The sequence below is a fragment of the Gambusia affinis genome, linkage group LG04 (genome assembly GCF_019740435.1).
Source record: "Gambusia affinis linkage group LG04, SWU_Gaff_1.0, whole genome shotgun sequence".
Taxonomy (NCBI): Eukaryota; Metazoa; Chordata; class Actinopteri; order Cyprinodontiformes; family Poeciliidae; genus Gambusia; species Gambusia affinis.
This window is the reverse complement of record NC_057871.1, coordinates 26,291,080-26,434,580: the sequence shown is the minus strand read 5'-3', so window position 1 is coordinate 26,434,580 and position 143,501 is coordinate 26,291,080. Positions and strand designations below refer to the sequence as shown.

At 39.5% G+C, this 143,501-nt stretch overlaps 6 protein-coding genes and 1 long non-coding RNA gene across 15 annotated transcripts in view; 3 read left to right on the top strand and 4 right to left on the bottom strand.

Moving 5' to 3' along the window:
• The window catches only part of si:ch211-79m20.1 (bromodomain-containing protein DDB_G0280777), a 20,926-nt gene extending 16,696 nt beyond the window's left edge, over positions 1-4,230 (top strand). For both annotated transcript variants that reach the window (XM_044115553.1, XM_044115552.1), the window contains exons 6-7: positions 2,742-2,880; positions 3,263-4,230. In XM_044115553.1, the coding sequence (XP_043971488.1) occupies positions 2,742-2,872 (131 nt within the window). In that variant the 3' untranslated portion in view covers positions 2,873-2,880; positions 3,263-4,230. The remainder of the gene's footprint in view (positions 1-2,741; positions 2,881-3,262) is intronic.
• Positions 4,231-22,735: 18,505 nt separating this feature from the next.
• Positions 22,736-29,973, top strand: LOC122830313. Of its 3 annotated transcripts, none has more exons than XR_006370506.1 (4): positions 22,736-23,017; positions 27,076-27,173; positions 27,828-27,955; positions 28,456-29,973. It is a non-coding gene; the product is annotated as an uncharacterized LOC122830313 (long non-coding RNA). The 3 variants fall into 3 exon arrangements; XR_006370507.1 differs by lacking the exon at positions 22,736-23,017 and adding an exon at positions 25,851-26,889 and having other exon boundaries at positions 27,828-27,887; XR_006370505.1 differs by lacking the exon at positions 22,736-23,017 and adding an exon at positions 25,851-26,889.
• Positions 29,974-35,004: 5,031 nt separating this feature from the next.
• On the bottom strand, positions 35,005-68,935 carry ncf4 (neutrophil cytosolic factor 4). 2 transcript variants are annotated; one of them, XM_044115558.1, is made up of 10 exons: positions 68,593-68,918; positions 68,186-68,270; positions 67,154-67,313; positions 61,491-61,561; positions 58,701-58,828; positions 55,054-55,105; positions 44,232-44,330; positions 40,900-41,051; positions 38,977-39,042; positions 35,005-35,333 (listed from the first exon to the last, which is right to left on the bottom strand). In XM_044115558.1, exons 1-10 carry the CDS (start codon positions 68,622-68,624, stop codon positions 35,126-35,128), a joined length of 1,053 nt encoding a protein of 350 aa, XP_043971493.1. In that variant the 5' UTR covers positions 68,625-68,918; the 3' UTR covers positions 35,005-35,125. The 2 variants fall into 2 exon arrangements, with proteins under 2 accessions (XP_043971493.1, XP_043971494.1); XM_044115559.1 differs by lacking the exon at positions 38,977-39,042 and having other exon boundaries at positions 68,593-68,935.
• On the top strand, positions 44,244-82,272 carry pvalb7 (parvalbumin 7). Of its 2 annotated transcripts, none has more exons than XM_044115560.1 (5): positions 44,244-44,463; positions 78,970-79,038; positions 79,378-79,507; positions 79,625-79,734; positions 81,594-82,272. In XM_044115560.1, exons 1-5 carry the CDS (start codon positions 44,457-44,459, stop codon positions 81,617-81,619), a joined length of 342 nt encoding a protein of 113 aa, XP_043971495.1. In that variant the 5' UTR covers positions 44,244-44,456; the 3' UTR covers positions 81,620-82,272. The 2 variants fall into 2 exon arrangements, with proteins under 2 accessions (XP_043971495.1, XP_043971496.1); XM_044115561.1 differs by lacking the exon at positions 44,244-44,463 and adding an exon at positions 75,721-75,877.
• baiap2l2b (BAR/IMD domain containing adaptor protein 2 like 2b) lies at positions 81,989-93,981 on the bottom strand. Of its 3 annotated transcripts, none has more exons than XM_044115555.1 (15): positions 93,865-93,981; positions 93,429-93,493; positions 93,255-93,330; positions 92,106-92,192; positions 90,849-90,910; positions 90,601-90,672; positions 89,996-90,085; positions 89,768-89,899; positions 87,681-87,785; positions 86,400-86,502; positions 86,045-86,252; positions 85,079-85,144; positions 84,385-84,682; positions 84,253-84,296; positions 81,989-82,866 (listed from the first exon to the last, which is right to left on the bottom strand). In XM_044115555.1, the coding sequence occupies exons 1-15, from the start codon at positions 93,929-93,931 to the stop codon at positions 82,791-82,793; spliced, it is 1,551 nt and encodes a 516-aa protein (XP_043971490.1). In that variant the 5' UTR covers positions 93,932-93,981; the 3' UTR covers positions 81,989-82,790. The 3 variants fall into 3 exon arrangements, with proteins under 3 accessions (XP_043971490.1, XP_043971491.1, XP_043971492.1); XM_044115556.1 differs by having other exon boundaries at positions 84,385-84,679; XM_044115557.1 differs by lacking the exon at positions 93,865-93,981 and having other exon boundaries at positions 92,332-93,550.
• Positions 93,982-94,660: 679 nt separating this feature from the next.
• LOC122830308 (extracellular serine/threonine protein kinase FAM20C-like) lies at positions 94,661-138,883 on the bottom strand. Its single transcript, XM_044115554.1, has 11 exons — positions 138,808-138,883; positions 136,844-137,347; positions 135,454-135,629; positions 133,076-133,154; positions 132,279-132,371; positions 131,954-132,069; positions 131,611-131,791; positions 130,541-130,650; positions 96,693-96,774; positions 96,535-96,594; positions 94,661-95,686 (listed from the first exon to the last, which is right to left on the bottom strand). Coding segments are annotated over exons 1-11 (1,656 nt in total). The 5' UTR covers positions 138,810-138,883; the 3' UTR covers positions 94,661-95,433.
• LOC122830306 (dynein heavy chain domain-containing protein 1-like) lies at positions 96,859-129,273 on the bottom strand. Of its 2 annotated transcripts, XM_044115549.1 has the most exons (44): positions 129,193-129,273; positions 127,579-127,995; positions 127,183-127,368; positions 126,893-127,096; positions 126,609-126,719; positions 126,311-126,467; positions 125,958-126,209; positions 124,563-124,703; positions 124,379-124,472; positions 123,562-123,692; positions 123,233-123,476; positions 122,655-122,812; positions 121,606-121,731; positions 121,175-121,451; positions 120,919-121,046; positions 120,156-120,354; positions 119,145-119,239; positions 118,745-119,003; positions 118,506-118,631; positions 118,321-118,415; positions 115,180-118,234; positions 114,970-115,078; positions 114,672-114,831; positions 114,281-114,563; positions 112,728-114,204; positions 111,406-111,505; positions 111,040-111,154; positions 110,702-110,888; positions 109,915-110,017; positions 109,600-109,728; positions 108,869-109,060; positions 108,293-108,712; positions 106,971-107,394; positions 106,346-106,444; positions 106,066-106,242; positions 105,098-105,276; positions 103,056-104,048; positions 102,644-102,812; positions 101,745-101,819; positions 101,096-101,321; positions 100,854-100,945; positions 100,630-100,779; positions 98,137-98,753; positions 96,859-97,578 (listed from the first exon to the last, which is right to left on the bottom strand). In XM_044115549.1, the coding sequence occupies exons 2-44, from the start codon at positions 127,917-127,919 to the stop codon at positions 97,162-97,164; spliced, it is 13,272 nt and encodes a 4,423-aa protein (XP_043971484.1). In that variant the 5' UTR covers positions 127,920-127,995; positions 129,193-129,273; the 3' UTR covers positions 96,859-97,161. The 2 variants fall into 2 exon arrangements, with proteins under 2 accessions (XP_043971484.1, XP_043971485.1); XM_044115550.1 differs by lacking the exon at positions 129,193-129,273 and having other exon boundaries at positions 127,566-127,652.
• Positions 138,884-143,501: the final 4,618 nt, after the last annotated feature.

The following is a 143,501-nucleotide window of genomic DNA, read 5'->3' as shown; positions in this document are numbered from 1 at the left end:
TTATTATTGCAAATGAAAGTCTTACTGCATGTGAATGTTCACAACCAAACCCAACAAAATCCATCAAAATCCATCAAAATCCATCAAAATCCATCAAAATCCATGCACAACAACCAGTTTGAACACTAAACAGCTAAACGAAAAAAAAGAAGTAAATAGACCCCTAACCCGTATACATGGAAAAACACAAAGCAACAACATTTTAACGCAAGAAACTTTTCTAATGAAGGCCCAAACTGTGCTCCAGTGATATCAGTATCACTGCTCCACGTGCAAAACTCACCGAACAGCTGATGAAGAAAAGGAAAATCATGAAGCCGAAACTTAAATTTAGTCGTAGCTTCGCTGTTTTACAGTCATTATTTTCACTTGGCATCTGTAATCTGCTGCCTTTGCTTCACCCTGGTGTTTAACCTTTTTACTATTTTGGTTGTTATATGATCGCATTTTTAAAATGTTATTTTATTGAACGCGTCAAGTTACAATTAAATGCTCATTTATTACTCTCATTGAGTTTTTTTTAAACATATAATACAAGTGTTGTCCAATGTAAGCAGATATATTCAGATTAGGGAATGTGTAATAATGTATGGCCACATTTAATAACTTAAATATTAGTTTATTATGACAATTACTAGTTCAAATCCAAGAAATGATTTTGGTTGAGCAATTAATTACTTTTCCATTCATTTTTGCCTTTGATGATGTGCAAAATAGACAGTGTCCTGTAATATTTGTCGATCTTTAAGCATTCGGACTCGGTCACGGTCTCGACCTTGGAAAGTCTGGACTCGGTCTCAGGAGAATCAGCTGAAATAACCGAACAGATGGGTCAACAGGAGTGGCGAAAAATGATGGGAGACAAGCAAACGCACAGCAACGCGTAGAGTTTAAGTGTAGAAGAGGCATAAAAACTGAGGAAGAGGAGGAAATGACTAAAGGAACCAGGATGGATCCAGCTGGGGAAAGGAGCAGGTAGAGGCAAATGAGGAAGAAACTAACTATTGGGATGGGGAGCAGATTGTTGGGTTAATCCAACAAAATAAATGCAAAACTCAAGATATGACAAGATATAGGAGAACAAATAAAGAAATGACCAAAACAGAAAGTAGCTGAAGCTAAAAGTCCGAGCACCAAAGGAACATGATGACACTCCACAATGGTACATCGACTGAATTTATATGGAGTTTTTCTACTCAAACTCAAAGCTCTTTACTCTACAGCCATATTTATCCATTCATGCTCACAAATCTGCACACATTTATACACCAACACACAGACAAGGAGGCAACTTGGGGTTACGTTTCTTGTCAAATTGACATGTGATAGGAACAAGTTGTAATCAAGGTCACGACCTTTCAGTTACAAGACGACTAGTTTACCCAGTGAGCCGCTGTCGCCCAATCAGATCGCCTGGCATAACGGTGAAAAATATTGAACTTTACCTGCCCCTATTCTCCACGGCCATTATAGAGATGAAGAACAAAGATTACAATCTTAGTTTGTAACTCACGAGTGACTAAGTATGTTTATCTGGGAAGATGTAGCAATCGGTACATGCCAAAATAAACAGCAGCACACCTACGTGTCCAACTATTTGTCCTCACTTGTTCCGTGTTCTGCATTCGAAGCGTGAGCACAAACGTACGTATAGTCGCTCTGAACAGAGTTCTGCTCCCTTCAGGGCACGGTTGGTCAAATTCCAAATCCAGTGTTTTTCCTTCCTGTCGCTTTCCTTTAAACCAAGCCGTGATGCAGGTTTGTGCTTCCTGGCTTCTATCTTTTACTGAAAACCTGCCATGAATGTGTGTTTCTGTGCTTATTGTTGCCCGATTGCACCACCCTGCATCTTTATCGACCCACCGGGAAAAGAAGGTGGGCAACTGTGACTCAGTGGGAAGAGTCGTCGTCTTGTAATCTGAAAGTTGTGGGTTTGGATCCAGTTTTTCTCCTGTCAGATGTGGATGTGTCCTTGGGCAATTCACTTAACTCAAGTGGCTTACTGATCTGTTTATCGGTGTTGGCCTGCGTGTGTGTTTGTGTGTGTGCGAATGGGTGAAAGTGCTTTGATTGGTTGGTGTGACTGGAAAAATCCCTAAATACAATCAGTCTTAATAAGCCTGGAAATAAATACATCTCTTTTTATTTGCATAATTTTACAAGAAATGTTTTGGTAAACATTAACCCTTAATTCAAGTCTCTTTTCTCAGTGGGGATTAAAAAATACCACATTAAAAACTAATGTTGCTCTCACAAAGTGAGCCTGTGAGCCATGAGGATTCCCCGGTGCAAATCCATTGAGATTTCTGTGTGACTGGGTGCTTTTCTCTTCCCATGGCCTCTGGGAACCACTTTAAAGTCCCATCCATCCATCCATCCATTTTCTTTACACCCTTCTTCCCTAATGGGGTCGGGAGGGTTGCTGGTGCCTATCTCCAGCTGCGTTCCGGGCGAGAGGCGGGGTTCACCCTGGACAGGTCGCCAGTCTGTCGCAGCTTTAAAGTCCCAAAACATTTTAAATAAAAATGTTAAATTTTAAATTTAACTTTAATTTTAAAATTAAAGTTAAAAAACCCACCAAAAAACAAAGATTACTTGCTGGATTCTTTTTAGTAACATTAACACAAGGCCAAGTCAACATAAAACTGTTTCATCATGTACCAAAACAACCAACCCTCTTCCATTGCCATCCCAAGTCGCCTCATCCTGTCTTCTTTTGTTCTGTACGTTTTCTCCTACAGCGTTGTCCACTGTGGTACCCACGTCGACGGCAGCTCGTCAGGTACCGTTCCGACCCGCTTCTCCTCGCCGCAGAAAAAGAAAACACCGCAAACGCATCAGCAAAGCTGCGATGAGGGCTATGATCATGTAGCGATGAAGGTAAGAACAACCTGCAGGCGTGGAGGAGAACATTTTGTTTAATAAAGTTTGTTATGCTCTCAAACCCTCGGTTACGTAAGCAGAGAGCAGACATTTTTCGACATACAAAATCTTGATAGCATTTTGAAAATCACTTAATTAAGGGAAGAGCCTACATTGTGTAGAAATCACAGACTTCTGTTTTAGTAGTGCTAGCTGCGCTATATAAGATGCTAATAAATGATGAATAAAAATTGTCGTCTCATAATAAGAAGGGCAGGAAACACATTTTGAAAGCTGGTAGTTATAGTTCCCAATTATAAATCTGAATTAAATCAGAAGGTGGACGACTTTTTTTTTTAAATCATATGTTTGAAATTTTGCTCCTTTCTTTCTCCAACAGGAAGCGGCTCTGCAGAATGAAAGGTTGTGGAGATGAACGATGCGTTTCCTGAAGCTGGATGTTCAGACCTGCTCTTTTACGTACCCGGCTTGGCAGAAAGTCGCCTTTCCAGCTCTGGAGATGCTGCAAAGTATCCATTAGTCTGGATTTAACAAGTGCAATCTCGTGAACTCCTCAAATCAGAGAGGCTTTGACACACTAAACACTGGATCTCAACTCGTGTCATCTTAAAAGCACAAATGGATGAACTAAATGAGGATTTATCCGTACAGCGCTTCAGGAACGCAGGACAAGAGGCAGCCATTGACTGGCTACTTTCAACAAGTTGCTTAATAGCCAAGATGGATATTGAATTGCTGATTTGGGGCTAAACATGGAGTTTGAAATAATAATAATAAAAAAAAGCGAACTGACCAGGAGAACTGGATTTCTACACTGGGAAGACTGGAAACTGTAGCCTACAGCCTTGGCCTCAGTGCCAAAAAATAAATAAATACTGTTATCCTGAAATGTTTGAGTCTAACATAATGTAACACTGGAGTAGTAACACACTGATCATACTACACTGACTTTAGAGTCTGCTATGTACTGTAGCTAATTGTACAGGAAAATATCAGTAACCTGCTCAATCATTACTACTGTCTAATAAAATAAACAGAACAGCAACTAAACGCCTGCTTTAACAAAATGCTATAGATATCCACAAGTCTTAAAGACATGGCTTTTAGAGGCTGCTGTGAACCAGTTATATAGATAATGCTACATTGTAAGAAAAAAAGAAAGCTTTTAAGAAAATTATTTCCTGGTGAAAGAAAAAAAAAAGTATTTCTTAACTTATTGAAGAGGAGGATATGAAGTCGTTTGGTTCTCAAGTGTAATTATTGCCACAGACATGTAATATTTGGTTGTACTGTAATGAATATTATTTTTCATAAAAAATAATAATAAAAAAAAATTATCAAGAAAAATTGCAGTGATGTCTTTGGTGGGTGTTTTGGGCAACTGCAGAAAAACCATGCACATTATCAGCGCCTGCACTTATGCACTTTGCGTGTTTAGCTGTGTGTTGCATATTAGAATCACATGCTAATCTTTGCTCTATGACTGCAAGTCACGAAGCAAAGCAGCGGTCAGCAGAGTTTCTGGTTGCTATAGGCACTCATGGACAGATATGTCAACAGAGGAGTATCGAATGTTTGAAAGAAGGACAGGGGAGGGAGGCTGTCAGCTCAGGAATGACAATGTGATGAATGACAGAAAGGGTGAGAGCATACTAAGGGTCCTGAGAGGGGTCCAGGAACCTGACAGGAATGATGAGAGACCAAATCCACACACAACTAGAAAAGATGGAGGGGCAGGAAAAATCATTTTAGAAGCAATAGTTAAGCGTTTCTCACATGAGCTAGTTTTAGTAGCATATTCTTCTCTGCAAGAATATTTTTAAACTAGAACATTTCTGAAGAAATTTAAAAGGTGTCTACAACATGTGCGTATTGGTCGGACCCATATCAGGTGATCTAATGCAGAAAATGAGCAAAACTGCTGAGGTTTGCTTTAATCCTCTCAGTAGCATGGGGGGTATAACTAACATATTGGCTAACATGGCCTTACTCCATTGATTATCCAAGCAATATTATGTAAGCTAAAATTAGCTAAAATTGTATAGTTAGCTTAAATTCTGTGGGGCATCACTAGCATGTGGACGTACATTGACTTACTCCATTTAGTATGCTAAATGTAGAGAACATATCAAAAATAAGACAAAATGCTTATTTTAGCTGTAAGGCAAATGTTAGCATCAGGGCTATCACTAGCACATATAGAGACTAGCATGTAAACACTACCAGTGGGATGCAGGATCCCGGAGGTGCATGGGAGTTTGCACAACCAGTTTAAATGTGTTTTGTGGACTTGGAGAAGACGTTTGACTTTGCCCCTCTGGAAGTTCGGTGAGAGGTGATTCTGGAGTACCGGCGACCAAGCCCCTTGACACCTGCATTTAGGTTCCTATATGACTAGTTTCAGAGTTTGGTTTGGTTTGCAGGCTGCAAGTCAGGCATACGTTATGGTGGGACTTGGACTCTGCCAAGTGGCCCTTTGACATAGACGCTGTAAATAATCTGTAGGGACAGAGTTTCTAGGCACAGTCGAGGTGTAGAGGGATTCATTGTGGAGCGCTCAGGATTGTATCTCTGCCTTTTACAGATGACATTGTTTTGTCGGCTTCATCAGCTTGAGATCTACAGTAATCCGCAGCCAAATTGGAAGAGGTCAGGAACTAAATAAACACCTCCAAATCTGGGACTAAGGTCTTGAGCTGGAAATGGATAAACCACCTTCTCCAGTTTGATTACAAGTAATGCCCCAAGTTTGCAAATAAGGGGAAAGACAACAGAAGATTGATACGCCATCTGCAGTGATGCAGCACTGGTCTGTCATGGTGAAGAGAGAATGGAGTCAAAAGGCAAAGATCCCGTTCCTGCCTTCATTTGTGGTCATAAACTTTGCATAGAAACTTTGCAAAGTTTCTACACAAAGACTGAATGAACAACCTCAAGGTCAGAAGTGGCTGAAATGAGTTTCTCTCTCAGGGTGTTTAGACTGTCTGTTACAAGTAGGGTGAGAACCGGGTCATCTGGCAGCGGTTTAGAGTAGAGCTGCTGCTCCTCTACATTGAGAGGACCCAGCTGACTTGGGCATCGGGTTAGGATGTGTCCTTGACCCAGAGATGGCCTCACTGGGGAGTAGAAAGTTCTGGTGGAAGATAATGTATAGATGGATGATGGCAGGCAGGAGTTATTAAAGTGGAAAAATTTAATATCAAAATAAAAAATGTGGAAGTTGCACCTAAAATCCCTCAAGGAATAAAGGACAACAACACCTGGATGGTGTGTAGCAGATGAATCCAGCAATGACTGACTGAAACATGAAGGATTAGAGACTGAATATCACAGATTAGTGGAACGTAGAAATGTAAATATAATCCATGTTTCACATGATCAAAAAGCATTGTACAAGAAGACAAAATACATAAAGTAATAAATGAAAAAATAAATGGGTGCCAATTGACTTAGTGGTTCAGCAGGCACTGCTAAAGCTGTGCAGAGGTTATTGTCCTTGAGGCAAGGTTCAATTTACGCCCCTGAGCCATTTACTGCATGTCTTCTCCCATTCTTCTTGATCGACGTCCAATGAATGAAGGTCTCTCTCTACTGCTTCAAAATCTAAAATAAACGAATAAGTACAATTCAGAAACCTCTCAGGGAGAAGCATGGTTAAACAAAAAGCTTTCACAGAGAATTCATTATAGGAAACTATTCTCTGTGCCACAGGTCCTGTCAAGAGCCTGGTTGATGTCAAAACATGCAGAAGAAGCACACAGATATTAAGTTAGGCTGCCTACAAGGGAAACGTGTTCTCATCTCATCCCCAGACGTTTATCTGGCTAGACTACAATGTTATTTAAGGAATGAAAATAAGGCCAATGTTGTGCTAAGACTCTGATTGTGTGGCCCCTTCCCGCCTTGAGATGTTCCTTTGTGGGCTGAGAAAAAAATAATCTGACAACTTCAGCTGACAAGACTCCTGTAGTCACAGGACAGTTTGAAGAACATCTTGTCTTGTTCAAAAAAATATTGTAACAAAACTGCTGTCTCCTTGTGATTTTGTTATTTGCTGTATTTTTTTTTTTGTAATACAGTTTCTTGTGCGTCTTTGCAGCTTCTTACAGATTTCTGCTCCTTATAGGCCTCTCCTCCCATAAATCATAACCGCCCTCCGATCGGGTTGTCTGTAGAGTAGGTGTGAGGTTTTGTGGTCCAATGAACCATTGAGGGTGAGCCAAAGTTCAGCCAGGTCACAGAGGCCACACAAACGCTCTGCTCCCAATGCATTATGACGGTTTACGAGAGTGGTGGCACATGCACATGGTGGGCAAGCGAACATGGCCGCCTGCCATCCCTGTGGCGTTCCTCTGACAAGTGTGTGTGATTGTGTTCACGGTGTTGTGAACCAAATGGAGAGAGTGTCTTTTGGCACGACGTCCCCCCACGCCGGCAGCTTAATGAGCTGGTAGCTGGCAGCCACTCGGGGTCGGTGGCACCCTCCGGGGTCGCACCCTGGTGTTTTGAGTCAACAGCTTGGCGGGTCCTCGTACATTTTACACTCCCCCGAGAAGACGAGTACACGCTTTTCGGAGAGGTCACAGCAGCTTGGCATCCGATCAACATACGGATGGTTATGTGCACACAGGGCGACGTCGGGGGAACACAACTTTCTTGCTCACCACTATGTGTTTGCGTTCACATTTTTTTGTGAAGTTAACCCTATGATAGTGGGGAGCGATTACATAAGGCTCTTGAGGTAAACAGAGTTTTGCAGATTCAATTTCTCACCTGTTACAGACGTTTCACCTGTCAGGAGAAGCAGTTACCAAAAATATTCAGGAGTTTTAATCTTAGCTCGGGCCTTTCTGTGTGAAGACTCCACGGTTCTCTCTTCATTTGAATAAAACATGCTTGTTAGGGTAACTTGTGTCTTTTACGCTTAGTTCACACAGCAAGATTTTTAGGATGGTTTTTAGTGATTTCTTCCGTCCAACAAACTTAAGGATGCCCCGATTATCCGGATGGCTCTTAAGATAATATTAAAAGATGTTCCTGCTTTGTGTGGTGGGTCCTAAGAGTGATCCAGTCTGCTCCGATGGACTTCAGGACCACTCTGATCTAAAAAAGAAAAGGATATTAAAGCGATTGGATAATCTTGGCTCCATATAGGTGGGTGTGTGTTGTTCCCGGCCTCAGCAGGGCGTCTGCAGTTTAATTTCACCCCAGGATCTTTTTTCCCAAAAATCAGACTGTTCAAGGTATGACACAAATGCCTACGCGACATTTATAGGTCGCGCAGGCCGTCAAGCACAGTCTCATTTTGGAGACAAACGAGAGTGCAGCCTGTTCTGCTCTCGTTTGGTTGAGCTTTCTGACTGACAATACGAAAGCGGCGCAACGGGAATTCAAAGTAGACAGAAGACAAAACGACTGAAACGGCAAACCAGAATCCTGGTGGACGTTGGCGACGTCGTCGTTCATCAGAAAACAAACTAAACAAAAAGATGTATGGTCCAAAAACTGCTGCCATGTTTGTTTGCTCACATTGGTTTGAAGAGGTTTTGAGAGATTTCTCCGTCTTGAGATTTCGAATGTTGACGAGGGAAATCGGTTCATGTGTGGTGTGCTGCTGCTCCTGCCGTGTGGCTGGTCACCACACACCAAATCTCTTATTTTCTCAGAGTGTGGGGTCTCCCGGGTTTTGACAGCTGGTTGATCATTTTAAAATCTTGCCGTGTGCATTAGTCTGGCGTAAGTGTGAGTTGATGCATGATGGACTTGCGGTCTATCCCACCTCTTAGCTAGTTCACAGCAAGAATAATAAAGCAAATGAATGAATAGACATTTCTCCCTAAAAGAAAAAGTATAACAAATGTACCCTGCTTTGTCTTGTTCAGGGCCAAAGGCATCAAAATAGACTCACAGGAAGCCAGTTGACAGCATGTATATTTTTGGAGAGGAAAACACATGGACAGGAAAACCAGGCAAATTCCCCTCACAAGGGCTCCTGCAGCTGAAATTCACCCTGAGATCTTTTCCCCAAAAACCATATTGTTAAAGGTATTTGTATGTCGCATAGGCCGTTAAGCACAGACTCATGTTTTTGGGGGTTTTTTTTCAGTTTGTACTGGGGATGTCCCATTCCAGGGGTTTTTAAATGATTAGTATCATAGTAACTGATTAAACTCAGTATATTGTTGACTCCCGCCGAGCCTTGAGGAGCGTTTTGTTAGACCCAGTTTAGAAAATTAGGGGGCCATATTTCCATGCTTACTACCGGCCTGCTCACAATGATGACATGTTTACCAGCCATGTCGTCAACAAGTTGAGTAAAATAGAAAGAAAAACTGCTAATGCTAGCCCATAGCTTTAGCGTAATTTCTCATGATTACTGTGGGAACTTTTATCAGCTGTCAGCAAGTTACTTAATCCCGACTGATGAAATGAGTGGCTTCTCGTTTCTTAAACAGCCACGTTGAAACGGGCACTGCATGCTGGTGGAAGTGTGTTAAAGAACGGGGTGATTGGATGTTTTCTCTGCAGGAATCACGCAGAGAAAACATCCAAGGAAATTCCACAAACTACTAAAACTGAGTGAAGGTCAGTCCAATGCAGTATGACAAACGTGATGGAAACTGAACAGCTGCGTCGCCATAAGAAAACCACGAATCAGTGATGAGGAGCAGATAGTGTCCACTGTGTAGTCCTGCTGCTGCAGCTGGTCGAGTCTTTATTTAGCGACATTATAAAACATGAGCTCAACTGACTGCAGTTCACTTAAAGAAAAGTTCCCCTAATTTGACCACTTTTGCTACTTTCCAGAAAGATACCGGCTTATGATTACTCAGCCCTCTTTTGATCAAATTTGATTCATTCTCTTAAGGTTGGTCCAAACCTGTCCGCATAAGCCCGGTAAAGGTCAAAGCACTTTGTTGAATAAAAAGAGTTTAGAACAGTAAGTTAATAAACTGCTTCAGTGGAAAAGCTAAAATATATTACACTAGTTTCATCCTTCTGGCGTTCTGCGTTCCCTGGGGTTTTAAAGAAAATCCCCAAATCCCATTTGTGGGGTGTTATGGAGCTTTAAAGACCCGATAAATCCTAAAGGATTAACTGGCACTTATTCGGCCCATGAAATTCAACAGAAAATGATTAAAGAAGAAAAAAACAAACATATGAGGAAGATTTATTGTTAGAGGAGTCCAGGTATCAGAAGAGATGAAGTATTTGTAAAATAGCGATCAGGATGGAAGTTTGTCCATGATGTGAATCTGAACAATGCATTTCAAGTTGAATTTGTTTAGATGATTAAAAAAACAAACAAAAAAAGAGAAAAAAAAAAAATCACACTTGCCGAAATTAGATTTAGTGAGCCGAGAGATTTCCATTCTCCGCCCAGCAGTTTGCACATTTCTGGCTCGGCCTGCTGCTCATTGTGACAGACTTTGTCAATATTATCCGTCTGTCCCGATGGGGAAGTGAATCTCCCTAAAACCATTTGTTTCGCTCTCTGGAGGAAACCCGGTTGACCGGCACCGCCCGAGCGAACGCCCGCACACACACAAACACACTCTGCCTCGGCCACAATAGTGTTGTCATGTGGTGACGGTGGGTTTGTACTGGTAGTTTGGTCTCTTTGCTGGTTGCTGTGGGGGTGTTGTGGCTCCACGTGTCTAAGACCCTCCACCCACCGTTTGTCCTGGGTTCACTGTGGGTTACAACGCTCACAGGAACATCCATGTGAGCGTTTTCCATTGTGTTGAATATGTATTTGCAAATATAAGGCCAGATTGGGAGCAAACTCTCTTACCATTGCTGTCGATTTTGATTGAGTGGCTACATTTGAGTTCACTGCTCTCTTTCTTTTCACAAACCTCAGTACTACTCTGAACTGAGAGGAAAATCTTACCAATTGCACCCAAATGTAGAATTGCATTTTACATGATTGAATTAAATAAAGCTAAAAAATGGGACAGATTGGACTCAAACCCAAACCCCACCTGTCCACTGGAGGATGATTGTGTTCTGGCATTGGGATATAAAGTGGGTTTGTCTTTAAGCTTCAAGGTGCAGACTATTACCAATTATCAAATGTGAGGTCGTATTTTTAGGAAGTGCTTACATCGACAGTTTGAACACATGAAGATCGCAACAAAACAGCAGTTCAAAAACACCAAATGTTACCAAGTATTCTTAGTTAGTACAAATATCTACAATGGAAAACAGACAAAACTAGCTTGACTTTTCAGCATGACATAAGAACTTGCTTCAAGTAAATTCTTTGATAACGACTTTAAAAAGTACTGGGTCCACTGGCAGATTGTTTCACCTAAAAGACCTTTTTCCCATGTTAAAGGTGAAATAATTTGCCAGTGGAACTAGTAAATCTTCATCAATATGAACCAACCTAAAAAACAAACTTTAAATAAGTTTGATTGTTGCTTCTACCATCAGCGTGTGAGAACAAAAGCTTTGGCGCTGTGGAGAACCTTGGAGGAGTTTCTGTGAAACTTTGATTCACACTCTAAAGCGAGACGAAGCAGTTTTAATCCATCATTAACAGTTTAAAACGGTTTAATCCCATTACAATCCACAATCCAGATTTGAGTTTCTAAGTTCAAGATAATGCCAAAAGTGACATGTTAAGATGTTAGTAAGTATGTAAATCAATCAATTCAGCTGGTAAATAGTCGTTCAAAATGTTATTCAAGAGTCCAAGTGCTTGCTGTGGGTCACAGGTCAAGGTATTAATGAGGATATTATTCTCATTTAATTTTTAGCTATGATGTAAAGAATCGACACGCTGGCGACTTGAACTGTGATAGACCCCAACAGAGCAGGCGAAGCATCACTCTGTTCCGTCATTTTGGCTCAAAATAGATTAAGAAAACAAAAATAAAGATAAAAAAGGAACGTACTACGAACTGCTGCCAAGTTTTCATCATTATTCATCGCTTCAAAAATAATCTGGAACAATTAAGGGCAATAAAACCTCTGCAGTCAACTTGCTGAACCGGTGATTATTCCATTTAAAGACGAGTCAGCTAGTCTTCCATGGAAAAAAAAAAAGGTCCAACCTAAGCTCTTCTTAGACATGCTATTAGCACGTCTCTCAAACAAAAGCAACTCTTAAAGCAGAAGTGAAACCAGTTAGCCCTGGCGCTGCTTTCCAGTGCTGAAAAAGAGTTCCTTGAGCTTTTGCTTCAATGACATCTCCTTTAATTGCGTTGCCAAGTTGGTTTGCTTTTTGATGCTCAATTCTCCAGTAGCTTTTCATTTAACTGACGAACTGAAACGGCAGCAAATGTTGGCATGTCGAGGCAGAAAAAGCAGCTCTTTTTGGGTTGGTCCAGCTGTCATGCAACTGCCTAGTGACAGCAAGACTTCGATAGAAACAGTTACTGTAGTAGTTCTATGGAAACGTCCCACATGCAACCTGTAATTTGGCTACAAACACTCAGGCAACCAGGCATTTATCCAGAATGAGCAGGAGAAGTTGTTGGGTCCGATCCTATTAGCTCTACTCTCTTCCGTCTCCTGTTGACTTGGTGTTGTACTCAAGAACTCTGCTAGTCTCCTCCATGTACGCCCAAGAATCTTCCAGACAACCTTGCAGTATTTACCCGGATTGCTGGTTTCTCTCCATGGACATCTACTCCAGATCCTAACCTAGGAACCCTAAACCACTCCAAAATTCAAACCAAAGACACACCAGAAGCAATTTTTTTCTTCTTTTTTTTTTAAAGAACATTCAGGTAGAAACAGGTAAAACCAGCCTTTTGTTCTACGTTTTGCTTCGTAACCAGAGTCTGGACTCTGAGGTACTGATAAACAATTGCTTGATGGAGGCCTGAAGTTTTACATTTTACCCAAATGCTAGCGATTGGCCGTGATGTATGTAATGCACCAGTTCGAAGCTATGAACTTTACTGGAAACTGCCTGCGCTGTAAACAACCATGATCCCTGTGAAGAGAAAGTAGAATGAATCAATTTGATACTTGGAGGCATGGCCAACACGGACTGAGCGGCTAAAACTACAAGCCGACTGCGATTCTTTCTAAAACAGCGTCATCTTCCACAACTTGTTCTGCTCCACTGATTGGTCTGTTTGAAATTTTACCAGAATAATCCGGATCAATGGGAGAAAGCCCAAACGGAGGACTGAGGGGAGATGAGAATCGAGCAGAATTGCGTAGCAAGGCAGCGGCTAGGCTAGTAAAACACGATACAGCTAACAGGTTTTAAAGCAGTATTTTTTAACACAGTGAGAACAAGTGTGTCTTTTACTTTCTATATTGAAGTGTTGTCGTGAAGGTGCTTTTCCACAAAACATTTGTTGTCCTTTTGTTCACCTATTTTAAAAGGATATTAAGCTGAACTTAAAGGAAACAGGTCTACAGCAGGCATGCTAACTTTTTGTAGCATTTTGAGTTTACAATTATTGTAAAAAGAGAGTTGATGGATGACAAAGCCGAGGCTGTCCTATTCAGATGTTTACGCAAGAAGCAAAACTCAGACATTTTTAGCACTGGGTTCCCAGTCCTTTGCTAAACCGACAGCTCAGTTGTGCAACTTCAGATCACCACACCGTCTCCGATACGTCTTAAAAACTGTCTCAACTGTAAAATGATCTTCTAAAAAAAATGTTGAATCTCCGTAATAAGCTACACATCATAGATATAAAGCTTTGAATGACGGTGTGGGTTTTACATGTTGAGCTTCATCACTGCAAAGTTAAGATTAGAGTTAGAAAATCAAGTTTTTGTTGTTAAGCTCTGTGAATCAGTTCATATGATTAATGAGCTCCAACCAGAGCCTCAGTCCAAATTGTTCAATAATCCATTGTGTCAGACAGTGAGGGCTCTGTCCAAATGATCTCATTTTCCAAAAATGTTCAAAAATCAAAACAGCCGACTCTCCCCTAATTTCTGCAAATAAGTACGAAACGCTTTGAAAACAAAGAACCCGAGTCGTCAGTCAAGTGATGACAAACATGGCGCAAGACTGCGTTGCACAATAGCTCGGCATTCAATATTTCTGCACATCCTCCTGCGCCGCTTCCTGTTATGATCTTGATAGGAGCTCGACTCATGTTTACGCTCATGGGAGAAAATCATAAACAACGGTTATCTGTCGCCCTTTGTGTCACCGCCGTGTCCCAACAACGTCTGCACAGCGCCGACATCATGAATGAGTGAATTTGAGTTATTTCACAAAGAGGATAAAGCATATCAATCGTTGTGAATGCATCAGATTTTCTTCTGTAGTCCCTCAGTTAGCATGCATGACTTATCATTTGTAACAGATTTCAATGTACAGCTAAAAGTACAATATACTGTAAACATTAGTTAATTAAAAAAATTATTCAAGGTGTTTGTACGTTTTGTTTTAATCTTGAAGCCGTTATGAAGTCCATGATAAAAACTTAAATCTTCCTTCTAGCAAAAAAAATTAATAAATAAAATAAACTAAAAAAAAAAAAAAAAAAAAGAGTGTGAGGTTTTGGACACATTTAGATTTGCCCATAATGGATTTGAAATTTTTTTCGACATGTTTTAAAGTTTTCTAATGGGAAAAGTTGGAAATGTGGAGCAGCCAGTAAATCAGAAGAATCACATTTTGATTTTTAGTCACACTATTTGTTTCGGGAGTTGTGGTTACGGTAACCAGGCATCAGTTTGCTTCCAGATTTCCATTTTAGATACACAGAAGTGAAACAAGGAGCTCATGCTTCTCGTGTTCTTTTTCACAAAGCTTTAACATCTAATTCTCTCTCTCTCTCTCTCTTGCTGTATTCCCTCTTTCCAGTCAGACTCCTCTCCTCATGCTGCTCTGCATGTGTCCTCATGCAAAGATGAAGAAAGTAACACAGAAAGCGGAACGCCAGGATTGACCAGAACGGCAATCGACTCTGGTTTCATGAGGCATAACGCAACATCCATGTTGCAACACGCATACATCCTCAGAATACGGCAACTTTTTTCTGTTTTTGCAGAAGTCTGTGATATATATATATATATAAACAAATCTTGTTCTTATTCACACATTTCTGTCAGATTTCATCATTATTCAAAGGTGCATTTGGGAAGTAGAACTAAGGTCAACCATTTTATGCTTCCCTCACAAAACTTGACCAGAGACGCCCTGCTTTTCACAAACACTTCACATGTAGTGACGAAAGAAACTCCACCTCATCTGTGGTTAACTTCACTATAAACCAAAAATAATACGTTGTAAACAAATCAATAAATGACCTGAGTTCATGAATGATTTTGCCCACAGGTCATATTCTCATGAACTGAAAGGAAACCATCTTCTTCTGATTGTTTCTGATGATTTTATTTTACTTTATTGTGAAAACATAATCTTACACTGAATGCTGGCAGTTTGCTTTACAGATTCTATTTTATTTTTTTTTACCCCTTTTAAAATCCGGTGAAGGTAAAATGGATCCCAGTCCTCAGCCAACCTTTCATTGCCACATTTTTAGTTGTTCTAAAAGGTTTTGTCATTTCTCTGACTTCAGACACATGCAGGTTGAACCTGCTAGATATTTCCAGCCATTTCTTGACAGTCGTTACACATCTTCCTTACTTGAATCGTGTGCTCTCTTGCCCTTCCTACACTGAACAGTAGGTGACGACAGGCGTCAAGTCGAAGTAACCAAAGTATGCAAAGTAAATGCTCTCGTCACATTTGTAGGAATTGGTAGAGCTGCCAATGAGTGTCTGACTGATGAATTTATTGATAAATAAAAAAAAGAAGATATTTTGTTATTCTCCAACTACAAAATGTACTAAAGATAAATGTTGGATTTCTTGAATTATTACCTAATGTTACTTTTTTTGGCCTAATGAACTTCGTCATGTTTTAGTGTCCACTTGGAGTCCATCCTGCACATTAATCTGGTAAATTAATTTGGCCAGCTCTGTTAGTATTTAGAATTTGACGGGTAAAAAGAGAATATGACAGATTTTTTTTTTTTTTTTTTTTTTGGATGTTGTCAGTGAAAATGATGGACAACAACAAAGTCTAGCGTGACCTCTGGTTACACCTTTCTGTCTAATCCTGGAGATGTGATGTTGTTGCGTATCATTCCCTGAAGAATGGGCCAAGTCTTTTTTTTTCTTTTCTTTTTTGTTTTTTTGCCAATAGTGATTTATTTATTTATTTTTTGCCTAAAACATATTTTGGAAAGAAAGAGTCGGTGCTTATTAATTTTTTGGTCATTATTTTAGGAGAGTGACGATATTATACCACCATCTTGCTGCTGCAGCAGAGAGTCAGAAGAACCAGCTGTGACATGAAAGTAGCGCCACTGACCGTGTCCAACATTCATTAACATGCGAGTTTCAAAAATCAAACGGTGGACCTGAAGCTCTCAGAGCGCTCGCTCTCAGCAGGGGCTTTCTAATGACATCATCTGAAATTCTAAGAACAGAAAAGGATTTTAACGTGCATCGTCTCCTGGTTCGGAGCAACTCCAATACTTTACTTGAATATTTCTGTGACCATCTGTTGTTTATCTTCTCCGCTCGTCATCACGCACTCTTTGGTCGTGATGTCAGCTCCACCTAAACTCTCGACACTCTCTCTCTCTCCCTAATCACCCTGATCTCCCCCCTGCACTCCGTGTCACTCTGTAATCCGTCTCTCCGAGCCCATTGGTTATTGTGCCACGCATGTTGCCCTGTCATGCCCCCTCCTATGCGTGTGGTGCTCCATTTTCACTGTGGGTCGACTTCTCTCTTTACTTAAACCGCTGCTGGCTTGGTGCTGATTCAGCACCTCGATCCTAAACTTTTACCTGAAAAAACTAAACAAAACAGAGAAGACAATAGCCCCAACACAGAGTACAATGTGTGCACCGCATTTCTAATAACGTCACGTTTGTGTGTCTTTTTCTTGTCTGCGTTTCCAGATCCCAATGTAACGTTTCCCAATAGGAATGTTTGCGCGCCGTTTAAAAGCACGTGAATGTGCATGAGATCAGAGCAGTGAGTGGAAACTCGGAGAGGAGGTGCGCTAGGGGTACCTGTTCATCACACGAGGAGATGCACAAGCATGTGCAACCAAACTTGAATTGGGCTAAAGCCTGTGGTTGGTTCAAAACAGATGTTACTAATTTGATTCGTGACAGCTGGCTTCAACTCAGATTTATTCTTTTACCCTAAAGTGAAGGCAATAAGCCATCGCGTGTGGCAAGAATAACAATACAGGTATCTAATAACAATATGTAGGATTATTAACGTATCAACTGGGGCATTAATAAAACTCAGTTCAGTTTGGGAAAAAAACAGGAGCCCAAAACCAACTTCTTCAATTTTTTTTTAATGCGACTGCATAATAACGGATCTTTTGGATCTTTTCTTGCATCAGTAATCGTCGACATCTGGGTAGACATTAATTCACATTTAAATGGGATTCAGTGAAGCTCGAGTCAAAGGCTTTAGTGATGTGCCTCGCCCCGTACCTGAAAGTCTTTTCTTGCGAGATTCAGCCGTCGCGTTGCTCTTTGCCGAGCATTTCTCCAGAACGGGTCACGTTAGATGCACGGTTTATCTCATCAAAATGTAAAACGGTTTCAACAATGGTCGGCCCAAACAACCAATGCCTCAATGCCCCACTCATCCAGTGGGGCATTGAGGAGTACCTCTCACAACCTCCTCCTCTCTGCAAGTTTCCTTGCGTGCCAACAAAGCCATTTTTGTGAGCCAGCGACAAAGACTCAAAGAACAAGAGTCTGTATGCGACTTTGTGCCGTGTCCCTCTCCGTACTGTCACAGGCTGTCAGGGCCAGAGAGAGAGAGAAAGATGAGTCCGACAAAATGACAGCAGGACGACGCTTCAATCCCCCCATTGTGGTCGGGTTGGGGGTCATGAACCTACAGTGACTGTCAGAAAGGAGACAGAAAGCGTGTCGAGGGAAGAAGACACAGGGATCTATTTTCCATCATTTATTGTGATAAAGCAGAGGCAAAAAAAAAACCATAGCTCAAGTCTTCAACATGTGACATACTCGCCAATAAATGTTCTTTTCCTAACATATAATAAAGTATTTTTGAGTCTTTGGGTTTGGTTTTGTACAAGTAAAGATCAATAAAAGGTAATGTAATCACTGTCATATTCCATTCGTCTGTACAGAAAAACTGGAGGTTTGTCTGTTTGTTTTTTTTAAAACACCAGACTTTTCATTGTTTTTATGAAAATATAAAAAACAAGTATACACTTATGACAGTGGGTTTTAAGAGTCTTTGATGACATCGGTTCATGGTTGAAGTTCCTCTTTCTGAACTTAAATCAACATGTAAAGTCCGCAGCACCTCTTCAACCTTAGCTGGACCCAAGAAAAGGTCCCAGAGTTGTCGAAGACGTCCTGCCTTGTATCACAGAAAACTCCCCATCAGTCATCAACGACTACAGACCCGTTGCCATGACGTCCCGCATCACAAAAAGAATCCTGTCGGCCCACCTGAGGAAGCAGGCGAGCTCACATCCAGACCCCCTCTAGCATGCTTGTCACCGTGAAGTTGGAGTTGATGATGCCGTCAGACACCTGCTACAACAAACCCACCGTCATCTGGACGAAGCAGGCAGCACTGTGAGGATCGGGTTCTTTGATTTCTCCGGTCCGTCTAACACAATTCAGCCTGGTCTGCTCTGTGGGAAACTCCATGACTATCTCACTAACAGACCACAGTTTCTCAGACTGAAGGGCCGTGTGTCTAACCAGACCAGGTGGTCACTGGAGCACCACAGGGCACCGTACTCTCACCAATCCTTTTCACTCTCTACACTTCCGACTTCCAGCCCAAGTCCGACTTCTGTCATCTGCAGAAATACTCAGATGACTCTGCGGTTGGTGTGTTTGTCGGAGATGAAGAAGAATCTCAGTAGGGAGATCTGGTGGAGAGCTTTGCGGCACGGAGTGAGATCAATCATTTGATCTCGAATAAAAGGAGATGACTGTAGATTTCAAATCAAACCAGGTTAGATCATGAGGGCAGAAGAAGCGGAGGTGGTTGAGGGATATTCATATCTCTGCGTTCTTCTGGACTTGAAGATGCAACAGTGAGGCCGTCTACAAGACAGGACAGAACAGACTGTACTTCTTGAAGAAGGTAAGGTCCTTCGAGGTTTGCAACAAGATGCTACATATTTGATAACTGTTGTCGAGCGTAATCTCTTCTGACTTTATCTCCTGGGGCAGCACCACTTTTAGCAACCTAAAAAGGCTCAACAACCTGATAAAGAAGACCGGTTCTGTTCCGGGAATGACTGTGGAGCCTCTGGAGATGATCGTGGAAAGAAGGATTTCAAACCAAGAAAACTGTGTACAATCCTGAGCCTCCTCTTCATGAGACTGTCATATAAAACCAGCGTCTTCAGTCAGAGACTTTTTCACACTTGCTGTAATGCAGGCTGCTACAGGAGATCCTTCCTGCCCGCAGTCAATGGCATCTGCAACAACTCTTTAAACGACCTTGTGTAACATGAGTTACAACAACACTTAATTTCAGTTTGGGATCAATAAAGTATTCTTAAATCTGAATCGTTTTGATGTGTGCATGGATTCCATGTTTTCAAATGGACCAATATTAGAAAACACATCGATTGAATAAACATGGACTCTTGTTATCCTGTGGTCACGAAATCTTGTTTTCTGAAGTAATATTGAATTTGCATGTTTTTAAGTGCTTCACTTAAAAAATTTGTATGGTTACTACTGTTGTCTGTCATAGTAGATTTTCGCCAGTGACACACAGGTTTCCCAGCTCCACCGGCAGGAAGTGCTACCTTAGCAACCGGAGGAAAACAAAGGAAGTTCAAACCACATGTTTCAAATTCCAGCGCTTTTCTTACCCGAGCAAAGGAACCAAAACCAGGGAGGGAGGGATGTAGAAGGACGGGAAACAATGAACAGCACACACACACACACACACACACTTTCCACCCCCCCCCCCCCCCCCCCAAGAAGACTCAAACGTTCAAACTGAAGAGCCACAGTCGTACAGATGGCTAGACACAAACAAAAGGTCAATTATGAAGTGCTGGTTGGAAAAAAATAAATAAAAGCAGCTATGCACATATTTCATGAAACAGTGGCAGGGCCGAGGTCATCTATCACGCACTGAAAATTTCACCACAAAAACAACCATGCCGAGGTCAGAAGGGAAATCTTAATATAAACTCAAGTTAGGAAAAAGAATTATTGTTTCGGTAGAAAACAGGAACTGTATCGTTCACATTTCTTGCAAAGAGACAAAGCAACTTCTTTCCCTTTTGTAAAAGTCTCCCACACAGTCAACGCAGATTGTGACTGTTTGCTGTAGCGTCGATATTCAAGATCCTCCAGAGGTAGTTTTAAATAAAATGAGACATTTTACTTAACATATATGACACACGGGAGGCGACGTCTCTCTCTCTCTCTCTCCATTCATTTCCCACTGAAGAAGCACCGACAATCACTTGCCCTTTCTCCGGCCAAGCCACCAGCGAAATTCATGCATGTGAAATTTCAGGCTCACACACATAACGACAAGAACGACAAGGAAGCTGAAAAACGTTCGACTTTTGTTGTTGGGTTCACCCCGAACTGTCGCATACGCTGTCGTCGGTCGTTCTCAGTGTGTGGAGCCCGTTACTCTTCACCTCGTCTGACTTTCATTATTCGTTTGACTCCTACATTTGTCCCCATAAATCATTACATCAACCCTCCCTACATCCTCAGTTTTACTCCATCCTCTTTTCTCTTACTGCAAGATCCTTTTTTATAAAAGGTTCCTAACAGTAAGAGTGCTCATTATGTCTTCTTTAGCTTATAGAAGCATAACTCTAGCTAACTCAAGAAAACCTACGCTACCCTACCGATTAGCTTACTAAAAAAAAAAAAAAGAAGAAATGTTTTAGGCCTAAACAGAGAGGGCGTGTCTCACAAACTAAAACTGGGAGCTGGTTCCGCCGTGTCTGAAAAGCTTTGGCACAAGATTTTGCAACGTTCTTCTCATTCAACCTGAACGTTTTGTTGATAACGGCTTAACTTTGGTGCTAAGAAACACCGTGGCGTTCTGAAGTCATGGATCTGTGCAAACCTGTCAGGTCTTTCTTTTTTCCTTTCAATGATGAAGGAAAATCTGTATATATATATGTGTAAAAAAAAAAACAACAACAACAGAATACCTGATAACTGGCTAAACTTGAGTAAAAAAAAGCTTATTTAATCCTGCTGATCTGATGAAATACATCACGCTGTTTGTGAAGAAATGCACCTGCATGTTTCTCTCCCTCTGCCCCTTTCACCTCCTCCCTCCCACATTCTCTCCGTTCTGACAGTGTGATCCATGGGGGCATTATCTTTCCATTATCTGTCCCTCCCATAATCATATCCCTCACCTCGGCCGGCGTCTCTGGAGAATATTAATCAGCTCACAGACAAGACTAATCACTGCTCTGTGGCTATAATGGGAGATGCAGTCAATCTTGCCAGCGTGCACGTGCACACGGAGAGGAGCAGTTTCCAATTAGTGAGTGACTCCCTCCATGCCTGTGAATAAAAAAAATAAAAAAAAGCTAAAATCTTCATCAATCGGAACACTAAACGTTTGGCACATCCAGATTCGCCTGCTTTGACGACATATTTACACAAATGCATTTAGCTTGTCACTTTGAGCTGCTACATTTTGAATAAAGGGCTCTCATGTAAAAGCCACAATCCACCTTAATGTGTTATTGTTCATGTCAAAGATGGAAAGAAGTTGTTATTGCACAGCAACTGCGACAAAGACAACATATTGTGCCAGTAATTTGTAACAATCTTTCTTCTTTTTTTATTTTTAAATCTGCAACATTCAGCTTAGGGAACGTTATTCTGGGAAATACTAGAAGTTGCTGCACATGCCTGAATGTTGTTTTGACGCTCAAATACACTACAAAATCTTATCAAGTGCTTTTGTGTCGTTTCTAATGCAAAAAAAATCTTCGTCCACTTGAAATAAGATAAAAGTAACTTACAGGAAGCTTGTAAGTTACTGACACGTTCCAACCGGCAGATTATTTCACTTACAAAATGAGAAAAATGTCTTTTTGGTCCGGATGAAGTGAGTCGAAGGACTTTCCTGAGGCGACTGCAGGTTTCTTGGTAGAATCTGAATGCTCCCTTTTTATGTTCAACAACCTTTATATTGGAAACTCAGTGATTTATAACCTGCACCTCCTCAATACCACCATAAAAAAAGGCCTTTCAAATCAGCAACACAATAAGTTGTACTACTTTTCTTTATTTAGATGAACCAATACTAGGACAACCAGGGATTTACTAATCAAATTAAACGTGTGTCTACAGCTGTCACCATAACAAATTTTACTGGACGATAAATTGTCCCTGAAGTTATCGCAATAAACGATAATATTGTTGTTATATTGTTGTTAGAGTCCATTTCCAAGTAATATAATGAGAGTGACATAATAACACATTCTGAAAGATCAATAAAGTTTCATTTCTAAAGAACATTTACCACTAAAACTGGAAGACATTTCACATATCCAAAATCAATAAAACAACAAAGACAGGAAAATGAATTGATTGTCTCTATAAACAAAAATGTCCTTTTTGCCATCCAGTTTTCAGTAGAAAGACAGAAAAGAGAAAAACGACAAATCGTGCAAATGGAAATTATTGAGCTTGTTTTAGTTTATCCTGCGATTAACTGATCTAGTTTGCTTATCGTCCAGAAGGTAGGTGAAGCAGATGAGTTACTCTATGTAATCTAAAAACAAGGTTTCTGACTTCACATCCATGGAACTGAAGTAATCTGAGAGCAGTAGGAAGCACAAAGAGTAAAAAAAAAAAATTGCGAAATTTAGCCTGCATCCAAAAATCCGCCCATTAATCATCTTGCAAATTAATAAAGCCCTTCCTAACGAAAGAACCACCGAGAGGGGAAGAAAAGGGCAAAAGATGAAAGGATCCACAGCTTTCCCCCCTCGACGGACCAAAACTAGATTGTTCTTGAACATGAACCGTCGCCCCGAGGACGACGACAAGCGGAGGAGAGAAACGGAGGGATGAAAAGAGGAGGAGTGTGGAAGATCAGAAGCTGAGGAATGCCTCTTGCCATGGGGATGCAAAACTACAAACCGTATGAAACTGTAAGTGTCCGCGTGTATGTGCTTGCAGGCTCAAAACGCGCATAAAAGACGAGGTGTACTTTCGTACGTGCAATGTCAGCTGCTCGCTAAACACGCCGACAGAGACTTGCCGTCTCTCAGCGCTTCCTCAAACTCCCAAAACTGATCTCCAAGAGAAACATCAAGGTGAAAGACCTGTTAGCATGATACTGGAAAGATAAGGAATGAGCGGTTATATGAAAGATAAGGAATGAGCTGTCGATGACTATGTGTATGTGTGTGTGTGTGTGCGTGTGTGTGTGTGTGCGTGAGAGTGTGTGTTTGTACTTGGGCCATAAATCCTAAGGGGGACTAAAGCAGACACAGCTGTTTCACACCAGTCCAGATGTCGCAGGCAAAAGATCCACAGCGATATTACGACGAAGGAAGACATGACCAGGCCCATACTACACACATCAAAGACTGCGGACTAACAGACACGCATTGTGGAGAAGAAGAAGAAGAAGGAAAAAAAAGACACAAACACACATTACAGATGGCGTTAGGTCTCGGCGAGCATCAGAAGAAGCTTTGAACCAAGTGAACTGGCTTTCCCAGTAGGGCTGCAGATTTCAGGTGGGGGGTGTAAATGTGCCAGAGTAAATATTTAACCTTAAGTAGTGCTTCAGAGCTTTTCTTCTTCTTTTTTTTGACTTCTTTTAATGATTGAGCTACTTTATTTGCAACTCCCACACCTTGAAAACATCCCTGTCCAGATCTTTGTGGGCCCGTTTTGAGCGTTGGAGCTCAGTTTTGCTTGACCCATTCATTTTGTTCCTCCCTACAGTTTTATATTGGGTTGTTCAGACATTTTTGCTGCACGGATTCCACCTGAAAACGACTAGTTTTCTATGAAAAAGACACTTCTCAGGTCTTTTTCTGATGTAAGTGAAGCAAAAGGGAAGCAGTGGTTTAAACATGTGTGGCGATGACGATGCCAGGGTAAGCCACAAATGAATGAAGTGGTGATATTTCATAATAAAATTATGAAATTAAAAATAAACAAACACAGCATATAAAAGGACATTTTCTACAAAAAGTTACTCAAGTGAATGTAACTCAGTAAATGTAGGTAGTCACCACTCAACTCTGACAAACTCCCAACAATAAGACATTTTGGCAGCAATGGAAAAAAACGGTGTCGATACATTTGTTTTCTCAAAATACAGCCACCAACGTGAAACGGAAAGAAGAACAGCGAGGAATCACGAGTGCCTACCACGTTTTCCACTAAAAAATTCTTACTCATTATCAGTGTTGTTCAGTACAGCCCTGATGTGGGTCCAAGCTGATAAAACGACTGAAACAATGGTGCCTTTTACAATGTAGATGTCAACAAACCAGATTCCACGTCTCTTATCTGTTCATTTCTTTAAAAAAACACAAACTACCTTCAATGTAAAAGTAAAACCAGTTTTGCATGCCAACACTCTTATTTCACCGTTTTCTGTTATGTGGCGGCGGCGGCGGCCTGGAGAGTTTCAGTCTCCCATCAAGTCATTTATAGGGGACTAGTTCTCCATCGCTGACCTCCGCCTCTCGTGTTGCACTGAGGGCTTCATCGTATACTACCTGTATCGGGTTTCCTGCGCAGGATGTTTTGAAAGTAAAACTAGCATTTTTCTGTCTTTCTTGACACGTTCACATATGGGTTCAGGTTTCCCAAGACGAGCACACACACACACACACACACACACACACATGAGCACACCAACTGACATCTGTTGCAAACATACAGTTGTGTGCAGAGGCAACGTTACAAAGAGAAATTCCTCAGACATTAAAGCAGAACATCATGAACGTTATCTGACTGAATGAACTCGTCACGCCTCGTATTTTCTACATGATTTATCTTTTTCTGACGCCTGCTTGGGAAATGGCTTACAACGTTTCACGCGCCACTTCCTTGCATTACTTTTAAAGTATGTTTACAGAAACACATCCGTCAGATTCCTGCGTTTAATTCACCACCGGTTTACTGATAAGTCATATTGTGAAACTACTAGCTCCCTGTCACTTTTCATTGCTGATCTTATTGGGGTAGTCACTCTCATTAGTATGAGTAAAAAAATAGGTTTAGAACGCTTGGATCCACATTTACTGTAAAAATTATTATTATTATTATTATTATTATTTTATTTAAATCAGAATTTACTCTTTACATGTAAAAAAAACGAGGGCTTCAAAAGCTAAGAAAAAAAAAATCATAATCCCAACAGAAAACTCCCTGTTGAAATGGGCAAATAAACATCTCATGCAAATCAAATGTACATTATAGAGAGATTCAGCCTCTGTCTCAATAAATCTGGAGCAGGTTGCTCAATGTGCAGGACACATTATATGGCTGCTGTGACTGACCTTTCAGTGCTGTAGGATTTTATAAACTGCCAATACCAACCGAGCTACACTAAGAGCAACCGGGGGAGAAGAGGCGTAAACCTGAGATGGCGATGGGTTTAAATTAAAGGTTGAAGGTTGAAGAGTTAGCTGGTGACTGCAGGTACAGATTGGTGGCAGGACGTTCAACAGGAAAAAAAACCAAAGCTTGTCCTCACTCAGATGAAAGCAAATGTTCATTTTTTGCACATTTTTGTAAAATAATTTCTCACAAACAAGTTTGAGTAAAAGCCTTTTTCACCCAAACGTACATTTAACATCCACAGGTACAGAGTTGGGTAGTAACTAGTTACATTTACTCAATTACATTTATGTGAGTAGATTTTTTTTTTTTTACTTTACTTTTAGGAGTAGTTTTACCGTGCTCTACTTTTAAAGTTTTATTGAGTAATTTTATTATGAAGTATTTCTACTCTTACTTGAGTAAAATGTCTGGATTCTCTGAATGAAGAACGAACATATTCAACCGAAATTAATTCACCAGTCACAGCTTTTGTTCAAGTTTTACATTGAAAAATTTTCTTTTACCCCATTTTATTTTTTGTTACTTATGTAAATTATTGTCATTTTGGTCCTTAAAATACCAACATTTTCACTCAAATTTTATTTTGGTCCATTTGATGATGCACATTTTAAATATTAAGCGATTGATAATTTGATCCGTTACTCTACTTGAGTAGACATTTTATCTTTTTTTTTCTTTAACTCTTACCTGAGTAATTTATTGGATGGATACTTTTATATTTTCACTTGAGTGCAATGTTTGGGCTCTCTGTCCTCCTCTGTAGATGTACCAGTCATATTTGTGATGAGTTTTTTCAAAATTGGCGCGTTTCCATCATAATTTCAACATGTGCAATATGGTTAATGGAAACGGGGTTGTAGTAAAGTCCTTCACGTCATCGTGGCGAGACAAAAATGAGTGGGAAACATGGCGGCCTGATCACCAGAGAGATCCATCACAGCCTCATGAAACGGCTGTTGACTCAGCTGTGCTGTGTGAGGTATAAGCCACGGAGACCACCTCAAACACACCTCGGTCAGGGAGCGCAGGTACTCAACCACTCTAAAACAACACCGAAGTGTGAATCTTTCTGTAGTTTATCCACACAAGGCCCATCAAGGGCTTTGGCTCTTTGTATGGGCAAACCCTAATTACAGCCTGGACAGCCATGAAAAAGCTTCCGTTCTGACATCAAATGCAAAGTCATTGAAGTACAAAGGCTTTCATTTTTTTTATTTCACCCTCCTTTGTTTTTGATGGCAGAAGGCGCGTAGAACCGAGGAGGAAACGGCGAATGGATAACGCGACTTACAGGGAGTTTGGCAGAGGAACGGATTTTGTCGCAGACAATAGCGAAGACAAAAATGGCACCGGGGAGACAGACGAGAATGAACAAAAAATGGAAACATGATAAGAATGATGGATGTTGGACGAGAGCTCCACTTGCGTATCAGTGAGTGTGTAAATAGCTGTCGGTTTTTGGTGGACAGGATAAAAGAGCGTTGGAACAATGGCGCAGACGAGATGATTCACAAACATTATGAGTGGTTTTTACATCATCCTGGTTCAGTTAGAGACCACACACTTGTGTGTGTTGGACGAACATTTCTGAAATGGTTTTCCTCTCTTTGTTGCATAGAAACAACAATGGTTTGTGCTGCACCACTTGGGGAGGAGGAACCAGTTATCCCAACGCAGTCTGGAAAACTCAGAAAAAGTAGAAAGTTTGAGTTACCGGTAAGTATTTTAGGTCTGGATGGATATGAAAAAAGAAACTAGAAAAGCATTTATATTTCCATACACTTATATCTTTCCCATCCTCTAAATTAACCCATCCATCTGGCTATCAACATGTCAATACATCATTCCATCCATCCACTTATCTCTTATTTCCACTAATTACTCCATCCGGGTTTCATCAAAATGTAGAACTGAAATCTCTTAATCAAAACTTAAAGTACACAAAGTAAGATTAAAACTATCTCAAAAACCAATATATTATGCCCCAATTTTCTTTAGTTTTCCACCAGACCTTGTTGGGTTTACTCATATGTTTTGGGTAATTTTCATTCCACAGGATCTAGTTCTGCTTGAGCTTACCGGTAGTTTTTTATTTTCCCCTCTTTCTTTCTTTTGGTCTGGAATTGTCCCTAAGAGCTGTCTTCTTGATTCTTTCATGAATGTTGGGAAAAATATGAAAGTGAAAGGTTTTATGCTGTAAAATCCAGATGTTTTCACATGACTATGTTGAAGCAGAAAAACATTAAAGATGGCTTAAAGGAATGGAGTATTGGTTGTCTCTGGGTATTTAAAGTAATTATTCAGGTGTGGTGTCAGGAATGCCATCTTTCGTTGATAAGAGTTTATTCTTGTGTATTTGTGTTTGTCTAGGACCAAATCATTTGCCGTGTTCCTGTTTGTCTGAAGCATGAACAGACGGTTCCTGTGTAGGTGAGGATGCAGAATTATTTCAGTGGGTACGTGTGAGTTTATTTGGAGAAAGGGGCTGTGTGTTTATGGTGAGTGTCCACATGCGTGTGGTTCTTCCACATAATATCCGCTTCTCGCTTTTGTACTCCAACGGCAGATTTGATTGTTAGTAAATTTAATTTGAATCTTGGAGCGACTGTGTTTTTAGGCTTGAGATGAAACCTAAAAAAAATACACAAGTGATGTTCAACCCTACTAAAAGTGCTACTAAAAAATCCAGCTACTTACATGAAATAAGATGGCAGATGTATTATCTTAAAGAAAAACTAAAGGATGGGAATTGCTGTTTTCTTTTAAAGTAATTATTCAGGTGTGTGATAAATGCCATCTTCGGATTTGTGTATTTGTGTTTGTTCTAGACCAAATTATTTCAGGTTTGTTTGTTTGTTTAAGCATGAACAGACTTCGTGTAGGTGAGGATGCAGAATTATTTTCAGTGTGAGTTTATTTGGAGAAAGGGCTGTGTGTTTATGGTGAGTGTCCACATAAACGGCAGATTTGTCTCTGTTTTTATTCCTTATTTTTTCAGATGTGGATGTTTGAAAGATCAGAGAAGGACGATGACCGCCTGTCTCACAGCAAAATGTTTCCTTCTACAATCAAGCGACTTATTATCTAGTACTGATTTTAAATATGCTTTTTCTTTTAAACGGTGTAGATAAATCCTACGAACTCTTGGTTTTCTGAGAAAAGGTCCAGGTTTTGTTGAATTTGTTTAATATTGCAACCAGAAAGCTGAGTTACAATTTAAAGAGACTTAATATTCTGAGCTGTTGGATTTGAAAAGGGGATAATACAGTTACTTTGAAATGGAAATGTTTTTTTGTTTTTTTTATTTCACTGTGGTTGTGGTGAATCGATACCTTACTAAAACTAAAGTAGTCTTTGTTTGACGGATCAGCAGTCAAGCTTGCTGCTACTCAGAAGAGGGCTTATTTAGGAGTTAATTTTTCAAATGTAAAACATGCTTAACAGGAAAATGCCCCTTTAAACATTGAATGCTAATTACATGCATAACTCAGCTGTACAGTGGTGATGACAAAAGATGGATCAACAGCCAGTATCCTGCTTTTTTATGTTTGTAAATGCCTTTTTTGTCTCCAACATCTATGACATAAATGTGCATCATCATTATTTTCACTTTCTCCCACTTAGAAAGAAGATCAGATCCCAAATGTTGGGTGCCAAACCAAAGTTTTACAGCTTCCCTGTTGTCCACTCACTCACTGTGTACCTTTTTTTGCAAAGGCAGGTTGACACGTTGTACAAAACATATTTTACTCTCGAGTAGCTTTTTACATCTCACCAATTCATGTGACTTGTTTTTAAACCAGCTCCATGTTACTGAAAATAGTCTCCATTAAAGTCCTCCTCCCCTCGGCGACACACCCAAAGCAGTCATGAATTTCTATAAAAACCCCAGAACTATTTTGCGATGGCCACGTTTTTGTATGCAAAGCAGTTAACACACACAAACGAATTCATGCAAGGAACAACAAACACCGCCTAATGGTGACCCTGGGATGCACACACTCTGTGTGCTCACACCAACATCACAAGCCAAGTTCTTGACAAGCGACTCCAAGCAGTCTCTGCCTCCTCCACATGCTTCATAATTGACCTTCTGTGTGTGTCTGGCCATCTGTGTGACTCTAGTCGCCCTGTTTGAACATTTCCATCAACCCGTCTCTGCTCATTTCGTTTGTCCTCCGTTTCTCCTCCGCTCCCTTTGCCCGTCCAATCACACTCTGCAGCCTTAAATGACAAACGCTGTTCGTGACTGCTTCCTCATCTTGGGTCTTATCTCCGGTCTAATGGAAGATTAGCTGCCTCAGGACGCCAGCGTATCAGCCCGTGTTTTTGATGTACATCAGTTCATGCGCCGTCGGCGATGCGGTAACTACTGGCCATTCTTTTCATTTGCTCTGGATTCAAAGTGGATAAAAGTGTCAAGCGAAAGTTTGAGATCTTAATATTCTGCAATAATGGAAGATGAGCTTAAGATACCAGACGGAAATAAGTTTGTTCATTGGAGTTTGCTCATGGGTTGGTGCCAAACAACGGTGGTCGTTTGGCGAGAGGCGGGGTACACGCTGGCAGGTCAGCAGTACATTATAAGGCAACATTAGCTGCGTTTCCGTTGACCACATAGTTATGCAAATTGGAATTATGAAAATAAATTTGCTTAATCACAACATGACAATCTTGGGGGGGGGGGGGGGGGGGACACCCGGTTTTCGATAAAGGACAAATTGGTTTGTCGGCCGTATCAAAATTATTGCATTTCGCAAAACTGAAGGATGTTACTACTGGCAAAAACGACAAAGACGACGACAGGAAGTGGTAGGAGGATGATGGCGGGGCATGTTTTTTAACTACTTAATTAACTTATTCACATGTGATTTTAATTGCGTTTCTTATATATTTACAAGATCTTGTGCGCATTTGTAATGGAAACACAGCTGGTGAGACGAACTCGCACCTGAGAAAACAAACCTAGTCGTCATGTTTCTGGACTGAAGCCCGATCACGGGTACCCTGAGAGAACCCGTGATCGGGGATGACATACAGAAATCTTTTTGCTACAAGACAACAGTGGGCCACTATACTGCCTGTTCAGAAATCAGCGTAAGGTAATTTATGCATCTTGCCTGACCTGCAGGACCCAAGTTGCTGCATTGATGACAAGGATGCGCTGGATGACGACCCCTGCAGCAGGTTAAGTTCAAGGAGAAGTGCATTGGTTCTGCAGCATGATTATTGCCCCACATGTGCGGCAGAAGCAGAGCAGCAGCGCCTCTCTGTGGCAGCAGGGGTAAATTCAGTCTGAGACAGAAATATGAGAACATCATTTTTAACATACATAGAGAGAAATCTTTAATTCTTCAATTTTCAAACGGAAAACAAAAACAAAACGGTTTTATATTTCACTTCCCTGGCTTTCCTCGTGTCTCTGACACTTTTTTTGATACCTTGGAATTTGATTTGAACTTTTTATCATTTTGAAATGATTGAACATTTTGAAAATAACAGATCAACTTAACTGTGAACACTCACACATGTTTTCTGTATGCATAATTTTTATGTCTGTCAGTTTGACCCACCAAAAGCATGAATCTCTAATGTGTGAACAGCGCCTCCTTGTGTTCTACTGCGAAAACACAAAGACATCCCAACAGCAACTAACAGCATGGTTAAAGATTTAACTGCCCAAAAATAAACTAAATAAATAAATAACATTTTAAAAAATGCAAAAAAGAATTTGATTTTGCTTTATGATCAAACAGTGATGACAAAATACAAGTTACTAAAGTAAATGTAGGTTTACACAAAGTCCAAAATTAAACAGCAACACAATGAAGTTAACAGTTACAGAAGTAAACGTATCAAAGCTCTTAAAGTAGAAGAAATAAAGTCAATACTACAAGAATGTAATACTCAACACTTAACACTAAGTTTTCCACTTCTACAAATGTTAAATTACTTTTTTTTTTTTTTTTTTTTGCATGTTGCTCCATTTTGTTTCAATAAAAAATTTCTAGATTTATTTACAGATTCAACACAAACAAAAGCAGGCAAACAAAAGAAACAGGAATAAAAATTCTGACACTCCAACATGGCTCCTCTCTAACAACGTTCTACCAGCAGTTCACTGAGAAGTAGCTCCAATAATCTCCCTCAGCAGATGTGCAGTTCCAGCAGGTGTTTGCTGATTACTGCTGGCTAGTCTGAAGGAGCTGAGTGGGGGAGTCGCAAGGTGAGGGGTGCTCTGAGGCGGAGCTTAGTCCTCGAAGGCGGAGCTAGGTCCACCCTGGCGTTTTGCACAGCTGAACGGTTTTCACGGGAGATTAAAGGATTTCTCAATAATCATGCATGAAAGAAGTTGCACTCCAGGCATGTTTTTAACATTATGTATTTTACATTATCATAACATAATGTAAAGGTAAAATAAAAAGTCGATTTTACATAATACTGCCCCTTTAAATATTTCAAGCTCAATAAGAGCAACTCTAGTTACAGATTTAAAATCTTGACACATTAACACATTTTGCCCTATCACTTATGCACCGTTTGCAGTTTTCTGACAGATCATGATCATCGATCTTTAAAGAGCCCGACCTACAGATTCAGACTTCAGCCGATATAAATTTTTTGTGATATGAAATCTCATCAAATATAGCAAGAAAGTCATTGATTTGGCAACAGTGGGGTGACTACGGTTAACTGCAGACACGCAAATGTAACCCGACTGGCCGGTCTGTCAGCCAAACCTTTCTAATGGCAGAGCAGAGGAGGACATCGACCTTTGTGATAAGATCAGCTGCATGTGTAAGTATTGGTGGAAACCCAAAATTGAGGAAATTGGGACAGATGAATTGGCTGATCGATAAATCGCTGCACCCTTAGTATTGATAGCTCTACGTTGAGGATCGTCTTCCTGAAGGAAGGCGAACAAAGAATATTTTAGGGTGAAATCCTCCTGGTGGGTCACACAGGGTGAGGTCACGTTCCCATTTCTCCATTGACAGCAGCGCTAATTGCGACCTCGCCATCCTCTGTAACCTTCCTCAGCTCTCCTGTCTCCGCCCCTCTGGATTCACGTCCCTCCTCTGATTCTGACACTAGAAACTGGCCGAGGACGGACTCAGAGGAGCGAGCGCTTCTAAAGAAGATCCGACCCAATTAACCTATCGCACCGAGCGACTCCATATTTAGCAGTTTGCTGCTCGTACCGGTGTGATCCAACGCATCCCGATCCGTCCGGTAGATCATTTTTAGACGTTGCCATTCTCCTGGTGCAGAGCTACTGAACTGCCTGCCTTCCCTGTGGCTCCCCCGTTGTTGATTCTTCAAGCAGAGGCGAATTCCCAGGAGCGGCTCCCTGCAGGGTCCTCACTGTCAGACACGCAGCGTACGAAGTTCCTCTGTCAGCGCCTGCAGCTCAAGTCTGCGGTGAAACGTCACTTCAGCTCAACGTGTTTTAGATCACCTGCCGAGACTCTGCCTCTGCGACCGCTATAACCTTAATTCAAATCAACAATGCTTCTGAAAATATACTGCAAAAAATACTACTAGTAAAACATGAATAAAATGTGATCTCAACTTCCAGTTTTCTGGGGGTTTTTTTGGAACGTTTCCCACCTTTTTATCAGCAGTACGTTTCTGCACTCTGACGCAGTGCTGGCCTCAATAACATTCATTATATTCCTTAATTTGACGTACAGCAGCAACTCCCGAGGAAGAGCTGATAATTATCTTCCGGGGAGAGGTTGAATGTGCCTCCATGGCGGGTTATGCGGGGTGTGAGATGGAGAGAAATGTCAGGATGTCAGAGTCCCTGAGAGGTCTGACAGGCAGAAATATGCAGACGAGAAATGATAATGCAGGGAATTTCAGTTTACTGAAAGGTAGATGCACTTTATAAAGTACTCCCAACGTTTTGAAATATATATTTTTACCATAAGAGTACAATAGCCTAAATTGTCTTTTTCCTTTTTAAGCATATTGTCATCTTCACGAAATAACGGCCCAAGTAATTTTTTTGCCAGAAGTGATTTTTGCAAAAATAAAAATACTACTACTACTACTAATAACAATAATAATAACAATAATAATAATAATAATAATAATAATAATAATAATATTAATAATAATAAATAAATAAATCACCATCTTGATTTTGATTTTTTTGAAAAAAAAAAAAAAAAAACATTGGCAAATGTTATTAAACTAATGTTTTCTTTAAAATCAGATTGTGGAATTTCTCAAAAAAAAGAAAAAAAAAGCTGACTCTGTGTTTTATCTTTTCACATTCTGGAATTGGCCATGAAATGTGTAAGAATGAGCTTAGTGAAAACAAAGTGATTTTTACGATTAAAGCTAAGCTCAAAAACTACAAAAAAAAACAAACAAACAAACAAAAAAAATTCCCTGCAAGTCTCTTTTAGCTTGCTTCATAACATAAGGAATACATTTTCAAAAATGCAAACAAAAAAAAACTTCTAAATGTACTGAGCACAAAGCTATGAACTATATTCAAATATTTAGACAGCATACGGTTATTATAACCACCTAATTTTAGCTAAGTAAAATCGTGTTAAACAACAGTAAGAAAAGAAAAAGAAGCAAAGCTCAATCGCGTCGTCATGGTTAACTCTGACTGACAGTTAGCCATGACGACGGTGAAGGTGGAAATGTGCAAAAGTCCTGGTTTGAAATAAATCTCTTTTTCTTTTGATGATTGAGAAACTGACCAAAGAAGAACTGAAGCTCTTTTCCAGAACGTTACAGAGGATCTGACATTTCCTCTGCTGGTTTCGATGTGGCAGCCGTAGTGAGCTGAACAGATGGTTTCACTGGAAGTGACTGTTTATAGAAATGTTTCTACCTCCAGTTACGTCAAGAGATTTTAGATCTTTGAAGCACAAATCTGCCACAGCCACACAAACAGATAAATGAAGTCAGTCCCACTGATTTCCTGATTTGCAGGTCCTCCATTAATGCAGAGTGTGATTCATGTCGTCAAGCAATTGACCAAAAACCAAAGAGGCAGGAGAATATTTCATACAACCGGCACGATCATGGAACAAAACAGAAAAAGCAGAGATCTCATCCAAAATAGCTGCGTTTTCACTGACTATATAATTATGCAATTTGGTGTTTTGAAAATAAATGAGCTCAATGGAAACACAACGGAAATGCAACTTAGAAGTAACTCTTGTTTTTTGATCAAAGGTTTTGCCGTTTGATTGACCTACGTTTTTTTTTGGCCACATTGAAGTTGGTTTATTTTGCAAAACTGCAATAGAAACTTTGATTTTTCTGCCTCACATGATGAGTCACCGGATGTTACCACTGGTGGAAAACAAGAAGAAGACGACAGGAAGTAGCCGACATGTAATGAACTGGTGTAGCAAAATAAATGAGACGACATCTGGACATTTTCACTTTCTGAAAGAGGTTTTTGTGTCACTCAACAAGTTTAACACCAAACTCGTTTACTTTAGTCCAAGTAAAACGTCTTCTTGTCGTCAAACTGAATGCAAAAACCTTTTAAATCAATACAAGTATACAAAAATGATTTGAAACGAGTTTATTCTGCTGAGTGAAATGTTTGGACCCGTTAGGAATAAACGTACAGCAGCGATCGTTAGCTCCCGTACTTCCTTCTGTCTTCCTCCACGTTTAAATACTTCCTCTCAGGGTTCAGTGCCGTAAACTGAGAGGTCAGAGGCCATGCTCACGTGCAGTTCCCATGGAAACTGGTTGACAGGCCTCTGGACCCGGCCCTGCTGGCGCCTGCCCTCCTTGATCATCAGCTGGACGTCCTCGTCGTCGAGAAGCCGAATGAGGTCGCCCTCGGGGTCGCGGTAGTTCAGGGCGATGTCGTCCACCTTGAAGACATTCCTGACCGAGAGAGAGAGAGAGAGTCTTTAATAATCTAGATGAAACATGTTAAATATTTTCAACAAGTGTGTGTTGTAGAATTGGTTTTGACTGCATTACGTTTTAGATCTATTACACTTAAATGCATTTTGACACACACACAAAAAAACCCACTTCCCAGGAATATTCCTTTATCTAAATTAGGAAGGATTTTAATTTAGTTTTAGGGTGTAACCTCTTAAAAATTGTGATAAATTGTAGCTTTGAAACTACAGATTAATAATCCCTACTGGACCTCTGCTGTAATCTACAACTTATAGCTGTGCTGGTGAAAGAAACTTCTCTTGGCTTTTAAACCATAACTGCTGTGATTCAATCTGAGATCAGAGCTGATTTAGGCGGTTTCACTGCAGTGGGCAGTCCCACGTTTCCTTAGATAACCGAACCTGGAGCAGAAACATTCCCACAGGAACAGCAGGGATACAAGCCAGAATTTATGGAAACAGAACGGTTTTGGATCCCACAGTGAGGATGGACTAAGCTGATGGCTAACGTAAAATAAAACGTTAAGAGAAATTAAAGAAGAGAGAGAAACGTTCTGGGTCAAACAGATGAAACAAACGTTTTCCACAGCAATCGTGGCGCTGCTTACTGAAACTGCTAACAAAGAGAAGTGAACAGAGTCTAACGTGATTCAAACCCGGAGAATTAGAGAATAAAAGATCCATACACAATTAATGTTCACTGTTGCCACATCTTTGGTCTGAAGGAAATGGACTGCTGCTTTTTTTTATTTTTATTTTTGCATATTTTAAGTATTCCATTTAAAAAAAAAGTTGATAGAAAAGTCAAAATAACTTCCTTAGTTTTCCAAAAAAGAAACATTTTTACTGAGGTCTGACGTGGTTTTTGGTCCATGTGCCAGAGGAGAGATGGAAACACATTTGCCTAATAAGTTCTGACGTTTATCTCACATTACTGACCAGCTGTTTCCAGCTTCATTTCTATCACTTTGTCTCCGGACAAAAAGTAACATCTTCAATACGAGACGCCAAGACAATTACAACTTGACATGCATTTCCGGAAACCTCTGTTTATTCTGAGAAATGAAAAGCATGTGGTCCAGGGACGACGTCAGGATCTGATGAAATGACGCTGTGGGTTGATGGAAACACGCCGGACCTGCTTTTTTCTTCCTTTCTTTTCTTGTGACGTTGTAAAAGTCAGCTCACAATTTGCCTGGCGGTCGAGTGGAAACTTAGATGGAGCCTTAATGAAATGGGCTGGATGGCGTTTCACCAGCAGACATTATGTCTCTGTGTGACTGAACTGAAATGTTTGTTTTTGCAAAGAGCCTTGTGAATTGGAATTATATAAATAAACTGAACTGAATAATACGCTGCATTTGACAGGACTTTCATAGCTCTGTTGCCTAGTGACCCACCGTGGATTCATGGCGTCAAAAGTTTTATAATCACATAAAATTGCAGACTAATTTACACTAAAAGAAAAACCCAACTCAATCACAGCTTCTTCCCTATTCAGTAAAGTGTAATATTTCCTCTTCTCCTAAATCCCATTTACTCATTTCATCCAGCATCACACCCTCACGCTGTAACCTGCCTCTCTCCCTCTTGTTATCGGCGCTGAGCCGTATTAAAACTCAAGAGCAGAGTCTCATCCGTCCGACTCTGGGGCACAATCGCCCCAAACAAGGAGAAACAATAATGAGCAGATAAGCAGAGGAAATGAGCTGATTCTAAATAGAGGAAGGGGGGGTTGAATCGTCGTAGCACTCACCTATCTAAATGAGAAAATAATGAGAGATGGAGGGAGAAGATGGATGAAAGGAAAAGGGACAAAGAAGAACAGACGGTGTCATGCAGTCGGTGAAGCGGTGGAGGAGGAGACAAGAACGGCCCCAAAGGAATTTATTTTGATTAATTCTGATGATTGGAAAGTGGTGAGTATTGCAGCGCAAAACAAGGTCTGCTCTCCCTCAGGTCAGTGAACAGACCGTCAGCCGCCTTAAGATGTAGAACATCATCGCGAGACAGGCTGAGATTGACAATCAACTCAGATCCGCAAAACATAGAAATAAAAACAAGCGCCTTGAAAAAGTATTCACGCTCACTTTGGTTTTGTTTTTTCTCTTTGACGACGTTACAAACAAACTGGAAAGCCTTTGATTGGGATGTGATTGAGTGATAAATGACAACAGTGCATCTGCAGGTTTCAGCAAGTCGATTTCAAGATCTTTTTAATGCCACCTTGAATAGTATTTACGACAAAAACAAACAAACAAAAAACTAAGAATATAGGATGATTCAGGGATTATTAATCTTGTCAAAAACTGTGAAACTTCTGGGTCTTTTTGCAGCTCTGTGCATCAAACACAAGTTAAAAAGGGAAAGAGTTTTTAGCTCTTAGCCTCATTCTGGTTGGCAGCAGAAGTGAGCCAGTTGCAAAAATTAATGTCGTCCATTTAACTGGCAATAAATTTGGCCTTACTCATAACAGAAGCAAACACTTAGCTAGCTAGTAAGGGTGTATTGGTAGCTACTAGTTAGCGTTAGCCTCAACCACCTCGAGTCACAGAACGCGACAAAGATTTCTGCGCACGACTTGGACTTTTCTGGCTGACCGAAAAGTCCTGCAAGAAAAACACTACTTATGCAAGAATGTCCGTTAAATAGTTCTGCCACAACAACATTTAAGAATTGTGATGAATGTATTTAAGGCCAATGGGACATTTTTTAAGAAATAAAAGAAAGTTTAAGAACTTGACTTTACACACACAAATTTAAAACTGCTTAAGTCTTTTAAAAGAAGCGACAACACCCTCTGCAAAGTGAAAAAAAAAAGGACTTGGAAAATGAGTTTGCATTCAGCTCCCACTTTCTTCAGACAAACTGCATTTATCCTGAGAGTAACACAAGAGTTTTGTAAAGAACTGGTTGCACTGACAAAAAAAAAAAAGTTCAAAAGGTTTTCATTCTTTTTGCGAGGCGTGTAGAAGTGAAATCGTTTACCCGTCTGAACGAACTCCAGATGAATTCGATCAGATGCCAATCAGTGCAAATTTAATAAATACGTGTGGATGATTTCAGGTTTTCTTCCCTCCAGGGGGTCTTTTTGTGGGCTCTAGTGTCTCTTATATGACAGCAGGCTGACAGGAAAGGGGGGAGAAGAGGGGGGAAGACATGCAGCAAATGTCGGTCGGGTCTGGGAATCGAACCCGTGACGCCCGCGCCGAGTACTGAAGGCCTCCAAATGTGGGTCACGCTGTCCCCTACGCCACCGCAGCACGCCCCGGATGATTTCAGTTTTAATAACAGCAGAAAACAGATTCTGTGTCTCTCATTTGCAGTAAGAGGCAGATGACACCCGACTCCTTCACACATGGAAAAATATCCACAGCGTGTCCCCGATCGTCACCCCATTGTTCTACCAAATAAGCCGTTATCACACATCTAGAAGGTGTGAAACTGCACATGATACCTTTACCTCTGCACATCTTATGAAACGTATATGAGTGACGCCTGTATTTGTGTCTCCTCACACAGATGCAACTGCAACAAGCTCTTACAGACATCAAATTCTCACTTTTGCCCACAAAAACGTCGAACCGACACGACGAAAGCAGAAGCAGCACGGCGCTCACCTCATGCGGGACACCAGTTCGTTGTACGTTGGCTGGATAGTGAGCGCCTCTTGTACACACACGTCTCTGTATGAACGGACAAAGATGGCCAAAAATTAGCCAGCAAAGATTAACACCTTAATTACCAGAGACAGAAGGAGAAACAGATAAATTCCCCAGTGAGGACAATGTTTGGGGGGTTTTTGTCTTATTTCAGTAGATTTTAAGTGGTGCAAAACAAAGTCTGTCAACCTCACACAGTGTACAGTTGCCCTGTTGAGAACAGGGAGTCGCCTTTGTTCTGACTCCATCTGACCCTGGAGGTTCTCTGCAGCAGCAGTACCGTTTAGAAATGCAGTAGAAGCCATATATTTACATGCATAATGCATAATTTACATTTACAGACAGGTTGCAACGTGACGTCCAGCCCTCATCTCCCTGCTGGAGGCCAGAAAAACCTGCTCACCAACAATCACTACTGTTGGTTTTAGCTGTCAGGTTGTCAACATAACAACTGAATCTTAAATGTGCGAGTGATATAAAAGACAAAAAGGGACACAGTGCTTTAGATGAGGAGGTTCAGGGTCATCACAGTTCACAGGTCAGGAAAAAACTTGAAGGAAAAATAGCAAGTGAGAGGGACGTAGCTCAGTCATGCTAGCTTGACTTTGACAACCTTAGCATGTAGACATGCTGTGTAATTTGTTGTGTTTCGGTTCAGTTACACTGACCGACTCTGACTGATCCTCCATAGAGCAAATGTTTGGCTAATCAACCACCACCACTTATTAATTACCACAAAATAAACACAGAGCCTGAAAACATAAAACTGTAACAGACTGGATGTTCTGTTCTTCGTGTGGGAAACGTTTACGTGGTTTCGGCAAACTGGAACGTTATCTCTGACTTGTCATATGGTGGAGCGGTTGTAAGTCAGTTGCTATGGTAACGGCTCTGTGTGTAGCACAGGCGACACAGTGAGAAAGAAAAACAGGAACAATAAGAGTGGTTTTGAGTTGTTCTTTAGTGGTTCTTCTGTATTATGTTTTGTTTTGCTGTGGCACGCAGCACTATTAACAATACCTACATCTCCAGGTTTCATTCAGTTACCAGAATTTTTCTACCACAGCGACGCTGCCATGGACGGCTTGTAAAAAAAAAAAAAAAATTGTCTTCTTGCCCTTCAGATGTGTAGAATATCCTGACGTAAGCAACAACATGCAACATGTCTGTGCTAATCCTGTCTGGAGGAACGGGACAGAAATCCAGCAAACTGTTGGAAGAAACTTGTGAAAGGACTTAATTATACTAAGGAAATGGATGCAAACGTCTGAATTCAAAGAATAATAATAATAATAATAATAATAATAAAATCTTCTCTGGTTTTTCTGGAAACAGACATGTTGGAGAATCTAAACGACCTAAAACATGAAATGTTTAGTCTGATTAAATGTCAGGAAGTGAGAAAAGAGGAATGTGTCTTTCTTTTACATCCATCCATCCATCCATTTTCTTTACACCCTTCTTCCCTAAATGGGGTCGGGAGGGTTGCTGGTTCCTCTCCAGCTGCGTCCCGGGCGAGAGGCGGGGTACACCCTGGACAGGTCGCCAGTCTGTCGCAGGGCAACACAAAGACATACAAGACAAACAACCATTCACACACACACTCACACCTAGGGAGAATTTAGAGAAACCAATTAACCTGACAGTCATGTTTTTGGACTGTGGGAGGAAGCCGGAGAACCCGGAGAGAACCCACCATGCACAGGGAGAACATGCAAACTCCATGCAGAAAGACCCCGGACCGGGAATCGAACCCAGGACCTTCTTGCTGCAAGGCAACAGCTCTAACTGCGCCACTGTGCAGCCCTCTTTCTTTTACAATAAATGTGAATACAGAGCAACAATAAAACTCAAGAAACGTCGTCAGTTGATCAAACCGACCTGGTTTCCACTCCGGATGGGGTGAGCAGGAAACAGCGGAGGCAGCTGTAAGTGTGGCCCCCGCCTTCACCCTCAGAGTCACTTTCTGGGAGGGGCTTAATAATCTTCACAAAGGATTCTGGGAAAATACCTGTTTGATTGTTCACCGTCCCCTGAAGGAAATAAGAGAAGAGAGAAACACTGATGTGATGAGGAGAGTCTCAGAGGATGGAGGTAATTCAAAGAAAGAAATGAGGAGAAAAAAAAAAACAGTGATAATTAGGCAGCTCATAACGAAGCTGCTGATGTGAGAGGCACTCGGCGCCGTCGTAAAGCTCCTCCAGCACGCCTCTGATATCTGAGCATGTTAGTCTGGAAACATTAAAACCATGTGGGAAATTTTACAATAGAACTGTGATTGGACAACACAAAGAGGACAAACCAGATCCATGTTCAGGATTTGTACTAAGTGAATGCTGCCTGTCTGTAAAAAGAAAAGAAAGAAATCAGTAAGTTTAAACTCTAGAGTTGTTTCGGACCCGTGGTTTTGTTGGGGTTGGTCCACGTCAAGAAGGGAAACAAACTCATTTTAATTTTGAACTTTAAATGGTCTGGACCTATTTTTCTTTCTTAAAATCTAATTTTCAGATTTTTTTTAAACTGATTTTCAGTCAAACATGTCCGTTCAGTGAACCATTTTTCTTTTTTTTGTTGTTATTTTTGTTCAACAAACCCGGCCTATAAATGAGTCAGTCACTAGAAAAGCCTGGATGTTTAGGCAAATATCTTGTCTCAAAGAAATACGTTTCTTTCATTTAATATATTGAATAGCTTCTTTTTTTTTTTTTTATGGAAGCTTTTTTCATTTCCTTTACAAATGTATGCAGAACTTTGTCAGCATTCTGCTAATGTAGGAAAAAACATAAACAATCTCAAAATTGTGGTGTTTCCATTAAATAAGAAACAATTAAAGGTGGCTCTGCTTGAGACACAGAAAAAAGGATTTTAACAGTAAATTCAGCATTTAGAAACACAAATCAGTGTTTTAGGTCTTTAATTTCATAAACACAAAGATTTATTTACTGCATACACAATGTAGCTGCTTCCTTAGACCTGACACTGTTTTTCTTTCACTTGTCCTGATGTCTCTTTTTCTTTAATAATAGAGTAATGAAGCATCATAATCAGACAAAAATAGATGGACAGAAGATGTGAATCCAGAAACAGCTTGAAGAAAAGTCGATCTGAACCCCGCTGAAAGATTACATCAAAGTTTTTCTCAGTGAAAGCAACACTTTTACAGAACATTGTGCTGCGTTTGTTGGCGAGAACGAACAGATCAAGGTTTTCATGTTCTGCTTTTTTGGATCCGTTTCTGAACTCCTGTTCAGGTTAAGTGCCTTTTCCTCCTCCATGTTTACTCTCACTCCATCACATCAGCTTCCACCTTCTGTTTCTTTCTCCCACTCACTTTCAACTCTTGTGTTTTTAACTTTACATTTTTATAACACATATCATGTTGCCTGACTTTTTTATTTATTTTTTTTTTTACATTTTTTTATTTTAAGATTGACCAGAATTTATTCCAATTATATTGCTTGCCAAGGTCTGTACTGCAGAGTCCAGCTCCTAATTAAAATGTGTAATTTTGGATGGCAGGCTTAGCTTCTAGTCAGACCTTTTATTATTATAATCATTATCATTATTATTATTTCTCATTTAATTAATACCAGTTTTCTGTCTTCTCTTTTCACTGTTATTCATTCTTTTTTCTTTTTCCCCACCAGGGGGTCTTTTTATGGGCTCTAGTGTCCATTATATGACAGTAGGCTGACAGGAAAGGGGGACGGAGAGGGGGGAAGACATGCGGCAAATGTCGCCGGGTCCGGGAATCGAACCCACGACGGCCGCGTCGAGGACTCAAGGCCTCCAAATGTGGGTTGTGCTTTCCCCTCCGCTATCACAGCACGCCCCCACTGTTATTCATTCTAACATCTCTTTGCTCCTGGATCAGAATCAAAGAGACACTTTTGTGTTTTCTGTACATTCATGTAAATCTAAATAAAACCAGATTTATTTCCACAATGAGGAAACCCATAATCGTTGCTAAAGAGGCTCTGCTTGAATACATTATTATTATTTTAAGCCACACTTGAACTGGGAATGACATCACAAGTGTCTAACCTGAGCTAATGTGCAAAAGTTGCTCAGTGGTCCAAAGTCGGCTTTGGAGTTTTATCAGGTGTTTGCTAATAGCTGCTGGCTAGTCTGAAGGAGCTGCTCTGTGAGGCAGAAGATCCTCCTCTGAGGAGGAGCTTCGTCCTTGAAGGCGGGGCTAAGTCCAACCAGGCGTTTTACATAGCTACATGGTTGATCCGGGAGATTCAACTATTTAGCTTTGCTTTGATTCCTTGCATGAAAGAATCAAAGCAAAACTCCAAGTGTGTTTACACTAGAACACCATGTAAAGCTCAAAAAGGTTTATCTTGCATAATACTGCTCCTCTAAATCAAAAATCACATTCTTCAACAATTACAATAAACTTTCTCTTGCAGACATTTATCAAAATATATGAGTTTATATGAGTGTTTGGAGGCCTTCAGTCCTCAACGCGGCCGTTGCGGGTTCGATTCCCGGACCCGACGATATTTGCCGCATGTCTTCCCCCCTTTTTATCCCCCTTTCTTGTCAGCCTACTATGATAAAAGGGACACTAGAGCCCACAAAAAGGACCCCCTGGTGGGGAAAAAAAAATTTAAAAAAATACATGAGTTCAAAAGATTACATCACATCACATGATTTTTAGTGAGTTGGCTCCTTAGATTATGAAGACTGTTAGCTTGTTCGGTTTTCTCCATGATGTGTTTTATTACTTGGACAGAAGTTCTGATTTTGTTTCCATCTTTCCATCGTTTAGTTTCTTTCTCTCACATAAAGTATGGATTTTTTGGAGGGCATCGCTTGCTGTAATGTGAACAAACTGTGAGGTTTTCAGAGCTGGTCGTTTTACTTTACAGCCCAACTCAGCTTTAAAGTTCTCTACAACTTTACCAGGGTTGTTCCTAGATCTTTATGACGCCGTCGGTTCTTTCCTTTCCTCCTACGTGAATAACTCGAAGTTGGACTTGGTCGACCTTTTATTTCGGCGTGTCAGATCAAAATGGATAGCGTACTCTTTTAGCACCTTTTAGATTTTTTAAAATGTTTTATAACAGCTACCAGCTGATAGCTTCACTGGCTTTTTTTTATCCTTCTCTGTTCCTTTCCATCCACCTCTTCTTCTCCTCCCCCTACCTCTCACTCATTCCCTCTCTCCCTCCTCCGTCTCTCTCTCTCTCTCGCTCCGTTCTTACCTCCAGCCAGTCGGCATTGACTCGTCGCAGCAGGAAGATCACTTCTCCCCTCTTCAGGTTTAACTCTGCCTTGCCGTTCCCGCGAAAGTCAAACATCGCCTGAGACGAACAAGACGGGGGGGGAAGAAAAGAGAAGATTACAAAAAGCAAGTGAGTGAGAGAACGAGAAGAGAGGAACGGAGAGAGTCAGAGCGAAGCAGGCGGACTGAGCACCAAGAGTGAGCAATGACGGGTAAGACTTCACACACCTTGTAGTGTCTGGAGAGTGTTTTGTGTGCGAGTTAATGAAGGATGTACAACGGGAGGATGAAGATTTTATTCTGCTTAGAAAGTTGAGACTTTTGCCCGAAGAGGGGAAACTGATACACAAATAAAATTACAATCTAAAAACAAAGGTACGGTAAAATAAGTTGAAATTATTTGAAGACCAGTTCAAATACGGATTATTCTACCTAAAACGAACAGACAAACAAAAAGTAGCAAGCTGCAAGATGACATTTTGGCGTCGCCTGGTGATATTTCTAAACTGGCATTCGTTAAGAAATAATCAGTGTTGCCAAACAAAAAGAGAAATGTATCCAGTCAGGAAGCTGAGGCCATCAGAGGTACGATCTGTGACTAAACTGCTACATTTTCACGCAACAGATGCAAAAACTGTGTAGGTGAAGAGCAGATATGAAAAATGCTGCAAAGCAATAAAAGGCATTTTGTAAAGGTGGGTGAATTGTCAACCTTCCAGGTTATCATCAGTGTGTGAAATAAAAGCCTGTCAGAGTGAATTTGCATGGAGTAGACTCCAGACTCCATTAACGCGTTTTAGACTAAAATAAATTTAAAAAAAATATCCACTCACACAAACTACTTCATTCACCGTGCAACTTTTTGGACACAATTTACCTAAAAAAAATAAACCTTTGTTATATTCATTTTCGCTTTGAATATCTGCTGAAGTCAAGCTTGAAAGACTAAGAGACATTTATTTATTTTTTTTTAAGAATTAGGAAAGCAAGCAGCAACAATAAAGAGAGAAAGAGCAGAGAGAATTACAACCGTGACCGAAAAAAGAACAAGGGGCGGAAAAAGCAGTGGGAGGAAGGTGCGGAGGAGGAGGAGGATGAAGAGTAGGAGGTAGAGGATGGTGGGTAACAGGAGAAGGAAAAGTTAAGCAGAGGTGCAGCGCTGCAGAGAGTTGATCGATGCTGCTTGTTTTAATGCTGCTTGTTTCCCACAGAGAAATGGTGATGGTGCCAACAACGATGTTTCCAGAATGAAAAGGAAAAAGGTTGTTTTTTGCCATTTGCAATATTATTGAGGCTGAAAAGTCAAAAATAAGTAAACAGATCAGATCAATGGAAATGACGATTGTTTCATTGGAAATCAGTTAATTGTTTATTTGACTGCGAGTTGCTTTTGACGTGTTGCAAAAGTGACATTTTGTAAGTAAGTGTCAGTGGGAAACTAACCTAACTTTGAGCTTTATGTGCGGTTCGCGTCCATGTTTTACAAGTCGGTTTCACCTAAACGTGTTTTGTCTTTATGTTGGGTTTTTTTTGCACAGATATTGTAATTTTGCTAAACATTTAATACATTTGTTTTCTCCTCTCCAGTTTTACAATCTCAAAAATGTCAGATCAGTTTATGCTAATGCTATTTTATAAAAAAAAAATTAGGACCATATTAATATTTGGGTTTGCATTAGAAAGTTATCTACAGAGAAGATTATGGTTTTTACCCAGGTAATTGATTTAAGAGGTGGCGTGTGACCAGTAACCTCCCAGTGCAGTAAGATGTTGACTGGTTTGGTCGCCAACACGTTTCACTCAGGAAGATAATTGGTGTTGCACCATCTCCAGCCTCCAATCCAGTGTGGACAATCTCCCAATGCAAATGTGACAGAATCATAGAAGTTTATTGGAACGTTGTTCAAAGATGGTGAAAGTCTCTTTTGCTCTAGTTTGATTCTGAACTACAACTAGTCTGTGAATGAAGCAAAGAGAGTTGATCACTGCAGGTAACGTATTAATAGCGTATAAAACCTTTTAACATAATCTCACTTTTAAAAAATCCCAAACTATTCCTTAACTAGTTCCCTTCTCTCCAAAAGAAGTCAAAATTTCTTCTAATCTTTTCATGGTTGTTCGTAACATGTCTCCATTACTTTTGCCCATGTCTTTTGTTTGACATTTGATTATTTCTATTGCAATATGTTCTTAAACATTTGGACCTTTAGACAATTTGCTATCAGCCGTCTGCAGAGGGATAAACTGTTTTATGTTCCTAGAGTGACTATGTGAGAAACTTTGTAAGACAACACATTTTGACAGACATAAAACTAAATGATTCCCGAAGATCTTAAAACATAAACAACTCTTGTGAAAATCTTTTTAAGATGTTTTTAATGACAGTTTTAATACTTTTTTTTAGTAGTAGCAGCATTTCCACTGACCATATAAGTGCGCAATTTGACATTTTGAAAACAAATTTGCTTAATAATTTACAAAGAACTCGTCTTTTGATGAAAAGTTTTGGTGCCAGCAAGAAGTAGTTTGTTTTTTTTGGCTCATTGTGCAAAATTTCAATGGAAACACTTTATTTGCATCACACACGTCACAAAGAGAAAGACGACAGGAAGTGGCGTGAGGATGACGGCGCGGCATGTTTGTCAGGGACTGAACAAACTCGTGAACAAACTTATCCATGTGTGATTTTAATTATGTCTCTTATTTAATGGAACCACAGCAATTGTGAAATTGTGTTTTTTGTCCGTTAGCAGAATATTGACAAAGTTTTGTTCACATTCGTAATGGAAACACAGCAAGTGACACTTTGTCCCTGCCCCCGCCGACTATCACTAGATCCTTTTTGTGTGTGTGTGTGGGTGTGTGTGTGTGTGTGTGTGGGTGTGTGTGTGTGTGCGTGTGTTGTTCACGGTGAAACAAATCCTGCTCTCACATGGGCTGAAAGGCCACTCGGAAAGAAAGAAGCCGCTATTCCAAACACTACATAAAAAGCAGGTTGAAATTTGCAAATGAACTTAGGGACAAAAGTCTAAATATTTGGTCTGATGAAACTTGATGACTGTTGTTGACATTGGAATCAGTCACCATCCCAAACGCCAGAGGGCGTCTGTGTCATGTTGTGTGAGTGTTTTGCTCCAGAAGGGACAGAGGCACTTTGGGAAATTTGAGGAAATTTGTGGAAATGTTAAAGAAACATTTCAAAATAAGAGAGAAAGTAATGGGTCTTCCAAATGGACAGTCATTAAACACTAATTCAGCCAGAATAGGTACAAATTAGCTAATATGGCTAATTTGGTGCTACTGTAAGCCAGAAAGTGCATGCTAGAGCCAAATATTTGACAAAAGATTGATATATTGTGAAATACACGTTGCCAAAATATGTTTTTATTTTAGAGTGGCTACCTCAAAGTTCCAAAGAAAGCTGAAAGTTATGAGCAACGTGGCCCAAAAACCTGAAACAGTAACACCAAGTCTGTCACAAGGAATGGGACAAAATCCCAAAAATATTGCGTTGCTTATAGGACAAGTTACCCTACAATGACATCGACTTAAATGGCAACCAAACTGGTAACACAAAGGTAAACTTCTAAATTTGAAGCAGGTTAAAAAAAAAAAAAAAGAATCACTGAAATAACACAAAATCTTACCAAGTGTTTTCAGTCTCGTTTCTAGAGAAAATAATAGTACACTTGAAATTAGAGGTACTTACTTTGCACTAAAGGTACGAGCACCTTTAATGCAAGACGTAGGTACTTGTTTTAAGTAAATAAGTACTTAATATTAATATAAAAGTATTAGTTCAACTGACAAATAATTTCACTTAAAACATGACATTTTTCCCATGTTACAGTGAAATGATCTGTCAACAGAAGAACCTTTTCATCAATATTAAGACAAAATTGACCTAAAACAAGCTCTTATATTTTGTTGAAAAGCTACTTGTAAGTCAGTTTTCTCTCATTTGAAGTCTGCCAAGATATTTGAACTAGAAACTAGACCAAAAGTACTTTGTGAGATTTTCCTCTTTTGTAGCGATGTGATAACTTTTGGTATTTGATAAACAACATAAATGACAATTCATGGAATCTGAACTGCTCCAAACCAGGAACGGTTCAATCTGATGTCAGACACTGAGATAAGAGGTCATGTTTCGGTCCATACATTCAGCTGTAAAACATGTAGATGTGGACAGTGGTGAGAATGCACAAGCTTTGAAAATGAATAGCTAAATCCAAAAAGAGAGATTGCATCAGAAATTGATTTTGACAGGTCGACAATTTAAGAAACATTTCTTCAGAATACTCCACATGTTCTCTTGTGCGTCTCATTCGCTGGCCTCACAGGAGAGGAAGTGTGTGTGGATGTGTGACAAGAGAAAATGAGCCACATACTGGTGGCAGATTAATGAAGCTGGGGAAAGAGGGAGCAGCTTGGATTAACAATCCGCTGAGATTACACTCACCCAGAGGACAACACACACGAACACGAACACACACTTGCTCTCGCCGCATGAATCCAGGGCCGCTATTTTTAATAAATGGCTCTTCACACTGTTTTATTACAGTGTGGACCTTCAGGTTGCAGTAATTTGCAGATGATGTGAAAATGTGTTTGAGGCCACCATTTCCAACTTAAACACCAAATACGTTGTGACAAAGCAATTTACCGTCTCCATACGCCTTCTGTCGCTCTATGACCTTATCATCGTTGTTCCACCCTCTCATCCTTTTAAGATTGTTTTTCTGTTCTCCCTGTTGCTGTCTCCATCCATAGCAATTGATGGCCTTACAGAAAATTCCTTTATTTAATAAAACTAAAGAGAAACAAGAAAAAGTCATTGTAAAAAGGTGAAAACAATGCAACAATATTTTCCCTTAAAGTGTAGATTTTCACTGGGAGTCGCAGTTGAATAATTAGTTGGGACAAAAATATTCAGTTTTATTTATGTCCAAAGACATAAGACTCAAATTACGCAGCTAATTTCTACTATTTGTCATTAGTTTCCATGCAAGTTATTGATTAAATTAATCTAAAGTTAATTGATTTTATCCATCGACCAATGATTAATTGGTAAGCAGCCATTTTCTTCAAAACGTTTGTTTTCTCTTGTATCAAGAGGGCCGACTGTCTTTCCTTAACATAAAGGGAAACATTTTTCACAATATGTTAAATAAATAAAAACAACATTGATTTTTCAGCTGTATTTAATACTGACTAAATAAACTGAAAATTGTGATTTTCTCGCGCTATTAAATTAGATGCAAAATGGGAACATCTTGGGTTGCTGAATATAAAAATAATTCCCCATGAAAAGACAAAACAAACCTTGCTATTTGTTATTATGTTTAATTTATTTCCCCACAGTGGTACAATTTTTCTGACAGGCTCTGATTTTCTGTCAAGTTCTCGCCTTCGCAACACAAAAGTAATTTTTGAATCAGGAGTTTCTGCTGCTCCATCATATAACTCGACTGGACGAGCGCTATTAAGGTTATAACTTAACAGACTTAACTGAGCTGGTCGAGATTTTATATTTCAAAACATTATTTAAGTGCATTTTCCATCCCTCACCAGACTCTCTTCGGACCGTTTCTCTTTTCTGTTCTTCTGTGCCACCGCCATCTTGAATCCTGGTCATCCATAAGCTCTGCAGCTTATGGATGACCAGCGGCGCCCTCTGCTGGATGGCGGCCAAACTACAACACTAAAAGAAGGCCTAAGTGGACGTAATCACTTAATCAATTGGAACTAATTTAATCAAATAAACCATTAATCAACAAGTAACCGTAAGTTGATTACCTGTTTGCATCCCTAGTTTAAAGGTTTTACACAGAGTCCCTGCGAAGTTGAGTTCCCTCCTCGGTTATTTATTATTTATCTTGGGAAACGATCTCCATGTTTTTGAGGCGGATTATTATTATTTATCTTAAAGGTAGTTCTACATATTTGTCCATACATATTAAACCACCTCTTTTCCAATAATATTCATTAAAAAATCTGCAAAAAAAATCTGCAATGCCATATTTACTAGCATGCGCTGCATCAAGAGGTGTTTATTTATCCCGTTTCTGGCAGCAATTTAAAATGTGTTTTCTTCTCGAATTCTGCTTTTCTGTTCACTTGTGCTCATTTTCCTGACTGGACACACCGTGCCCCTGTCTTAAAGAGACAGAAACTCCCGCCAACAGCGAGCAGCTTGTCTCATTGACCTCGTTTAAAGCTCATAGTAGCACAGCTAACAACAATTACTCATATCGCTGTTTGGGGCAAAGCCTGGAATAAATCCCTGCGCAGTGGGAAGTGTTGCAGAGAAGACGGTAGTTCTCTGCAGTGACAAATGCCCGTGTTCTCCTGTTATCCATAAGGCTCAGACCAGCCATTGATCATTGCTCGGATAGAGCTTAATAGCTTCTTTCCAGCAGCACTGAGACCACACACACACACACACACACCCACACACACACGCACACACACACACACACAACATAGCCCCCCAAAAAATGCACAGAGGATCACTCACTTTTCCAGAGAGAAAAAAAAGACAGAGCTAAAATAAATGTTGAGTAGGCTGGCAGCTTCATGAGTGGAGTACATCAGTGTTTTACTTCTGTGTGGGAGAGAGGGTAAGACAGAGAGGAGGCAGTGAAATGAAGTTTGCCGATTAAAGACTCTTTCAGTGTGCAGTAAAGAAAATTTACTGCGTGTGTGTGTGCTTATTAGAGTCCCACGGTTTTTGGTGCAGCACAAGGTCAGGAAAGCTAAATGCTTTAGCGAGGGGATGAAGCACGGATAGTTCAAGAGCTTCACTTCACCTGCAGACACGCACTCAGCATGCAGGCTATTAGCCTAGCAGACCGAGCCGCTTACACAAGAGGGAAAATGTATACTGAGAGCACACTGACAGCGCTAAAGTAAGGGGAAGGCAAAATGTGCAAAGTTAGTCTCTTCCAGGTTTAAACATATGTTCATAGTCGTGACTGAGAGAAAGTGAACCTCTGAGTGGTTTTCTACGGTGGCCCTGAGGTTCAAACCACTAAACACAGCTACAAATTGAAACACACAACAACATTAACTAAGCCCAAGCTACAAATTAAGAAAACACAACAACAAAACGGTAGAGCTAGGTCCCAGTGGGAAACCTCAGACATCTCTGACTGGTCGACGCCACTTTTAGCTTCAGACACAGACTTTAATCTGGTTGTTGAAATCATGAACGTTAGCAACGTGTTGATGCTAACGTAGCCACTGCTATCCAACAATAGTTTGAGTGGGGGCATATTTGGAGGATGATTGAGTAAGTCTCTTCACCCAAATCATGATTTCCACACTTTGCTTCATCCATTCATGCAGAAAGTTTAAAACACAAAATCTTAACAGGAATCTTGGTCTAGTTTCTAGTGCAAATATTTCAGTACATTTGAATTAAGACAAAACTAACTTGAAAGAAACTTTTCAGCAATGTAGTTTTGTTTTAATTCAAAGGTTCTTGATGACATTTTGTATTTTTGCAGTGAAGAGCATTATGTTTCTTTTATATCCTAGACATATAAAGACATGGTATCTCTGGATTTTCAGTCATTATTTAGAAAAAACCCACACTGAAAACACAAGAGTTTTAGCTCAAATGTCCTTTTCAAATTGAATTACAGTAAATATGCTGAAAACCAGACTGGCTTAATCCATCTGATTATTCCCAACAAATTAATATCTTAATGTCTTCATGAGGACGGTTCCTCACTTTTTACTTTTTGATCAAGTTAACATGTTTTCAAACAAAAAACATTTGTCTTTTTAATAACATTTTGTGGTTCAATGCTCAGTTTGCAGAAGACATAGTCGCTCAACCATTGGACTTTATAAAGCCTGTACAGTTCCTTTCAGCTGCAGCCTTTTGAAAAGCCCACACATTAAGGACACACTGGTAGAAGGAAAATAAACACTTGCACAACTTTGATAAAGTAATAACATAGATTTAAACACGTAAAAAACAGTACACAATTAATCACTTTTTTTTTTTACATTCAAATGTTCTCAGCTCAGTTTTAAAAGTTAAAACTTATTAAATAACTTTGTTGTTGAGCTTATATGTGAATTTATTCAATATTTTAGCAGCAAATGATTGTTTTGGATTGAAAATATATTTTTTTTCAGTACATAGTTTTAAAAGAAAAAATTATCAATTACTATTTGTGGATTACAGACCCTGGAATTAATTTATAAATCTTAACTGAGTCCCACCACCAAGAAAGATAAACAGCTAGTTTATTAGCTAGATATCACATTAGTTACATAGCTCATTAGGTCGATAGCTAGACAGCTCCCTCCCTAGCCACAGAGTTAGATAGCCCATTAGCTAGACAGCTAGCTGACCAGATAGCTAGCTTACTTACTAGCTAGATAGCTCATTAGCTACATAGCTCATTAGCTACATAGCTCATTAGCTAGATAGCTAGGTGGCTAGATAGATTAACAAGCATCATCACTATGTCTTCTAGCCTACAGATTGTCTGCAGCATGTTTACCTTACTTTTGCTGCAATAGCTTCCCAACCAAACCTGTTCAGCTCTAAGGTGAATGACTGCTGCATGAAAACAGTTTTAGCAAAGAAGAGAACAATAATGACAGAATGTGACGAAGAGGCAGCAGAGAGGATTAAAGCTAGAAGGTTACAAAGTTGTGTAGAGAAAACTTGTGTGAGGGGCAAACAGAAGGACAAACCTAGGAGGAGTTTAAGGTGTCATGGAGAGCTTTGAAGGGAGAATGATGTAGAGGTAATGCAAGGAGAGAGCCTCCAATAAAAGGAGGAATGGATACACAAATTAAATTAAAACAGGAAGTGAAGCGAGACAGGAACGTTTGATGAGGTCAACAAGGTCACAGTGAAGTGGATGAAGAGAATTTCACTTCAAAATCATAAGGCCTGTTTGACGCAGGAGTCTAAAAGTTTCCACTTATCTTTTCTGCCTGTTATTTTGAGATCATTAGTGTTAAATTTACGGCAGGGCTTTTGGGATATATCACATGTATATGCTATGCTTTAAAAGAACCAAAATGATTAGCAATAATAGTTAAACAGGCTTTTCCTGAAGTGATTACAATTCAGTGACTCAATGAATTCACTTATTTTTAGTGTGTTCAGTCTGTTGGTGTGTGTGTGTAACCATTTTCACTGCAAATGCATCTGATATAAACCATGTTTATGTTTATGGATGACAGTTCAGCAGACCAGACTGACTTTTAAAGAACTTTGTTCCTACCAACCTTTCATAAGAATGCAGACATTTTTTCTGCCTCTTGTCTTGCAATCGTGAAAGAAACAATTATTATTATTATTATTATTATTATTATTATTATTATTATTATTATTATTATTATTATTATTATTATTATTATTATTATTATTATTATTATTATTATTATTATTATTATTATTATTATTATTATTATTATTATTATGTCCCCATGATTGGGGAGATATTGGCTCCTAGAGGAGTGGCTCTTCAAACCTAAACTATGATCGGATGGCAATTATTCTGAGGAATTGGAAGAAAAGCTTTAAAGGAGAAATCAAGTCATCCAACCCAACTTAGAAAGAATTGAGTTCATTGATTACAAGTAGTCAAACTGAGTTCATCCAGGTAAAAATATTTAGTTTCCATCTTCATGTTGAACCAAAGTAGATAAATTAAAGTTGGCAAATTTTAATTGATTACATGTAATAAATTAACTCAGTTGTTTGAAGTTGGATCTCATTTTCTCTTCTTTTTTTTTTCCAGTATAAATAAAGCGGCATCGTATTTAAGGGTGTCAATATTATTGTATGGTTAGTTCTTACGGCTAAATCATATACATTTTATTATTTTTTTATTCCACATAAAATAAGATTAAGAGTAAAATTACTTGTTGATTACAATTTTTACTCAAATTTGAGTGTTTAAAGGCCTTTAACAAAATGTCAGATAAAAAAAGTCCTGGATTGTCTCTTTGAGCATAATATGAAATAAAATAAGAAAAGCATTAACAACGCTATTTTGCTAATCTAGACTGCCTCCTGCTTTGTTCCTATTTGTTCTGCTGTGATTTACTTTATGTTTTATTACATTACTACAATCTTTACTTCCAAGATGTTTGGATAAAAACCAGCCTGTTGTCAGAGGAACAACCTTTAAACAACTGGCTGAAAACACAGAAATCTACTAGATCCTCCAGTAACCATCTTCTTGTTTTACCCAGAATCCACTCTAGATCATCTGTTTCTACAGCGTCTCGCTTTACAAGCAAATTCAAACCATATTTACACTCTGAATGTTTCACTAAGGCTTTGGAAACTTTACCCCTCCTGTTGTTATTTAATTCCTTTCACTTTTTTCATTTTCAGATTGTGTAGGATTTTATGTGCCGTTTCAAATTTCAATGCATTTCATTTTAATTTGCAGGAATTGTTGTATAGAATTAGCCTAATCGACTTTTTAAAATGATTTCTTTCCCTACTTGCCCCTTAAAACTTTTGTAGCGGTTCAGGGTTTAACTCAGGTAGTGTTTGGACTCTAGGTGTGTGTGTGTGTGTGTGTGTGTGTGTGTGTGTGTGTGTGTGTGTGTGTGTGTGTGTGTGTGTGTGTGTGTATCATGACTTCCACTGAAGCCAACAGGGTGCTGCTAACAGGATAACGCAGCATGTTTCTGGGTGATTTAGTGCATTCTGCGTGGTTGCTTTAACTACGAGGTTGCAGCTCTGTGGGAGGCGATCGTAGCCAAAGCAACAAAGAAAAAAACAGAAAAAAAATGCGGCCGCATGCATGTACCTCTGCCCTGGGGGAGGAGAAGAGGTCCATCTTTGGTTCTTTTACTGTCTTCCTAGAACACAAAGAGAAACGCAGAAAGCGTCACGCAACTGAACATCGTCTGCAGAAGACAGAGGTGAAAAACATGCAAACTGATACAACAAGCTTTTCCAAAAATAATCCACGGCTGAAAGTGAGAGGATGACTTCATGTGTGTATTTTCGGTCGGGACACCGGAGCGGATTAGACGTTCATGCTATTGGCTTGCCTGAAATCTGTCCTGAGAAATTAGATGTGCTGTCATGAGATTTGTTTATTTTATTTTCCAAAAATGCAGATACATTATCAGGCTTTTTTAAAATATATATATGAAATGTTTGGATGTCTTGGATTCAAATTTGGTACTGAAATTTCCTCGTCATTTAAAGAAATATGAATTTAACATCAAATCAATTTTTAACAAATCACTTATGGATTAACAGTTTACTACAAACATAAATATAATCTGAAGTTTTTATTCTTTCTTGTCCTTTATATATATATATATATATATATATATATTTTTTTTTTAAATGCAAATAGTTCACAGAAACTTTATATTTAACAAGGTAGGTGCAGAATTACATTAACATCTCAATGATTTGAAGAAAATCAAAACGCATGATGTTAATACGTCAATAATTGAATCAAAAACTGGTTTGCCTGTATCGTACCTGAGACCAACTAAATTATCTTTCTTGTTCAAAAACTACATTTGTAGAAATCACAGCGACTTCATGCTCCAACAAAAACAAAAAGAAAATAAACGCATCAGGTTGTCGAAAGACAAAATGCACACCGGTTTAAAAATAAACGTCCTATTTACCTCGAGAAGTGCCTCTGCTCTGAGGAGTTGATGGGAACGCCGAACGTGAGAAGTGGTTTCAAACATAGCAACAGTCTCAGAGTGAGACACTCAAAAGAGGAAACATCGGTTTCTTGAAGGTTTCCATAAAAAAAGGTCGATTTTCCTTTGAACTGGCTTAAGGTAAGCACAGGACAGGGCAGGAAGTCAAACCTTTGCATCATTTCCTGTTGAGAGAGCCTTCGCTTATTTCTGATTGGACCACAAGAAAATGAGCCAATGAGAGGCTCTGAGATCTGTTAGGTAAGAGGAAGGAGATTTTTGTGTAACTTTGCGGATTAGTAGTTTCTCTGCTTCTCAGCTCAACGCAGCCAGAAACTGAGAGGAATACGAGGAGATGTTGCTTTGCAGGCCTGTTCATACAACTGAACATTCACATTTTGGTCAAATTACAATTCTGAAGTATTTTATTAGGATGTCATGAGACAGAGCAACACAAACTGTTGTATACCCGTGAAGTGTAAAGCTACAGAGACACGATTCTCAGTATGTTAAAAAAAAAAGGATTTTATGATACACTTTATCCAATATGACTTAGCTTGAGCAATTCTGCAATAAAAATAATAATTAAGATTTGATAAAACAGTTGGAGATTGTTGTTCAGATAAAGGCTGTTCTACGAAGTATTTATTAGATGGATTAAAAATAAAAGGCAAACCACATTTTAAGACTACATGTGGGTAAAAAAAAGGAACTATTCTTCCTTTTCCTTCTATTTTACATTTCGACACAACTTCACGTTAGGTTATCAAATAAAATCTTACTAAAATCTTCCGTTTGTGAAAGACAAGTTTAAGGGGTTGAAATCAACAATGGCTTGTTAGTATTTAACACAATCTGTATTTTTTTCAGTCCTCTCATATTATCTTCAACGCCAGGATGGTTTAACTTCTAGGTCATTAACGTCTATGAGACAGAAATCAGCAATGTAACCAAGACCCGCATCCAAAAACCTGGAACTATATTATATTTAGAGAGGAAGTTCATGACTGCAAAGGTCACTGTTGCCACATTGCATGCACTGGGAATTATTGTAGAACTCCTGGCTGTGGGAAAGCACCCACACCTCCAGATTGTGCATTGGCTGGTTGACCAAAAGAAACCAGAATCCTGAGTGCAAAACATTCTCATGATGGTAGTATTGATTGTGGTGTAATAATCTATTTAGCAAGTATTGAGTGGATTAAGGTTAAGGTTAATTTTATGATAAAATAGAGATTTTCACATTTCTAGCAATCCAGAAACATTGAAACATTTTTAGAGGTTCTTGATACCGTCTGTTAGCCCCAGGCTCTGGATTTGGGGCCCAAATTCAGAGAAACTAACAAAGAAAAAGAAAAGACTTTGGAACTAGAATTGAAATAAATATGGCAAACCAGTGTAAACAACAGACTAAAGACAGGAAGAAGGAACTTTAACCACAACACAATGAACCCAAATCAATCAACAAAATAAGAAACAAAAGGATGTAGTCAGTCAAAAAGTACAAAGACACTAAAACCCACTACTAATGAGTGAAATGTCTTCAGACCCTAAACAAGAGCAGAAACATATAAATATATAACATTTAATGTAAATATAACATAAAGAATGTAGTGTAAAAAAACCCTGTCTCTAATTTACAGTGAAATACCGGCAGCAGAATTTTACCGTAGAAATACAGTATTTACCCTGGATTTTGGATCTTATGGATTTTACCATATTTTTTCAAAACATATTTATATGGTATAAAAACCAGATTTTACCATAAATTAGAGGCTTTTTTTATTATTTACAGTGTGTCAATTGTTCCACTAAGATATATATGTATTTATATATGTGGATATATGATTAATGAGACTATTTAAGGCAGGGCAGAGAAGTTTCTCTTCCACTGAAGTGACTGGAGTCGACATCATTCCAACATCCCTGTGACGTTTGGCTAATAGCTGATGACATCCAGCAACATTTACACCATTTGTCATGAACTCGAACTGAAAACCAAGACTTCCCACAGCCTCTTCAACTCTGAAAGCCGTTTTAGTATTTCATAATTCCTTTGGAAATGATCACAGGAGCTTCCTCATAGTTTGAATATTTGCTCGGGTTGTTCCTTTGTTACACAACAGAAAGTTGATGAGATTCCTAGAGAACTCTTAAAAACGCAGGACGCATTGAGATGGTTATTGTAGCCTCATTTGTCAGAAATAAACACAAACATATTTTGATTCAATTGATGTTTGTCAGGATAGTGACATAAGTGGTCAAAGTTTTAAAAATTGGCTGCTTTTTCAAACATTGTAAATCTAAACCCTGACCATCTTTCAGAGAAGTGTGTTTTGTAATGTACTTAACTCTGACCTACATGTCTTTAAAGCAAAAACAAGTTGCTAAACCCGAGGGTTGAAACGGTGTTGCGTCTGCAAATGCTTAGCAGAAGGTACTTTTTCAAAAATTGGCAGCAGGAAATTGTGGCAAAGACAAACTTTGTTCCTCGCAAATAGTAAGGGTGAAACATGTGACCAGATTTAAAATAATATCTCAGCTCCAGCAAACCAATTGACAAATAACTGTGACCTTTTCTGACTCACATGATCTGGTTAAAAATAATAAGATTAACAGATTAATGTCATCAGCGTAGAGAGTGTAACCTAGTTCCCCGATTCCCAACCAGAATCCAGGCACTGGTGTGTTGACTGTATTGTCAGGCTGCTTTAAACGCTGTTTTAGGCAATACTGTAACTCTGCTTCAGTAGTGCTTTTATTTTGAAAGTGCCAGACTTACACTTTGCGGGTGGGTGGACGAAGACGCCTCAGGGCCCGAGGAGCGTGCTGGCTGTCCTGTTCCGTCTGGTAGAAGAACATCCTGACAGTATCATCAAGTAGCAGCCATGTTGGAAGACCAAGCAGCCTCTGAGGAGAGAGAAATGAGGATGAGTTGAGGGGGGAAGTACTGAAAGGACGCAGTGCCTCCCTATCCTCAATGATATGACAAGGATAAAGGATAAGGATGAGGGAACAGATGCATGAACAATGTCACAAACTAGAATCATATTAGCGGTTTTTTTGGCACGCAAACTGGAATTAAGAAAGAAAGAATCTGCACACCTCTAGAATGAAGAGTACAGGGGGGGGGGCTTTCACAAAGGTGAAAAATTCCCCAATATATATGTATTTTTTTTCGCCATGTAAAATAATTATTAGATTATCTCTGTAGTAGTAACATTTTTCTGTTGAACCGTTTTTGTTATGTTTGTGATTTAAAGGTGATTTAAAGTGTTATGTGTTTTCCAGGCACAAAGTGCCATTTTATAGCACAAACAATTAACTAGGTCAACTTCAGTTGTTAGGAAAATGCTATATATTGTATATCAAATGTGACTTAAAAGAAATTTTACTTTGCAACTTAACGCTTGAAATTGGGCCTCTGCCTCTTTAAGAAACTCCTGCTCTTTCTGAAGCTCCACCTTCAGGAAGTCATCACAACATGGCTCCTTTGTTAACCCTTTAACATCGTTTTTACCAGTGTTGCCGTGAGAAGCAGCTCGTTTAATGAGCCCAGCAGATGCGCTGTTCCACCAGGTGTTTGCTAATTGCTGCTGGCTAGTCTGAAGGAGCTGAGTGAGGTCGTTGCGGGGCAGTGGCACTGTGTGAGGTGGAAGTGAACTGGCAACCCACCGGTTCCAGAACCACCTCCTACCACTGTTGCCACCTTCAGCCCATGCTCCACTCCGTGGTGGTGGACTGCTCTCTCAGGGTCAAGGGTCAGTTTTATTCATCAGGTCAAGTCTCTTGGTGTTCTGTTCATGAGTGACTGTAGGATGGAGTGGGAGATGGATAGACTGGCAGGTTTGTCAGCAGTCATGTGGGTGCCTCCCTGGTATGTAAAGATGATGAATTACCGGTTTGAGCTACATTCTGATCCTCCTCACAGATACAAGCAACAGACTTAGAAGGCTGGACTCAACCTTAGAGAGCTCAGTCATTTGGAGACAATTCTAAGTGCAACTGCTGTTGCTCTGCAGCTGAGGTAGATAAGGGGTGCTTCCTTCCTAGGCAACTTCCTTTAGAGGTTTTCCACCATATTGCACTTGGAGGATACCCCAAGGCAGAAGCAAAACCCAGTGGAGGGAGTATTTTTCCCTTCTAGTCTTTAAATGCCTTTAGATTCCCCAGTGAGAGATGCAGCATGTCACTGTGAAGAACCATATCTGTTCTTGTTAACTCTGCATGCCAACTTTGACTAGGCAAAAAGGCAGCAGATGGCTGGATGAATAAATTTGTAGTGAGTCCAGGTGTCTTGAAGAAGGGAAACTGGAAACAGTATAACACTGAACCGTACTGCACCATCTTATGCTTTGGTTGTTTTCCATAAAAGTGAACTGAAGCATAACTATGCTCTTAATCTTCTTTTTTTCTTTCTCCCCTCCAGGGGGTCTTTTTGTGGGCTCTAGTCTCCCTTATATGACAGTAGGCTGACAGGAAGGGGGGAGAGAGAGGGGGGAAGACATGCGGCAAACGCCGCCAGGTCCGGGTACCGAACCCACGACGGCCGCGCCGAGGACTCAAGGCCTCCAAATGTGGTTGCGCTATCCCCTACGCCACCACAGAACGCCCATGCTCTTAATCTTTTAAGGAAAGAAAAACATATGTTTAAAACTCCTATAGTCTTAGCGTGACATTAAAGAGGAGCACAGCAAATGTCACAGTTGGACAGCAGGGAAGTGGAGGGCTTGTCCAGTCAGACCATCAGTTCCCAAAACTACACGACAACAAAGAAAAACCTTGTAGAAGCGCACACGGGGTCAGTGTGACCCTGTTGGACCGCCCACTGAGTCAAAAACTCATGGGGTCCAAATGATGGTCTCTTTAGACCACATTAAAGTAGTCAAGGACAGGATTGTCACGACTCTTCAGGAGTAACAAGAGCATTGGGTTTGCTCATTGCAGCAATGGGTCCAGTGAAACTCACATGGTTTGGAACACCTGACCCATCTTCTGGCATCACCATCATATTTGCTGGTGATGCCAGCAAATATTTGAAAGGCTTAACGACAACTGCAATGACGGGAAAGGGCAAGGACAAGGCAAAGTGGAGCGGTGGAGTGGATAAAAACAGAGGAGATGACCAGCATTACAAGTGCAAGGCAAGCAAAGGCGATAAGAGTGTGAGAAGTCAGAGCAACGTAGGTTGTAGTAGAACAAGAGTAAAGGAGAAAAGAGAAGAAAGTGAGTGGGAGAAACAGAACCTGATTGTGTTTTTAGCAATGGAGCAGCAGCGAAACATGTCAAAAGTCCAACAACTAAAGTCAGTCAGACGTGATGTGGGCACAGGGCAGAGCAAAGAGAAGAGAGCAGAAACGCCTACATGTTGAGCTCCATCTCCAAACCACTGCTGAAATATCTGAGTCGGTGCTTATCCACCTACAGCATCGTTCTGCCCACTAAGATGTAGGTTTCTGCATCGCACGGCGCAGAAGACTGCGAGCGCCAGCAGTTCCTTCTCCTTTGAACTAAACGTGAAAAAAAAAAAAGAAAAGAAAAAGCGCTTAGCATGAAAATCAAATGTGATTACCTTCATGTACGTGTTGAGTTCAGGTATTCGGCCTTCTGCAATCTCCTTTTTGTTGCCGATGTAGATTTTTCCTGGAGTCAAAGTTAAAGGTTCACAAAGACATGAGAGGAATTAAAAGGCTTTTTCCTTGCAGACGTAGCCTATATGGGAGCAGAGATTGTTACAGTTCAGGTGTTTTTCTTTATGTTTGAGATTTCACATGACTCTCAAGTTACCCCACGTATCATCTGATGTACTAAGGCTGCATAAACTGTGGATCATTGTCAACATGTTACTGTAAATCTAGTGAGCAGAGGTTACTTTACGGCAGCTTAAAAAAGTACATTGCCGTCTTACAGAGTTGGTAGTGATTTATTTTGATGTGCCTTTTCTTGACGTACCATACAGGAGTGCTGGCTGGTTTCATATGCTAGTGTAGTTTTGCTCTATAAGAACAATGTATGAAGATGCTATCCTAATTAATTGGTTGACTTTACTAAATCAATCCAGACTGCATCTGGTATCAAAGCAGAGCGACTCCACTAACGGAGTAGGAACCTGAAAAAGCTGCGTGACCCGAGTTCACCTGAGCTAAAGGTCACAAACTGATGGGTGCACATTCTTCTGTAAGAGGCTTTTATTTTTATTTTTTTGGTAGAATTTATTATTCCAACAAATAGAGCAAATAGTTTATGCCCCAAAGTCCAAGTCAGGATTTTGTCACATCAGGATGAGACCATCAAACTACCAACACAATGTTTGACGTTTTGAGTTTGACAAAGGTAAACAGTTGTTTGCAGCACAGTGTTGCTTTTTATTATATTTTTCCCTACTTCTTGCTGTTGAACAGGAGCCATTTTTATGACTTCATTTATTTCAGAATTTCATCCATCCATCCATTTTCTAACACCCTCGTCCCTGATGGGGTTGGGAGGGGTGCTGGTGCCAATCTACACTGAAACGAGAGGCGGGTTCACCCTGAACAGGTCACCAGTAGGTCACAGGACAACAACCATACACACACACACACACACACACACACACACACACACACACCTAGGGAGAATTTAAAGAGACCAATTAACCTGACAGTCCACATGAGATGTTTTGGTGGTAAATACACGTCGTGTGGCTAGCGACATTGTATTGTTGGTTTGGATAGTTTTGTATTTATTAATGTATATTTTTTTACCATTAATGTATGGAATTGCTATTTTAAAAACTGCTTTTTGTAATTAATGAGGTCAAATTCATCTGATATTACATTTCCATCAGGATCTGAGACTTGTAACAAAAAAACAAACAGAAGAAATCTGAAGGGAGATGAATACTTGCTTTTTACCACCCAGTAGCAGTTTTAGCGATATGAAAAGTGTCGTTTTACAGAAATAATATTGTTTTTAAAGTCAGACGGCGATTAGACCAAAGAAAGTATTAGCATGCCAACACGATCCAAGCAAAAATTCTAAATTGTATTTATTTGTTAGATCTGAGCACCATCCTACGAGGTTTACACTTTGATAGGTCAGCGTGCAAATATTGGACCGTAACAATGGTCAAAACATCCATCAGGTTGACTTTTTTTCCTCTGGATCAAACATCTAACAGGAAGTGCAGAGGTGTGTTTTACTCAACATGACATTCAACTAGTCCGGTGGTTTGTTTTCAGATTCGTCTCAGATTGGCTCTGATTCTAAATTGTTCCCCAGACATTCATCCATGTAGCGATGCTGTCTAATTAAATCCTCATCTAGTCCTCATCCACCCCTGTGGTTTTTGGACATGTTGTAATGTCGGTCATCCTCTGTCCTCACCAACTGGGAAGTGGGGAAAGAGGAAACAAACAGAGGCAAATTCTGACATCAACGTCTTCATGTTCTCCTCCCCTTTAATCAGAGAAGCCTAAACAAACGAAGGAGAGTCTGTATAGTTTTTCTTTTAGCCCGTCTTCCTATCAGCCCGTTCTCCCCACTGTCGTCCTTATTCCCTTTCCATCCTGATGAGATCTGGCAGTCCAATTAAACCAGCAGACTCCATAGTGGCAGCTGCTATATCAGAGTTATTGGGAAAGTAGAACTTTCTTAATATAGTGAAACACATCATAGCCTCAAGGTTTTTGTGGGGGGGTTTTAAATCGGTTACATTGTTCCCAATAAAGACGTTTTGACTACAGACTTTCAAAGAACAAACTGGGTTAAAGAAAGATCTACATTTCAGCGTACGTCTTGCGGATGTTTTACGGGTCGCGTCCCGATGAGAGGAGAACCGGGGGCGGACCCAGAACCTGACGGAGGAAGTAGAAATCGCTTCTGACCCAGAAACACATCGGGTCAAACCAAGGGGGACTGAGAGCGACACTGGGACTTCATGTAATGTGAACGTTTATGCAAAAATCCGACCACTTTGTCCAGAAAACACGATGTCAAGTTGCTTAAGTGAACTGTGGTTTTATTTTGGGTAAATGAAGCCTTAAACCAAGACGAAAGCCTCGTACGTGTTGTTGTTCACTGCATGTTAACGACGTGGGTTTATGTAGTCCACACGCACACCGACCTCCACCCTCAAGATCAATGCCACCAACTTGGAGGCGCCGGCTTCTTATTGGTTCAAATAGTGGCTTCCAGGCGTAATCAATGTTGATGACAAATCCCAGAAAGACAGACTTCTGGAAAAACGACGAGCTGAACGAAGGCAACGTAACGAGGACACGCCGTTTCTGATGGCGGCTCCTAAACTTTGGGATTCTTTGCCTTTGAAAATTAGAGTGGTGCATCTTCACTTCACCTAAATCTCTTCTCCTGATTGCACATCCACACCTCAACAAACTAACCGGACTATCCAGGCAAATGAACAGGATTAAAGTGGACTAAACAGGCCCAGTGAGAACGGACCCTAAAGTCTCCATATATTCTTTGAGTGTCCCGTCCATCCAGGCATTTTTAAAGGTGGCTGTTATCAGAACCTGCCGGCTTTGAACAATTTTTACATTTTGTGAAAAGTTGCTAAAAGTGAGATTTTTTTTTTGTTTGTTCTCCTAGTATGTATTGACAGATTAAAATATTTTGAAACAAAAAAATCTTTACTTAGTGGCAAACAATAAAAAGAAAGCACAGCAAACAAAATTTACAGGAGAAAGTTTTAGGTTGGAGCAACAGAGGTGAGTGATGCTTTTCTGCCAAATTTAGCCACAATTTATTTATTTTTTTATAGTTTTTGCCATTGCAGTTCCTTTCTACAGCAAACAGTCGTCCCCGTTGGTAAAACTTTGAGCTTGTCCTGGTTGAAAAGCTAAAACTTCTAAATCCCAGTTTGGGTTCCAGTTGAGGATTTAAATGGATATATTTGATTTACAAATAGTGACAAAAAGCGTTGAACACACAACTAATGGCTTCATCTGCTTTTAAATTTGCGGTCATGATGTTTTGATGATGTGGTGAGGAAGACTTTTTAGAGAATCTACTTGTCTCTGAACGCAGGAAGCGTAATGGATAAACATTTTAATGTAAAGGTTAGAGAGCAGCAGGGCTTTAGCGGCGCGGCTCGAAGCGTTTCCTCTTTGTTCGGCCGGCAGCAGAAGAAGGAAAACAGAAATTAGAGCCGCCAAGGTGATTACACTTCTTCTTTTCTTCTCCAGTAGTAAATGTTTTGATTCCATTAGCAGCTGCTAATGGAATAAAATGTTTTTATTAAATTTTGAGGCATTTTTGCAGGTTGTTTTTTTATTTTTCTAAAAAAAAATAAATAATCAAAACAGATTCAATGAGTAATGAAGTAAAGCATGGAAAGTATTCAAACAAATCAAAATAAATTAATCCTCCCGTAAAAAAAGAAGATAAATAATGATGCTTAACTTACAAGGTCAATCAGGAGGCGAGTGTGTGTGTGGGAGGCGAGTGTGTGTGTGGGTGTGTGTTGGGAGTTGTTGGTGTGTGTTGGGAGTTGTTGGTGTGTGTTGGGAGTTGTTGGTGTGTGTTGGGAGTTGTTGGTGTGTGTTCTTGACTCATATTCTGGGAAATGCTTTTTTTTTTTAGCATTTTCTGAGAAATCTGCAGTGGGAGGATCGATGAAAACTTCCCTGGTGTTCTGGACTTTCAGGACGAATTGTCCTCACCACACAGAACTTTATTCTGCATGTTGCCACTCGCAGTAAAACGTAATCATATTTATCTGTTCTTGTGTAATATATTCCATCCTTTTGGTTATTCACACTGTTACATTAAAGTGGGCTGAGCAGACAGGACATTTCTAGGAAATGTTAAGCAAGATGAAGTCCTGTTGATTGCTATTAAGGGAATAAAACAATAGATTGGCACAGATTTCCTTAATTATGGGTGATCTGTGATTGGTGATACATCTAAGACTGAGGTCTAAAAATCAGCCACTGTCTCCTTTCGCTCTGCCAGGAGAGAGGACTGACTAGAAACCAGGTTAGTCACTTTTCAGACAACAAAAAAAAGAAAATCTGCATCGTCCAAAAAAATCTGAATGAACAACAAAGGTGTTTTAAAGATTGGTGATCGGCCAGAAGACTGCAATCGGTGCACCAGTAATTATCATATGTGAGAAAGTCTGCTTCGTTATGCACACTAAGTGCAAAAATACTCAAAGGAAACATGAATGACACATCGGCGCCCGTGTTGCACTGCTGGACAAACGTCCCAGAAAGCTAAACAAGTTTAAAACCCCACAATAAAATACCACTTAGTGTGTATTTGCATCAATGACATCACAAGACGCTTTATTACATTATGGTAGATGAGAAATGCAACGTTTGGTTGTTTCATAGCTGGTGACTGTATGTTGTTTTTATCATGAAGTACTATGAACAACCAGGCTGCTGAGGCGTGATACAAGATAACATGAACATTGTTTAGCTTAGCTTAACATAGCTTAACTTAGAATAGCTTAGCTTAGCTTAATTAAACTTAGATTAAATTAACTTAACATAGCTTAATTTAAATTAGATTAACTTAAAATAGCTTAACTTAACTTAGTTTAATTTAGCTTAGTTTAACTTAACTTATCTTGGCTTAGTTTAGCTTAACTTGAAGAACTCTAGTTGCAGCTGGTTCAAATATAATGGTTGAATATAAATGATTTTTCTAACAACACGTTTAGTTTAAATTAATTGCCGCATTTCTTCTAGTCTGTGTTGGTCATATTCAAAAACTGCTTCCAAACGTTTTAATCTTGCTCTTTTTTCTGAAATAAGTTCAGGCTCAAACGTTTTTCTGCATCCACACAGAACACGAGGAAATATTTAATTAAAATAAACAGACAAATAAGATGGAAAAAAAAAACGGATGAACTCAGAAGAACCATGTTTAGCTGCCTTATAACCAGACGCCTTGTTTTTGGGAGGGTAGATTTGATCAATTCACAAAATAAATCAAATTCTCACCATGAACTGGAGTTCTGCTGCTGATCTCAACTAAAATAAAGGATAAAGTTCTTTAGCTTTAAAAATTCCAACTATTTTTTGTATAGATTCTGTCTGACATGGGAGAAAGAATCATGACTAGAAAAACCTCCTCAGTTTTAGTATGAGTGACATTAGGGATTTCTCAGGGACATTAGTCTGACCTGACAATAACAAAGACATAATTATAGCCTGTGACAAACACGTATCTGAACAACATGAGAAGTGACACCCTGATGAGTTGTGTGTCTGTCAATGAGCTGACCTGGAAGAGGAGGCAGGACGCAGGCGTTGGGACCGGGCCGGTCCGGGTCGTCAGGGGAGTATTTGCTCTCCAGGGTTTGGTGGAGGCTGAAAAACTCTCTGTAGCGCCGATAGATCAGATACTTACTGCCTCCCTTTGTCTTCACCTCCACCACAAACCTCTAGGAGGGAAACAGAAACAGAAAAACACGTCACTGCGGCACTAAAAATATTTTAAACGATGCATGCAGAGCCGGTCCCAGAATGAAGGAGGCCCTGGGCAGAATCTGTTTGGGGCCCAATAAGTTTTCTCATTCTTCAGTTAGCCCAACTTTTTCTTTCTTTTTTTAAACAGTTTCCTAGTGACCTAAATTTAAATTCCATGTTCCATATTACAGAATTTGTTTGAGAATTATACCAATAATAGAAAAAAATAGACTTTATAACACAGATACATTGTGGTATAGGAACACTGTTGGGTATTTTCTCCAATTCAAGGACAGCAACGGCTTTTTTTTTTTTATGACAGAGAATAAAAATAAGATAATATGGACACATAAAAACCATGCATTTAAGAAATACGTTAAACATAGTGTTATTATATAAACAGTTCTATTTCGGTCATAATCAGTCAGGATAATTTTTCATTTCTTCCCGCTTCTCAAATTGAAAAATACAATTGAATCAAAATTGGTTTTTGTGATTTAAAAAAAAAAAAAAATTCTGGCTGTTGACAGTCTTGCATTTAAAGCTGCATGAAAATAATATATAATATTATTACTGTTGTTTCTGCAAGCTAATTTCAAACTATGAAGCCATGTGAAAAGTTATTCAAAATATAAGTTGATTCATTAATTCATGCTTTACTTCATCTTATTGTTTCTGGTTATTAAAACAAGTTATAGAAACTGCTTATTACAACCAATTACAACCAATAGTAGAATACAACTTTTACAAGCGTCGGGGATCTTAAAAGTGGCTGTTAACTTCACGTTTAAACTACCCGGGTTTGTTTCCGTGAACGATTTGTGACAGTAAATCTGTTAGCACTTACAAAGTAATCAATGAAACCTTTTTTCTCCTCGATGTCAGCGATGGTGGCGCTGATGGGGATGTTGTCCGGCAGCTGGTCAAAATCACTGACAAGATGGAAAGACGTGATCAGATACAATGTTCAGTTCTCCGCTGTTTCTGTTCTTTTTGGAACCAGTTTTATCTGCATCCGAAAAAGGCTGAATTTGAATTAAATTCTTGATCATTTCCAACGCAAAACAACGCAAAATAATAATAATAATAATAATAATAATAATAATAATAATAATAATAATAATAATAATAATAATAATAATAATAATAATAATAATGTTAAACTTTCATTACCTCTTCAGAAATCAGGCGAACGATCAAATGAACTGAACTGTCTGCTTTCACTGCCAGTTTTTACGCACACTCGTCACTCACCTCTCGTCCCGTAGCTGCTGCGGCTGAGACATGTTTTGCGTGCAGTTCGGTTCCGGACACAAAGGGCAAGAAATCTGGGACTCCGACCAGGAGGAGAAGCGCCTGTTGGAAGAGCTAGAAATGAATCAATCGCTCACACGCCAAAGGGCTGAGAGACTCTTCGGGCATCTGGTGGCTTAAGAGGCGCAACAGTGCGGAAACGGGCAAGAGTCAGGAAGCGAAAGTTCCCTAAAAAAAGATTCATGAGAGGATCCGGCCCTGCAGATGTTCCGCCTGGCTGCGAGGGCGGGGAAATGTCACCAAACAGCCATTCATAGCGAGGATGTAAATACTGGCGCATGTCAAGAATATCAAGCATTTAATTTATTATTCAATATCAGCGGACACCTTCAACTTAGAGTGAGTGGCCTGTCGTGGTTTTATGTGTAATGATTTTGGATTGTATAGTGAACGAAAACCAAAATTCAATCTTCCGAAACAAATGAAAGTGCTTCTTAAATTGAGAAATGTCACAGTATTGTCGTGCTATGGCCTAAATAATCGTAGGAAGGAGTCCTGATTTGAATGTTTCCCAGCAGTCAGTAACCGATAAGCCGCTAAAAATATTTCTTAAGAATCATGGCTGTTTACAGAATTGCATATTTAAAGTTAACTGGAAGGAAAATGTGCAGGAGAAAATTTGTTCAAGAGTTTAGAGGAGATCCACAATTTGCGGATCACCGCTGGAGTGAGCAGCTGCGTATATTGACCATATGTGCGTAAGAGAAACTCGCCAAATTTGTCAAAAAAAAAAGGTTTCTTGATAAAAAATTTAAAAAAATTTAAAAAGTTTTGATGCTCCGATGAGATGCTTTTTCTTTGTTTTTGCTTTTTGTTTTGCTTTGTTTTTTTTTTTGGCCAATCGGTTTATTTATTTTTGCAATACTGATGTGAAAACACTTTTTCCGCATCACATTCATTACATGACCAACAAACAGGATGTTACTACTGGTGAAAACCACGAAGAAGACGACAGGAAGTGGTTGGAGGACCATACTGACTCAAAGTGTGAACAAATGTACCAAGTGTGACTTTAATTGCTTTTCTTATGTAATACAAAGACCAAAATTGCTAAATTGTGTTTTTTTCCAACATTAGCGGCATATCGACAAAGTTTTGTGCACATTTGAAACTATCTACCGGAGTAGGAGCCACCACACAGACGTATCCGGGATACGGGCTGCAACTGATGCATATGCTGCCACTACTGAGCCTGACAGCATCAGACGGGTCTGTCTTACCTGGGCTGAGGACAAAATAATAAAAAAAAAAGAAAAAGATTTGACTGTTGTAGATGTTTCGAGATGAGAGTCAATTTAGCATTTTGTTTTGAAATTAAGGTTCCAGAGTCTTGAAGACGAGTGGTTAGGCAAAAAAAGAAAAAGTTCTGGATTGAAGAGAGACAACCGGTGCATTTCACCTCAAAACTGTTGCAGTGGGATCAGAGGAGAACTTTGGAAAGGATCAACCAACATGGAACAGTCGGAATAATTCCTACAAAACATGCTAATATTCCTGCCATCCAGCGTTCTGATAGTGTTTTTATAACTACAACTTTCAAAACTATAGGTGATAAGTTGGTATCCGACCCAGAACCAAGATCCAACTCAGTTTTGTAAATTGAAAAGCTAAACACAGGAGTCGCTTTTGGGCACTTCTCTATCCAACATCAGTGTTTTCTTTGAGACCTGACGTTTCAAGGAAACACACACACACTTCCTGAATCCACTATTTCAATCTGAATTGATCCAGAGTTGACCTCTGACCTCGTTTTGTCAGCTGTTGACACGAGAAAAAATAGAAGGCAGCCTGTGAGATTTAAAAGTGAAATCTGGTGACAGCCTCAGTCGGACAACCGAACGCCCCCGACACTAGATGTCAGCAAAGCTGCTGAAATGACGAAGGCAGACGTGTTCAGTAGAACCAGTGATTTGGCATCTGGTGTGAAACAGTTTCTGATTTTGGTTTCTTCGTCTCATTCAGTGACGTCGGCTCTGCTTAAGACCTAAACAGTGAACTGTCAGTCCTCTTTTTTTTTTTTTAAAGCTGCAAAAGAGCAGAACTTCATCGCTACCAGCTGGTCTAAACAGAAAGAAAAAGAGGCTGCAGCCGACGTGTTCTGGGCGTGCAAACCGGCTCGCTTTCACTTCCTCTTTCGATCCGACTGAGACTTATTTCCACTCACTTTTAAGTCTTAAAATTTGTTTAAGAGGCTGATGTCAGAGTGAAGTGTCCAATCATTTCTATCCTGCAAGAAAACAGTGCAGGATGTAAATTGTTTTGAAAATTAATTAATAAATGTCTAAATTTGCTTGGCTGAAACTGGCTGTGAGTGACTGTGACTGTCAGGAAAAGCAAACCAAAAACAACAACAAGTGCACTGAAGTATACCGGTGCATAAAAGTGTGTGTGTAAATGAAGCGCATGTTGACTCCGTATCTATTTTCACGTTGCATGAGATGGATGGGCCCAAAGGCTGCTCGCATGTCAGGCCATCGCCAGCCGTAAATTGCAGAAACATTTTTTAAGGTTGTATTTATCTTCAAGGTTAGGCCAGCTGCTGAAGTCTGTTGTGCGTCTGTGATTTGGTGTGTGTGTGTGTGAGAGAGAGAGAGAATTTAGGGATTGCGAATGGGCATTGAGGTGTGTGTGTGTGTGCGTGTGGGTGTGTGTGTGTTTTCAAAAAATTTCTCGTGGTGAAATCTAATAAGTAATTACGTTGACACACACACACACAAACACACAACTAACACATATATGGAAATAGAAGAAGCAAGACTGACAGAAAGCCTCAACAAGCGCCTGGGTTGTGTTGGCCATGTTGACAGCTGGTTTCCATGGGAACGTTAGAAGAGCGGCAGGAAGAGGAAGACCTGGAGATGAGAACTTCTCTGTTCTCTGACGGACGCTGGGGGGTTAAAGATAATGGCTGAATCCAAAACATTCACAGAATATTTCCAAAACAGTTTGAAATGTTAAACATTAGACAAACGGAGATCATGTTTAAGGAAAAGTGAAAAACTTCTTTCACAATTTCTAAAAACTCTTTAAAGGGGTGATGTAAAATCAACCTTTTCCCAGCTTTCCATTCCCTCATCCAAAACGTACCTGGAGTGTTGCTTTGTTTCTTTCATGCTTAAATCTCCATGGCAACCATTCAGGGGTCGCCTGAACTCTTGCTCCCACTGAGCGCCGGAGTCAGCGCCGCGGTCTCCAGGGTGAGGTTTCGCCTCAAAGCGGCGCTCTCCCACAACTTCCCCACTCGGCTCCTTCAGACTAGCCAGCAGCAATTAGCAAATACCTGGTGGAACCGTGAGCCAGCTGAGCTCATCATAGGATCTGTGATGTTTTTCTTAAGGAGTGGTGACGAAAAATTCAATATGATCCAATTTCAGATACAGGAAAAAATTGTTATATCTATTTTTTTTTTTTAAATGTATATAATTTTAGCTTCATGCGCAAACGTGGCAGTAATTTGTCACAGATAAAAGTTGCTGTTTACATCTGTCAAAATTCAGTTTCCTCTGTTGGAGGAAATAGTCTAAATGCTCCTCACATCTGCAAGCGCAGACACCAGCAGGTTCCCCCGGTATTTATTTTTAGGGCTAATATCTGCTAATCTTTGGGTATACGTGGACCAGGGATACCCCTCTAATATTGCTAACGCAACACACACACACATTCACACACATTCACACAGCCTTGGCTTGGGGCTGCTCCTGCAATGGTTGATCTAATGCACCACCTGTTGCTGAGCAGCACATTGGTCATTAAAAACACATTCAATTCCTTTCAGCCGCACCCTCTTCCATCTGTCACTGTTCCTCTCACTTTCTCTCTAATTTTAGTTTGATCTGCCGGTCACACTTTCTATCTTTTGTCCCCCAGCAGTGCACACCCACAGCTCCTAATCATTTCTCATTGTCACTTCAACCTTTAGGGTTCCACCCTTACTTTTTGCCCTTCAAGTTTTCACGATGATCGCTACTTTTGTCGTCTTTCGTCTGTAACATCTTGGCCATGTCCTTCTCGTCAGGTTTACCCCGACCTATATATTAGGCTCCGTTGACCTGGCGCTGCCTTCTCGTCTTGATCCTTTCTCCCCTGCAACAAATCCTCCCAGCATGTTATCCTCGCCGCCTCACCCCTCCCATTCACATTTTCTTACAATGCTGGAAAGTGCTGAGCAGCAGTAATTCAATAGACAGGAAACCTAAGAGAGTCTTGGGACAAGAGACTGGCAGAACTGGGGGTTAGTCCGGGACATAAATAGACACAGACATTTATTATTATATGTACAATACTAATGTTAATGATTGCTTTTCTATATAGCATTTTGTCACATAGGCCTCCACTAAACATAAAGAGCAGATGGAAAATATATATTTTTTTATTCCTTGAACTTTTCACCTTTCAGAAAACAAAGCTAATAATTTGTATTGGGGCTTTGGTTGACAAACCACACGGTATAATACTGCCACAACTATTTGTCATGATGGGGACGGGGCTTTCCACAGCACCTTTCTCCACATTTTTTTTTTATTGAAACAGGATTTATTCAAATAATGGTTGGTTTTCATTTTGTTTCTCTTCCATAAAAGTCAGATTTGTGAAGTGGATAATCACTATTTGTGTTACAATTGATGCCGAGATTAAATTTCACACAGCGGTAATCCATTTTCTGCTCAAGTGACATCTGAGGGCAACTGGTTGTACTGCATGTTACTTGGAAATTTTTGTATACAAAATTTGCATAATTGTGTGTTTTTTGTTTGGTTCAAATCTCAATGATGTCATACTTCAAAATACACAAAATATGTGATGGACACAGATTATAGCTACCTTTTTGGAGTAATTCAAACATTTTATCAAGGTTTGAATTAGTAAGAATAAAATCAAACCTGACTTCAGTTTCTAATGAGCTTGCAAAACCTTTGTTGAAAAAAGTCTAACAATAAAGATGTGAATTTTGGATGAACCTTTAACATTTTAAACCAGTAGAAAAGATACTACAGGCACTGAAGTGGAACTAAAGCAATGTTGTCCTAGTTTCTTGCAACTGTTGGGACAGACTTGAGAAATGCAAGCTGTTGCTCAAAGTAAACGACCAGTTTTGAAATTAATGTCATTCAAACCTGGGAGATTTTGTAATTTCCTGACATTTCCTGACAGTAGACGTCTCCGATAACTAACTTGTACTTTTGTGAAAAAGTAAAAAACACGCCTTTAGTCCATGCTTTAGTTATCTATCTAGACTTCTTGCAGCGTACATATATTGTTCTGTTTATTGACTCCATTTTGGCTTCATCCTTCCTTGATAACAGCCGTGTAGAGTCAGTGGTGTTTGAGGCTGCATACTTGAAGGTGGTTTTAAATCTACTTGGAACATGGTTAAAAAAATACAGTGATGTGGCAAAGTATTTGTCTTCTGGTTTTTGCTGTCGAGTCACATTTATGTTTGTTTATTACCGCCTTCTGACAACATGAAGCAGGTTGAAGATCTCAAAAGACAAAATGTCATATCCTGATCTAAAGCCATTCAAGAACATAAAAGACACAAAGGTATCTAAGGATTAAAATGTAACTTCTAAGGTATTGGGACTTCAGTGAACTGTAGTGCGTCACATTATCGACAAACATGGAAGCCCGGTGATCCGTCCCAAATGTTCCAGACCCAAAGTATTCATCATCAAACTCACTCAAACAAAAGGGACTGGCCCCCCAAAAACGTCTTTATTTTATCTGTTTTGCCAGATTTGGCAAACAACTGATGGCTGCTGTTGCCACCAAGGATAGCAAAGGCAACATCCCAAATCTACTAGAATTAAATAATTACTTTCGGACATGGAGCTAGGTTGAATAAAGTTTTTGAAAGCTACCTTTTGCATTAACTCTGCTTATCATTATCTGACATACTAATTTATCTGATTATCTGAAACATTTAAAGGGGCAGTATTATGTATATTCCAGCCACACAGTCCCATTTTACAGCATAATCATAATCATCTGTTACCTTCAGATGTGACATATGTATCAAATATGACTTAAAGGAAATATGACTTTGCAATGTAATGCCTTGAAATTGGGACTCTGTCTCTTTAAAAACTCTTGATCTTTCTGAATCTCCACCTTCAGGAAGTCATCACAACATGGCTCCTCTATTTACCAGCATTGCACTGAGAAGTAACTTGTGTAATAAGTTCATTAGATGTGCAGTTCCACCAGGTGTTTGCTAATTGCTGCTGGCTAGTCTGAAGGAGCTGAGTGGGGGATTTTTGGGGGAGGGCTGCTCTGTGAGGTGGAATCGTGGAAACTGCAGCTCTCAGGAGGAACTTTGACCTCGAAGGCGGGGCTAGACCCACCCAGGCGTTTTGCACAGCTGAATGGTTGCCATGGAGATGAAGTGATTTCTCAAACATGCATGAAAGAATCAGGGAAACACTCACTTGGAAATTACTTGGAAATTTTTGTATACAAAATTTGCATAATTGTGTGTTTTTTGGTCCGAGCTATGTTTTTGATGATGGAATAACATTGTAACATGATGTAAAGCTCAAAAAGTTGATTTTATTTAATACTTGCCCCTTTAAACAACAAACAGAGAAAAACAGAAGCTACTTATTCACAACACGGTACATTAGAGCCTCACAGGCTGTGCTTTCTTTTTAGTCACTGTACGTCTGTCAGGATGAATTCAGGGTAAGGTTTGCACTTGATCTTGATCTTAAATCCCAGCATAAAAAAACCCCCAACATATGTGTTTTCTTGTTGTTATTGTTACTACCAAGGCTATTAAAAGCGTTGTTACCTAGGTAACATCCCATTTATGAGGAATGCTCAGTCTGTTCAAGGTAGCCTCAAAATGACTCAATCCAAATAAATCCCAGCAGACAAAGAGGAAAAGCGAGGTCTGTCTCCTTGGTGGAGATGAGGTCCAGCAGAAGTAAGATAAAGAGGTATTATTAATAGGCCACCAGTGTTTGCGTCATGTCTTGACAAACCCCTCTTCTGAAAATAGAGAGGTGGGGATGAGCCCGGTGCCCCCGACGAGTGTGTCTGTGTTCGGAGGCAGCTATAAAAGTCTTATTGTGTCCTCCGTCCCTCCACTTGTTCATCTTACCCTCCATCTCCAGGCCTTCTGTCTTCTCCCATCTCCCTCCGTCCACCCATCCATCCATCCAGCCATCCATCCATCACCTGTCCTCTTGCTTTCTTTTCCTCTGCAGGTAGCCACCTATTCATTCAGGTAAGACTCGTCATATATGAAACGCAGTAGCACAACTGTTTGAAGGCAAAGAGATGAAGAAAAAAGTCAGAAATCGGTGAAGTACAGAGATGAAGGCCGTCGTAAACAAGGCATGAAACAACAAAGATCAACAAAAGCAATGTGGGATACTGCAGCTGATTCAGATGCTACAAGTCTGTTAGCATCGCTGATTTAACAACTGTCAGACAGCACAGCTTAATTGAACATCATAAGGTGTGACTCATAAGGTTCAACTGAATGTTTACGCCTTGACAGCCTTGAATGAGACACAGATGGAGTCAGGTGTCCATAATGGCGGCATCACACCATTCTTCTGTGCTAAAGGACAAATAAGTCTTTATTTTATCAGCTACTTTAAAATCTTTGTCGAGACTGAATTTGGAAAATTGTTCCGTCAGCATCTCATACACACTGTAATGTCGGTTTGATCTTTTTGCGAAAACAAGAACCACCTGTTGCTATGGTGATGTCAGGTGGACGCATTTCTCCTATGGGTCTTGCTTTGGCTCAAAGGTCACCAGTGGAAGGCGTTTCCTTGCAGAGCCATCACACCTGGATTTCAGCTTTCGGGGCAGTCGGGGTTTTTTTAACGTCGTTTCAACAAGGAGGCTTCGCCCTTTTTAAGAAAACTTACATTTCATTCAGTACAAGACTTGCGAAAGTTGGTCCGAGCTGATTTATCTGCAACCTTCGGTCCAGATGAAATGTTCTAGAAGTTATTTAATTTGACTAGATCTGTTTTTCTGACGGTGAAAATCTGAACAGGCACTATTTGGGGCAGAACTCTTGCATTGTTTATTGCAGGAAAAGTTCCAGACTCATCTGTGCTGGAGCAATTTTCTTAGGTGCAGTGAGGGGAAAGGATGAAGAATGACTCAAACCTGGGATATTTTACCACAGCAATTGTCTCAGTTCGTTAAAGTTAAAGGTTTGGCTATTTGGTGTTTTAAAAAAAAGAAACCAGAAAGCTGAAAACAAAAGGAGAAAGAACAAGACTCTCTTCATTTGATAAACTGTGATTTCTGTTCAAACTAATTTAAAATCCATCCTATTAAATATGCTTGGTCAATACTCTACTTTTGTTTTAAATGATTATGGATCTTTGTCAACTTTGCGTCTCAAAAGGAGCTGACGTATTTCCTCTTTAAGATAAAGGGTGTAGGTTAACAGTGAGCTGCTTTCTATTTCTTGCCTAATATTGGATTTCAGCTGCTTGGAGGTTCAGGGTCTTCACTGCTAAATGTTTTAGATGGCTGGCAGAACCGATCACCAGGCAGGCCAAATTAAACCGTTTAACTATGAAGTAATGATTTTGCTATGCAAGCATAATGTGGGCTGGAATTCCTTCAAATGCTTTAGGTCAGCTGCTATTTTCTTCTTTAGCCCAGGGAGAAAAAGATATTTTAAAACTATTAAAACTGTTTTTTTTCCTAAGGGGAATCAGCAGAAATTTTGTATCTTATTCAGGTCTGTTTTGCATGACGGCGTTTTCCCTAATACACTGTCGTGTAGTTTGTTTTTTGTTTGTTTGTTTGTTTGTTTTTTAACAGTTTTAGATAGAATCGTTTCCCAGATTTCTGGGGAAAAAAACAAAACTCTGAAACTTCAAGATTATTTTTCTAGAAAATTTCTGAGATTAAAATTTTTCTCTTTTTCTTCTCTTTTTTTGTGGTTTTGTGTATTTTCCAGGGTTAATTTTACATTTTTCTTTGTGAAGAAAACGTGGCACACAGATGGTTTAGCAACACCAAATAGTGTATATTTTGACCCTAATGTTTGATTTCAAAAGTTTGTTCATGTACATAGTTACATGAACAGATGTAACTCATGTAACATGAACATATTTATATTAATGTTTGAACAAATTGACATTTAATCACCGATAAGTGAAAAAGAAATGTTGCAAAAGTGGTCAATGTTTCCCGCTTTATACAACCAGTTCAGCTTGTAAACCTGAAGAGTCGTTCTGTTAGCTTTCTCCCATTGACTCAACATATACATTACATGTTTACGCTCCAGAATGTAAAAATCAACACAATTCCTAAGAAACATGAATCCGTTTTTATTTCAGCCAGTTTTTCTTCAGACAATTTCAAATATAAGAATTAAATGTGCAGTTTTTAATCATTTTTTCCAAAGTTTTCTAACTTTTTTGAGTTGGTGACCACAGAACATGTCCAGCTGTCTTGGTATTTTTTCTTCCAGTGTGTTTACCTTTAGCTCCCTGACAGGACATGAAGATCCAGCGCTACCTGACACTGTTTTGGTAAAAGTTCCCTCCAGGTGAAATTAGCTGAAGCTTTTGGTCTGAGCTGTCTGGCCTACAATGGCGTACTGTTTACAAGACATTAGCAAATAATAATTATTACAATTTATTTTTAAAAGCATTAGATTTCTAGACGTGTTCAAATGCACAAACGGATCCACACTAATTGGCTTTTGGTGCCAAAAGTCAGAAACATGATAGGTGTCAAGAAAGTTGAGAACAAGTAAACAGGAGGGAGAGAAAGAGGAAGGCTGTAAATTCCTGTGCTTATTCTGTCACTCTGTCATTTGGTCAGGAAGGGAAGACAGTTTGTTGGACTCAAGACAGTCCAGCTTGCAGAGGGACTGGTGACATGTCCCCAACAGGGACAGTTGTGTGTGTGTGTGTGTGTGTGTGTGTGTCAGGCCTAAATATGTTCTCCAAGTCCCCATAGTGAGTGAGAAACCACAGAGGCGCATGTTTCTGGGTCTCTGAGGACATAAAGACTCAGTTGTTTGAGACAGACCAGATAAATTCATCAACATTTCCCCGAACAAGAAGCAAGAACTCCCTCTAATGGCTTGTGACACCTACTGACAGCTAGAGGTTACTGCAGCGGAATTGAAAAACTTGTCTTTTTATTTTTATTTTTCAAAAGAAGTTGAAAAGACAGCATTCTAACCAACATGTCTCATTTTTGTTGTTAAGAGCAGGAATGTCCCTTTCTTCCTGTGTCACTTAAACTAAAAACATGCAGAGTTTAGGAAAGGTTTCAAAAACTCACCCTAAGTTATAACTTAAACGTCTTCTCCTTTTCTCTCTCCAGCCGGCAGAATGGTAATGACAGATCTTTTAAAACCTGAGGAGATCAAGAAAGCTCTTGATGCCTTTTCAGGTTTGTTACTGTTTTATTCTCTCAAGATAAAAGTGTTGATCAGAATACTATTTTAACCCTCCCTCGATCTTAGGAAATGGGGTCATTTGGACCCCACCAGCTTTTCATCCCGTGGTGCGGTCTGGCGGGGTCGCACTGAGCCTGCGTGCGCTTTTAAAAGTTTTTTTGTGTGTGGTTTTGGGAATTTATGGTCTGACGGTCAACCCTGCATTCCTGCTGTCCGACAGTGACATCTGCTGCGCTTTTCCTGAGCGTCACTCTAAGATCGCGAGAGGGTTAAAAAGCAGCCAATTCAGACACTCTAAAAACTCAATGTGTCTTTTCCTTCAACTTTCCCAGCGGAAACCTTTGACCCAAGGAAGTTCTTTGAGATGGTGGGAATGAAGGCCATGTCAGCTGAAAACGTCAAGAAGGTCTTCCAGGTTCTGGATGTGGACGGTAGTGGATTCATAGAGGAAGAGGAGCTCAAGTGAGATCTAAACACAAAAATAAAGCCGTTTTGAAATGAGACGCACACGAGATATTAACATGTGTTATGCACGTTGCGTGTGTGATTTTTATTTGGAATAACGTCTGTTTGTCTCAGGTTTGTGCTGAAGGGATTTTCAAAGGACGGCAGGGACCTGACGGATGCTGAGACAAAAGCATTCCTCACAGCCGCAGACAAAGATGGAGATGGAAAAATTGGCATTGATGGTGAGAAGAGAAAGAAAGTCATACATTTTATTACTGGGAAAGGAATAGAACAATACAACAAAGTGGGGTTCTTCAAAGCACAGGAGGTTTTTCAGATTTGAAGAGGCCACTGTATTCAGATTTGTAATTCAGGTGCAATGAATTTTAATGTTTCAAGCTTTAAGGCGGCTTCTTAAATCCTTCTTGATAAAATGTTTAGAAATCCGACATTATGACGACAAACGGCTGCAAAGGAGGCCACAAAATGTTTGTTTTACATTAACAAGGAATGTAATTAAACATAGCACTATATGAAAAAAAAAAACGATAAAATGTTGATTCTTTAATAATCTAAGCACTTTTCCACATAACATAAAATTTACTTTTTAATTACAACATACTGTAAGTCGCTTTGAAAAACAAAAGGAGGATTTTCAAGTGTAAACGTAATGTTCATAATGAAAGAGATTAATATGAGTAGATAACAATTCCTTCTTTAATTTGGTAAAAATACAGGAATCAGTTTCAAGCTGTGACGACATGGTTTCTTATTTTGTCATGTATGTTGGTCCAACTAAAACTGTGTTTTAGGTCCATAACAAAGTACGTTTTGTAAAACATAAAGTTCTATCACACAAAAAATGTTAGGATTACTCCACCATGTTGGGCTGAATGCTCACTACTCAGTGAACAGCTTATCAGGGCCCCCATGTGATCAAATGATTCTTAGAGGAATCAAACAGAAAACATTCCCAACTCCACTGCCATGTCAGCCACTCCAAACATTCAAACTTGCTCAGGCAAGTCGTCCACGCAGACAGAGCCTCTGCATAGTGCAGCATGAGATTAGATGATGTTACTACAGGTCATTAGTAAGACATTAAGGATGAGAAGTTAGTCGTAGTGACGGCTATCTGCGACATATACATATATAGGAAGTCGACATAGCAACGTACATGCTAAACGTTTTGACATCTCTGCAGTAGTCTGGCTGAGCCCAGTGATCCAGTTACAGAGGCTGCTGTGTGAAACGAAAAGTTTACACTGGAGTCTTATTTATTTACAAACTCTCATGTTTGCACATTAGTGAAGCGCTGAGCAAACACAAAACTGCATGGCAGGAATACAACAGTCAAAGCAATTTGTTGTTGATCAAATAGTTTCAAAATTGTTTATGTCCAGAACTTTTCACTGAACTCCTTTTCTCCCACTACAAAGTGTTTTTTACGATACACAAGCTTTTTAAATCAGTTTGCCTTGGTTTTCCCTTATTTGGCACTTTGAGTTTCACTTCAGTTTAAAAAGTGCTATGAAGTGTTTTACTTAATATTCTCAAATGAATTAAAATTAAAACTGCAAAGCTGTATGGTGGTTTTAAATATTGTTGAAATAAGTATGGCATGATGTTCTTACAATATATCACTGAGTAAAATCCCACAGTTCCACTTAATGGAGATATTAACGCAGGTATGTAAGACGAATTGCATAACTTGATCCAACTGCTTTTATTCAACACAGAAAATCAACAAATATCCAGGCTACTGTTGAAGTAGAACATGTTATGCTTGGAAAACAGCAATAACGTAATAAGTGTTGTCTAGCTTCCACTTCGTTGCCACTTTATAAAACATTCCAACATCTGAATCTGTTTTTTCTCGTAAGCAATGGAAAAGTGCTGCAGCCATCTTTCAGCTGGATTGATACAAGCTCCAAACAGTCTAAAAACTATTTTAGAAAACGCAACTTTTAACTCTCAGGTGCGATTTCAGGGCCCTGCTGCTACATGTCGGAATCATTTATTCATGATCTGCAGTGTGTTGTGTTGGTGCACCAGGGCGGCGGCGTAGGCGTGACCCATTTGTCTTTCTCTGCATTTTCAGAGTTTGAGGCCTTGGTGCATGAGTAAAAGGGGGATATCTGAAATTCACCCCCGTTCTTCTTCCTCCGTCTCTTCGTTCCCACATTTGTAAACGCCCTCCTCCATACCCTTCCTGCCTCCCTCCGGACCCCACTTACGGAGTCAGGCCAGGCCCGTTCTCTTCGGAACGCTAACAGTGACGGGCTGCCTGGGAGTCACACCGAAGAGAATCACACCGGCAGCGCATCAGTGTCTCTTTCATACATTTTTTTTTTTTTTATATATATATATATATAAAGATTTGTTTAACTAAACATGCTGTACAGATTTAGGAATCATTACTTACGACAAATGAGGATAGTTTGTGATCTGAAAACGGGTGGTGATAGTGCTGTAGGTGGTGTAGATGTTCAAGGCTCCTTTAAGCTCAACTTCTTGTGCATTCTGTCTTCTTCGCTGGTTTTATTTCTGGCTGTTTGTGCATCAGATCATTTTCTTCCCACTGCTCTTCCTCCTCCCCCCTCCCTGACCTTCCTCTTCTCTCCTCTGTCCCTTCCTCCACCTCCTCCTCCTCACTTCCAAACTCTGATCAGATGATGTGGTTAAAAAAATGAAGAAAAGAAAAAAAAATAATCGTATGTAAGGAGAACTGTGAAGAGAGAAGACACCAGTACGAAATGATAATAAAAAAAAACATTTGAGATACCGTGTCTTCACTTGTTGGTGCTCAGAAAAGGTAACTGTCACAAAATCAAGCAGCTAAAAACTTTTAAAAGACAAGGAATTCAATTTATTTGGTTTTGGTTGTATGTGATTTAACAAACTAATACAAATTTTAGATGCAGTATGAATGACTGACTATGAGGCAGAAGGAATAATAAAACAGCAAGCAATATTCTCCCATTTAATGAGAAAAAAAGTGTACATTTAGACAACAGTAAGTCTAAATGTTCCTTCTACATCCGTACTACAGGAGACAAAAACTAAACAACATAAACTCTTAATTACTACACGGAGACTTGCTAAAGCAGCTTCTCCGGTTTGTGGTTTAAATAATTCAGATAACGAGGTATCGCTTTAGCATTTTCTATACCCTGCAAAGAAATTTCTCTGTCCATCAGCGTTCAGGGCTTTCATGTTTTAAAGATGCACACGCTGCCTTCATGACCCGATGTCAGAGTTTGAGAAACAGACCTCTGCTCGCACGAGTGACGGCCGCTCAGTGGATCCGAGGAGCGGATCTGTCGTTGGTCGTCGTCGGACGAAGCTTCACGGTGGCGAACGGGTTTGTGCCCCTGAAACGAGAGCGTGGTGGAAAATGTTACACAACACCGCACGCGCTCAGCTGGCTCCTGCTGGCGCACGGCGAGGTATTCAAACACGTCCACAGGATCCAGGCAAGGAAATCCACACCACGACGATCCGAACACGAGGGGAGGTGCACTCTGATCCAGGAGGCTGCGCCGTTCGACCTGCTACAACCCAAAGCCTGAGCAGTTTTAGAAATGATCTGTCAGGGTTAGGGCTGGGAATGCACTGTAAACCCAAACTTTCTTCGTTATTTTGTAAAAGGTTCAGACCAACTGTAAACTACTCAAAACGAGTATTTGCTTTAATTAACAATTCTATCAAAACATGGGAACTGAACACTGATAAACATGAGCAACGATTACTGATGGTTGAGTTAATCACTCGTAACCTCTAGTTTTAAAACCTTGAGCTCTGAAGTAATGGATTAGCTCGGACACAAGAATTTATGTAAACATAGATAGATTGTTTTGGTTTTTGATTTTTTTATACACTAAACGTCCCAGTGGAATCACTCGCTGTGTGCTGATTTAGCGATGATTACTAATGTGGTTTTACAGTAGCTGGAAAAACCACAAAACCAAAGTGTTTTACAGAACATACCATTTGTGTCAAATAGTACTCAGCAAATGAAATTTGTGTATCTAATAACTCTTATTCTAAGTGCATTAAACTGTGATTTTGCCTAATTAAACAGCTAGTAAATGCCTTGCAAACAGTGGTACAAACAGTGAGTCTGCAGTTTATGACACACATGGGTGCTGAGCTAAAGCGGGCGCCACAGCAATTAGCGGATAAATACTTGTTGTCTTCATTGTCTGTGTTTAATATCGGTTTGTGTGTGTAAATGATATGATCAATAACAGAGGCATGGCACCGGTTGGGCGCCCATCAGCTCATTCTCCTCCGTAACAATCGCTCCCCCACATACGCTGGGGCACATTCGTTATGTTTTAATCGTGTTGTCACTCGAAGACTGGGAATGAAAGGTGGGGAGGCAGAGAAAAAAGCTAGAGAGCAGAAAACAAAAGAGGGAGAAAGATAATGATGACAAAGGGATGAAAAAATTGTTTTCAGAGTGGTTGAGAGACGTGTTTGTGTTGTAAATATTCAGATTAAGTTACTACTAAAATAAAAGGTCACTGTTGCAACTGTGAAGAGAAATAAAGGAACTAGTTTGTTTGGAATAAGCGTGTGCAGTTTGCCACAAGCCTTTTTGGGGACACAAAAAAGCTTTTACTCTGACCAGAGGAGGGAATATTGAACTACATTTAGATTCCCACTTCTTTTGTTGCCAACGTGACAAATTAACCCAAATAAAACCTATACCAAATGTTTTCTGGTATAGGTTTTGCTTTCAGATGTAAATTTACCTTGGAAACAAAGGGTTATCAGGCTGCCCATGTGGAGACAATCCCTAGGAAAAACAAACAAACAAACAAAAAAAAACAGAGTAAGACTAGAACAGTTCATTTGCAGAAACCAGATAATGTAACCAAAAACACCTGAACATCAGCTGTCACGTCCCCCTTCCTGTCTGGGCCGGGGGAGACGGATCGCACGTCCACAGAGCTTCTTCTGAGATTCAAACTCTGCTGTGGAGGCGGAAGTGGAAGTTTTGTCTCCATCACTGGTTCCGTCCGCCTGTCGGGCGCCGGAGAAACCGCCCGGACGTCCACCGACGCCCTGCGGCTGGGCGTCGCCGGGGGCGGGATGTCGCCGTAACCCTTGACCTCTGGCTGTTCGGTGTGAGCGTCCGTGTCCAGAAGACTGTTCATGCTGTGACTTCTGAGAGAAGCACTGCTGCATTCCAGGAACCATATGTGGAAAAAGAAATATTATACATAGTTGAACTGTTTTCTTGGAGGGAAGGAAGATGAGAAAGGTGAGAATGGAATGAAATTTAATTCTTATTTATTTAGAACAAGAAAAATGTCAGAGTAAACATAAAATTATTAGGAAAACAAAAAAAATATATAATAATGATAATCAAACATAAAACAACAAACCTTTTATATCCAGGAGTAGGATGAAGACAAAGCTCATTAAATCCTAACCCCAATTGTCTTATCTGACTAAGGCTCAGATTATACATATTTACACAGATAACTGAGTGAAAATGAGGAGAATGAGTAAATATTTGACAGTGGAGTTACAAATGCATAAAAATGAGGGTTGTGGAGAGACAGGAGTTCCCACCTGGTTGATAAAGTGTTGGAGAAATCTTCAGCTGGAGCCACATATGCAGCAGGAAACCAGCCCTGACTGATGAGACATGAAACAAAACAGATTAGATGAAAGGGAAGTGAAATGTACCTTTTACATTTCGCTTACCTCCATTACCTCTAGTACTCTTGTACCTGGCCAGAGTACTCATAAATACCCAGATTTTAATTATCTTCAAAGTTCTAATCCACAACTTTGAGACTTTTTTTTCTTATTTAATTTTTGTTTTCTTCCTTTTACTGTTTTTTGTTTGTTTTACTTTTTTGTTATTTTGTTTATTTGTTATAAATGTAAAGCAGTTTTTTCCTTTAATTTTTTAACTTTTTTTTTTTTTTCACAGTCCTAAATCTGATGCATGATGGGAACATTTCCATTCAGCTCCTTGAGTCACTTATTTGCATAATCATGCTCTGCTGTAATTACAGCTCCAGGTGTTTTGGGTTATATGTCTACTAGTTTTGTGTATCTTACAGGAAAAGGTTTGTCGTTATGCCATGGACGTCTTACATCTGTATGATGGATTGGACAGCGCTCTATTAGCTCAAGCTAAACGTTTGCAGATGTTCTTATATCACCTAACCCTGCATTAATTTCTCCACAACTTTTTTTTGGTATGCCTGTTGTGTGCATGTGAATACTGTCAAGGCCCTGTGAAGATATTTGCTTAAGCTTTTGTGGAAAATGAATTGTGTGTGTAATAATGACAAGTCAGGATACATTGTATAGAAATTTTGCCTCTACATTGTGCATAGAGGTTTGAAGAAACACTGTTTTACTGTCGCTGTCAAACACAAGAATGAGTCAAAAGGTGAACAGCCACCTTGCCTATATGTCCTTGTGCAAAACAGGTTAATTCACTGAACACGAGGATGAACTATAATCAGTCTGTCACTTCTGGATGCGTCTGTCTGCACACAGCTCAATAATGACTCGGCTCACCGCAGGCTGCTTTCTGCGCGTCCGTACAGCCAGCCGTTTCGTGGCTCCTGGACCAGCACGATGACAGTCTCTCCTCTGTTAAAAGGCAAAAGCTTGGGGTTGGATGAGGAGGGGTGAGACACCAGGGCTGTCATGGGCCTTCCTCCTCCCAAACCCAGTGACTCCCCCACTGAACTGGAGCGAGAGCGACTGGGAAGGGGAGATGGTGCTGGAGAAAGTGAACACAAGGATGAGATCATAAAGTTAGAAAACAAAACGCCTTGAAGGATTTTTGCTACTTTTTGGGGTTGAAATGTCATCCATTAATAATGTATACTAAGATGCAACAGTAGCAGTTCGTATTTCCCTCTCTTACCTCTAGATGGCACTTTACCCAGTGCCAGCTGCTCCCGCCTGGCCCAGGACATATCCTCATCCATGGTGACTGTCTGCAGCAGAGAGCTGACCGAGCCTCGCAGCTTTGCACATAAAACAAACCGATTATAAATGAGACGAACTCTATGTCCATGCAGGGGGTTTATGGGTAAAAATCTGATTGTATTTTAGAGATAAGTTTATAGAAGTTAAATGATGTAGAGTGGGTGCAGGATTTAGTTAGGGAATATGTACCAAGCAAAAAATAAAAAATAAAATAAATAAATCTAGGCTACCGTTGAAAAACTGCTTTACTTTGTTCAACCCTCTCTTTTTAGGGCCTTCAGATTCAGTTAAAAGCCTTTTATGTAAATTACATGAGCTGAATTTGATCCATGATGTTAGGGGAAATGACCTTTTGAGATTGTGTTCACTTTAATCCCGCGACAAAAATCTATGTTACAAAGTGATGATATAATTTAGTCCATACCACAGTCTCTTCATCTGTGAGAGTACCAGCTGAATTCCCTGAAATACTTTCACAGTAAGAAAATCAAAGGCAGCTGTGACATTTATTTGATTATAAAGAAATTTTTACTCCAGTCCTTCATGTTTCCACCTTCTATAAATGTGAAACATTCATCTGTCTATGCATGTTTGTCAGCAGCTCTGCTTAGAAAAAAACATTAATGTCATTCCTGCTGTAAGCTTAATGCTACAGTTAAGTTGCCATGGCAACTGAACATAGTTACATAGTTGAACATAGTTAATTGACAGAAAAGTGCGTAATGAGAGAAGGGGGAAGACGTGTCAAAGGTCGCCAGGCCGGGAATCGAACTTGCGACGGCCGCGTCGAGGACCTAGGCCTCCTTATGTGGGTTGTGCTTAACCCCTGCGCCACCACAGCACATCCCGAAAAATGTGTTTTTAAACAAGTGAAACTTCCAATGAATGCAAATAATGATACATGATTGATTGTTCCATGAGTTTATACTCTTAATAATCCCGCTAAGCATCCTAATAGCTTATTATCTAATGAGTAACTTTGCTATCTATCTATCTATCTATCTATCTATCTATCTATCTATCTATCTATCTATCTATCTATCTATCTATCTATCTATCTATCTATCTATCTATCTATCTATCTATCTATCTATCTATCTATCTATCTATCTATCTATCTATCTATCTATCTTAGAAACATTATTTATCAAAGCAGTATTAACTGTGGTCAATAAAAAACATAACTGACATTAAAAAACAATAACGGTGTTAGCACCTGAGCCTCTTGATCTACATGAGTTGGAGTGCGTGATCTGGACCCCTTGGTCTCGTTCACTTTCTCTTTCCATCCATCTGCCTTCTGCTGGAGGGATCCGCCGGTCTGAAAGCAAATGGGGGAATTGAACGCCTCATTAAATCACAAAAACAATCAGGGTGAAACAAGATTAGCGCATAAGCCTCAGCAAATTAGAAATTTGCACATTGAGAGTTGAGTTTTATTAGATAAGCAAGCAATTAACATGATATTGCACGGCTGGAACAGAAAAAAAAGAAAAATCAATGTGTTGGCTGGAATAAGAAATTGCAGGAAGGGAGGATGGAAGGAGCAGCACTGAGGCTGCAGCAAAATCTATCTCAACCACGCCCGACTGGCAAAATATGCATCAGGACCAATAAATTTAAAAAACATACATTACCAACTGGGTTTCTGTCGCAATAAAACATTTTCTGTTATGCTACTGAATGAACACAGATGGGGCAAAATAGATACGGCGGCAGACGGACCCTGATGAACCCAAACAGAACACAATGCCAAAGAAGCAGCAGTTCTTTTTAGACTCAAAGAGAAAGTTCAGCAGGGAATTCAGTGGATTCATCTTTCATGGTTTAGGACATATCTGCAAACCCTATTAAGGAAGCGAGTGCCCCCGATCATTCCCACAGAGGTGAGAAGACTGCTTGGTATTTTGCTCATGTTTTATCAAAGACTTTGCACCGCTCCATGACCTGACTAATAAAGACACACCATGGCACAGGGGCCCATACAAAAGAGCTGCAGGCGTTTAAGGACAGTTTGACCAGTGAAAAGATCATGTCGTATTTTGATCCAGGCAAATAACCACACCTCACTCCCCAGTTGGTCGAGGATTCATCCTTTATTAACTTGGAAAGAACAGTGAGGGACACAATGGACATGCTCATTTGTAGAGAGATGAGACTCACATGGTCAGAGCAGATTTCTACGGCCCACTCCCAACTGGCGAGTGTCTGCTAGTGATCATGGAAGAGTACACCCATTATCCCACCGACCCTCTCCCATGCTAGGCACACAATCAGACCAGATAGCAAAGGCAAAAATTTAACTTTACGCAGACATGCGCCATCGACACTGACCAGTGCAGTACACTGCACTGGACTGGACTGACAGCAAGTTACTACAGCAGTGCCACAACCACCACAACACACATCACTACCTCCATTGTCACCCGCAATGGGTTCATTCAATCACAAGGAACTCCTGGTTTTTCAAAAGGATCAACGCCATCGGTCAACACTCAATGTCTTGTTTTAGTCCTGCAGGTGATTTAGGCGACACCCTTCATTATAAAACTTAATTAGACATTGGTTCAGATTTATTTCAAAAGCAATGGACACGATGATGGAAAAGAAAGAGGAAAAGGGAAAAAAGAAAGGAATACAGATGGGGCAAAATGTTAAAAGGGAGAGAGGGAGACAGGACTAGAGAAGAGGAAGAAGGATAAAGAGAATCTGCTTTTACACCAGCAGAAAGAGAGAACAGGAATCCAAGAAACCACACCGGCAAACAACATATGCATTTATAACAACAACGTCACTGAAAAGTACAAAATACTAACTAACACAACATGTACTTAGTGGAAACTGCAGCCCAAGATAGAGTGTATCTCTAAACATTTAAATACAAACACCTGTGAGTGCTTCTGTATATCAGATTTCACCAATGTTAAATAGTGTGTGTGAGAAAACACACACCTGGAGTGAAATAATTTGCTTTATCAGGTCAAGCTTACTTGTATAGCATCTTTCAGCAACAAGGCAGTTCAAAGTGCTTTACATGTTAAATTGTGGTTTTCACAGTCCTCAGTGTCTCAAATATGCATGAAATGTGGGGTGTAAAGTTGAGGTCTTAAATTCTGAAGCGTGATTATTTTTGCAGCAATGTAAATGGCACATAAATCTAAACAAATGAAAACAATAAACTATGAAGAAAAACACCTGAAATCCAGGGCAAGATCGCCAGAAGCCAGCTGTATGAATGCATTTACTGCACACTTGAAATAAACCTGCAGCATAACTGAGCGGGACTTGAAAGAGTATATATACCTTGTTTATGAGAAACAGCAGGGACTGAGTGAGGCCGCAGTGCTTCTCCGCCAGAAAGCGATACCTTCGTTCCTCCTCCTTCAGGATCTCCTGGTGGCTCTGCCTCAGGTAAACCATGTATTCACTGTTCTCCTAAAAAAACAAGAAAGACATGTAGTAAAATATTTGAACACAAAAAGTGGCACAGAGGTTTCACTTCGCCACTGTCTCTGCGCATTGTAGACGTACCAGAGAGTCTCTGAAGGTTCCTCTTCTAAGTTGTTTTTCCAGAGCTTCAGCCTGGTTTCTCACCTCCATCTCATACACTCTGCGGCTGCCCTGTAGCAAATTAAACAGTTAAACTCTCTCGAATCTGCCTGATGGCGGTCCAATGAGTGACGTTCATGCTCGTGTCGATTAGCTCCTCTTGGCTGTCATTACTCCCAGTGAGGCAGCATGCTGCAAGTTTTCCAAACAAAAATGTTTCCCTCATTAAGAGGCTGGCAGAATGCAGCGAATAACAAACCAACAGCGGAGACCAAGCTTTGCCAATTCTTTTACATGTTTTTTTTTTTTTGGTAACTTGATCATAATCAAAAGCTTCATGGTGGTTCTGTTACTTTTTTGGGTTAGCTCAACTCCAGGGATTTGCGCCAGATGTAACATTTATCACACATTTACAGACAGCCTGCTGCTAAACTTGGAGGAATCTGGTGGTCCCCTACACACCGTCTAGATAAACCTGGTCTTGACCAAACTACTCATTTAATGTAAATTTAAAGACTAACTCTTTTAAAAAACATTTCTAAAGACAAGTCCTCATTTTAGGCCCCAGTAAGGCCCAGCGGACTCACTTCCATGTACTCCCCGTCCAGTTTGACGTTCTTCTCCATCGCTTGCAGCACCTCGATCTGGAACCACTGAAACTGATGCAGGAAGAAAAGCGTCTCTGCTCACGTTACGTCAGCCATGCTTACAAAAGTTTGTAAACCTTCAGGCGTTTGTTTGACTAAAACTTCAAAAATGTGTTGAATTACCTAATTTTGCAGACACTTTCAAGATGTTTTTTTTTTTTTTTTATTTCGATGGGAAATGTACTTACCAACCCTTCCATCTCTGCAGTGAGCCTTCGCTGTGTTTCTGATATCTGGACCAGGACGTCGCCTGTTTAAAGGAATAACAGAAAATATCCTCAATGTGCGCGATAAAGATTGATCGTTTTATTGCTATAACTCTTCTTAAGGTCTGTTTAGATTTGTAAGATGTTTTTTGTTATTACAGTCAAGTGAGAAAAAAAATACATTTTGAATTCATATTTCCAACAGAACATCCATTGACACGTCTTTTTGTGTGAATTATTATCAGCAAAAACGTTTCTTCAAGAGGACCTCAGTACTTAAACATGCTCCACAGATATATTTAAATGCTTTGCACTTATTTTGTCACTCAACATCAAATGTCAGTTTTATTTCCTCTTAAAAGTCTAAAAGGTTTTGCAAGGTTTTATAGTCAGCACCATTTACTGTGATACCTATAAATATATGCAATTTTATATATATATATATATATATATATATATATATATATATATATATATATATATATATATACATATATATATATATATATATATATATATACAACAAATTATAAATTATGACTGTGTGATTGAAGGACACTTGTTTTACTCCAAACTGCTGTTTGGTGACATTCTGACCAATCCAAACTGAATGAACCTGAGAAATTTTGCAAACAGGAAGTCACAAAACATTTTAGCATCCACATATGCAAAATGTTCAAGATTACAAACCCCAAAAACTTGAAGCCATAATTGCAATAAATAAATAAAATTGGTGGTTCTACAAATTCTTTATTCAGGGAAGCTGAGTACAAACAGACGTTTGCAATGTTGGATATACAGGAGTAATTTTTGTTGGTCAGTTACGTACGATCCCAATAAAACAAATAGAGGTTTGTGGTTTTCATTTAGTCTGTATGTAAAGACTCAATATATCATCTTGACACAATGCCAAATTCCCAAAGCATTTATAGGAATCTCTGCTGTTATAGTTTGTGGTTAAGTTACTAAACTAAGAGTAATTGAACAACTTTATCTGTAACTCAAAGGACTCCATAAGGTGTGTGGTGACTCTGGTCCACTAACTGACCTTAGAAAGCAGAACAACCTTTCAGCAATCAATATAAACAGAGCAGCAACATAACAACTGTCACTCATAAAACTACTGTAACGGAGCACAGTGTTGTTACCGTAGTGCATCTTCATGGGGATAAACATGATGTATTAAGTTAACATACGGAAATTCATTCAGTACAAATTTAAAAGAGACAACCGTCTCACCAAGAGAATGAGAGGAAAGCGTGTGCAGAGCCTGGTCACCCATCTTAGCCAGAGCGCTGAAGTAGGCCTCGCTGCAACCGGCTAAGGCTGCAAAAAACACACAGCGAAGAAAACATTTCAAACATGAAACATTACAGACAGACATTTTGGCTTTTCAGTAACTTCACCCATTATTATTTTTTTTTAACATGAACTTAATTGGGTCACTTGGCAGCCCCGCTCTTACTCATTAGGAAAATACATCCTGAAGTGCTGACACCTGATCCGTGCTCCTGGTCTAGGAATAGACTCGTGCCGGAGGGTTTTGTATTACAACACTCCGCCGCGACTGAAGGCCTGTTCTTGTTTCAAGAGGAGGAAGAGAGGCGCATTAACAATGCATGCCGCTCTCCCAGTCACCTGTGTTTCACTTACAATCCAGAATAAACGAGGGCCACGAAATGAAATCTAAACTAGCATGTTCTAATAAATTCTGGTGCAGAATAAGGTTAATATTCTGCATCAGATACGATTGAACATTTTAAAATCTTTTTTTTTCTTATGTCTGTTAGATGTAATCTATAGAGAATCCATTTGTTGAATTTGTCTGCGAGTCTTTTGGTTTCATTTTATCACAATCTTCTTCCATTTTGTACCCCAAAACAAACTCATTATTACCCATAAAATAAAGCACTGCATGTCAGTCGATTTACTTGTTTCTTGAGTTTTTTTTTTATTATTAGGAGAAATGTTAAAAATAAAATGCTAAAATTTTGTGCAGAATTGGATTTTAGTCTTTCATATTTCTAAATTAATTCATATTAAGCCTCTTTTACATTAATTGTAGCTCAGACATTTATTCTGATCAGCTAATTTCAATGAAACATAAGAGAATGGGCCCTGATAAAAAAAAAATAATAATAATAATAACTATGAGCAGCCGTCTGATATTGGATAATATTAGGAACAAAGGCCAGCCAGGTTCCACAATTTTCTCCTTGCTTAGTTTTCTGTGACTAGTTTGTGTAAAATCTGATTAACTCCATGTTGTAGCATGAATTTCTAATATTTTTTCAAAAGTTTTGTTTTTATGACACTGGAAGTTAAGAGTAAAGCATCACCAAACCAAAGACACATATTTTTCATGCCAGCACTGATCAACTGGCTGACCTTGAAAGGCTTTAACATAGCTGTTTCCAAGAGCAACAAGTTTCTGAAGACCCGGGTTGAAATGCTCCATCAGGCTCTAGAACAAAGAAATAGAGTTATGAAACAGAAAGACAAAACAATACTTAGCTGTTATTTCTCAAGGGACAAAAAATAAATAAAAAATCCTAAACTTACCGAGTAGACACTCAAAGTTGATTTGCGCAACTGATCACTGCTGACTCCCGACATAGTGACCGATTCTTTAGGTATGGAAGAACAGAAAAACACCAAAAATACTGTGTAATAAAAAGTCTAATAAAAAGTCTGCACTCTCATTCAAGTTTGTAAAAAAAAAAAAGAAAAAAGAGTATCTAGGCGTCTATAGAGAAAGTGACTGGAGTTCCACCTCTTTCCTCTACTGGCTAAAAGCTGGTAGCACTTTTCTGTCCCTCCTTTAGTTATTCAGCGGTGAGCTACTTAACCGTCCTGTCATCGCCCGTTTTCATGGAAAGAGAGCAAGCATGTGTGGAGAGGAGAAAAGGGAGGAGGTGGCACCCATATGACTGGATGAAATATTAAACTGAGACCTGAAAGGAGAGGAGGGCGCTCTATGACATATGAATCCACTCACCTGAGGGACGACCTGCACTGGAGTGGAACCAGCCGCCGACACAACGAGGAGGCAGAAAACAAGGCATTCAAACGGTTTCTTGCGAAGATTTTTCCTCAATTGTAACCTGAAATTAGCCTGAATTCACCAAAACAGGTCAGCGGTTTGTAAAATTTAAGAACATGTGTTTCATCAGCAACTTATGGTTTCTGTCTTCACTACTGTATGATTATGAAAAACATGATCGTACAACAACGTACAGGCAGAAATAAAATTGCAAAATTGCGTTAAAGATTTTGACTGTGATTAAGCAGTATTGTCATGACAACGCCTTTCATTTCTCTTCAGGATATCAACCGACATCCTTGACATTTGGCTTCTTGGGGTTCATAAAAAGCAGAAAGAAAAAAAAACGTTCTTCCAAACGGGCAATTTTGCTGCTCACAAGGGGATTTTAAAAGTAGGATCAGTCAGCAAATATTGCACCATAGAAGTGCTCTGCAATAATTAAAAAACATTCAAATCAAACTTAGATGCAAAGAGAAACATCAAATGAGATGTTGTCATGGATACTGTTGTAATAGTAATCCAGAGAGTTAACATTCTTGCAATCATTTCAGGCAATGTGGAACTTTAAAATGCGAACCTTGTGCTATAAAAATAACATCTTCCATAATGTCTTCATTGTCTCCTGTTTTTATATTTGATATTTTATGTAAATAACACAAACTAGAGCAAAAAGAATAACTTGACATCCCCTTTTAATGTGTTTCAATTATTTAACATATATTAGAAATTTCCTTCAAGAAAACATTATAATCCTAAATAAATCTAATGGTAATAAATACATCAAGCAAACATCAAATTATTTAGGTTTTTTTTCTGAAGGATGCCATGAGGACAGCACACAAATTAACATGATAAAACCTAAATGAAATTCACTGAAAACGTACAAGTCGTGGAAGGAATATTAGCCCCTGTTTAAATAGTCATTATTTTAAAACATAAATCTCATTTTAACGACACAAAATGTACGAGACAAAGCTCTGACACGTAAAAAAAAAAAAAACTAACTCGTTGAGAAAAGGCCAGCTGACAGGTGAAATCCCACCTTTTTGTGTAATTTCAAAACTGAACCACAATATACTAATAAAAAACCAATCAGTGGACAGAGGAAGCAGGCAGCAGAGTGCTATCCACAGTATGAAAGTTTGATGAGTTGGCACATTGGCGCTGGAGGTCCAGACTTGTCAGATTGCACATTGCACTTGTCAGAGTTTCCAAACAATAACAGAGGCGCCGCTGACAGAGTGAGCAAGTCTCAGGGGTGTTGTGTGACTTCAGTATGTTGCAGTATTTTGCATCCTACAAACTAGATTATTACGTCCAGCTCTACCGTATTATAGCGGCTTGATAGCAAAAGGTGTGACAAATACTGATCATAAAAGCATTTCATGGTCAACATTGTGTTCTCTCTATGGATTATGTATAAATGCTACTGCAGCTGCGGGAACTGCAAAATGTAATCCTGAGTTTATGTTTGGAAATAATAGCTTAGACGTGTTGTGCCCTTATAATCTCTTCGTTCTCTTATTTCATATCTGCGATGTCGTCGTAGATGACGTCTTCTGCCCCTGCGTCGCCTTTGTGTTGCTCTTGGCAACGACTTACAGTCTCCAGCACGGTTTTCAAGCGTCGCCTCAGAGCGGCGAGGTGAGGCTCGGACAGCAGCGGGGCCACCTTGTGAAGCGGGTCCTGCGACAGCGACGCCCTCATGACATCACTGATGTGGTACTGGGGCAGAGACAGGAGACGGAGGCGCAGCCAAGTGGAGCGGCGGATCCTGAGGACGGCACAACAAAAGGGACAAATGAGAGGAGAGTAGTTAGATTAGATACAGAGAGAAAACAACCCAGATATTTAAGGTTCTAAAGACCCTTTAAATTTTATTGTATAACAAAGAGTTTAATGAGCTCAGATGTGATTGGATGCATACTTGTAGAGTTGCAGGAAAATACATGGCGTTTAAGATTGATCAGAAATTTAAAAAATCTGAAAAGTGTGGCATGCACTCTTTGTAATTACAGCTGCATATACACTAGCATTTTCACACATTTAGAGGCTGACATTGTTGCCTATTCTTCTTCCATGAAAAAAAAAACAGCCTAAGCTCAGGTAGGTCAGATGGAGAGTGTGTGGAAACGGCACTTTTCAAGTCTTGCCACTAATCTTTAGGATTTTGACAAGAAAATTTTAATGAGAGGGCTGTATCAGGTATTTTCCAAGCACATAGAGCCATTTTATAACACAATCAAGTAACTATGTTACCAGGAATTGTATATCAAATTAATCTGATGTTGCAATTTAACAGGCTTCTTTCCCTTTAAGAAGATCCTGCTCTTTCCGACACTCTGCCTCAAGGACGTCATCGCCACAGAATTTCTCCATAAAGCTTTTTTTTACGTTTTTAGGAGCCCTGCACTGAAAAATAGTTCCTAAAGAGCTCAGCAGTTGTGCAGTCCCACCAGGTGTTAGCTAAGTGCTGCTGCCACTAGTCTGATGGAGCTGAGTGGGGGAGTGAGGCGGAAGCTCGGCTTGGAGCCTGCTGGAAAAAGTCGAGTTGGCATAATAGAACAAACCACTTGGAAAGACGTAAAAGATTTAACCATTTTCTCTCTTTTCTCTTCATACCTGCAGCACTGTCGCAGTGGGGCTAGAATCGAAGGTTCATCTTTTGAGTGACGCCCAAATCTGGACCCCAAGAAAATAAAAGTAACAAATGTGGATAAAGATTTTTCTGGCAAAAAGTAACTGCTTAGAACTGCATTAAAAGCCTGTAAAATACTCACGCCCTCCCATTGTCGAGATGCAGCAGGAAGGTATTGTTGCCAAACTTCTCGAAGGTTTCATAATGATGCCTGTCCAGGTTACCTACAAAAGAAAAAAGATGGTTTCGAATCTTTCTCATTTTATAAAATGGATATATATTGTTTTTCATATATTGTTCTCCTGTTCAAGAAGAAAAAACAAAAAAACAGTTTATTGGTGATTCTTTTAGTTATTGACTTATTTACTCATGTACCTTTCAATCATTTCCTGAAGAGGAATTAAAGAAAACTCGACAAAATAACAAGAAACTCCCAGTTTTAACAAAAGATTTTAATTAAACCCTCTTTTTAAAACGTTACAAAGTTGAAGGAAAACACACAACCGTAAATTTTGACACTTCACACTAAGTCAAAAGGACGAATCCCATCACGATAAAGCAGACGTTGGGCGACCTCACTCTGGGACAGAAGCCACAGCGGCTCGGAAGAGTCAGAGTGTACTCACTAATCTCACCCGTCTCAAACTACACAAAGTTGGATTGAGCTTGGCACAAAGAGGAACTTTAGTGATTATGTTAACATCGCTCAGTTCCCAGGTCCCACTCTCTCCCTCCTCACTCAGATAGATGGGACAGTAGTAGACAGGTAAATGCGAGGCAGTCGGCGTGGCTTGAAGATTGCCTACATCTGTTAAAAATGAACTTTTACAAGACAAGGTATCTATTGCGGTTGTTCTGCTCCTGACTTGAGCCTTGATGCTGAGAAACGGCATTGCACACGGCAGAGGGGAGACGGCTTCCTGCAGGGCTCCCGTCTCTGGGTCCCACGACGCCCCTATCAGCTGCAAGCCACACAAACGCACGGTGTCTGCACGGAGCAAGATGGGGAACGTGCCCTCAGGCAGAACCTGGGGAGGCAAAAACAACAAAAGTTACGGTGATGAGTCACCTGGGTGTAAAGCCATTGTATTTATTGAAGCAGGAGTTAAGAATTTTTTAAGTGAGGTTCAGTTGAGAGGTCAGGATTTCGCCCAGAGTATTATAAATAAGTCTGGCGGGCCACCAGGCTTAACTAGTACTATTGGGAAAAGCTGCAGCATAGCAGAAAGCAGGGGGGGAGCAGCACATACACAAGGATGACTGACTCTAATTGGTTATTTCTGACTGAGAAGTGCATTTCTGCAGATAGAAGTCGAAGCTTGATTTTTTTGTACACATTATCTGTCACACCTAGTGACAGTTTTAACAAATATGGGAAAATGCTTTTTTTAAATAGAAATTACACTCTGCAGATTTAATGTGACATATACATAGAACATAGAAAAAAAATTGCTAAATAAATAATGAATAAAGTGTGGACACACGTTGAAGTGTTCAGAATTAACAGCCTGAATGTGTGGCCATACTTTGAGACAAGAAACTCACTTTAAAAATCCTACGCTGCATTTGAAACCTTTATCTCCAACCTGAAAATGTAGTATTATATCGCTGACGTATTTGTAATTTTCCAGAGCAGCCTCTCGCATCAACGCCAGCAGAAAGCCTTTGGGCTTTCTGAAAGCTGCCAGTCGATAAGCATCTGGTGGGTGAGAGGCGCCGTCGTAGCCGAGGTAAGAACTGAGCAGCTTTACCCTCTCCTCCAACCGAGACAAGTCGGTGAACTTCAACAAGGAGGCAGAGAACGCAGTGTACTGATCAGACTGCTGGAGCTGTGAGAGGTGCAAGGACACTAAGTCAATCAGATCATCCCATTCGGCCTGCAGGAAGTCACGGACGGGATTGCGAAAAGCGGCGGCCTCTTCTTTAACTCTGCCGTCTTTTTTGCGTTTGAGGTAATTCTTCAGCTCCTGGAGTCTCTGTTCTGCTACGTCGGTTGGCAGATGGACAGTCAGATCCTGAGAAGGGCTGAAGCTCCTCTCTGTCCCTAACGGCGATTGGGACCCCTGAAGGAGTAAGTTCAGATTGTGGCTATTGATTTTGTCCACTTCAGGGGCCACATCGGCACTGAAGCCCAGCAACACCAGGTTGCTGATGGCTAAATCCAGAAAACGTCGATCCAAAACATGAAGCAGGCTTGGTAAATCTAAGAAAGGAAGACAATAACATTGTGTTAATGCTGAGCATATTTCTATAACTACAGTAGTTTTAATATGTTTACTTCTTGTCCAAGTTATTTAAGTAGACTCTTCTAACATTTGAGCTGTGCTGGTTTAATACTTTATTTAGAGAGGGCTTTGCAACAGTAATACAGCTGACAAAACCTGAAATTGTTTCGTCACTTTAAAGCCACAAACCTTCATATCTTTATGGAAATTTTGTGTGACAAAGTAGCAAATGCAGCACACTATGTGTGGCATAAAAGGAACACTAAACAATTTTAATGTGAAACACACACTATGGGAGAGGCAGAATCATGGTGTAAGGCTGCTCTTAAAAGCCAGAAATCCAGTTAGTGTTCACAGAATTGGGTAGTAACTAGCTACATTTCCTTTAGTAAAGTTTTGGAAAAAAATTTACTCTTAGGAGTATTTTTGCAACGCTATACTGCTTACTTTTGCTTAAGTACTTATATGATGAAGTATCGCTACTCTTACTTCAGTAAAACCTCTGGATTCTCTACCCACTGTGAGTGACGTCAATGAAAGAAGGAGCTTATGCTAACCAAAGATTCCTCTTGACACACACCTGCAGGTTTTGCACATTGAAAGAAATCAATTTGGAAAAGTGATTCTTTTGCCTGATTTTGCCAATTTGTAATTATGTTAATGATAGAAATTATTTTCATATTGGTCTTTAAAATACCAAAATTTCCACATAATGTTATAATTTGGTCCGTCTGATTACGTACTTTTTAAATACTAAACGACTGACGTTTTGGTCTGGTACTCAGTATTTGTGTCGCCTTTTTAGCAAATACAATTTCACTCTTACTTTAGTAATTTCTTCGATGGTAACTTTTTAGTTTTACTTGAATAAAAATATGTTTATTTCTGGGCACTCCACCCTCCATCCTACCTGACTTACACAACAAGATTAGAAGAAGAATGACGAAAATAAATTGCAAAGAGTTTAGCAGCTGGTTTAAGCGCAGCAAAATGTAATTCAACAAAGAATAGCCACATTGGAGCTGAATACACTGCGTGCACAATTAACAGGCAAGTCTTATTTTTGTTCATCGCCAACTACCGTGCTCATGTTTAATCCAAAATATGAATGAACCTCAAACATGAAACTTTAAGAAAATGAAAATGAGATTTTGGTTTTCCTGAGAGATTCCATGTTCACAGTTATCAGGCAACTATTATTGTGCAGAAATATGTGCAGCTAAATGAAAAACACATTTTCCCATCTCACTTTTTTTAATCCATTTAAACGAAAACTGAAAATCTTCCCATAAACATTTGACATTTAACAAAAGTGATAATCTTTCATCTGTGGAGCCTTGTCAGTTTCTCTGTCTGTTGACGATTAACTTTTTGTGCCACAGCAACCAAAGATTCCCAGGTGCTGCCCAGAGAGGCGGACTGTCTCATTCACTGGGAATCTCCCAATAAGAACAGCCCATGAGTTCTCAAATGGGTTCATGTCAGGTGAGGAAGAGTACAATGTCATAAAGTTTTCAATTTTAAGGGCTTGACTGTCTACACACTCAGGAGCACCAGCATGCACGTAAAAGCACTGTTCTGCATAAGAATCATTGGGGATATGGTTAAAATACTCACTTGCCTAATAATTGTGCACAAAATATAAATAACACCCTAAAACACGTTTCACTGTCCTTTCGCTTCACATGCAGTGGTCAATCACGTAATATCACAAAACACAGCGATAAACTACATGGGTGTAGCAAGACAAAATGTGTCAAATTTCAAAAGACTGAAAATACATTTGCTCAACGGCGAAAGAATATCAAATATTTAAAGACTACCAATGGCATTTCAGCAAGGTTACATAGTTACCATAATGGGAACAGCCCTTGATCATTTCTGAAAGGATGCACGGTCCGTTGCCTGAAAGGGACGGCTCTATAGTGAAGCAACACTTGGCGACACTCTCCACCAGCTCTGAATCTGCAGAGTCTATTATGTGGCCGCCGTGAACAACACCGGCTACAAACACAAGCAACACGCGGTTAAAGCGGGCTCTGACCCCAGAGAGACCGTCGTATTCTTCCATGCCTTACCTGCTATGTAGCGTAAAGCGTTCCATTTGTCATGGCACTGACCGGTGAAGGAAATGTATGCATCTAATAAAGCAATGAGGTCATCTTGACACCTTTATAAAAGGTATTAAAAAAACGTTCATGAATTTGAAATTTGCTTACAAGCTTAAGAAAAACAACAAACAAACAAACCCCAAAACAAACAAAACAGCACAATTAGAATTGAAAACATTTTCAGTTTTCATTACGACGTTGTTACTTACCAGTGATACGTTCTTCCGAAGCTCAGATATTTATAGGTCTGCCTCTGCATTAGAACTGAGTGGAAGATGGCACAGCGGAGAAGCACCTTCATGTTGTCATCTGCGACATCTGACCACGACTGATGCTGACTGACTAAGAAAACCTGTCTGAAGGAAACGCTCAGCTCCTCTTTCAGATTTGAGGGGGAGTCAAAGCACAGCGGCAGGGCCCCCACTCTCACTCTGACTGTGAACAAAATAAAATGTAAATAAAACTGCACTCCTTATGACAACAAAACTGTTTCAATTACAAATTTATTGACGGAACCTGACTTAATGTCGTGTTTTGATTGTTGATTCTATGTTGCATTGTGTTTCTGTGTTTGATTTGATGTAAAGCACTTTGAAATGCCTTGATGCTGAAATGTGCCATACAAATAAAATTTGACTGATTGATCGATTTTAAATAAAGCAGTAAGAAATAGAGATCATTAGTCAACAACAGCTTTCACAGAGTGCATAATCTGATGACAGAGGATCGATTTGGTACAATAAAAAATATCTGTGGCCAACTACCATGGATGGCTACAGAGAAGAACGGCTTTGAACGGCAGCTACTGTGATTTATTCACAAATAAACAGAGCATCATTAAATATATATGAACTATACCTGGTAGACGTTTGGCTGCATTTTCATTATTTACAAACCACAACCGAAAGCATGGATGAACCGGGGGTGTCTCCTCTGGAAGTCATGGAAACATGTGGATAGAAAAGCAGACGGATTGGCCACAATATCAATTAAAGATGTTCTGAATTTACAATAGAACAGAAAGAAGCAGAAAATAGGCTCAGATAGCAGATGATATTTACAGAACGGAAGGCGTAACCTTCACAGTCAATTTTGAGATCAAATTATTTTTCTAACACTGGAATAAATTAAAAAAATGTATCAAACAACACAGTTGAAAGCATACATTTACAAATACCGATTAGAAACACACACACACACGTTTTCCTCACTGTCTGAAGTTAAATCAGACAAAATTTCTTCTTAACAAATAGAAAGTTATTTCTATTTGTTAAATGTCATAAAACATACTGAGAACATTTATTAAGAGTTTTTTGCCATCGATAATTTAGAAGGTTTGTGTGAAATGAACAATAATAAAACATTAAGGATGCCACCTCATTCTAGTTTCTACTTTATTACCAAGATTCATGGACTCCATCTATTGTCAAGTTGATCTATAGTTCCACATAATGCAACACCAGTTATGGTTCATGTCTTTTGTATGCTCCATTTAACTTCTTACAAACAAACAAAAAAGACAGAGGAAAAAGAATGTCATGTGCAAAGTAATGAAGGCTGGGGGTTGTTTTGTTGTTTTTTTCTACTGAAGTGATTTCTACAAGTCTGTATTTATTTCATTTACCATAAGAAATGGAAACGTCACTATCTGAAAACAAAAAAATAAAAAAAGAAAGAAAGGGATAGTGGTTATTGTCCCACAGTGGGGAAATTCAGGCATAAAATGGACTGCTGCTGAAACAGTCAAACGACTTTACCTCCGAGGGAAGGTAACAGCTGCCTGAAGCGCACCAGCACCTCGCTGTCCCACTTGTCCAACAGGTGACAGTTGTTGAAGATCAGCCAGTGGCCCTCGCTGCTGGCTTTGTCCAACCTTAAAAGGATTTCTTCTTTATCGTACAGTCCCCCAAACGTAATTACTTTCACCTGGACCAAAATAGATGTGAAAGAAACAAATGGAAGAAATTAGAACTTTTTAACGAAGCACTCGCAGTGCCTGGCAAAAGTATTCACACAGCCCTTCACCTTTTTTCACATTTGGCACATTAAGCCATAAATTTTGATCCAACGTATTGGGAGTTGAAATGATACGTCAACACAGAGCAACTCATGAAGGAAGACAGGATACATCCTGCAGGATGTAACGTTTTCACATGTTTGTCTGCTCACCATTTTTTGTCCATCTTTGTGGGCCAACCGACGTATGAAATCGAGAGGATCGATGCTTATCTTCATATCTCCTTCTGTGCTTGGCAGTGTAAAGATGATGGGTACGTTGAATCTCGTCAGGTACTCTGAGAGAACATCTGGGTCCCCAGAGGTTGGAGCTGCTGATTTTTTTGAAGACAGTAAAAGCAAGCAGTCATTCATAGCGTCCCCTACTTTCTTCAGGCAGTCAATGCGGATGGTTTTCCACAGGATAGCCCTCTGCAGCAGCGAAAGGTGAGAGTGAGAGCAACGCGGAACGTTCCCTACTATAGTAGAAGAAGTGGAGTAGAAATATTCCTGCCACTGTGTGGGAGCGATGCGGAGCGAATCGATTAGCTTGTTGAAACAGGGAATCTTCTCCAACAAGATTAGCTCTGAGTGAACATTTGAAGGTATCCAGCTGGGTAGGTCTAAGGATTTCACTTCAGCATCACTGTGTTCAATGTCTTTGAGACCCCTGAGGAAGATCACCTTCTCTACCCGAGTGCAAAGCTTGTTGTGCTCGAGTATTTCCAGAGACACCAACAGTTGCAAAATGGCAAAGTGTCTCCTGAACAGACGTGGTCTGTAGTTTAGCAGCAGGAAGTGCGCCATCGTGTTCATAATCTCTGGTAGCATGACCGTTCCCACTTGCCCAGCTGGAAATGATGTTAATGCCCTGATCTTTTCATCGAAAGCCTCTTGCATCACTTTCCGGAATTTCTGCAGGGAAAAGTAATATGCGGGAGAAAGACGGGACACGGACTGGACGGCCTGGTAGAGGGCGGCGCCCAGATTCATTAACAGACGAGGGTGGGCCAACAAGGACTCCTGGTAGTTCAGCTCTTCTCTTAACTTATTCTTCTCATCGTGCAAAGTCTCCATTTCTTCTTCATAGACATCCAAACGAGGCAGAAAATTTGGATCTTTGAACAGCATGCATTTACACTCTAAAATGTAGTCTAACAGTCCTTCCTAGGAGAAGAATTAGAACATTCAGTACAAATACAAAGTAACAGAATAACAATTCATCAGTATTTAACATGATTGTTTTGCATAAAGGTTGTCTTTAAACTAGGGATGCACTGATCCGCGGTTCTCACGTCTGACCCAGATATCTAAGGTTTAATATCAGCCGATACCAACCCGACACAGAAAATCAGTGCTGAATTAATTTACAACAAATTACTTTAAACAGAGATAACTGTGCTGAATTTCAAATTTGCTAACCATGCACCAGTTCAGCACACCTAAACACACCAATACCTTCACAAACTTGGTCAAACATGTAAAAGCAACACAACTTTAATTTGTTTAGTCAGTAAAATTAAGTGTAGAACAACCAATGTGAAATAAATGATAAAGTAAAAACTGACAAAACCAATAGGTTGACTGTCTTGGTCAGATATGTAAAAAATAAACTCAAATGGTTCAGAAAGTGCAATTAGGAATTCTAAATATAATGTAAAATAAATAATAAATTGTGATGTCGTTCAGAGCACAAAGCAGGGTTTCCCCCAGTGTTTTATAAGCCTTGCAGCCCGCCATGCTTTAATAGCCCCCACACCAGGCTAAGCGTTGCTTATTTTAATTTTATATATATATATATGTATATTTAATTTTTTATTTTTTTTGAGCCAGATTGCAAGCGTCTCTTTTGCTCTGAGCGTTTCACTGGCGGAGCAGATGTATTCCTAAAAGATAGGTTTATAATTGATGCATTTAAAGCTGGCAGAGCAGAGCAATCACACAGCTGGCGCCTCTACCAGCAGGCTTAGCAAGTTTTCTGGGGGAAACCCTGACAAAGCTATAGAGTTAGAGTGAATAAACACATTTTTCACTTTTGGGACCGATATAGATATTAGTGTCGGATCGGTGCATCTCTACTTTAACCTTGATTAAAGCTTGACCTCTAAATAAATAACTCAATCCACGAGTTGAAGATTTCCAAGACTAAATTAGTGAAATTTTCAATAATCCAACACAACAGAAACACCCAGAAATAAATAGTCTGCCTCTGTCACCTCTGCTGAGACCAGTTTCTCCTGCAGGAACTGATTGTAATTCTGGAATCGCATGTGTTGCATCAGCAGCACTTTGCAATCAGACTGCATCAGCTGTGTCAGCAGCAGCTCCCGGATCTCCTCTGAGCTCAGAGAAAGGTCAACCACAAGCACTTCGGCCAAGATGGACGGATCGATCCCTGGGGAACAGGAGTAAATGAAACCTTGAGTTATTAATTTCAAATGCGCAGGAAGAGGTCATTGCCTCAAAGTCAACCTGTGTCCTGCTCAGCATCCATGTCGGGTTGCAGCTGTCCTTATAATTTCATCATCCCTTCAAGATTCAGCTCATAAAAACAGCGCTATGTGAACATATTTGCATGCCTTGAGCGTTTTCATGTTTTGATTTTACCTGATAAAATGTGAAACAGCTCAAGAGGTGGAATTTAATCCATGTTAGGACATGAATAAAATAGAGTTTCTTAGAATTACTAAGCCAGCCATCGAACCAAATGCCTGCACACACACAGTCTAATATCAATTTAAGGAAGCTGTTCGCAATAATCAATTAATCAATTAATTTCATGATATATTTTGTCATATTAAACAGATTATAGTATGTTTCTGTAAACAGAAACTTTATAATCCATTTTAATTAAGGTTTCTGTTGTTTGTGGTTCTTATTTCTTCTTATTGTTTTTGGCTGTCTTGTTTTATTTTGGATATTTACAATATCTCCCAGTTCCAGTGTTACTAGCTTCTTTTTTTTTAACATTATCAAACTTTGTTAGTCTGTGAGAGGGTGGACTTGCATTATTATTCTATTATCAATACGTTACGATCTCAAAAAGCCAATATTACCATTTATCGCAATGATTTTTGGGACAATTAATCGTCAAGCAAAATTTGTTGTCGTGATAGGCCTGAATGTAAGAAAAAATGTTGGTGCAGATGATATCGGCTGAGACACCAGCAGCAGATGTTCTTACCCCTGTCAAGCAGTCTGACAGGCAGAGGCGTGCTGAGGTAGAGGCGGAAATCTGGATGAACGGGTTGAGGGGGCTGCTCTCGTCTATAAAACCAATATCGATTTGGAGGCACCAGTTTTGCCAGAAACTCAGGAGTAGGTTTGGCACGTTGCATATTAGTAACAAGTACAACCAATCCTGGAAAAAAAACAAAAAACACAAGATTTGCATCAGTATTTGACTTATAAAAAAACCCTTCATTATTTGAACAATAGGTACTTTATTTGGTTACTTAAATCACCTTTCTCAGCAGCGAGATCCAGCTTCTCAATGAGGTCTGAATCATCAGCACACAGCACCAAATCACAGTTTAACTCTTTCTCAAGACTTGTAACCCTTCCTGGACAGGAGGTAAGTGAGATGTATTGACTGCTAGCACAGATTTGAAGAGGTTTCAAAACAACTTAGAAATAAGACTCGGTGAATTGCACAAGATGTGATGTGAATATTACCCAACAGACAAACACAGAGCCGTTCTTAACTCTGAAGTTATATCAAAGCATATCGTTCGGTCCAATTAAGAGTGTGTGCCATGACTTGAAAGTCAATGTTCACAAATAGCAAAAATACTGATGTTTGTTGTTGTAAAATTGACATAATGTTAGGATGTTCAAATGGTATGAATATTTTTGAAAACCACTCCATTCCCTCAAGAAGAAAGAGCACGTAAGATGATCAAAAAATAAATATAGTTAGATCTTTTCAATCAGAAAACATAAGGTGGTAAATTCTTTATAGTGCGTTGTTTCAATCATAAATATGTAAATGCCATTAAATTAAAATAACTCTGTGTCTAATGATTGTGACTCCTTGTTTTAGATTAGTTCAAGTTAAACAGAAATAAGTTCAACACTGAGAGGACCTACCTGTTGTGAACCACTTCTGACAGCTCAGTTGGAAGTGTTGGTAAGAGTCTGTCAGAAGAGGCCAGTGGAAAAGGCAGGCCTCCTTGTAGCCCCATAGCAACATCTTCACTCTGAGTCTGGTCGAGAACGTGTCGTCTAGCTGCCAGTCGTTTATTTCTAACAGCCAACCCAGAGGCAGCGTCAGATTCTCAGTCACGGGGATGGGAAACCCAGGAGGGGGAGTAATGGTTTCTGTGCCTTTGTCGGTAAACAGGGAGCTCCTGATGTCCTTGGGGTTTATGTCAATATGTCGAGTCCGACAAAGTTCCATCCACTTGTCCTTCAGATCTGTCCGTATAGCCGCCTCAAACGGTCCTAAATATGAGATGGTGGCCGAAAGAATAAGGGCGTCACCGGGTATCTTCTGACGACGCAACTCCAATTTCTGAGGTAAAATAAAAGAGAAATTTGTTACCGCTCAATACTGTGCCCTGAAAAATGTTTTGCCTCCTTGCAGATTTAATGGATATTTCAGATCATCAAACTAGGTTTAAGATTAGGTGACTTAAAAAAAGAGAAAAGTTCCCATTTTATTTATTTGCAAAATGTTATATCTAGCCCACTATTAATATTGAATTAACAATGATTGACCACATTTTTCAGTTCAGTTTTTTCAGGCACCAAGACGCCTAATTCAGGGTTTCAAAAGGTCTCACTGGCTGAAATTTAAGACCTTTAAAGACCATTATGAATAAAATTTAAGATCGGTATCACAACAGAAATGTACGAAAGTAAAGCTTTTTTTCCCCAGGGGACCAAGACTGCAAAATTTTTTATGGTCTTTGGATGTAGCCTTGTGTGGGTTGGCAACAGAAATAAGCCAGTGTTTAAGACAAACGTCCAACCAACAGTTGATAAATGTACGTTTACCCAAAAAAGCTAGTTACTTACTAGCAAGTACTAGCATGTGGTTAACAGTAGCCTTAACGGCCTTGAGACAGAGTGCAGAGAGAGATGAGATCAGCCAGAAAAAACAAACAAACAAACAAAAAAACTGCTATAGTTACAGAAAATGTTAAAAACCTGTAATTAATGTATTTAAGACCAACATACATTTTCTTTAATTTTAGACTTTTTAAGGATGTGGGGGACACCCTGTTTCTCCCAGAATCAAGTTATCACTTAAACTAAATCTGCCTGACAACATGAAGCAAGCAAAAAATATGTAAGAGGACAAATACTTTTTCACCGCATGGCAAATAAACCCCCCCCACCCAAAAAAAAAAAAAATCTGGGAAAACAATTCCTAGAAATTGTGGGTTTAGAAAGCATGTCTGTATCACCTGAAATGCAGCCCTCCAGTTTTGGTACAGCATCACCACACGCATAGCACATTTGGTAGAATCTTCTCCTTCGTCCTCGGCTTTGTACATCTGGCGTTGGAGGTCCTCCAGCTCATGTTGAATGTTTTGAAGCTGTTGGTCGTAGTTCTCTAAGCGTTCATCGGCCTCCCTCTCTTTCTTCCTCAACAAGTGCAGCAGACGCCGTGTAGCTCCGGCTTGACCTTCCAATTGTTTCTTGAGCAACATGTTATGTTGCAAAAGGCAGCACTCATACATGGCCTGGATCCATCGGCACAGGGACTCACAGGCCCTGCTGACTTCTCGCACAGCCTCTGGTTCAAACAGAGGACTATCGATTATCTCTTTAAGCTGCTCCAGCTGCTCACCGGTCATACTGGAGCGGTCAAAGAACTGCAGCTCCTGGGGAAAGAAAATTATTGGATTAAAAGCATTCGACAAAGGTGCAAAAAAAAACCCTGATTGTTTCATTGGTATACAAACTGATGACGATGAATGAGCACTGCTTTGAATTGCATTGCATTCTGTGTGATATTAAGAAGATTTCCCTTCACGCACCTCATAAAAGTTGGGCCGTCCGAGGAGATGCTTGGCACTCTCCCAGCCTGGCGGACGGTTAAACATCAAACATATAGCGTCCATCATCTTCACCACCCCCTCTGGTGGATCCCTGTAGTGACGCACCTCCTCCAGGTCAGCTTGATTCAAGCAATTCAGAATCTCAACGCCTGCCAGGAATATTGATTGTATCTTGAAAAAGACAAAGCAAACAAGAACAACCGTAAACTCTTAGATGTCCAAAAATGTTGCACATTTGCAGCAACAAGACTGTTCAAAGTGCTTTACATGAATTAGAAAAAATTCAAACCAAACAACAAAACTAAAAGAAAGAGAAAAAGGTAATAGTAACAAAAAAAGCTAAATGTTGATTCTACATATTTGATTCTTGTTCTGGGTTACTAAGTACTCCATAATTTAGAAACTAACAGGAGTTTCTCTGGGGTCTTGCTCCAATATTAAAAGTATGAAGCTAAATGTTGGTCTAACGTAATAAGTACTCCATAATCCATAATCTAACTGGAGTTTATCAGTCAGTCAGGTATAAAACTAAGTGTGGTTCTCCATGTTTGAAGCCTCCATGTATGTGTGAGGGAAAACGAACAAAGCAAAAGGTAGTTCAACAGAGTATTGACTCAGGTGGGCTGGACACATACAGTATACACACCAGACTCTTCAGATCTATATTTAAGAAAATGTTGTCATGATATTAAAAAAAAACAACACATTACCAGATTTTCAAACTGTGAAATCATCTTCTCTATGTCACCCAGTTTTTTCTCTCCAGCCATGCGTCTCTCCACAGCTTCTTCATATTCAACCCTCAACCGTTGTAAAATATCCATGAGCTCTGACTCAAGCTTTTGAATAGAGAAACAGATTTTTGATTTTAAAAGTCACTTCTAGCTAATTCAGCAAATGTTCTGCTATACTCATCACTAGAGTAAACATATGTTTTAAAGAAACTTTGAAAAATATTCCAATGACAAACAAAACTGCAGTAGAGTTTAATTATATTAAAAGTGCATTAAATTGCTTTGCATTACCTTCCGTGCGTTACCAATCTGTTCTTGCAGTCGCATTAAAAGTTGTTTACATAGTTCAGATGTTTTATTCACAGCATCCAAGCGCGTCAGAGCATTAGCAATTCTGGAAAAAATATATAGAACTTTATTATGTTTCAGTCCAGAAAAACCATGTGACATATTGTATTTATCTCCATTAAGGAAAAAAACAAAACCTGACTAGAATGTTTGAATTCTCAAAATACACATAAATACAAATGTTATGGTAACTAAGGAAATAGCATAACAATTAGAGAAAGAAATATCTGATTTAAAATATTTTACCCTCATAACACCCAACATATGTCTGGTTTGATGCATAACAATTTCCTTTATTTGATATTATTGTTTGTTCTTGTCAATCAGCAAAAAAGGAAAGCAAAGTGTGATATTATTGTTTACAATCCATTATCGCAAGAACTGAAACGGTCTAGAATATTCTGATTCTGCTTTACCTGAGTGAAAAACAAACATGCTGTAATGTACGTAGCTATACTAAATTTTGAAACACTTAAGTATATTTGCAGTCAGAATTGTCAGTATGTTTGAATGGTTCTATAGCACATCTTTTTTTTATGGAAAAGCTATACACCATAGCATGTTTTATATAGCTGAGTCAATGTCATATTTTTGTCAGTTTAAGGTTTAACCTTAAAATATTATATATATATATATATATATATATATATATATATATATATATATATATATATATATATATATATATATATTTAAAAAAAAAGCTACAACAAAACAGCAGAACAGTTACCTGTCATGTTTGGTTTGCCATTTGCTGTACAGTTTGTTGTAAACGTGGGCAAAGCAGGAGATGAACTCCAAATAAGTCGTAGGGGTCAACGGACAAGATTGAACAAAGATAGAAGAATGCTTAAATGAAGACTGGTGGATTCCTGCCATAGCCACAGGCAAGGTATCCTCTGAGAACTCTATGGGTGCTTTAAAAAAAACAAAAAAAACAAGAAGAGAACAAACACAACCACATAAAACCAAAGAGTTAATGTTTCAGGGGCAAAAATAGATTAAAAAAAAAAAACAAAAAAAAAACCACATGGTAAGGTTTAGATGAGTTCTATTGGCGGGACTCACTATTAAAAGGACACAATTTAAGGCTCTGAATAGCTAGTTCTGCCAAAGACTGAGAGGACCATGCCTGGTAGACTTCCACACAGCTGCTGAGCTTCAGGGCCTTGGTCAATTGTGCCTAAAATGTAAAAACATGCAGGAAGTAAAATATTGTTGCACAGAACATTACATTTTTTTCGCCCGGGATATTGGTTTTATCTTCCTAATGATTGCATGTACAGTAAATACAATAGATCTGACATCTTTAACCTTGACAATAAAGTTGCTGTTAAAATGTTTTAAAATAAGGAATGTATTTTGGATTGTCTGTCTATAAAAGTGACCATAAAAGAATTTTTTATTTGACACACTTAATATTTCAGCACTTACACTCCAGAGCTCTGTTTCTTTGTCTGCAGGTAAATCATTGACTTTTGTGTAAGACATCAACAGGAACACGTGGATATTTTTGTAATCTTTACCAAAAGACCTTTGGATCACAGAGAAAGACATAACACAGAGTTGAGAGTTCACACACAAAAACCAGAAAGCTTTGAACAATTCCATGCCACGTATATGTATATACTTATATATATATATATATATACTTATATATATATAAAACAAAACAAACTCAGTTCAAAAGAGGTACATTTGTTAGGCACTATGACATTACAACCAACTAAATATCTGTACATCACCCTATATGTTAAATGTTACAAAATACTATGCAGAAAGTGAATATTTTCCTCTTAAAGTTGCAGTATATAGCTTTTTTTTTTAACAAATAAAAAAAAGTTACTTATTTTTGTTACATTTCTCATTATGTTTTAACAGTATAATACGAGACAGATAATTTATGAAAAAAATCAAGCTCCCCTGCCTTTTCCCAATGCTCCAAGTACTAACTGCAGAAATACCCCAGTCAGTAAGAAACAACCAATCAGAGCCAGGAGGAGGGTTTCAGTGCTGTCATTGTTCTCACCCATTCCCTCTTGCTTCCTGCTATGCTACAGCTACTTCACCAAAACAGTCTGCCACGAATCCTAAGTCATGGCCACAGATGGTGGACGAACGGTTTTCCTGTGACAGGAAGTTGTTTCTCTACCAATAGCACATTTTTCGATGAGTACACAATGGTGTCTGACAGCGGTAAGACACTCCTCCAGAATCTGATTGGTTGTTTTTGATCGGGAGCAGAGCATTTCCTTAGACAGCAATAGCAGTACAGTACTGGGAGGAGGTGGAGGACCTTGATTTTTTTTTTTTTCACAGATTACCTGTCTCATACCCTACTGTCATAACACAGTGACTGTTTAAATGAATATAGACAAGGACATTTCTGTAAAAGTTACATGCTGCAGCTTCAATTGGTGTGTTTGGAGCAGGAAAAAGAAGCATGCTAGCATGTTTTCCTCACGTTTAAAAGGGGCTAATTTGTGATGACTAGACAACTGATACAAAGCATCCCTGAAAAGCTTTGGAAAAGCTGTCCTTCATGCCAAAAAAAGAGTTACTTTAGCTTAAATTGCTAAATAAATTTGGGCTGCTGCTGACAAAAAAGTGTCAGGAAACAGTGTATTGCAATGTCCTATCAGGATGCCTATTTTGGTCATAAAGATGCATATGTTTGGTGTGTTGCTGGTCTTTATTCTTTGAACAAGTACTAGTTTTGCACAATGACTAAGTGATAAACTTTGTCTTCCACTTACTTTTCATTTATCCAACTTTCCATGCGGTATAGACTTAAGTATTTCAGAGAGGTCACTCTGAAAACATGAGTACTCAGTTTTTCTCCTTTGTAATCCACTGGGGAGGCCTTCTGTGCCATAAGCATCAGTATTTCTTCTCTCACAGCCGGATTGATGTTTTCATGGACCAGTATGATGGTATTAATGTCATTTAGATTGGTTCTGCGCATTGCATCTTTTAGGATGTCATGGAACTGATTCTCATTGCTAGTATCTAACTCTATTAACTCATAACCTGTGATGTAGGCAGCTAAACGTACAGCAGTTTTACGTCCTGTTTTCCTGTCTGAGCCGATCAGCACTCCATGGCCTCCAGGTAGAAGCAAAGCTCTGAGTATGTGTAATAGCTGCATCATTCCCTGTGTGTGCAAAATGTATCTGTTTGTTATGCTATAGATATCATCGACTTCTCTATCAAGGAGCGCATGCAGCTTTTGCTGCAGTACATCAAAGTCATGCTGCTGATACGAGTCGGGTTTAATCTTTGGGTGATGCTTCATAGATTCCACTACAGGATAGAACTCAGGAGCACACACAAGACTGGTCATGTCATCCACCATGAGCTTCAACAACTCTGGCTCAATAGTGTAATTTTCCAGGCTTATCTCCTCTGTGGAAAATGCTGTAGACTCTGCCTGGTCATTCAGAAGGTCTGACTGTTCAAACATACTCCTCCTCCGATGAAATTGTGTAGAATCAACATTCTGACCTACTGCAAGTAATTGTTGGATATCTTCAACTTCCAAAATGTCCGTATGGCTTCCTTTCATAAACGCATGTCCATAGTGGATTAATGTTGTCTTGGCAACAAGTGTCAGAAAAGTATTCATTTCCTTCTCTGAGCAGAACCTGTCACCGAAGGTGCGTATGCACTCATGCATCCAGAGATGTATTATGCTAAGAATAGGTTCTGAAGTAGTTGATGCAAACGGGAGGAAACCTGAACGTATTTTTCTGTCTTTCTGGGTTTTTGTGTTTAAAATGTTATGCTGCCACAAGTACATCCCTGAAAACACCTTCTGAATGTCATGGTACGAGAATATAAAGAAGGGCCTCTGTCCAGTGGGATGAAAATGATCACGTACAGCATTGTAAAGACTTATAGTTGCAGTGACTATGCAGCTTGACATTTTGTCGACACAGCAATCTAGTGGCATTTCTCTAAGCCACCTTTTTAGAAATGCAGAATGGAAAGACAAAATAGCATCTTCAGAAAGGCCAGGCAGCACAAAGATGGAGAAGAGTCTTGAGAGTCGCAAAGATATTCCACCACTGTCACGATCACGATCACCCAGTCTGGAGATAATAGACGTAGTCAAATAGCTGACAGTTTCAGATGTCAGAGACTCAAAAAAGTAGGTGTCAAGTGTCACAATCTCTCCCTTTGACATGCATTGACGTAGTGCCTCCAAGGCTGTTGATTTCCGCCCAAAGACATCTTTCAACAAAAATAAAATATATTAATTTCAAATGCTTTTTCTCTATGAAATGTAACGGCCATTATTTTTACTTACCACAGGGGGCATCATGCAAATCCTCCACAAACAAAAGGAGACTTGGAAGTTTTACTGTTGAAAACACATTATCTTTTCTGTGCTTGTGTCTGCAGATATTTTTAAGTATGAGGCGCAGGTCTTTGTAGCTCAGGAGTGGACTTGCTGCAATGTTAATGTGTGGCAGGTCAAAACTTGACAAGCTGTTGCTCAGAGTAGTTCTTCCAGAACCCGGCTCTCCTGCAATCAACACTGGCTGGTGTGCCTCCAACATTGTGTCAACCAGATGCCAGTATGTCCAAAACTGTTGTAATAAATTGGAAATAAGAATAGATAGATTCAAAGACTAGAAGACGATAACCTGAATGTTTTATTCATTTTCACAATTGTTGGTTCAATATAATGAACAAACCTTTGGAGTAATGGTATTTGTTGACAAGATAGCACTGGGATCCATTTTACTGTCTTTACTGAAAAAGTGTTCAAATAAACTTTCTCGCTCTGGAACTTGAATTTTGTACCTGGAAGCAAACATCACTTCGCGGGTTAACAAGTCAAATTTTGGCCAATGCCTGAAAAAAACAAACAAACAAAGAAAAAACAGAAAGGTAAAAAAAGTTGTTACAAATATTAGAAGAGTTACTCAGCAATGTAAAACTGCTCAACACACAAAGAACTACATTTCAAAGGCTCCATTAAGATCTGTGTACCTAAAGTGCAGATGTCCTCCAAATGCCCAAACATAGGCCACCAAGAAAAAGTTTCTGAAGAGCAGCTCTAGCTCACTTTCAGTATTGCTGTTTGGGTCATCGCTTTCATCTAAAGTCACATGAGATAGACAGGTAAGTCACACAAAATGGACAATGGAAACTAGCATGACTATCACAACTGTATCAGCTCATCTTTTGTGATTAACACACCTGTTTTCTCTTTTACGGGGTGCCTTATAAAATGATACAGAAGAGCTCGCAGGATCCTAACAAAAGATGTGATTTCTTGAAGGCCATAATTTTCACATGATCCACTTTCAAAATTATTGACAGAAGTTAAACCATGTTGTCCAAGTAAACTCAACGTTTTGGAGAAAAGGTCTTGAGCCAGTCGTTTCCACATTTTCTGTACTCCTTCAACCAGTCTATAGTCTTTTGAGAGAGCATTCATTTCACTGTTCCATATGGACTTCCACAGATCAGTGTGTGTGAAATAAACAAGGCCACACCGGGTCACAACAGAGGGACTTGCATCACATAGGTCGGTCATCTCCACAAGCAGACTGAATTGTGATGGAGATAAGATTGTTTCACCTGTTGACATACACAGATGTGGATCCTGGGGACTGCACAGTGTGGTAAAGTAATCTAACCAGCAAGGCTGACCTATAGGCTCTCCATCCAATACCAACCACTTCGCAAGTGATGTCTCTTTGCTGTCTGTGTCATCCATAAAGATTTGAAGGCATGTTCGATCGTATCGTTCTGAATCTTTAAGAACTTTTGCGACAGCTCCATCTTTCCATCCTCTTTCTTCACAGAAAAATCCAAATAGCTCACTGTGGGACATGGCATTTGGAAACAGGACCACAGTGTCAACATAGCACCATTTCAATGCAATGATCTGTGCTTCTCCATGTGAGGTACCTTTGTTGTTTATACTTGTGCTTGCCAGTCTACTTAATGCCCCAGCCAGAATTCTGTAACAAGTAGTTTTTCCACTACCCGATGGGCCAATAAGAATGACAGATTGAGAGAACTTCAGGGTCTGGTAAAGAGTAAGGGTTTGCTTTATTATTTCCTTGTCACAACTGAGGTGAACTTCTTGCAGCTCTTCAACAACTGCATCTTGAAGTTGTTTTTTCTCTCTTTCTTGAATAAATTTTTGAAAATCTGGAAACTGAACTGCTAAAGGGAATGTGTCCTTGAGAATAGTGTAGAACTGGGAGGCTTTTCTGTGTTCTGGTGTCAAAACAGAAAGGATAGCTTTGACAATCGCTGTTTCCTCCATCAAAGCCTGTAGAGTGCATAGCAGAGCCTTGCGTAGCTGTGGAAGCTTTGTAGATTCTTTTCTTTCCACTGTCAAAGGATCACTCTCTTCAGCATCACTTACTTGATCCCGAATGGAAAGTTCTCGCTGACTTACAGCATGGTGTAAGTATATTTCTGAGGCAGAGATGAGCTTTTGCAAGACAACAAGAAAACAGCTTTGATTGTCATTGAACAAATCAGGGAGGCATTCAGAATCTTTAACCAGGGTGATCAGGCACAACAGACGATGGCTTAAAGACAATGCATCTAAGAATCCAATGGAAGCCAGAGTCACTTCCGCAACAATTCTGTAATCAGGGTGTGCTAATGAAACAGGCCTGGCAGCAAATCGCAGGCAATCTGGAATCTTTGAGGCATATTGATTAGATGAGGTAAGAACACATCCAAAGCTTGTGTTGAGAAATATTCTTTTCCCTAAAAGCTCAGAATCGCATTCTGGATCTAAAATCTCAATGCAACCAGTTTCACGGTCTGACTTCTTTATCAGCTTTTGAGTCCTTTTTTTCTGTACAGCCACATAACAGTGGTGTATGTCACTGAGAAGTTGTTGTAGCACTGTCAGGACACCTTGTGATAGCAAGTCCACAGATTCCAACAGAAGCCACACTCCTGCATGAATGGCACCCACCAACATTTGTTGAACAACAGCAGATGCCGTGCTTGGAGTGCACTCTTTAATCACAACCAGCTGTCCAAGAGCTTTTCCTAGCTGGATTACAGTGTTTGTTCTCCCAGACATTGAAAGTCCACCCATAAACCCAGACCTGTACCTTATCAAAGCAAGAACAAGCCCCAGTGTTGCCTTGTCTGTGGTGGGAGTATGCACCAACAACCAGTCATGTGGTCCATAATACTCAAAGCCATACTGGAAATGGTGATCCAAAATATCCACATAACATGATGGATTATCATTGCAATCCAGAATCTCATCTTCTGTGTTGATATGATACTTCATCATGCTTAGCCACTCAAAAGATGACTCAGGTACTACTGGTAGGTCCATGAGTCGAGACAGCTGCTGTCCATGATTCATTGCAAGTTGAACCAAGGCCCGCAAGCACATCATTGCATATTTGGAAATCAAAGATTTATTTTCAGAGCCCAGGACTCTATTCCTGATAACATTGCAAAGGATTGTCAGTTTTAAATTGTTCTTTGTCTTGATCTCGTTCAACGCTTCTGGAGTTCCTTCCTGGAAAGCCTTGAGAACACATCCACAGAAGAATGCCTCCTCTACCACAAGCAGACATTGAAGTGGAAAATCCAGAAACAAATCTAACAATGGGTGTGCATCTTTCATCTCGTCTGCATTGCCCGACTCAGAGTCAGCCACTTTACTGACATACATTATCTCATGACCGACCGGCTCAAGCTGTCTTCTCAGCACTGTGCACTGTTTTATGAGTTTTACCATTGACAATTTAAAGTGTTTTTCAAATTCACGTAGCCAAATCACGATGTCAGGGCTTGATTCCAGAGGAGGCTGAAAAGCAATGTGTTCCCGGAGGCTGCCAAAAACACCCAGAACATTTATCTGTTTGGGATTTTCAGGTAAAGGCCCAGAGCTCTCCAAAATGCTTGTGTGTGACAATCTTTTAAGATCCACTTCAAGCGAATGTACACCTTTGAAGCATTTGCGCAAAAAGAATTGCTGCTTCAATACCAACGGGTGAAAAGAGAGTAACTGCATTATCTCACTCTTGCTCAAAAAGAAGAATCTTGGAAACTTCTCACGAAAGTTCTGAAAATAATTCTCCATCCGGTTGGAAATATCTTCCATTGTAAACAAACCATCCATGAGGGTCTTGCAAAAGCTGTCACTATCATGTTTGCAATTTAGTTCAGAGCTCATAAATGTCCACACGTGAGGGTCGGTTGAGATTGATTGCATTATTTTTTTAAAAGCATCATCAACAGGTTGAAAATGCTCCAGCTGCAAAAAAAATTCAATATGAAAATATTTAGTTACAAAGCTTTTAAAATGAGACATGTTCAACTTGTGAATGCATTAGAACTTACCAGATCCACTCGGTCACAATTTGATGTTTCTATTAATGTCTTTGTCAGGAAGACCCAAATTGGCTGAAATCTTTCCAATAAATCAAGCAGCTTATCTATAAATGACGAGAAAAAAGGCAGATTATTTTAAAGAGCTGAAGACAAACAGAAAATCTTTTGATATACTTTCATAATCACTACTTCACCAAGAAGTTTTAGACACTCAGACAAATTTCTCAACTGCCGCCTGATCTCAACACTGTGTGGGGACTTCCTCATAGTGGAAATTGTTATCAAATCCTTTTGTATGTCAGCAAAGTATGTTTCTAGGCCTGAGAGAGAAAGTAGGAGAATATTGCTACAGCGTAAACTCCTAAGGTATAGAAGCAGTGAAATCAAAGTCTTCATGTGAAATACAGAAATGGTGCAATTTATTTGGTCATACCAACAATGGCGAATCTGGTACCATTACAGAAGCATTGGAGGGTGGTTTTAACAGGTAACAGGATGGATCCTATGAACATCTCATCTTCATCGAAGTCAGTTGCATCGAAGTCAGTTGCATCGAAGTTAGTTGGAACCCGACAATGACGGCAAGTAGGGAGAACCAACTCATGTAGCTGAAAGAGTTTCTCTTTCCATTGTGAACAAAGCATTTGGAGAGCCTTATCCAAGTCTCTCTCTATTTGTGCGTCCCTGCATGTCTGATAATAGTAAAAAAAAAAAAAAGGATGGTTTACATTAAGTAATTATTAAGCCTGATTTCCAAAACATGTTATCTTGTCTTTTGTTGCCATTCAATCACTACTGTACCAGACTGCATATAATCTGAAATATTTACTCACCTTTTGTAAAAGAGTTTCGTGGGTTTCAGAGTCAAAAAAAGACATGAATGTACCGACAGTCAGGTTGATCTTTTTAACATCAAGGAGGCCCATGTCTGTGTGACAAAACACAGTAATATGAATAGTTCATATTACTCTTGGAATCATATGTACCTTGTAAAAGTATTTACATCCCTTAAGCAATTCTACATTTTGCCAAATACAAATTCTTGAGTATTTTATAGCGGTTATGTGTTACAGACCAACACAAAGTAGTACTTAACTGTAAAGTGGGAAAAAATGATGTAGCATTTTCTAAATTTACAAATTAAAACCTTAGAGATTTTATTACCACGACTCGAATAACCTTGCGTAAAAGTCAATGCAACCTTAAAAGAAAATCAGAAAAATTGGTAAATAATAAAATTCGCAAACAAACAGCAAAAAGAAAGTCATTGTTAAAATAAAGAAACAAAAGAGTCCTACTGATGGATTGACACAAGCCTTGCAGAAGTCAAAATAGCCTCAATGTAGAACAATTCTTTCAGTAGGAAAATGAACCTAAACATTCCGTGTTAAGGTGCAATGGAGTAGTATAGATCAAAGCATAGTTTGTGTTGGAATGGAAAAGTCAAAGATTATATCTAAATCCAGAGGATGTGAGACAATTCTTCAAACTTGCCCTAGAGAGGCTGTCCATTTAATATGGCTAGCTTGAAAAGTCGGAAGGGCAAATGTTGGTGGTTTTACAAAGTATTGACCAAGGGTGCTTAATATGGACCCATGGTACACTTTTCTCAATTTCAATAAGCAAAGAATGCTGAAAACTACACATTCTTGTTTGTCCACTTCACAATTATGTGCAACTTAGTGTTATTCTGTTATATTAATTCCCCTCCCCAAAATCAATTATCTTAGTAGGAAAAAGAAACAGTGAGCAGTGAAAAAATTCACATGAAATGATTATTTTTGCAAAGCACTGTATAAGATGTGGTTAATGTGGTAAAACATACATAAAAAAAAGTCCCTAACCGTGGAGAAGAATTTTCCAGTGTTTCTCCTTAAGCATGGACTTCTTCAGATTTGCCAAGACCTCAGCCTGGTGGCTTAGCTTTTTCAGGATTCTTGAAGTCTCTTCCAGCACTGCATCATCAGCAGGGATGATACTGGTCAAAGACAGCGCTTGGTTTTTCCAAAGGATAATTTTCTCCATAGCTTGTGGCACTGAAACCTAACAATGAAAACAAATCAGGAGATAAATGAAGCATCATAGAATAGTAAGGATTTCTAGAGCACAGGTAGGGATGAACTTAAAAGTTTTATATTTTGTAGTACTATTGTGATAATAATAAAACTGGCAATAAGAACTATTTATTACTTATTTTTTAGGTAACAACAACAAATACTGTTCTTAAGAAACATACCCATTCGTAATACACTTCTTTAGGATACCAGGCACGTATAGAAGTTTGATTTGTGTCATTAAACTGCGCACGGTAGCTGCATTTAATCATATTTTCTAATTTATCAGTACCTATTGATATTCTCATAGAAAATATTGCTCAATTCCTAAAATAATGCTTTACAACAGGCCTAAACCACATTCACACGTTATATGTTGTAGGTTTATTCAAGTTATTTAAGCTCCAAATAAATTAACTGATGCCATAAGAATCCACTTAAGAGTGAAGGACATTCCAATTTACTTAAGGAGTAGATGGAATAAAAAAAAATATATTGTAGCTATTTAATTTTCTCTGGTAATAAGGTAAAAATGAATGACTTGACAGGTTACATCACTGAGTTGTAGTAGATTCCACTCTTCCATCCATGCAGTGCACTCAGCTTTAAGTTGCCACAACTCTCCACGGGCGAGGATTTTCTTGACATCTACTGCCAGACTAACCAGATCCAGTTGCTGCTCTAATGGGACGCACAAAGAGTCAGAGGTTTGGTAACCTGATAACATCTATTTCTCAATTAGCTGCGTAACTATTAAAGATGCCTATTCTTTTTTTTTCCTCACACAAAATATTTTTATCTAGACTCACCTTGCATGGATTGACTGCAATTACTAAGCTCCTCCAGTTTGGTCCTGAGTGTTTGCACACGTGTGCCCATGTATTTTAGTTTACACACCATCTCGTTGGCATTCTGGCTCGGGTCAAGGAAAGGCCCAGAGGTGGCCTTAAGGACTATATTTCTGAGGTCATATGACAAATATGAAAACATTGTGCCCAGTGCGTTGGTCACAGTGGGAAGGCTTTGGGACACGAGGGCATCAGCCTGTTTCAGGTGGGCAATAAAATTATCCCACATCCTCATCATCTAAATATAAGAACACAAACGGATGCAAATGAAAAAGTAATATCTTCGAGATCTGACCAAACGTTGCAAGTTTTCAAGTTTATGCACATAGAAGGAGAGCACATCTATGAAAAGCCTTATTTATGGCATCATTTTCACATCTCTGTCAGCTAACCTTCTCTTCCAAAGCCAGCTCCTCCTCAGTCATCTTCCTATAGATCATGCAAATTGTGTCACGGAGAGAGAGAATGTATTCCAAACGCCTCTGCATGTCAGCCAACATCTTCTCCAACTCCTTGACCTGCACAGGCGCAACAAATAACCTGTTTATCAAACATATTTTAAAGTATCACAACTACATTAACTGTGACTGAAATACCCTCCTCCCTCGACCACTTTTCTATAGCAGAAATGTCGGTTGATAGAAAGATGTTAAAATAAATGTTGCACAAAGATCAAATCCTTGAAATGAAGAACTTTTAAAAATAGAACAAATAGACACATTGTTTTGTATTTCAATATGAAACAGCGGTGCATAAAGAAGCATCTGGCACGGTAAGATAAAGACACATTTAGGATAAATCATTCACTTGGGATGACAGTGTAAAAAAAGACGGTCTGAAATGACACTTATTATTCATAAACCTTTCTTTGTAAAACAAACAAAATTGTCTTTAATTTAGAGACATAAACAGATTTTTAGGGCATCCTGGCAAAGATCCAACCTAATTTGAATATGCTTATTCATGGTGAAGAAATTACCGTTTTTAATCTAATTACCAGAGTTGCTGTTGGTACTTCTAACAATCAATTTAATATAAAAGTAGCACTTCTTTCTTTTACTTTTTAAGGTGATGAAAAATGTCTAATTAATAACCCACAACTTTCTGTTTCCATCGCAACAACCAGCAGGACGTACAAGGATGTGTATTTATTTTTATCTTGCCAGAACACACAGTAAGTGTGTGAAAAAAGAGGTAAAAAACTACTTCATAACATCTCTGGAATTTAGCTAATATAAATATATTTGGTCATTTTAAGTCACCTAAAACAAGAGAGTTTGGTTTGACTTAACATTTGACAGTGAGAAAAAAAAAATCTGTATTCGGTGTACGCAAGTATCAGGTTTTAACTGTATTTCACGTTGATATAAGGCATATAACCATTACTTTCAAATGTTGTCCTCTTTTGTGTAAACGTCTTATTTTGAAAAAGTTTCTTTACCGTAAAGACGAATTGAGAAAAGTCATTCACATCGTCTGGTTCTGTTTTGAGTTCAGCAGTCATCCTCTCCAACTCCTCCATGAGGGTTTCTGACTGCCTCTTCATCTGGTCAACAAGCAGGCTTTGCACTTCCTCCTTAATGATGCTAAGCACGTCCACTGATGAAACAACAGGAAAGAGAGGAAGAGGATTCATCATGAGACACAAAGTACATTTCTCAAACCGTACAGACATTAGCAGACCTTTCATGAAGCTTAAAGAGCTTCTTGGTGGTTTGTACGTCATGTTCTGTTAACAGTGTGCCATTTTTTTTGCGACAAATCAGGTTTAATGTATTGTTTGATGCAGATACCGCATGCAAATTTGCAAAATCAAATCAAGTTAAAAGGTCTTCAAATGTATTCACTGCTCTCTCTTTTTTCTTTTTTGCAGTTTTCAGTGCTTTACATTACTTAACATTTGGAAAGGTTTCCAAAACCCCAGAATATTAATATCCGACTTTCAGTTTACGAAACCACAAGTTGCAGTTTGAGGTTTTATGAAAAGGAAGCTTTTGTTTTCGCACAGTGAACACATACTTAGAGTTTGCTTTGTACTGGTAGAATGGATGACGATCAGATTGTTGGATGTGCGGCATGATGGGGTCACTGTCTGGACTCTCTGAGCCCAGCAGTGCAGCTGCTTAATGAGCTCCTCATACACAGACGCAGGCTGATCCTTAATGGTTTCCAGTAAGGCTGAACTCCACTGACTGACAAACAAATGGATGTTCTTCAACCATGAGTAATTCGCATAGAACTGTTCTATTTCTAGTTCGGAGTCCTGTTCCAAGAGACATGAAAAGATATGAACAGACTACTAATATTTAAGATTAGCTTCTAGTGATTGTAAAAACAGATGCTTTTACCTTGATGATCTTGGCATGCTCAGTATCAACTTGCTTTGTAACATCATTGATGTTGACGTACCACTCAAGCTGGGCTTTGGAAAGAGGAAAGTAGCAGCCATTCACCCTTTTACCATCCACTATCAAAGAAGCTGAATGAGAGAGATTGGTTGATCAATCACTGCAACTGTGTTTTTGTTTCTGGAGAACAATAAAAACTTGTCTTTCTTACAAAATTGCAACTCAAAGCTATGGAAGCTGAGAGTGGACATCTTTTGCATAAACGTTTTCCAGATGGTTTTCTGGAGATAAATTCATTTGCCAACGGTTGTCTCAGAATAAAGAGTTATCTCGATGGTTTCCTCAAGATGAGTGTTTTTCACAATGGTTTTCTCAAGTTAACGAGTTAATTTTATTATGTTTTTATTGAAATAAGTTAATTTCACAAAGGTTTTTTTCCAAATGAGTTAATTTTTCCGATGGTTTCTTAGAGATAATGAGTTATCCCTATGGTTTTCTTGAGATTAGTATTTTTCACAATGGTTCTCTCAAGATAACGAGTTAATTTCACAATGTTTTTATTGAGATAACTAGTTAATTTAGTTCTCTCGAATTAACAAGTTAATTGAGGTGTGTGTTAAACCTGAATCCATCTTTCAAATTCATGCCACTGGTGATAGGTTTACTTGAGAAAACCATCGGGAAATTACCGTAAGTCATCTCAAGAAAACCAAGGGAAAATAAGTATATGCAGAGCATGTCTGCTGCTGGCTTCCGTATAAAGCAACTGATGTTACTACAATACAACATTAATAGAAACAAAAAGAAATTACCGTACTTGTCTCAGTAGAATATTCATCAGAGGTTAAATCCTGATCCCAGTCACAGCCTCTGCTGCCAGTCTCCAGGAAGAATCCTAAATCGTCACATATCTGTCAGGGATGAAAAGAGTTGATGTCCATGCAACGCATATTCTAATTTAAATATCATAAAATTTGTATTGAAAATAAATGTTTAGCTACCTGAACAATGGTGTCAGCCCTCAGGAAGGAATTGGTCAGTGCTTTGTGAAACTCAGAGATTGGTGGGTCAGTGCTTAACTGACTATTGGTACTGAAACGCAACTCAGTGCGGAAGACACTGCGCCGCTGAGATGAAACTCTCTGAGAAACACATAATACAATAAACATCAGCGTACCAACTCCTAAAAGATGAGCTTCAGAATAGCTCTGTGTCCCCATTTATGTTAACAGGAGAAAAATGTGTCTTAGTTTTGAAAATAACTTTTAGAGGACATCACGTGAAAGTGGCTGGTGACTGGTGACTGGTTTTTTCCCAGTGTTAATTTCAAATGAAACGTTTGCTTTCCACAAAGGCCAGATTTGGGTAGTACACTACAAAAACCTAACATGTTACTCCACCTAAGCAGTGGATCTCTGCAATTGGTTGTGCCAAACTCTATAAACAAGAGTATATACAGGTTTCAGAAAGTCAAACTTAAGACCATTTTAATGCCACCATGAATGAAATTTAAGATTGAAAAAACTATAAATAAATGGAATATTAGAGGGATCCCTCTCTATTACCATCATCCGTAGCAAAAGCTATGAGATTTCTGGGCTCTGTTTGAAGCTCTTGGCAGTGGCTTTGCGCTTCTCACACTACATATGGCTCTCTACAACCTTAACACCGATAGCGCCAAGCTTTTTGTTTTCCATAGCACGCCAAGCATCATAATGGTAGGCAAAAGAAGTGAGCCAATGGAGGGGAAAAAATATGCCATCCAGCCAACTGGCAATAAGTCTGCTCTTGGCCATGATTTAAAAAAAAAAAAAGAAAAAAAGCTAGCTAGCAAGCACATATTAGCAGGTAGTAACCATTAGCTTAAACCGTCTTGACTTTAAATTTTAAAGTCCTAAATTTTAAAGTCGTCGAGACAATGATCACTGAAGCGTTTTTAAAAGCAGACCCACACATCCACATTGAAGGCTCTCAGGGAAAAATCCTCACTGTCCTCAGCTTCAGAGGACAGAGTGAATATCTTGGATTCATACATTTTTTAAATGAATCCAAGATATTATAAGACCTTATTTTTATAAACATGTATTTAAGACTTTTAAGACTTTTTAGGGAACCTGATAATTTGATGAGTTAAACAGTATTCTTTGAGATATTCAAAACCTAGAATACCTTTTTACAGCCTGACCTAACTCTAAACTGCTCCACAACTTTATCATTGCTCTGTTCATTGGCATTCATAATGCTGTTAGTCTCTCAAACAAATTCCTGAGTGACTGAATACGTTTGCATGCTCTCTCTTTACGTTAAAGTTTGTGCTTTTAACTTCACGCCGTATAAAAACATTTGTGCTACATGAATATTTTTGCAGTACAGTTTGTATTATATTCTCTTAATACCTTAAAGAATTTAAGAAAAGAATTGGCATCTTGCTGAACGACAGTAGCAAGATTCTGCATAATGATGTAATGGACCAGCAACGCAAAGTTTCCCAGTTTCTTCAAAGTGTTTTCTGACTGGGCCAGCTGTTTCTTTATGCTTTGCCGATGGGCCAAGAGCTTGCAAATGGCTTCAGAAGAATCCCTGATCTTTTTGGAAAGTTTTAGTTGCAACTGGAGCTCTTTGTGATTTTCGTAAGCCTCATCTTTTACCTGAAGATAAAAAAAGGTTTCATCAAAGAGTATTGGATGTTTTTTAATTAATAAAAGAAAAGCAATAAAAAAATTGCATCTTTTGTGGAACAAAGACATACCGAATTCAGAAGTGCGGCCTGATATTTGGATAACTTCTGTAGAGTCAGAAAACACTCATTGTTTTTCACCATCAGTACTTTGTTGAATTCTAGCAATGAAAAGCTTTTAGAATCATCCAAAGGCATCCAGTTTATTCCTTGGAGCTCCTCAATTACTCTGTAGGCACAGGGAGTGCAAAAGTGGCTAAAAAGTCAAATTTTGTTTGCTTCATCTAAGCGTTTGATACAGTTTGCATTCAACACAAGTGTTCCAGTATTATTTATATCACTATTCAAACTGATGTTACTCTTAACTTACCCAGACAACAGATGTAGAGCAGTTCTGAACTGAGGTACAGCTAAAAGAAGCAGGTCCTGAAGCTCGTCGCACTTGCGCCGAAAATTTATCCTGCGTACCGTCTTATGCCAGCTGCCACACCCAGCCAAGAGAAGATGAAAAGAAATACATATAAATAACGTTGGACATTATAGCCCAGCGGGTAGAAATAGGGGTTTTTAAAAATCGGCAGTCGGTGATTGGCCAGGAAGCTACGACTGGTGCACCCCCAGGAAGACAGACAAATTATTGTAGAAGCACTTTACCTGGAAAAAGTTTTGATCATTCTGAAGTTTTTGAAAAGACTGATTTTCTGCAAAGTCGTCCATAGCACGTACTCTCTGTACCACTCTCCAAGACTGACAGCTCCACCAAATCCTGTCGTTGTCACGTGAACCACAGAATTAGGGCAGAAAACGTAGTGGTCCGTTCCAGCATCTGTGGCCTGGACCACTTGCAGATCATAAGGCCTACAAATCAAAATTACACTTACACACTCATTTACATTTTAACTTTCAGCATTCAAGCAACAAAAGTAATCAAGTGTCAGTTCTACCTGTATGTATCCTCATGAATTTCCTTCAAGTAAAACAGTTCCTGCAGGCCTTTCCTTTCTACAAACAAATGAAAAACCTCTATGCCAGTCATAGGATATGCATTTTGTTTAGTTCCTTTTGCAGTTTTCAATTTTTTTCTGCCCTGCCCCTCTGACGCATGGATCGATTCCTCATCTGCTGCAAAACTGAAGCAACAAGGAAGAATCAACAAATGAAAAACTCCTTTAGGACTCAAAGGGGAAAATCTTGAGCCTTTGAGATTGATCAGATTTTCATGAAAGGATTTCAGTTAGAAATATAACCTTCTGTTCAGCATTACGCCATTAAATGCTCAGCATTTAGACACAAAAATGCTATTTAATTTTTTTCTTTTTTTACCTACCAAAGAATATTACCTCTCTGCTTTCAGCTGAGCGATTCCAGTGGGGGTGTCAGCTCTTAAGGCAGGGGTCACTGGTCGAAGTCCTTCAGCCCATTTTGCCTCAGCTATGGCTCTCTGTGAACCAGCATGACCGATGAGATGCGGTGGTTTCCACAACAACTCGGGTTTGTTAGATGGAAGGTTTTCGGTGAAAGACGAGAAACTGAAAAGGTCCTTCGACCCAGAGGATGTTGGGAAGGATTTCTCAGAGAACAGAGGCAGTAAAGTTCTTTCAGGGGACTGGGCCTTTTTTCTAACTATGGGTCCACACTTTGATTTGTCTCTATGATACATCGGAGAAGAGCCATCAAACATGCTGCTGATTTGTTTGTGTACACCATTAGCCGGTGTGAGAATAACAAAATAGACCTTGAATTGCAACAGTCAGTTTCTGTAGGGAATTAAAAGAAATGAGAAAAGGTTACAGTAGCCATACACAGCATTGCAGATGAAGTTGAAACAAAAGTGCACATGATTTTCAATATTTTTAGCAAATACAAATCTGAAAAGTTTTTACTTGTTTGCCCTGAATCAATGCTTTGTATTATTGCCATTTGCAGCTGCAGGTGTTATGGGGTATCTTGTCACACTAAAATCCCTGCTAATTTATGCTTTCAAAAAAGCTCAAGCTTAATCAGATTGGATGGAAAGTGTGTGTAAACACAAATTTCAAGTCTTGTGTCATTCTAACATATGAATTATGCTTCTAGTCCAACCTTTGCTGCTCCAGCTTTATGTTTAATATTTCTATTCTGTCAGGAGGTGAACCTACACCCTCATACATCTGTGTGTTTTTAAAAGCTTGGGATATTTTTTTATCCAATATGAAGTTTTGTTCTCTAACAAATTAATTAAATTGTTTATTCACCTGAAGGCAGGTGACAATATTACCTTCAGAGAGTAGTAAGGTATATATCCCAACATCTTTTAGAGTTTTGGAATATCTTAAAAGATACTGAACCATTTCCACATCACACTTTCCAGATTGTTATTTGGAAGAAATTGTCTATAGCACGTATCCTTTGCCTTTCTCTACTTCATGTTAGCGCACCACATAATATCACAGAAAAATACATGAAAGTTTGTGGCAAAGTGTGAAAAAGTTCCGAGAGTGAGAATTTGGTTGGCACTGTAGCTTTAAAGATTTAAATTAAATATATAGTCAACTAAGCAAGATGAACGTAATATTTAAACGAAGAATGGCAGAGTTTGGTTAAATTATTGACAAGCATTAACTACCCTGTAGTCGTAGCACAACACCTGTGCTACTACATTTAGATTCTTCCACTAAATAGCGCTGGGTTTTTTTCAGTAGTTTACAGTAGTTTTGTCTATTACCCATCACTACTGCGTGACCAAATTTACCATTCTAAGCTAAATGTGAGTTTTCACTCCGCTTAGCTAATTATGCTAACAGACGACGACTCGCAGAAAAAAATAATAAAAAAGCTTATGAGTGTCTGCAAATAAAAAAATTAAATAAAGTGCCAATTTTAAACTTGAACGATAACTTGAAACATAACACGCTCTCGCTAACAAATTACAAATAAATAAATGAAAAGGACACTTTAGCAACTTTCTTTCTTACCTGCGCAGAAAAATGTTGTGAGGGAACCACGGCGACAAACTCGTTGTTATGGTAACGCGCAGTGAATTCTGTTGACGTGAGGTTGTCAGGCGTTGAAGGTTACGTGAAAACAGACCTGTAGCCTTCATTTTTTTTAAAAAAATTCTCGTTTCATCCCTTGTTCGAGAAGTTTCTTATGCACTTGTTGGAATTGTAATACATTTGCTCATTACAGTTGGAGTATACTTGTTTTCAGAAACCGTTCTCCGTTTATAGTGATTCACGTTTTACTGTGACAGCCAATGTTTGGAAAACGCTGACCAATAAAGTTTTGAGAAAAAACTTTAGACAATCTTTTGAAAACAAGTCCCACTTATTATCAGAAGAAAAGTGTGGGAAGAAAATAAAAAGTTGAGTTTACATTATAATTTATATGTTTTATGTAAAGGATGAGTTTTTTTTATTTATTTCAATTAGGACGTGTATATTTATTTATTTACATTCAGTCATGAATTACTTATATCACTCTTAGGTATATTTTATACATTTTATCTCTTAAAATGTATAAAGGTGTTAAATATTAATAATCCTAATTATTAATATTTAACACCTTGGATGGAGTAGCTGGCCAACTAATAAGCAATTTCCCCTCAGGGATCAGTAAAGTACATCCTACTTTATTTTGGTGAACTTCAGGGAGGCATGAAGCAATAATGAAAAGTTGCTAAGAACAGACTCTACCTAAACGCTACAAAAATTGAATGCTTAATTTTTTTTTCCACATTGTTATACTCATTTAGTTTTGAACTGCTGCTTATAAAGTTGAAATGTACACACAGCTTTTCATTACTGCTCCATGACTCTATGAAGCTCTCAAAAATCTAATAGATTCGTATAAAAAGCTTGAAATGTTTTGATGTCATCCGTCTAGACAGCATTCAGATCAAGTCTGTTTGTCACCTTGAGTCTTTCTTTTTTTTATTACAGTGGCTGTAAAAAGTAATTTTCAATCTGAGGCCGGTGCTAATATCATAACGGAGTTCTCTCAGTCTTGCTGCAGATCAAAGAAACTGGGCAACTACAGGGACACTTATTTTAATTTGTGTATGTGTTACCTCATACTTGCCCAGGAGGCGGGGTCGCTGCAAAGCCAATGACCCAATGCCACGGACTGGGCTTCTAACATTTTCTGACATTAAAAAGTGATTTAGCTGCTTTCTATCTTTAGTAAAAATACTAAGTAACTAGAATGCAAGTAGTTGAATTAATGTTTTCTGACAGGTTCTGATGAGTTGGTTGGGACTGGATGGGATATGAACAAACTGAATTAAGCTGTAGTGTAAAGCAGCTCTGTCTTGAATAAACATACTCATCAAGAAATCCAACACGACCAAATCTATGAAGTCCACCAGTCTTGTGCCTTTGTCATATGGAGGGGTCTTCTTCACGTTCACGCAGTAATTAGGATCTGTTTCCCATCTGAAACACACGGAAAGTCATATTTTCTTAAAAAAAAAAAAAAGACGATACTTCCTTAGCATTAGGGAAATCGTAGGACAATTCTGCAAAAAAAAAAAAAAACTCTGTGAGTTTATTCCCAAAGGATATTTTTAGATTAATCTTAAAGAATTTTCTAGAAAAACTTGGAAATTTCAGAGTTTCAAAAATGAAAAATGTCAGACTTTTGAAACTCTGAAAATTTCCAAAAGCTGAATTTTTTTTCACTCTTGAAACTCAGAAACAACCAAGTTTTTTCCAGCAAAATTTTATGCGCAGAAAATTTTGTATGTAAACTTTTTAATTTAAACTCAGAAATGTCCCTGTTTTTTTCTAGAACATTTCTGACATTAATCTCAATTTTTTTTGTCTTAAATTTACTCCTTCTCTTTTTCTAACTACAATACGCCATCTTGTAAATTCTTTTTTTTTTCTTTCAAAAACAAACACTCGCTCACAGACTGAAATCTCAATCCATTTGGTATGATGTGAAGTTCCTCAGGGGCTGCACAGTGGCACAGTTGGTAGAGCTGTTGCCTTGCAGCAAGAAGGTTCTGAGTTTGATTCCCGGCCCGGGGTCTTTCTGCATGGAGTTTGCATGTTCTCCCTGTGCATGGTGGGTTCTCTCTGGGTTCTCCGGCTTCCTCCCACAGTCCAAAAACATGACTGTCAGGTTATTTGGTCTCTCTAAATTCTCCCTAGGTGTGAGTGTGTGTGTGAATGGTTGTGTGTCCTGTCTGTTTTCTGTGTTGCCCTGCGACAGACTGACGACCTGTCCAGGGTGAACCCGCCTCTCGCCCGGAACGTTAGCTGGGGATTGACACCAGCAACCCTCCTGACCCCATTAGGGACAAGGGTGAACAGAAAATGGATGGATGGATGGATGGATGGATGGATGAAGTTCCTCATTGTAAACAGCTCGACTTTTCCGGGTCTACTTACTGCGCCAGCTTGCTGCGGCTGTAGGAGCGTCTCCATGGAGACCTCCAGCTCCTGCGTTTGGCCAGGGACAGGTCTGGCAGCATCACGGCCAGCGAGGCCTCCAGGTCCTGGGGGGTTCCACACACCGCGTGCTCCGTGGAGCAGTAGTAGGAACACTGGCCATAGAAGCACACATTGCCCACTAGAGGGAGAAAGAGACGCACAAACAAGAAAAATGAAAAAGAGACACCAATGTCAAAGCGAGAAAAGAAAAAGAAGAAGTAGAGAGGACTCGCGTGGTTTACATTCAGAATTTCAAAGGCCTTGCAAGCGGGCTGCATGAATAATTGAGGAGTGTGTGTACCGGGGGAATTAAAGAAGGTTTTTGCCAATTTGCGGTCAGTTGTGACATCTTTGATCTCCTTCACCACGTCCACCAGCCTCCCGACTGCAGGAGGGACTCTCCGGTAGCCCAGGATCCTGCAGAGAGATGAAGAGGAGGACGAGAAGGAAGACAAGTACAGAAAGGAACGACATAAGAGGGCGGGGAAGGGAAGGGGAGAAAGATCTGAGACGCAGCGTTACGTAACACGCGTTCATTAAGTCAATACATCATGTCGCTGTTTAATTGACGACACACGTCGTGGCAGCGGGGCGGATTTATGGGCTTTAATTAAGCGATTCTCTACCTGTCCAGATGAAAGGCGGCAATTTCCGCGTTGTGTCGCTCAAAGTCGGAGAAGTAGTAAAGGTTGTAGTTGGTCTCTTCGTCTCTCTCCTGTCTGTTCGGGAAAAGAAGAATTCACTTATGCAGGTTCTAGTAAATTCTACTCAATTCTTCTGGTTCTGTTTGACACAATCTGTCTAATCCAATAATTTAGATCCAAACCCTAAAGGTAACACTAGGCCATTTGAAATAAAGGAGAGCCTGGGCAGTCACAGTCGGTGGCCTTAGAGTGCAACATAATTTGTCTCTCTTTGTATCTTTAAGGATTTCCTGTTGAGTTTGTTCCAGGAGAACTTACATTTTGAAATATATTTTATCGCCATATATTCTAGGGGTGCACCGATTGCAGTTTTCCTACCTGCTGATATCAATTTTTTTGTTTTTCTTTTGTCTGAAATGTCACTGAAATACTTGTGTATATTTACTTTCTAGGAGTACCAATAACTGTGAAGGGGTCACCCCCCTATGATGCTTCCTCTGTCCAGCAGTTTTCCAACTGCTTTTTTGTATTATTATTATTATTATTCAGGGGTTTTTTTTTTCATTCTGTCTTTGCTTATTCTGTCTTTGGGATGCGGTACACTGCAGCTATATAACCTCCCTTTGGGGAATGAATAATAGATGAGATTGGATTGCCTTCCAACAATGCTCTTCCTTAAATCTGGTGTTTATTTACTGGAGCCATTTCAAGAAGCTTACATTTAGTGCAGGCTTTGCTAAATGGTCAATGTGGGGATTTTTTTTCCTTCTCCAACTCACTTCTTGGGCTTGAACAGAGCCTGTCCGTAGTTGGGAAACGACATTACCAGCTTCAGTTGCGTCCCCCCGGACTTCTGCACTGAAAAACAAGCACAGAGAGCGTTACCATCGCAACACACACACACACACACACCCTTACGCACGCCCGCACACATACACACACACACACGTCTTCTGCTGCTTTCATTGTGGCTTTCTTCCCAATTTCCTCCTGAGTTTCCCAAACACATTAATTCCCAATAGTTACATAATTGTTGCAGATTATGCTTTTTCTTTGCTTTTGCTCTAGGCTTAGAATGTTCCCATATTTCTAGATAAACCTAAACAGGAGTGTGTTTAGTTATCCACGGGTTTGCAGTGCAGTGTCCCTAATCGGGACATTTGGAGCTGACTCTGATCATTATGACCGTAGGCCATTAAAAATGAGTTTCTGTTGTATTTGCTGAATGAGAGACGCCTGTCAAATAGGCGTTTTCAAAGGTGATCATGACTACCAGCACTTTGCCCTGAGTCCTAATATCTCTGTAATTCTAAAGTTCTTGTACTGTTTTCTGAAATGCACTCAATACAGGTGAGTGGAAGAGCAAGGATTTTGTCTCCTGTGGTCGTTTCTCTCACTATTTCCCTTCTGTTAAGGGCACATTAACACTGCTACTTGAAGTTCATTCAATTTGTTTACTAAAACAAATAAAGCCAAATACAAATCTGGCTTTATTTGTAAGAGAAAATGTCTGTGAGCAGCAATGTTCAAGCTTTGACCGACGTTCCAAGTCAGGACTTTGACTGGGCCATTTTAAAGGGCAGGGCAGACTGGTGACGTAAAGACGCCTGTCAAAAAATACACACATCTTTATGTCACATGTTTGCTCTTATGTATTATGAAACAAGCAACACACATCAGCATTTCAGCTACTGTGGTTGTTTTTCTGTGCTGCTTTGGTAATTCTTCCTCTATGGTTGCATTGAAGCAGTGTCTCTGATGGGAAAATACTTCAAAATGTACAAAGTCAGATACGTTTTTGAGAAAGAGAAATAATAAGACATTTATGACCTAATATGTTGTTATTTAAAAACATGGGCAAAAAAACCATTACCTTCGGACTTGTTTTATCTCTCTGGTGTGAAATCAAGCTTAGGATGATACTAAGCTAATGTTTGCAACCCTCCCACAGTCTTAGCACGACGCTCAGGAGGAACGCGGCAGATGTCACGGTCAGACAGCAGGGAAGTGAGGAGGGAGGGTGAATGTCCCATCAGGCCGTCAGTTCCAGAAACCACACACAAAGAAAACCTCATAAAAGAGTGTGACCCCGCTAGACTGCGCACATGGCAAAATCTCTTAAGATTGTTGGAGAGTTAAAATATTTGTGTAGGAAATATTTAATGCAATGTAGTGGTATAAATAATTTACTTTTAGGTTTTTTATGATGCACAACGCCATTTCTCATAAGTGGATAAATGTGTTTAAATAAAACCCACAGAAGTATAGCAGTCTGTTCTAGTCTAGTAGTTCAGTACACCATTTCATACACATTGCCTTCAAAATATAAATGTATCTTTATTTAAACCATTCTATTGTACGTAGTTCTGAATGTATTAATCTCCATCCATCTTCCCATCCCCCACATCCACACAGCATGATGCATCATGCATGTTTTTTTACATTTTGCATGGAGCTCAAAGAATTTTGGTTTTGCAAGCCATTCCATAAACACGTGTTAGATTGTCCAAACTTTTTTCTACCATAGCGATGCTTATGCAGAGGATAATTTCAGCTACCTTTTAAGAAACACTCTGGTCGAGATCTGGATTTCGTGATTAACCTCAAAAGGGTTCAGCCAAATAATAACAATAAAAACTTCAACAGTGAAGAAACTTGCATGACTGACTCAGAGAAGTTTGCTGCAAAGCCAGCAACTCATGTATTCCCGGTGATCATCTGCTGAACCCTCTTCCATCTGCGTTGAACCTCAAAGATCCTCCCCAAGCTTCAGTCTCTCTCATTTGTGAAGAACTTCAAAGTCCTGTTTGAAAGTCTAGCCCCAAACCTCAGGTGTTGCAGGAATACCAGAACCCTCCTTTTCAGCCTGACTCTTTACTCTCTGCGGCCCCTAGTTTGCCACCACACATTTTGCTAAGAATATCAATGACGTTTCCGTTTATAATCACAGCGGGTTCTGATTCAAAGGTCTATCCATTTGAATTAAAATCAGTACATTTTTTTAATTCTTTGCTTAAATATTCTCTCCTTGCCTGGAAATTCAGCCAAGACGCCTGATTGGGGGTGTAAAGCTTCAGCCCGTCTGCTTTAATTATTCAGCAGGAGAGAAAAAGAACACTGCATAAATATGGAAAGCCAACACTGCACATGTCCCTACCTGCGCTGACGATGCGATGCGTGGCGAGCTGCTGGGTTAAAGGCTCCATGTTGGGGTCCTGGTGTGGGTAGAGCTCCCAGCGTGTGATGCCCAGATGAAAGCGTAACCATGGAGGCTGGCTGCTAACGCTGCTGTTCCACTGGACATTGTCATATATGTCTTGAGTGTCGCTTTCCCTGTAAAAATAAAAAAAAATCTAAAAAACATACCTCTTCCAAACAGCTTCAGAGCTGTCATGCTATGCAAACACCTGCAATACTTCAGGCCTGTGTTTGACAAACTGTGGTATGGCTACCACTGGTGAAACTTGGCTAGCTTTAGCTTTAGAGGAAAATACTCCAAGAATCTTCTAGAATGTGAACTGAAAACATCTGCTGGCGGATACTTATGCTGCCGACTATTTATCTTTGACACATTGATGTGGATGAAGGAATAACATCACACCCAACCAAGATTAGTCCTGCTTGCCCGTTGGATTTAGCAAAGGTTTAACTCAATGACTAGGATGTTAGCAAAACATGCTAGCAAACTCTACATTTTAGGCTTTCTACACCAAAACAACATGTTCAAATGGAGGTTGCACATATGAGTGGGAAAGTTTGAATGAGATTCAAATTGCCAGAAGCACACGAGTAGTTTATTACACACATTAATTGTGGCTATCAACACATGGCAGCCATATTGGTCTTTGCTGAGAAACTCCTCTCTTTCCTGCTTGGTGACTTGATTTTAGGGGGCCTCCCTGTATATTTATATGACTAGTCACTTGAGAATGTTTACTTAAAATATGCAAATAGATAGGATTTTTGTTCTTTTTGTGACAAACCCATAACAAAAGAACACATCCAACTCCTTCTGCAGTGTTATACTACATATCTAAACTAGGGATACACAATATATCGGTATCAACGTCGGTATTGGCTGATGCTTCCAATTTGTAAAATATCAGTATCATTCAGAAGAGTAAAACTGGGCAGATATTGAAACCCAATGTTGACTTTCATCTTGTTGCCATTTGTATTTCAGACAGGAGAGGAATGTGACCATTTGGGATCTGTTTGGTCATGTGACAATGATAGTGATACAGCATAGGATTATGGGTTGTTTAAAGGAGCAGTAATATTGTTTTTATTTTGAGCTACAGCTGTATGAGCTCCTTCTCAGTGCCATGTGAACTGTGTCTGCTCCCTGCAGTCTGACCCATCTGGTAGAATCTCCCACTGTACATGCGAGGAATAAGCTAGGAAACTTAGTTAACTGTAAGTAAAATTACACATATAAAAGGACAGAGTAGATGTGTTTAAGGTTTCATTTGCCTCATCTCTATCTCTCTCTCTCTTCAACCTGGAAATTCTCAGATTATTTCTTCTCTCAACACTATAACACTGACCACATCTGGGAGCTCCTCTGACTCGGTTTGATCTTTGGTTTCACTTTCAGAAGCCAGTCGTCCTCGGGAACAGCCGGCCTGGACGTGTTGTAGAGCGGATGGTCGAACAGCGCCTTCAGCTTCAACATGTCGGACTCCCAGCGTTCCGTTTGGTTGGCATTGCTCTCTGTGTTGTTCTCCGTCGCTCGTTTATCTCCTTTCCATGTCAAGCGTTTGTAAGGAAGCCTTTGAACGTTCACTTTTGCTTCCCTTCTGCCGTCTTGATTGGAAGAATTCCCCTGAAGGGCGTCTGTTGGTGGCTCCGCGTGCCCTCCGTCCCTCGCCGAGGCGTTGGCGTTGCGCGCCAAAACCCTGAAGTGCATCTCGGGTGGCAGCGGGGCGTCACAAGGCAGGTGAGGGATGGAAAGTGTGACGAGCGCCAGGAGGAGGTGGAGGAAAACGGTCATGAAGGCCAAGGAGAGACAGATTGTCCTGGAGCGACGCCACATGCGCCTTGTCATCCTCCTGGAAAGACAGACAAGCGGGTCAAAGGGATAAGAAACAGCTGGGACACTAAAAGATACACAAACAGTAGGGTCTGAATGAGTAAAAATAAACAGCAAAAGTAGTCATACCTCTTTAGACTCTCATTTCAGAATAATAAAGCCTTATTGGATTGCATGTGGCAGAACAACACAAGGATACTTGTGGAGGGGAAGAAAATAATACATGTTTTTCAAAGTGTGTTAGCATTACTTTATGTTCCAATTACCCTAAATCTGGGGTGTCTAACATGCAGCCTAGGGGCCATCTCTGGCCCCATACATTAATTTTTTGTGGCTGCCAGCTGCAGTTTTTGCCCATCCAGGTACAGGCACAAGTAGTTGATTCAAATGGAGACTTTTTATTTTTAAATCGGGGTCAGGGTTTCACCCAGTGTAAAACTGGTGGGCTACCAGACTTTACTTGTGTCCCCCCCCAGGCTTAGTATTGTTTAACCCAAAGAAAGTGAAACAAATCCTGTTCTTACCATTTGCTCAGCTGAGTCAAAAACTATTTGGAAACCTGGATGTCTTTCTGTCTGTCTTTCCCCACGTGACAAAACGTTTGAAACTGATTGTAACTCACTGCCTTATGAAGTCGTCTAATTATTAAATACAGTCCATGCAATTTACCTCAGAAAACAAATACAACTGCTCTGTGAAGACCTCAGAGATTTGTAAGAGAAAATTAGCAAACAAATAGCAATGAATGCTAGAAGTTACTCTGGTCAGACACATGGTGGTGGTAGCATCATGCTGTGGATGTCCACTTCTTCAACAGACACAAGTAAACAAACAGAGTTCAGCAGCAGTTAAAACAAAACAAGAAAACAACCTATAAACATGCAACAAGAGCTTCGATAGAAGGATTTTGTTCAAATTTATTCACATCTTAGAATGGTCCAGTCAAAGTCCACATATAAATTAAATTGAAATTCCGTGGAAAGACTTGAAAATTGTTCTCACACATGACCTAGATAATCTGACTGACTTTAATTTATTGTGAAGAAAAAGGAAATAGGCAGGAAAAACAGCAAAGCTATGGACACAGAGTAACCAAAAGCACTTCATTAAAATTTGCAGTAGGTTCTCCAAAATGAATGCCTTCCTGGTCACACATTATATATTCCGTCAATATAAGAAACATGCACTGTTTTGTGTTGCTTTATCATGCAAAAATCCCCATATGTTGCATCGTGGTTGTGATTTGGAAAGTTTTGTAAATGTTAATGTTCTCTGGATGTGTTAGCAAAGCGCCTGATGTTTGGACAAAAACAGAAAGAGCAAACATGCAAAGAACAAAATCAAAACTAAACCAAAACTGTGATCAGAATTTTAACAAGGTCTTTAAGATTTCTTTTTTCCTTCTAAATCTGAATCTAAATCTAAATCTTTTAACATCCAGAGTAAAAAGGCAAGGCATGCTACAGGAGACATACTCACATGTTTCTTTGTTTTACCACTTATCTGCTCGTACTGGTGTCTTTTCCAGAGGTACGACTAGACACTGTGTTGCACCTGGGTTCCATTCGTCACATCTTTCTCTATTTTTTTCTCTAACTTCACAGAATTGCAAGTTGGGAGGGCTGCCAGGTTAGAGTGATCTGGGCACAGATCAATGTGTTTGCTCATTACTCTTTAAAACTGTTTGTCTTATGTAATGTGACTTCTCTCTGTTTTTTTTTTTTTTGTTGTTGTTTTTTTTAATGCCTGACACACATGAATTATTGAATACGCAACTTATTTCATCTGTTAAACCCAACATGCAACCCAGAAGATTTTATTTATTACAAGAGACATTATTTACATTTGAATACAAATGTAGTCTTAATCTATTTAAGCTTCCACAGCAGCCATTGACAAAACGATGAATATTTCACCACTCGCGGTCAGTCTCGCACGCATTCAGAAATTTAAATCGACTCCATTCACGAACCGTGCGCATACAAAAACTTTGGTTTTTTTTCCTCTTTGCTGAGCAGCTGCAATGAACCTGCAGCTCTCAAAGCAGCTGCAGAGAAAACCAGAAAACCAGCAAGAGAAAGGAAACATTAGTTTAAAAATTATATATATATATATATAAAGCATTTAAGCAAAGCAGCTGTCAACCAGAAGAGCTGGGAGACAGAGGCTTCATGTTCTGCGTTGAGACTTCATCAGGCTCGCCAGGCCTCATTGAGGATCCCTAAAGATACGGCGCTCTTGTGAAGTCGGGCTCTTTAATATGTGTGTGTGTGTGTGTGTGTGTGTTGCTGCATGTTTTATAACTGCGCGGGTGCTCGCTCAGCTCGCTCCACGTGCTGCGTGTCGTGGCCATGTGACACTCTTGAGAACATATTGATGAGAAATCACAGCGTGCGAGTCATTTAATATCAGCTCAAAGCACTAGACTTTTTTTTTTTTTTTTCCTCACAGTTGGTCACATTCATTCATTATTCACCGACATTTGTAAAGAAACATCATAAATGAAGCTGGGTAACAACATGTTTTGAATGCAAACTAATATGCAGACCACAGGAGATTTGAATAAATATTCCATTTTAAAAAAAAACAAACAAACATAAAACCAACAAAACTGAAGGACTCACAAACACCTCCTCACCTCGAAGGACTGTGAACGCAGCCAGAACTCGGTTGGTAATTATTTCAGTGTTTGCAAAAAAACAAGTCGATATCAAGAAGAGAAATCTATGGGCTTAAGAGTTTCCAATAGCGCTGGGTTTCTGTGCAGGATAACCAAATATGAGCATTGCAGTTTACACAGGCACTTCTAGAGTTTGCCAATAAAAAGTAGACATTAAAAACTCTTTGTTCTGTAATACCATAGGACTTGGTCGTGTTTAGGACATGTGACCTGAAGGTCATTGCCATGGCAGCAAAGGAGATGCCTGTGGGTGGCCAGATTTGTTGATCCGGATGGAGTCACTGAGACGGCTATGAGAGTTGCTTCGCCCGGTCTTGATGTGTTTGATGGATCTGGAGAAAACTCCCACGCTGAGGGTCTTTGTGGGGTCATGCTTCAGGAACACAGGGTCTGTACGCATCGTCTTTAACATCAACCCTTCTAAGTTCAACTCAACGCCTCCTGTGGTTGATTTAAGGCTCCCATGTGTCCAAAGCAACTGTCTCAACTATGATTCCTGAATAGTTGGCAGCAGATCGGAGACGGGTCCAAACTTTGTGGGTTTGAGACTGAACTGTTACGAGGCTAATGAGTTAGCAACCCAGTAGCTACCACACCAGCAAGCAGGATCAAACACATAAGCTTAGTCCTGGTGTGATCAAGGCACAGGAAGTCAGTGACAAACCAACAAGTATCCAGACTCCATTTCACAAATTAAAATAACCGGATGGACCAGGAGAACAACAGGAAAACCACAGGAGTGTCTTTGAAGAGATGATGACCGGGTAGATAAACATGAGGTGAGTAGGAACACAGAACTGGTGGGGAATATGAGATGCTAAAGATACGAGAAAATGTCCAGAGATAATTGTTTCTTGACAGGAAAAATGTCAAGAAACAATTATATTGACTGCTAAGAGTAGCACTAAAAAGAAGGACAAAAGAAAGCACAAGATAACCCAGAAATAAAACAAAACCTGAAAGCCAAACATGATAAACTCAGACCACTGCAGCCACTGAAAACAATAATTAAATTAATATTTAATCTCAATTTGGAGGCATTCAAGAGAAACAAATGGAGAAACAACCAATCATGCAGTCTCATAACCTAAAAACACTTTGTTATTTGACGGTAACCAATTACTGCCTAAAGTTATTTAAATTTTTTTTAAATAATTTTGCTGTCAAACAATTATTAAATACTGATCAGTTGTGTTAATATAGTATACATAATTTAACAAGATTACACATCATTTGATGTAAATCCAACCAACAGATGATGGCTTCTATTGAGATCCTTGGAGATCCTTGGTATGTGTTGAATATGCATCAATAGGCAATAGCAGTAATCATACGCCATATTAATTACATAATGGTTTGAGACATATTTTGAGACGTAGCTCAAACCATCATACAGATAATGTGGTTCTGACACTAGTCATAACAGGTTTTTTATTGACTGTAAGAAGAAAACATGCAGTTTCAAGGCCTGGATTGACATCTGAACCTAAGACCCTTCATATGGCAAGAAGAATGGCCGCCTTCTGACACCAAAGTTGTTTGGCTGTTTTGCTTCGTTTTAAGTCCCTCATACTTATACACGATTCTTAAAATAATTTGATGACAGTGATCAAACATTCACTAATTTCTTGTGCTAACAGTGGGACTATGAGTTGTGTTATTCACATGAAGTAAGATTTGTTTTATTTGTTTGTTTGTGTTTCAGTGAATTATTGAATGATTTATGTTTTACATAATTTTCAAGGTTAAAGCAGCAGCAAAATGTTAAAAGCACACCATGTTCCATCACAGCCCAAAGCACACGTTTCAAGTGCAATAGATTGTTCTCTACTTTTTTTCACTTTACTTTTTTCAATTTGATATGTTTGGAGAAAAAAGCGATCACAGACATGAAGGGGGGGAATATTAATTATAAGATTCAGGCCGAATCAAAGCTGCCAACTGCATGTCTTTCTTTCCAGTATTTTATCATTCTTACATGAAATAATCCACAAGTCCCTCTGGAGTCTACATATTGCTAACTAGATTTTGTCTGCTGTACTCTCTGTCTCTGTACGCTACTGATGTATTATAAACAAGCTATGCTAAGTTTGATCCATGGAAATTATTCATCTTTTATTCCTTCCATCTGCCTATTCTTGTTCTTTTTTTAAATTCAATTTCCCCAAAGCTTTCAGTGCCCCATTTTTTTTTCTCAGTAGGCATTGTAGCCAAAAATGTCCACAGGTACAGCTACTCAAATTAAAAATAGAATTTGCCTTATGCACCCTCACAGAGAAAGAGACATGCACATAAATAATGGATTGTGTTTTGTATTTCTCGGTTTAAAAAAGAATCCCAGTGGTGGTATCCAGATGAAAGATTCATCCCTTCCTATATGAATATGGGAGGATTTAAAATGGGAAATATGGGAGGCCTTCATATGGGACTTCCTGGTGGACTTTAAATACGGTGGATGGGAGCACTGTGGGGGGTTCTCTGGGAGTACGGGGTACCGGGTCCTTTGATCCAGGCTGTCAGGTCCCTGTATGACCGGTGTCAGAGTCTGGGGACATGGAAGAGATCTTAATATGGGAAATGTGGGAGGACTGAATACAGGGACATCCAGGAGGACTTAATGAAGGACCTCTTGGTGGACTTAACATGAGGAAATATGGGAGCATCCCGTTATACTCTTAAACGTATTACAGATTTTTAGCTTACAGAAAAAAAAGAAAAATTAGCTTACAGAAAAACGCCAACCTGTGAAATAAACAAAAGCAAACTGACCAATAAGATTTCGGCTTTGGGGTTCCCCACCTCACAGACCGTACACAGCTGTGTGTACCAACACTTTTCACACAAAAGATCTTTTTTTCTCCACAATTTTGCTAATAGTAAAGATGGTTAGAAAATAAAACATACAATAACTTTTCTTTTCTTTTTTTAATTCAAAGGAAAATCTTAAGGTACTCAGTATGTACAGCTGTGCAGCTCCAGGCTTTACTGCACCAATCCAGACTCTTGTGGGTAATTTAGGATCACACAGAAAAGCTCCAAAAGGGAATCAAACAAAAAACTAAACTAAGAACTTCTGATCACATAATAGCAATTAGCCATATCTACCATGGTAAATCATTACTGATAACTATTGTGAGTAGTCCCTAACATTAATATAATCAGACCACATGTAATTATATATGTATTATTGCTATAAAGGCTGAGCCAAGAAAATTTACGTCTGTATCAAACAAGTAGCCCTTCGTGTTGCTCTGGACCCGTGAAGCAGCTCCCAGTCTCCAAAAGGTTGGTGACCCCTGCTGTAACGTTACAAGTTCACCATCATGTCTGCAAAGCATCTCTCCTGGCCAATGTACAGTAACACCGGGATGTCTGTGTTTGCTTTCCCAGCAATCTGGGAGGATTAACCGCCATGCCGGCGGATTTCATATGGGATTTTGAGACACATGGGTGACGGGGTCTTTTTCTCATTTCTGAACCTCTGATGCCTCAA

What these genes read in the sequence shown, in the direction of transcription:
- pvalb7 (XM_044115560.1), top strand. An exon ending in ATAGAGGAAGAGGAGCTCAA is followed by an intron (nt 79,508 to 79,624) that starts GTGAGATCTAAA and finishes TGTTTGTCTCAG; the next exon opens with GTTTGTGCTGAAGGGATTTT. An exon ending in TGGAAAAATTGGCATTGATG is followed by an intron (nt 79,735 to 81,593) that starts GTGAGAAGAGAA and finishes CTGCATTTTCAG; the next exon opens with AGTTTGAGGCCTTGGTGCAT.
- baiap2l2b (XM_044115555.1), bottom strand. Translation starts at nt 93,931, where the DNA reads ATGCCTTGTTTTCTGCCTCCTCGTTGTGTCGGCGGCTGGTTCCACTCC. An exon ending in GCTTTCCTCTCATTCTCTTG is followed by an intron (nt 90,911 to 92,105) that starts GTGAGACGGTTG and finishes TCCTTTAAACAG; the next exon opens with GCGACGTCCTGGTCCAGATA. An exon ending in TCCAACACTTTATCAACCAG is followed by an intron (nt 84,683 to 85,078) that starts GTGGGAACTCCT and finishes CCTGGAATGCAG; the next exon opens with CAGTGCTTCTCTCAGAAGTC.
- LOC122830306 (XM_044115549.1), bottom strand. Translation starts at nt 127,919, where the DNA reads ATGTTTGATGGCTCTTCTCCGATGTATCATAGAGACAAATCAAAGTGT. An exon ending in TTGCAGTCAATCCATGCAAG is followed by an intron (nt 121,047 to 121,174) that starts GTGAGTCTAGAT and finishes GCGTCCCATTAG; the next exon opens with AGCAGCAACTGGATCTGGTT. An exon ending in CGCTTTACGCTACATAGCAG is followed by an intron (nt 100,780 to 100,853) that starts GTAAGGCATGGA and finishes TTGTGTTTGTAG; the next exon opens with CCGGTGTTGTTCACGGCGGC.
- ncf4 (XM_044115558.1), bottom strand. Translation starts at nt 68,624, where the DNA reads ATGTCTCAGCCGCAGCAGCTACGGGACGAGAG. An exon ending in CGTCCTGCCTCCTCTTCCAG is followed by an intron (nt 61,562 to 67,153) that starts GTCAGCTCATTG and finishes CTTTGACTCCAG; the next exon opens with GAAAAATCTACATCGGCAAC. An exon ending in GAACTGGTGTCCCGCATGAG is followed by an intron (nt 35,334 to 38,976) that starts GTGAGCGCCGTG and finishes TCTCTCGGTCAG; the next exon opens with GAATGTCTTCAAGGTGGACG.
- LOC122830308 (XM_044115554.1), bottom strand. An exon ending in GCATCGCATCGTCAGCGCAG is followed by an intron (nt 133,155 to 135,453) that starts GTAGGGACATGT and finishes CTTGTTTTTCAG; the next exon opens with TGCAGAAGTCCGGGGGGACG. An exon ending in AGCCGCAGCAAGCTGGCGCA is followed by an intron (nt 130,651 to 131,610) that starts GTAAGTAGACCC and finishes CGTGTGTTTCAG; the next exon opens with ATGGGAAACAGATCCTAATT.